This window comes from Eulemur rufifrons, chromosome 5 (genome assembly GCF_041146395.1).
Source record: "Eulemur rufifrons isolate Redbay chromosome 5, OSU_ERuf_1, whole genome shotgun sequence".
Lineage (NCBI taxonomy): Eukaryota > Metazoa > Chordata > Mammalia > Primates > Lemuridae > Eulemur > Eulemur rufifrons.
The window spans coordinates 10,776,471-10,920,649 of record NC_090987.1 but is presented as its reverse complement, the minus strand read 5'-3'; the positions used below and the strand labels follow the sequence as shown (position 1 = coordinate 10,920,649).

At 41.7% G+C, this 144,179-nt stretch overlaps 1 protein-coding gene across 4 annotated transcripts; it reads left to right on the top strand.

Annotated features, from left to right (window-relative positions):
• The first annotated feature begins 70,966 nt into the window (after nt 1–70,966).
• ZCCHC2 (zinc finger CCHC-type containing 2) lies at nt 70,967–131,258 on the top strand. 4 transcript variants are annotated; one of them, XR_011233590.1, is made up of 16 exons: nt 72,423–73,358; nt 87,295–87,406; nt 90,308–90,384; nt 92,578–92,649; nt 97,243–97,355; nt 102,032–102,126; nt 104,906–104,989; nt 107,155–107,212; nt 109,248–109,383; nt 110,529–110,593; nt 111,405–111,499; nt 116,054–116,182; nt 120,121–121,611; nt 122,580–122,652; nt 127,958–128,108; nt 131,145–131,258. XR_011233590.1 is itself a non-coding variant. In XM_069468354.1 (14 exons), exons 1-14 carry the CDS (start codon nt 72,423–72,425, stop codon nt 122,645–122,647), a joined length of 3,531 nt encoding a protein of 1,176 aa, XP_069324455.1. In that variant the 5' UTR covers nt 70,967–72,422; the 3' UTR covers nt 122,648–124,661. The 4 variants fall into 4 exon arrangements, 1 of the variants encoding a protein (XP_069324455.1); XR_011233588.1 differs by lacking the exons at nt 127,958–128,108; nt 131,145–131,258 and adding an exon at nt 127,030–127,910 and having other exon boundaries at nt 70,967–73,358; nt 122,580–122,720; XR_011233589.1 differs by lacking the exons at nt 127,958–128,108; nt 131,145–131,258 and adding an exon at nt 124,752–125,532 and having other exon boundaries at nt 70,967–73,358; nt 122,580–122,720.
• The last annotated feature ends 12,921 nt before the right edge of the window (nt 131,259–144,179 follow it).

The window sequence follows — 144,179 nt, the reverse complement described above, 5'->3', positions numbered from 1 at the left end:
GTTGAAATGGGTTTGGACCATTAGGTACTCGTCCAGGCACTTAAACCTGGGCTGCTAGTCTTGTAAGTCAAAGATTGGCAAGGTGAAAAAGAACTAGATTGGTCAAGAAAAATCCACCAGGATTACTATGGAAAACATTCTATGAAGGCAGTTTAATATGAGCTTTGGAATCATAAACTTGGATTTAAATTCCAGCTCTACTACTAAAGAGCCACGTGATTTGGGACAGGAGGCTTAGTTATCCAAGTCTCCGCTTCTTCATCTGTAAAATGGGAATAATAATATTTACAGAATAAATTTATTTTAATAATCAAAATAATGCATATAAACTAATTAGCACAGTGGCTGGCACATAGAAGGCAGTCAGTAAATGACAGGTATTATAATTATGTCTGTTTGAAATGAGGGGTAAAGTATTTCCTCTAAGGATAGAACTTACTTGTTGCGTACATGCATGTGTTGTTAGCAACAAGGCAATACAGATTACAAAGGCATAAGGAATCAGAGTATTATATGCTTTAGTACAATAGGATCTATTTAATTATCTGCTGAATAAATCATGTATTAATCCTGGATAAAACGACTCAGAGGAAAATTTCTACATATTTCAGTTTGACCTTCCATTTCAATGGAAATGCACAGATAGTGTGAAGCAGGTCATAAATCTTTCCTCTATGCCCACTAAAAATAAAAGGCAATGAGTTAGTGACAAATATCAACCAGAAGGTATTCCAGATAAATAATGGATCCTTATCGCCTTCCTAAGGAAAAGTCACATCTGTTAAGATAATATTCAGTATAAGGTATCCTGGCCTGGTCTGGTGCAGCACACACAGCCTCACACCGTGGAGGACCATGTGCACGGGAGTGCGGGAACTCAGATGGACAGCACACAGCGGGGTGGGGGAGTCTCTGCTTCAGTCTCCTCTTTCTACTCCTTTTAACTCGTGTTGATCTGGTAGTTTTCTACCTGCTGTCACCGCTTTCTATTTCTTATGGGTTGAATGTGCCCCCCAAAAGATAAGTTGAAGTCCCAATCCTCAGTACCTGTGAAAGTGACCTTCTTTGCAAATAGGATCTTTGCAGATGTAACCAAGATGAGGTCATCTGGGGTGGAGTGCGCCCCTAACCCAATATGACTGGTGTCCTGTAAGAGGAGCAGGAGAGACACACACAGAGAAGACCACGTGAAGACACCAGAGAACACCATAGATGACAGAGGCAGAGACTGGAGTGATTCCTCTACAAGCCAAGGAACGCCAGGGACTGCCTGCAGCACAGAAACTAAGAGAAAAGCCTGGAACAGATTCTCTCCAGAGAGAACGTGGCTCTGCCAACACCTTGGCTTCAGACTTCCAGCCCCCATAACTGAGAGAGAATACATTTCTGTTATTTCGAGCCACAGTGTGTGGTACTTTGCTACCACAGCCCTGGGAAACGAATCCGCTCTTCCTAGCAGAGCAGTTACCTCACGGCTGCGTGCTAGATGTTGATCTGCGCCATTTTTAAATCCCTGAAATCCTAACCTTATAAAATTATAGCAAGCTGCAGCTACGCAAGAGGGGCGAGAGACCTGAAAGCGTTTGTGTTCAGAGGCAAACATGTAAACATTTAGGTTCTCCGCCATGCTGGCCCCACCTGGGTCAGGGGGCAGATGGAGTTTTCCTCTCCGGAGGGCTGAGAGCCGGCTTCTGACGCCTGGCACCGCCAGGTCGTCTGTCTGCTTCTGTCTTCACGAGGAGGAGGACATTGATTTAATCTGCCAATGCCTGATTTTGACAGAACCTTCCAGCACCCTTGCCTTCCTCTCTCCCCTCCTTCCCTGGCAGTTCCAGCCCAGGAACTCCGCCTCAGTACCCACTCGCCCCTCTGCAGCCGAGAGCAAATGAAGCTCAAGGGCTTTGAAATAGCCTTGCTCAATGAACGTACGTCCTGTTTAAATCCGTCGTATGCTACCTCGGCTTATTTGGATTTAGGAAATGCTCGATCATCCTGTTGACTCAGCGCCTAAAATAAGAGGCCGATGCCAGGCCCCTTAGGCGGAAGGGACTCCCCGGGCAGCGCGGCTGTACTGCACGCTCCCGCTAGATGGCGCTCCACCGACGGTTGGGCCCCGGGGCCGTGCACTTTCCCTTCGGCATCCGGCAGCTCCAGGAGCAAAATCCCAGGATGAGGGAGCAGCTCGGGAAGGCAGATTTAGAAGACAACGTTATTTTCCCTTAACGTCCGACTTCATCTTCAGATTAGACAGCACCTCCCACTGCCTCCCTCATTAACAGCCTCAGCTGTGATCAATTCCTTCTACCTCCCTCCCTCCAGGTAAAGAAAGGGCTCACGATAAACACACGACCAAACCATAACATTAGATGGCAACAAGAAAAAAAAAAAATGGTCATTTGGAGACTCTCAGGGCTATGGAGTTTAATATAGGCACGAACTGTCAGTCGGGGTTAGCCTGGGGCCTGCGCTTGGGGGGCAGACGAGGCATCGTCAGCACCTCATCCGGGATGCCACCTGGCGCGGGCTGGCCCGAGAGAACCGCCTGTGCTCGTTAATATCCTTCTGGAACAGAGCGAGCCCGGCCGAGAAGCACAGAATGGTTTTGACACCGTGACAGGATAAAGTGCATTTCCAGTTGGACCTGAAATACTCAAAACTGAAGCCAACTTCTCCCATCAGAATCGCTGTTTAAACCCAGGAGTACAGACAAAGGGGACTGAGTATTACAGTGATGAGACTCGGAGAAGAGCTCTCAGGTTGCCATCGTCGTCGTATACCTTAAACGAGCCTTCCCCCCCGTATCGTGTATAGAAGAGCTTGCTTTTTCTAAGTGACGAAGTTTCTGTTCAACATCAATCTGATGACATCCTCCTGATTCTCAGTTTCCTCAACTGTAAATTGGAAAAGATAGTTCTTTTCTTGAGGTGCTATGATGAAACTTGAAAATAAAACATGAATGTTCCTAACAAAGCGTGTGGCACATAGCAAATCTTTCAATAAGCAACTCTCTCTCTCCTTCTTGCTGCAATTCTAGGAAGTTTGGATGACTTCCTTCCAGATGTTGCCATGATCATTACACACCAGTCACCAAAGTTGTAAATACCTTGGTGCAGACTCGTGCCGTGGGCACAGTGGGGGCAAATGCTCTCATCTCCACTTTCACTATCTTCAGAGTGGATTATTGATTTAGGGGCAGTGAGGAAGGGAGCTTGTGGCTTCCTGCAGCCCTCCAATTTGCCTGTGGAATGGCTCTGGGAAAGGATCCAAAAAGACAAAGCCGGGGCTGCTGACTTCCCCAACACAGCCTGGATCTTCAACCGCAGAGGGGAGCTGCACCGCCCAAGCCCTCCATGCAACTCTGTGAAAGAGATGAGTCTGGTCTGGGGGCACCTTCAATTTCCTTTCCTGGACCCCTTCCTGTCCTCTCTCATTAAGGTTGCAGGACCCCATTTTATCCCCCTTTTTGCTCTATTAAAACTTGATCTCAGGGGAAAAAATTGATCATCAGTAACTTTAAGGTAAGGGACATTTTTGCAACACTCTCTCTACACAAGATTCTTCCTCATTTATTCATCACCAAGAAGATGGAGGAAGTGTTTTGGAAGGCAGGCATCTTCTGGTGTCCCTAAAATCACCCCAAAGGAAAACTCTACTCTTCACTCAATCTACCCTAAAGGTTAAAAGGATTGATGTTCAGAACCATGGAGCCCACCCAGGAAGTGCCCTCACCCATGGAGCACTCACATTTGAAAGGACCATAAAAATGACCCAGTAGGCCAGGCGTGGTGGCTCACACCTGTAATCCTAGCACTCTGGGCAGCCAAGGTGGGAGGATCTCTTGAGGTCAGGAGTTTGAGGTTGCTGTGAGCTAGGCTGACACCACAGCACTTTACCCAATCTGTCTCAAAAAAAAAAAAGAAAGAAAAAATAAGACCCGGTAGATTTTCAAATAGCACTGTGGTGGAGAGAAAGTACAGACAGTTCCCAATTTGCAATGGTCTGACATAATTTTTCAACTTTATAATGGGTTTGTTGGAGATATTAAATGCATTTCCAACTTATGATACTTCTGACTTATGGATTGATCAGGACATAACTCCATTGTAAATCAAGGAACATCTGTAATCAATGAGGCTTCTGAGATTCCACCTCCAGGGGAAAAATGTTGGTAGGAAGGATTGGGGACCACTATTTACTGCTTTTTACCTCTTAAAGCCCAGAGTTTTAGAACAAAGACATTCTGGTTGGTCTTTCAACATCATGGCTATGAGGTTCATCCCAGAGAATGACTTTCTAGAATTATGGAGTTAAAATGATCATCAGTAGAAGTTCAGATGGAAGTTCATATATAGAAAATCCCAAGAAGCAGAGACAAGTAGTTTAAGAGTCCTAAAATGATACCTTTGATTAGACACCTCTCGGGTGCCACCTCATAGTCTCTTGGTTACGCACGTATCTGAAACCCTGACTACAAGTTTTGCTCTAGCTGCAGAGGCTGGCACTTCACCAGGCACAATGACTTTGTTTTGCCCTATTCGCAGGTGGCATGCTTTTGTTTAAGCCCTGGGGCGTCCTTGTCATTGCTGAGATGCCATGGAATGTGCTTGGCACCCACATAAATGCAAAACAGAGTACCAGGGAATTAATACCCATGAGGCAAATTTTTGACCCATAGGCAACAAAATCCAGCAGATAAATCTCTCTCCCTCCTTCCTCCTCCTTGCCCTGAATGGCTACCGGAAGGGACATTCATGCATCCTTTCTGGAGACAGTACGCTGAGACTAAACAATCAATGGCCCTTGGTACAAAGTGGTGCCCATCTCAGTAATACATTCTCTTGAATCTTTACTCCTTTTCTTACTTACTCTCCTTTCCTCACTCTTTTTTGGCTTTATCTGTATTCCTTGCTAGGGTCTGAACGTTTGTTTTCCCCTAAAAATTCATATGTTGAAATCCTACCCCCAAAGATGATATTATTATGAAGTGGGGCCTCTTTAGAGGTGATAGGTCATAAGGGGTCTTCCCTCATGAGATTAATGTCCCTATAAAATAGGTCCAAGGGAGCTCATGCACCTCTTCTACCATGTGAGGACACAGCTAGAAGGCACCATCTGTGAATTAGAAAGTGGGTCCTCACCAGACACTGAATCTGCTGGCACCTTGATCTTGGATTCCCAGCCTCCAGAATTGTAAGAAATAAGTATTTATTGTTTATAAGCTACTCAGTTTATAGTCCTTTGTTATAGCAGCCCAAATGGACTAAGATACTCCTTTAAAAAAAGCATTAACACATAAATTTTGCTTCCAGCTCAGTTTATAGAAACTCAGGCTAAGATAACTATCCCTCGTGGAGCAGAGTCAGCATTTTATATTGCTATAAAAGATAAACAATGCTTTCTCAGGACAAGTTTGGACTCCTATAACCCAGTTTTACCAAGTCACTCAATCACTAATACCTCTCAGTCCATGATTTGATCACAGTGATCTGCCTATACTTTAGCTTTCTGCCAGAAGAAAACTCAATACTCTTTAAAAGATGATAAAAACATTCTAAACCTCTTCAATTTATACACCATGTGTAGACAGTTTTTAATCCAAAATTATCAGGCCTGCCAGTTTACAGAGCCAAATGACCAAAAGCCAGGAGAAAAAGCAGGCAAAAGAAACAGACCTATGGGTGATCCAAATATTGGAGTTATCAGACATGGACTTCAAAATAACTATGATTAATATATTCAAGAAAATAGTTTTAAAGATGGAAACTTTACCAGAGAATTGGAATCTGTGTTTTAAAAAGACTTAAGGCAGAATTTTAGAACTAAAACATAAAACAACTAAGATAAAAAATTTAATGAAAGTAGTTTATAGAACACTAGACACAGCAAAAGAGAGTTACTGAAGTGGAAAATAGGTCAAGAGAAAAGTATCAATTCTGAAACATAGAGATAAAAGGATAAAAAAAAAAAAAAACCAGAAAGGAACATACTTGACATATGGAACAACATGGTGAAAAAGTTTAATATGTGTAATTGGAGTCCCAGAAAGAGAGTAAAGAATGAATGGAGCACATGAAATAATTGATAGATTAGTCTGAAATTTTTTGAAAAATGAAAACATTAAGCCACAGGTTTGAGAATCTCTAAAAACTCTAAGTAGGATAATACAAAGAAAATCACACCCAAGCATATCATAGTCAAATGGATAAAAATCAAGTACAAAAAGAAAACCTTGAAAGCAGCTAAACAAAAAAGGGTCTTTTTTTCTGGTTATAGAATTATAGGTTGACATTTTTTCCTTTGAACATTAAAGACATTTTATTCCGTTGTCTTGCTTCTATGGGAGAGGTTAACAGTCAGTTTCATTGTTGAAGGAAATGTACCTTTTTTGTTTGATGTTCTCCCAGATCAAGGGAAGCTGGATTTATTTTCTCCCAAGAAAGGAGGAAGAGAACAAACAACTGTGTTTAACCTTCTCTGTCCCTGGCGCTTTTGCACCCTCCTAGAAGCAGCCTCATGCCATGACTTACATGTATCCACAGCTTGGGGGGCCTCCAGCTCTGATCTTCACACCTCTAGAAAGTCACGGCAAAGCGAGGGAATACAGGGTGGGGGCACTGCAATGATCAGAGATGGAGGAATTTTGCAGGAGAGTTTTCAGAGATGAAGACTTGAAAGACTTATACTTGAAGTTTGCAAATCCATGAAAATCATGATAACTTTGAAAACTGAGTGTTGGTGTTGTTGGTTTGTTTTACTGAATTCTAGACTGTAAGATGCAAAGAGTAATCTCTGAGAGTATGAAGAAGGTAGTTGTGGGCAAATGAGAGTGAGACCTCTTACACTCAAATGAGTCCGTTTATCTTTTTTTGTTGTTGTTCTAGGATGTGATAGGAATTCAAACATAAAGAAGTTCAAGAAAGGTTAAGAGTGAAGTAAAAAACAAAATAACAGGTTCTTAGCTGGCCATTAAAGGATGTAAGAGATGCTGGCTTCAGAGGCGGTTGCAGGACTCTGAGCCTGGACAGAAGCTGCTCCCCGGGGTGGGCTGCAGCAGGAGTCTGTCTGGGCATCAACTCCGCTCAGTCCTTATATACGCGGCTTCCTGGGCCAGTTCTGCCCTGGTTTGCCCAACTTTTCTGGGAGGCTTTTGGAAGCATAAACATGTTTTAGAAGTCTCTCCTCAGCAACAGGGTGGAGGTTTGGAACAGTTGGGTGTTTGCTACTAGAATTCCGTATAGCAAACAAATATCCGTAAATAAATATTAGAAATTAAATATAGAATGCTTGGCATTTAACATATTTTTAAAACATTGTTTACCAATTTCTTTCCTCCTTGCCAACTGTTAGAGTTGCCAGATAGTTCTTTAAGATTTGGCCTGGCCCCACCTCTCAAATTATGACCCTGGCTGCAGGAAAACATTATCTGGATTCAAACCAACAAATTGTATCTTTATGTTTGCTTGCATAACCAGGTTGCATTCCATGCCTGTGTCAAGCGTGTGAGGAAAAGGTAGCCGTGGGATACAGGACACAGGCTTGCCTTTGACCGCTGAGAGGCAGAAACAGGGATGCCAAGCACGGAGCTCCTGGCAGTATCTTCGATCCTTCCTTTGCTAAGAGGCATTGCTTAGCCATCTTAGCCCTACTTCTCATGGGCAGGAACAAAGCCTCACAATCCTTGTCAATGTAACTATCTAAGAAAGGCACTTTTAGAGTGGGCACTGAGATGAAACTCTAATCAGAGCTTAACGTGGTTCCTAGAGGGAGGACCAGAGCCTTACAACAAATGCTAAATTATTTAAAACAGTGCAGAGTAGGTCTTTCCAAAGAGACAACTGGTTGCCTTTAAAATTCCTCCCAACTCCACTATTGGCTGATGCCTAAAATTGTATCATTAGAACATTCACCCTTGGAATGCATAGCCTGTGTCCCTGTAGGGCAGACACTGTACTAAGTCCTATACATGTCTTTACTAATAGACATAATGTATTTTAGTTTTCATAATCTGCTATTATCCCCATTTTACAGATGGAAAATTGAGGCTAAGAGAGTGAATTTCCTTAGGCAATACAGGTACTAAGTGACAGAGCCAGGAACAACAGAATAGGTCTGTCAACACCCCTGCTTTCTCCACTATATCACACAGCCTTCAAGGGGTGAAGATTTGATGAAGAATTGGGGAAAGAGAGCACACGAGGCAGAGGGAATTAAGTTCCTGAGAGAGAAAAGAGAAGAGGCCAGCAGGGAGCCTGCAAAGGTAAATCACCCAGCTTCCACAGTCCTGCCTGGGGCTGGTCTTGGGTAGGAACAAGAGAACCTAAAAGTGGACGCTGACATTCCCACCAGTATCCAGGTAATTGCATCCAACGGGAGTCAGCAAGCTTCCTTTGGTCAGCCAAGCAGAGAGGTAGCTGGCAGATATCTGCCATGTGATAAAGGTAACCATGGTAATATAACTATCAATGTTGGTGCTGTTTTTAATGCAAAATTCTATGTTGCTGTAATTCTCTTGATAGAAATGAATGTTACCTTTAACTGGCAGAACCTCCCCCCCCCCGACCCCCACAATGCCTGTCCACTGCCTGCCCTAGCAGTGGACCTAGTGTATTTGACATCTAGGAGTGGATTGTTTTTAACAACTCCCCTACCACATGACAAAATTAGTTTTGGTAATAATCATGAAATTAAGCTAATAATGATCGCAGGGAAAGAAATACAATGAAATTTTTCTTTTATTAAACTTCACATATATTATCACAGCAGATAAATACTACTATATTATCAAAAAAGGAAAAAAGTAAATATTTTTAAATTGTGCTCATTTTTTTTTATTTTGAGAAAAGGGAAAAAACTTATACCTACATGTTGGTAACGCATAGAACATTACACTTTTTGGTTTTGAGATTTCTGCACGTTTGTCAATGATTTCATCAAAATTCGTCTTCCATGCATGCTCACATTTAGTAGGTAGTTCAGCCAGATTTGTCGAGGTCTTCACTCCTCATTGATAGAAGAATACTTTTCGTTCATTTTAATTTCTGAAGTTTTCTTTCCCCTGCAGCCAAAAGCATACAAGGAGTTAAGAAAGGTCATAAGAGTGAAGATAAATTTGACAAAGATCTGTATAAATCCCTGGTCACAACTGGTTCCAGAAAGGTCAATACAATTCACGTCTTTGTTTCTTCGGGATCGATTGTTTTAGCAGCTTTCAAATGTGCCCACAGTTGAACATTTTTCACTTAAAAGCTGTCACTAGGAAATTTATCTTAACTTTCTATTATATTTGATTTTCAAGTTTTTCTTCTACAAAAATAAAGTGGCCGAGTGACAGCAAGACTTACCTGAGCCATTGTGCTCTTGTCCAGTTCCTGGTGAAACTGACTGAGGCTTCCAAATGCTGCCCCTGAAGTTTCTTCTGGCAACGGAAGACGGGCACCTTCGGTTATTTCTCCCAACATTTCTTTGAACGTTGATTCTCTTTGCTATGTATTAATAACTTCATTTTCTCTTCCCTCTGCCCTGCAGTTTTTTGGCTGATGTAACAGCCTTCTCTACACAATTTCTTTGCACTGATCTACAAGGAACACTTTTAAGGTTTGGTGTACCTGTTCGAGCCACATTCTGACAGTCTACAAATATTTCTGCACAGTTGCATAAAATGACAGAATTGAAGTCACTCAAGTTCTGTGCCTCTGTCTCCGCCATCGCTCCCAGTGTTCTCTCCTCATCTGCTGTTTGGAACAAACACTGGTAGCTGAGTCCTTGTGAATTAACAACCAAATTAACTTCCACATGGAATACAATGTTTACTACAGGAGAGAGTAAAAATGTGCTAATTTAGGCTCAAGTATTCACTATTAAACTCAGCAGTGACCACAATTGTTTGGAACTTAGACCAACAAGAGATTACTTGCGGAGGAGCATTGTCACTAACATTGTGTAGAATTGCCAGCACTGGTGGAAATAAAAAGCAGACCAATTTTTAGATGGTTTTATTAGTGCGGTGAAATTCTCTACAGACAACCCCTGACCCTTACTGTCTGCGCCAGAGCAGACTGCAGCTACTGCCTGTCCTTGCTCCACCACGGATCTGTCCCCTTCACTTTTAGGCTAGTACAGCCTTTTTCTTTTCTTTCTTTTTTTTTTTTTTTTTTTTTTTTTTTTGAGACAAGGGCTTTGCTCTGTTGCCCAGGTTGGGGTGCAGTGGCATGATCATAACTCACTGCAGCCTCCAACTCCTAAACTCCAGCAGTCCTCCTGCCTTAGCTTCCCAAGTAGTTGGAACTACAGGCAAGCACCACCTCGCCTGGCTAATTTAAAAATTTTTTTTTTTAGATATGGGGTCTTGCTGTGTTGCCCAGGCTCGTCTTAAACTGCCTCAAGTGCTCCTCCAGCCTTGACCCTCCCCCGCCAAAGCCCTGAGATTACAGGCATGAGCCACTGTGGCCAACTACTACAGCCTTTAACTAGAAAATTCACTGGCCTCAATGCCACAGGTTAGATCTCGGGAACATCCAACCCTTTCTGATCCCACAACCCTGTAGCTTCTGACAGTCCCAAGAATTCTTACTTAGCACAACAAAGTGTCTATAGTCAACAATAAGTCAGGGAATACTTTAAAATAACTAAAAGAGTGGAATTGGAATGTTCCTAACACAAAGAAATGACAAATGCTTGAGGTGATAGACACCCCAATTATCCTGATTTAATTATTACACTTTGTATGCCTGTATTAAAACATCACATGTAACCTATAAATATATACAACTGTTATGTACCATAATAATTAAAAATAAATAATTAATTGAAAAAAGAATTCTTACTGATTTCATTATTGCCTGGATTGAATAGATTTAAAAACTGAAATCCCACAAGTTTATTTTCTCCTGCTCAAGCAACAGCCCCTTTAGCTAAGAGACCCCCAGTGTCACGTCTCTCTCATCCTCCCTGTCTTTTGCCCCGGGGAGGAAGGGGTTTCCTTCTGGGGCTTCTCTCTGGCTCCCTGTGTATCCTCCTATTCCTGGCATCTGGAAAGTGGAGTTCTTGTCCCCTTTCAGCCTCTAATTATTAATAGCTTTGGGATCCTGGTAAGAATGACTTTTCCTCCTGCTTTCTCATTTAAAAAAAAAAAAAAAGAGCAAATGTTTAACTGAGTAATTTCTAAGGCCCCTTGCAATGTCCTCAGCGGCTGGCTGGGAGCTCAGATGACCTTGGCTGGGCTGTCCCAGCTCCTGCAGACCGTGCCGAGGATGTGAAAGGTCAGCTCCTGGAACCGCTGCTCCCTCTTGCAGGCGTGGCCACAGGCTGTTCCTTGTCCCCAGCCCCAGGAGCCACTGCTGACTTTTCAGATGATCGTGTTTCGTCGTTTGGCATTCTCAGAATCACTGGGCCCTGGAGACTTCCAGATGTCTCTCTTTAACATGCAGAGCCGGACTTCCTGGGCAGTGCCCTCTTCATACAAACATTCTTGTTTGTTGTGCGCGGCCCTCAGAATGGGCGGGAATGACTTCTAAAAGACAACTGCCTGGGGCCACACTTCTGCTCCGAGCACGCCTCACACCTGTCTCACTCCAACCTGTGCTGGAGGGTGGGGCGGAATCGTTCTGCCCATTTTACAGATGGGAAACTGAAATGCCAAGGCTTGGAATAAGCCACCCATGGTGCTGCAGCTGCCCTTGGGGGCAGAACTGGGACTAGAACACCCTCACCGCCTACTTCTTATTCACTTGCCAACCCCAGCTCCAGCTTAGTGCGGGCTTGGCTGAGGCCCACGAATCCTGGTTACACAACTGACAGCAAGCACGCACTCGGCTAGAGGGTATAAATAGACCCAGAGCCTTGCCTCTAAGAATTCATGATTCAAAAATCACAAGATTTGTACATTGAGTAACCAGATGTCTTTAGAAATATGGAAAAGTAGTAATAGCATAGAAATAGCTTGTTTCTATGACTCTGTTTATTTGTATATTTTTCTATCAGGGCATAACAGTCTGTTACCTATGTCTGGCAATGACATATTTAGGAAATGGTCCTAAAAAAGCTATTCACCAGGGGTGTTGAATTTGTGGCACATGCCCTGATTGTCCCTGTGGACGTTGGTGCCACACTGTTTGAAACAATTTATACACCTGACGTCTGTATAAAATATATAAAAAACCATTTGCAGAAGTGACAGCAGTTTACTATGGAAATTATTTTATTTGCAAGGCACTCCTCCTGGAATCCCTTTCAGAATTCCTGGGGCAGATGTTCTTTGTAAAGCCCACCCTCCAGCCCTAGCCAGATGGTTCTAATGTGTCCTATCCCCTTGAGAATGGCAGCTTGAGAAATTACCTCTCTCAGGGATATTTGCCATGTCTCAGAGGATTGCATCCCGAAGATTGAGTCAAATTGCTTAGAAATGATTCACAGGGAAAGTTTAGCCGTAGGGGTGAGCAGTGAGGGAGAGAGTTTGAGCCCCAGTTACACTCTTCATCCCTCCTACGACACCTATGTTCCCTCCCCTTTCAGGTTAGTCCCACTGTCAACATGAGGTCAGTCCAGAATTAAGGACCTGAAAGGAATCAGGAGCCCTGTGCTGAGTTGAATAGTGTCCCCCGCAACAGCGTTCACTCGGAACCTCAGAACATGACCTCGCTTAGAAACAGGGTCTTTGCAGATGTAACGAAGGGTGGAGATGAGATCATGCTGGATTAGGGTGGGCCCTCAATCCAATGACAGTGTCCATATGAGAGACAGAAAAAGACACACAGGGACACAGAGAAGAAGGCCATGTGACAACAGAGGCAGAGATTGGCATGCTGAGGAACGTCAAGGACAGTAAACAACCACCAGAAGCCAGGAAGGGGCAAGGCAGGATTCTCCCCCAGAACTTTCGGAAGGAGCGTGGCCCTGCTGACTCCTGCTTTTGGACATCTGGCCTCCAGAACCGGGAGGGAGACATTTCTGTTATTTCAAACCACCAGGTTTGTGGGAACTTATTGCGGCAGCCCTAGGAGATACATACACTTTCCAAATAACATATCTGCTCCTAAGTCTTTACTTAGGTTCTGCTCTTGGGAGAGAGGAGACCCAAACCAAAATAGTAGGCATAAACATCCTCATCTTACAGATGAGGAAACTGAGGCACAGCTTCACCCACAAAGCAGCTACAGGGTCCAAGCACCTAGCAGCTATGTTGTAGTCAAATGAGGCCGAGGCCCATTCTCTAAGCCATCTGCTGTAGAGCATCAGTGATTCTGAATGTAAACTGAAGACCCACGCAGCTTTGCAAGCTCAGCAGCCCAGCAAAGGGCCTGAGAAACACAGAAGCCAACGTGGGCTAGTTGGAGACAGGGGCATAGAAAATGTGAAAATGTGAGACCCCTCTTGTAAGCAATGGTTGCAGTGAGAAGGAACGGGGTGGTCACAGAGGATGGGGGAATAATCTCTTCCTTATACCTTGGAGAAACTGACCAACAGCCTTAATCACCAGGTACTCTATTTCACATGTGTGGCATTGCTTGCGAGGATTCAGTTAATCAGAGAGTTTTGCCTGAGAAAATTGCTTTAACAATTAATAGCTGGGAAGAAAACACAAACGTACTTTATCTGTTGTTTTGATCTATTTTTCAAGGTAATATTTCTTCCTATTTTTTGAGAGCTTCTGAATGAGACCCATATTTTGTCTTCAGGGAGGAAAATCCTTGAATCTTCTTGCCTTTTTCTTAATTTACAATTGTTACTGAAAATGATCGAAAAGCATTGGCAGCCTACACTGTGTATTTTCATAAACTTAAATAACTAGCTGGTCAATAACGCTTTGTCTCCTTTGGAAAAGAAAAATGCCTTTTCCAGTAAAGAAGTGTACTTGTTAATGGTGACTTAAATCTCCATGGTGTTGTTCATTCCCCTCTGGTGGCCAGGGGAGAAGCCATTTCCAGAGGACTGATAGATTCTAGACACAACCATCACCTGGTCTCCTTGTGCTGCCCGGCTGGCAGGGGCTGGTGTGTGACAAGATCAGGAATGGAGTGATCAACAAGAGTGACCTGAAAAGGTGGCCAGACAGATCATCCGATACCAGCGTCTGACACCAGTGTCCTTGGGTGGCTGCGAACCCTCCACCTTCTTCTCTGGCACGAACCTCACTTGTGCCCAGTGCATCTGCCTCTTAATTCCTGGGCCCCTCTGAGAATGACTCAGAGGCAGAGGGGAGCTGAGGAATGTCTGCAGGCTGCCAGGGTGGCCATTCCATCTCTAGAGGACGACGTGCAGATGGAGGAGGAGAAGGCAAGGAGGCCTCTGGCTACAGGTTTCCGAGAAAGGCAGCAGTTCACGCTGCTCAAAGGCTCAGCTGACCCAGGCAGGTGGAAATCCTGTGACTGCTCGAACCTTCCTCCTGGTAGGTCCACTATCTGTCCCATAACGGAACGAACTAAACGGAAGTACAGAAAACGGCTGAATAGTTGCTACCGGCTGAGATGGGTTCTAAGAAGAGCCCTTGGTATTCTCATGATAAGCACCAAACTTACGCTTTCATGGTTCTGGAATCAGATTTAGATCAGCTGGAGTGATTTACGGACTATATTCCAAATAGAGGCTAACTTGCGCCCCGGGCTTCACAGTTCCCCGGATGCTGTGTAGAAATTCAGCCACTCCGGAAGGATGGTACGTTCCTAAGTCAGAAGATACCCGTGGAGCTGCCCCGGCAAGGGCTGTCATGCAGGGAGAGGAGGACAGTGCTTAGGAGCCCCAGGGGGGCGCGCTCGTGACCCCGTCTGGGTCTAGATCCCCCTCTTCCCCTAACTAGCGCCCAGCTGGGAAACGTCCCCGTTAGCGCACCTCCACGAGGGTGCGCTGTGCTCTGCGATCGCCCGTCCCTTCCATGCCTGGTGTTTCCTGCTCTCGCCCTCAGACCGCTGCGCAGGCGCCCAGAGGTTCTCTTGGATGGTGCAAACCGGTTCCTACCCCTTGGAAACTCATCAATGAAAAAGAAGAGAACTCATAGATGGGTGGTCTCTTCCCCCCTCAAATAGTAATCATGGAAAACAGCCTCTTTTCCCTGGAAGATGGAGAAAATGAGGAATAAGAGCATGGCAGTTCAAATCGGGAGAGAACTTCGAGGAGCACCTTCAGGAAGGCTGTCAAAGAAGGTGAGGACTTGCGGATTTCCTCTCCGTAAATGGTCACAAAACTATAGAAGCAAACTAGTAATCGCGTTATCTGATATATGACGGTGTCAACTGCAGCTGGGAAGGGGTGGGGAGAGAAAACTGCTACCCTCGGCTTCCAATTATGCTGTATAACAGCTTAAATTCTGTGGAGTAAATAATTATCTCTGTGGGTTTAACAAAAAACAAAACACAGCATAATACCCCTTAGTCATCTATCTGAGGTAAGGCTTTAATATACATTTAACACATGCATTTTGTTATTCGGCGCCCCCATTCAGAGCAAGACATGAACTATTCATACCTCCAGGGGGTAAATGACTCGTTGTTTCGATAAATTAGGTTTTTGTTTTCATTTCCTGTTAGAATCTTTGTCTTCAGTTTTTAATTTATTTTGAACCAAAGGCAGGGACGGAGTGGGGTATGCAGGTTTCTCATCACGATCTGCGTGAGAATTTGGCGTGTGTTACAGAAGGGATTGAAAGTCCGGTGGGATTTGTGCTGGGTCCAGGTCAGGAGGAGACAGAGGTACATTAATGTTGCTTGGAGGAAGTAGGAGGCAGACGGCAGAGCTTTGGGCGCACTGATCTGTCTTTAGAAGCAGCAGCTAGTCAGCCCTCTTTTGACATCTGTGCTGGGTTGGAAGCAAAGGCTTTGTGGAGGATGTTAGTAGATGCAATGTTGAGATAAAACTGAGAGGTAAGCAGTATTTCCCCTTTTGATTATAAGAAGTCAAATCAAAGCCTTATGTGTGCAGCTGGTGTCAATTCAGCTGTCTCCTTGCCTAACGTGACAGTGCTCTCTAATTAGAAAGTGAAGGAATGGGATCCTTCCAGGGCGCTGGCCCTGCATGTGAGGTTTTCCTATCATGGAGTCTCTCTTGGCTATGACTAGGTTTGGATTCTCTTGCCTACATGCTGCAGGTTTAGGGAGCTGAGATTGTCTTGGCAAGAAACGAAGGTGATTAGTAGAACACCACTCCTGAAGGACGCTTATGTCTTGGTTTGCTACTAAGTTAGTCTAGTTCCTCATGGGAAGAGAAGAAAAAAATGTAGGTTTTGTGCTGCCTTCATCTCTGCTGGCCAGTCCGTCTGGTTCTATCTTGAATCTCCTGGGGGTGTGAATGGGCAGCTGAGAGTCCTCTTCTGCTGTGAGTGTTGGCTGCTGCGGCCTTAGGGCTGCTCCTCTGGAGAACTGTCCCGGCAGAGAGGAGCTGCTTTGCTTGGGGGGTTACTCCTGACCCATATAAACACCTGGCCCTGCAGGGAGCAGTCTGTGGCTGACTTGTTGCTCAGGTACAATGACGGGCACAAGAGCCCAGTCCCCTTACATCAAGATGGACAAATCAGGGTGCAGTCTGTGTGCTGGAGCTCCCCAGGAGACTGTGTTCTCCAGTGAGGCCACATCCTTGCTTAACTTTCTTCCCTTCCCTATCCTGTTCCCTCGCCTTTTCAGGGGAACGCTCCCTCAATAAATGAGGTTCACTAGAAGCTCCAGCTTAGCTCTGCTTCTAGGAAACTGACCTAGGATGAGGTGCTTGTCAGAAAAGATTCCTTGGCTCCACCCGTAAGAGGAACTCAGTAGGCCTGAGTGAGGCTTGTGCCTTAAGCACGCAGGTGATTCTCATGAAAATGAGCCCAGGACCACATCTGGGGAAGAGTAAGGGCCACATCTGATGAAGTGAGTCACGGGTTCTTCTACAAAGGACCAGAGTCTGTGCCAGCCTGCAGAGAGGGCTGCTGGTGCTTGGGGTGGACACTCTGACTTCACCTTTGGGTTTACTTGTTACGACTTTGATCTCCAAGAAAGCAGAATTTTCTTTGAGCAGAGTGACCATAGCTACGCTCTCCAAATTCCTTGGGGAGTTTTGTGCAAGAAGTCATGATGGGCTGGACAAAACATCATAGCCTCTGGCTAGAATCCTGCATTTAGAGATGGAGGCCTGATTTTTTCCATTGGTGAGAGAGGTGCTTAAGACCTACCCCAGCAGAGTCAAGAGGGTGGTATCTGCCCTTAACAAGATGCTTCCAACTAACTCCAACATGTAGCTTTGTATAGGAAGGGTGCTGAGTGCTGAGCGAGGCAGCTGACACCAGGAAAACAGCACAGTATCCAAGAAAAGGCTTGTTGCCAAAGCCAAAGCTTAAGGCAGCAATAACAACTTTGATTTATAATGGGGACTATTTGGACATAATTACTAAAATATTGATTGCACATTCAGCACTGTGCATAAATTAAAGACAAACCAAATCTGGTAACAGCACCAAAAGAATCTTATTGCAAACAGTCACCATATAGCCCTTTTCTTCAATGATTTGGTGGAATTTTATAGAACTCAGTTCAATTTATTGAGCACTGCATTCAATGATTGTGGCTCAGCCATTGTCCTTACAGAGTTCCTGGCTGGAAACATAAAACAGTGACTATAACAAAATGTCAGCTCTGTAAGTAGAGAGCGAGATAAGAACAGGGATGAGGGTGCAAATAAATCCAACAGAAGGGATCAGGGCAAGCCTCAAAGATAAAGAACTAGAGGGAAACAAGGACCCCAGACACACAAAAGGAATTCCAGACAAGCCAACATGGAAGGAACTTTAGGGATTGCTTGCAAGCTGAATTTTACAGTTAAATGCAAATTTAGATTCATAACCACTAACTCCAAGTGGACTCCTAAAGTGTGATCACTGCCTGGCCTCATCCTCTATTATGCTGCTGAGCCCCCAGGACCTGCTCATCATCATCCCTAAGATCACCCTCCCCGACCTGCCTAATTTGCTGTTTTACCTACCCATGGATTTTTTTTTAAAGTTTTTCCAATTCTAATTTTCATGCTTTAAATTTCCATTTTTTTCTTTTTTTAAAATCTTCTGGGTCATTTTTATAGTCTCTTATTGCTTAATTATTTTTGTGTTTCCTTTTTTGGCCTTTAAGGATTTTATCCATTGTTATTTTGTATTTTGAGTCTGATAATTTCATTACCTTAAGGAAGGGGATTTAATTCTGTTCGTTGTTTCCGCTGATTCTCACTCATGGTGGCCTGTTTGCTTGTGTTTTTCATGTTCTTTAATTCAGAACTAGTTTTGTTGACCTTAATTTATGGGAATCCTGGAGGCCTAAGATGGGGATACTTCTATCCAGGGAGGACTTGGGTTTGCTTCTCCTGAGGGGCAGGGGACACTCACCTAATGCAAGAGTCTCTATTTCTGTCCCCCACCCGCTTTCACCTGGGCCCATGGCTTAAACTAACCAATCCATGGCTGATCCTGGCATCCCAGCTCAAGACAACTTCATCGTTTATATTTGCTTGTTCCCTGTCAACCTAAATAACAAACAGAGAAAGGCTCTTTAAAAGAAAATGATGTTTATTTTGGAATAGAGCATTGCAATGGGAATGCACATGCCACAGTAAACTATGTGTGTATTCAGAGAGGTGAAGGAAGACAGAGGTTTTTAAAAGAAAAAATGAGGATTACATAATTGTTTTGAAATAATTATCCTTGGCTACAAAGATCAGTAACAAGGGTGTGTAGGCAGTCCGAGGTTGGACAGGCAATTGCCGGGCAGATGTATTCTATCCTTGCAGAATTATTTTTTGTGTAAGGTTGTGATGGCCTTTGTGCCAGGTTGTGGTTTTTGTAGAGTCTTTTTCACCATCAGGCACACAAGGGTGAGAGCCCTCTCTTCATGGCCTTCCCCGGCACTATTTGTCAGGGGTTTCTTAACATTGGAAACCCCATTTTGATTCTGACAACTTTCATACCCCCAACATTCCCACTCTGGTTTCATCTCACTTTTCCTCCCATACTTATATGAGCCCAACATTTTGAAAAGTCTATTTTATATGGGAGTTAGTTGTATACCATACTATAATACTAGGTTTCCTTTTGCTCTATTTCCATTTAATCCTTTGCTCTGTGTTGGGCGCGGGGCGGTGCTGAAACCGTGCTTCGTCCCTCTGTTATCGCTCAAGCACAGCGCTTTGTAAATAGGAAGTGTCTGTTATATAACTATGGATTTGTTGGTTAATATTTGAACATCAAGTCAGGCAAATTAACATGCTTCGCAGTCATGCCCCTTTCAAGTCAAAGCTCTGGTCCCGAGCGGGGTGGCCTTTCCTAATTATTGGAGCTTGTGTTATTCCAGAGCGCTTCCTCCCTTCGCTCCCAAGTGATTAATGCAATGTTGTGGGTACAGCTTCGCCCACCACCACCTCCAAGCCTGTTGCCAACTGCGGCTTGGACAGGCTGGGCCGGCATCCCGGAGGCCTGTTTGTTTGTCCTCGTATTCATTACTCTTTGGCTCCCCTCCCATCTGCTGCCAGTGCAGAGTTATTTATATCGAATCAGAGAAGCCTTGGTGAGCTTCGCTGTGATAACTCACATCCTCAGAATGCCTTTCATCCCAGAGGACTTTACACGTGGTGTCCTCGCAGGAAACCCTTCCCTGCTGACCCCGGGGGAACTCCTGGTTTCCCTGGGAAGTGGCAGCTGCCGGGCCGTCCCCTTGGCCGACAAGGCCTCTGCCTTCAGATGGAGAGCCCTGGCCCATGAAACACGCAGGGGAACTTGCCCAAAGAGGTCGTGACAGCTGAGTCACAGCGAAGAGCATTGGAACTGCCATCTGGGGACTGGAGAGTGCCCACAGGGAGGGAAGCCAGGCGCTGACTCATGCCTCTCAGCCCCACATTAGTTACTTGCTGCCTGTCAAAGCTTCCAGAAGAAGGGGACACTGCTTAGAAGTCACCAGTCTCCCTGCTCCCAGCCTGGCCTGTGAGCTCTGCGGTTCCGAGGCCGACGTGGCATTCCCCATCCAAATGATTTACTGTCATCAGTGTCACATTTGGGCCGTAATTCATCGGTTCTCATTTTTTCAACCTATATAACTTTGTTACATGCAAAGTGTCACCGTTAGACGCCGGGTAGAGCAGCAATGAAGGTCTTCTGACATCTGGCAGCAGTCTAACGCAATTAACAAATTAACACGAGTCTACAGGCACACAGGTCTCTAAAGAAATTAGATCAGCTCTAAAAGAAATCAGGCTGGGGTGGTGAAGGTCAATGCTCACTTTAAATGAAATTGAGCAAATTATTGACAAATTTGTGCTCTCCTTGGGGATCCCCGCAAGTAGCATCAAAGGTAGGACTTTGGGAAATGAGTCAAAGAAAAAATGTACGGCCTGGCAAAATTTTGTGCAGAAAAGAAATTTTTAAATCAAATTTATTTACAAGTCAGTGGCACACTATCAAATTGGTGTGCAGGGAAGCCGCTACCAGGAAGCCTACCTCCTCCTCACAGCCTCCAGGAAGGGTTTTTTTGCCAGGGGATTATCATTGCATTGCACCACCAGACCGGTGTTGAAATTCAGTGGGTGCAAGGAGGTGGCAGGTGTGGGAGGTGAGTTTCAAAACATTCCTTTTGAAACACCCACGGTGCCTGGATCACAGGTCCTGTGGCTGGCAGAATATTCAGTGCTGATTACACATCCATGGAAGGTTAGTCTGCTTCTCCTGCTACAAGAAGACTTTGCAAGTTCTGGAAGAACAAAACTCTGGCTACTCCAGCTTCATCTCTTTTTCTCTTAAAAGCAGCACTTGCCACAGTGTCTTGTCCTTGGTTAAAGTTTTCCCTTTGCTCTAACAGATTCCTTTCTCACTCTCTGAAGTTTAGTCTGAATCGATAGGACAATTTGGACTTTCAGCTCAGGACAAGCAGATGTTAACTGTGCTGTCACTTTCATTTCTGCAGAAAGGTAAACAGATGGTGGTTTGTTGAGATTCTCCAGGACTTGATGTGGTTCTTTGATAGAGAGATTGTTCTTATGGACTCACAGTTCATCCCCGGAGATAAAGCAACAAACATGATTTATATCCCACTTTTGTTCATTAGTGAACATTTTAGGGGATCTTTTTTTTCCTTTGATTATCACAGGATATGAAAAATCGGAAAGCTTTGAAATTTGTTATTTCTGTTTCTTTCTTGTTCTCAAGCCTTTGATGCCCTGTTCTCTTTCTTAATTATTGACAATTGACCTTGCCTCTTATTCCACCAAAAAAATTGAAGGAATCAGAAAACAACTGATCTGTCCCACCTCCCCAGTCTATTAGCCTCCTGCCTCTGTCCCCAAATGCTTCAGCTTCACTCCATCACACTAGTGACCTGTGCCTCCTCGTGTGAACGTTCCCTCCCACCTACTCACAGACTTTGCTCCTGGAATGATCTGCCCTCTCGTCCGCACTAGGCTGTTCCCATGAGGGGGCCCCATCCAAAAAACAACAAACCCTCTTGCCTCCGCATCCTCCCTCTAGCTACAGTCTTGTTTCTCTGCGTCCCTTTGCAGGGAATTCCGTTTCTTCCTTCTTTCCTCCCATTTTCTCCTGAACCCACTCAAACCATGCCGAAGTTTTCAACCTGCACCCTCATGCCAAAGTTAATGTGGCTGAGGGTGGCTATGGCGTGTGCGGCCCATGATATCTCCACCAGGCCAGTTCTGCGAAATGCTTTAGGACAGTTTTCCTATTTCAGGAACTCTTGTCCAAATGTGGTTCTTCAACCCTCTCAATGTTACTGGCACGCTTTCAGTAAATTCTATTTTGGTTTCAACTAGCTAGAGTTGGTTTCCAATGCTGTAGTGAAGAACGCTGAACTGCTTTGCTGGGGGAGCTACACAGACGTGGTTCTGTAGATAGAGTCATTTCTGAACTACAGAGGATTTGGGGGGTTTGCCTGGGCCCCTCACCACCAGGGAGAACAGGGAAGGGTGGTGGTCCCATCTGCTGATGGTTAAAGAATGATCTGTTGTCACCATCCAGACACATCAGCCTCTCCTCCCCGCACTGCCCTTCGCCATGGCTTTCTGCCTCTTGGGGTAGACCACGACTGATGCTCATTCTGTTCAGATCTGCCCATTTAAAAACAGGGCAAACAAGCTAAGAAGCAAAATGGGCAAATGATATGAACACAAAGGAGTTCACAGATGAGAAAACACCAATGGCCAAAAAACATAAAGATGCTAAAACTCACTGGTAATTAGGGACATGCAAATTAAAACTCATCAGTTTAACACAATTTTAAATCTAGTACCGACCACTGAATTGGTGAGATATGGAGCGATGGGAAATTCAGGACACAGCTCTCCAGGAGAGCAGATGGGCACTACCTAGAAAAGGTGACAATGTGCAGACCTGTGATCACAGCGACATAGAAGCCCAAAGGGACTTGCACAAGATGGTGCCAAATATATATGTAGCATTGTTGTTTTTAATCATGAAAAACTGGAAACTGCCTAAATATCCATCATTAGGAGATTGGATAAATAAATGGTATATGCGTACAAAGGAGTATGATGCAGCAGCAAAAATGAATGAACTTGAGCTACATGTTCCAACTGAATGTTTCACAGACATCCTGTGGGACAAAAAAGTGGGCTGCAGAAGGATGCGTCCTATATCCTTACCAAAGTTAAACATCACGGGAAGCAGCGCTGTATTTTGCTTAGGGCCACATGTATATGTAGCAAAGTATAAAGAAATACATGGAGATGATGAACACTAAATTATAAACAATTGTTATTTCTGGGAACAGGGGTGTGAAGGAGAAAGAGAGGAAGGTAATAAGGAATGAGCACGAAGCTCACTCTATTTGTAAGGTTTTATTTAATAAGCTGGATAGTGGGTCCACATTTTCACATATCTAAAATATTTCATAGTAAAAAATTAATGAAGCAAAGGGATTAGGAAAGACGGGTCAGCCAGAGAGGTTTTCCCAGGTCACTCAGGGGCATCTGCAGGCCCTACAAGCGCTGGTTTCTCCAGACGTGGCCTCGAGATGTGTTGGGGCGCTGATTTGGCCAACACTTCCACCAACGCTGCCCAGTTTCCTGGTTCCTGAAATAATGATTCTGTTGATACCAAATATCTGCCTCCTGCAGCTTCTAGTACATGGTTTGTTGGGAGGAAATGTGAGCAGCCAACAGTCAGCTCCATCTCCTTTCCGACCTCCTTCCTGTTATGGATTGGCTTTATTTAGGGAAAAAAATAGGTAACCGATTTCTGGCAATGCTCTCTTCCCTCTGGGTTCTTGGCCTTGTACTCACTAGCCTTCTCCAGCAGCAGTAGGAAAAAAAAATCCCAAAACCTTTAAGTAAAAGGGGGATGTGGCTATTGTGAGCTTAGTGACATAAAAAATAATGGAAAAGTTAGTTCTCTATCTCCTCCGCACTGGGACATTGGTTGTTGACCTCTCATTCCATGAAGAACTGTCCACTCAGATGTTGGGCAGCTGCAATACAAGCATAATATTTCACTAGGATGTGGAAGGGACACAGGTTTTAACTTAGAATATTTATCAAGATAATTCCAAATGCCCATGCCTTTTAATCCAGCGATTCCACTTTTAGAATACTAACCAAAGGTAATAATCAAATATTATCAAGTATGTATGTCCCCCCAAGTTACAAAGCAAGTTCCCAAACAAGGAGACAGTTGATCAAAGTATAGAAAATCCAAACAATGTATTATTGTGTGACCATTAAATAAGATGTGTATAAGTTTTAAATGACAAGGAGAAATATTCATAACAGCACATTATCTGGAAGAAGCAGGCTATGAAAGTGTAATCTACAATATCAGCCCTTAACATAAATCTCTTTACCATCTATAAATCTACACAGATACTTGGAAGAAAAATAGAAATGAAATATACAGAAACATTAGTATAGTGATTTCTGGGTAAAGGGATTATGACAATTAAAAAATACTTTTCTGCTTTTTCCAAAGTTTTATACAATGAATATATATTACTTTTAAAAACTAGGTGGAAAAGTTATTAAAAGACAGACACTCTGAGCCCCTCAGAGCAGGGTCTCAATGTATGTCCCCCACCAAAATGGCTGAGGGATGGAAGACCCTGTGGGGCTGTTATATAGTCAAGGGCAGAATGTGTGTGTGGGGGGGGGGGGTGGTCATCCAATGTCAGCCCTCAGGTGATTCTGGAGTGTCTCCCACTCAAGAAGGAGATGCCCCCCAGCCACCCACCCCCTCACTCTTCTTCAGAACCTTGGCCTTCATGGGAGATCCTATTTGAATCCAAGGCATGAGAACCCAGGTATGCTGTCCAGGGCAGGAAGAGTTGGCCTCATGGTTATAACATCAGAATTCTTCTCAACCCTTCCTTCCCAGCCCTCCCAAAAAGTTATCCCACTCGGTCACCACCACCCAGAATTCCACTATGGACATTCGTTCATTGGGTGAAGGTTTGGTAACTGCAAAGTGTTTAGGACATTTGTGGAAAGGATTTTGACTAAGTGACCTCTGAGATCTAACGCTAAAATTCCATGGTACTGCACTTTTTCCCTTCAGTGTGAACAAACTCTAGATTGTTTCTTGAAAGGCAGTTTGGATAGAGGGTGAATAAGGCCTCTGTAATCTGAGGAAGGAGGAATGAGGGGTAGAACTATAAGGAGGATGAAGACCAAGTTTGGGGTCCTCACTATACCAGGGCTTCCTACGCACTGACTTTTCTCTTCTCCAAGGGGCAGGGGAGGGAGGAGAACTGTCTCATGGTCTGAGGTGAAACCCTGACATTGGCAGCTTCCCTGTGGCTTCTGGATGGAGAGTGAGAAGCTGCAAGACTCTCCTGGGTGAGCAGTATGGGTTGAATTTTGTCCCCTACAAATTCCTGTGTTGAAACCCTAACCCCCAGCACCTCAGAATGTGGCTTTATGTGGAGATAGGGTTATTGCGGATATAGCTGGTTAAGATGAGGTCATACTGGAGTAGGGTGGGCCCAACCCAATATAGTTGATGTCCTTATCAAAAGAGGAACCTTGGAGACAGGCATGCACACAGGGAGAGCGCCTTGTGAAGATTGGAAATATGGCGCCACAAGCCAAGGAACTTCCAGAAGCTGGGAGAGAGGCCTGGAACAGGTCCTTCCCTAGCGACTTCAGAAGGAGCAGGCCCCTGCTGACATCTTGATCTCAGACTTCTGGCCTCCACAGCTGTGAGAGAATACATTTCTGTTGTTCCCAGCCACACAGTTTGTGGTGTCTTGTTATGGCGGCCACAGGACACTGATCCAGTGAGCCTGCAGGAGGCGTGGGCTGGTGAAGGGGCCCCAGAAGGCATGCAGAATTGGCTCCCTGGCTGCGCACAGCCTGACAGCACTGGCTTTTGATTCCACTGGGAGCACTGAGAGACCCCGTTTCAGAAGAAAGCTGACCCCCCCCCCCAGCCAAGAGAAAGGGTTAATGGAATCTCCTGCCACGCCGAGCCTTCTCCCGGAGCACAGTTTATTTAAACTGTCAGTCCATTTTTATTACTCATGACACACCATCATACAAGTGACTCATAAAGTGGGATATAAAAGGAAGGTAGTATCATTTTTAATCCCTTTAATGTAATGTAATGGGGGAATCAATCATTTATTACAGCAGACAATTGAAAACCACTCAGAAAGACTATTCTCTTTTTCCTGAAATTGGCAGTGGAAGGTTCGTTTCCCACAGTTTTCTAAACTCTTTGCATTTTTTTAAATCTTTGGCAAAGGAAGCATCAGATCATTTGAATAACAGGTTTTGTTTGTTTGGGTTTTTTTTTTAAGCTTCTTTATTAAATATTGTGCTAAGAAGCAAACTGCAAAGCAGGCCTGGAGGTGAGGTTGGCATCGCAGATGGTGGCACCCTGGGATCCACACTGCAGGGTGGAAAGAGAATACATTACCTGCTAGTTACCCAGAAGAGAGGGCTCAAGTCTAATTTATTAGTCATATTTAACAATTACTCCCTCATTTCTACTGAGGAAATATTTTGTGAAGGGAATTGAAACTTCACAATGACTCAAGGGACAGACATATGTTAGCTAAATTTGCAACAAAGGAGGGCAAATGAAGACACAGAGACAAGGCCAGAGGCGCCAGCTGGGCCACCCAGACTGGCCAGGCTCCTGACCCTGTGCCTTCCCTGGCCAGTGTGGCCTGAGCAAGCAACCCTGCAGCTGCTCACAGCAAGCGCTGGTGCCTACCAGTCAAGTGTTACAACCCCAGGGACATGCTAATTACTCTTTAAGACTAGTTCCTGGCTTTGTTTCAAAGAGGACTTCCTGGCCGCTGGTAAAGCCATGCTCATCTGGTCACTGCTCAGGCACAGTCCATAGAAGCAGCTGAAAGAGATGTGGCTGTCACCAGCCACCATGCTGTCTGCAGGACTACAGCCAAGGTAACACCGTGGCACCTGGCCACCAGCTGCTGAGGTTGCTTCCTAAATAGAATTCATGCTATGTACGAGGTTTCTGCTGCTATGCCTGTCACCACGCTCACCAAGGGGAAATTGAGGTCTGTTTCCAACAAACCCAGAACCCCAAACCTAACAACAACAAGGGGACTTGTAAAAGCTACTGGGAAAAAAAAAAATCTCTGGTCTTGGCGGCGTATTATGGATTCAAATGGCAAAGCACAGTCGTCTTTCCAAAGAGTTTTTGATTCAAGGATAAGTGTTGATTCCAAGAGTCTGTCCCTACAGCGTTGGAGCCCACGGGAGTTTCCAATAAAGAATGTAATATGCTGACAAGAGGTGTACGACTCTGGCACCTCCTTGGTGGTTTTCCCAAGCCACCTCCTGCCACTTTTGTTGACAAGGGTGTAAAAATTGGCTAGAAGGCCCCAGAACAATCACTGCACCAGCTCTGGGGATGCTCTTGCTCACGTCTCCTTATGAATCTCTGTGGGGACAGGATGGTGGTGAGGTGTGCTGTGCACAAGGGTTCCTGTGTCTCATCAGATCCTCCTTTCTGCCCCCCACCTTGGGATGCGTGCCAATCTGGAGGACACAGACCTCCTCTCCTTTCCGTCAACAGCTTATTGGGTGTCTGCCGTGTGCCCACTCCAAAGCAAAACGGAAGACTTGATTATAATCGGTTCTGAAAAATGTCTTCCCCTAGATCCACATATTTCATATAGAAGCATGACTCAGTATTCAAACCTATTCATTTTCTGAGTTTTGGAAAGTGATAGCTAGAGATAGCAATGGATACTCTTTTCTCCAAACAGCTCTATTTCAAAAAATTGTATCTAAGTGATCCAGTCTGTGAGTAATGAGGAATAGGACATATCAGATGAAGAGAGAACTAAGATGCTTCCAGAAGAGATAACAAACTAACATCCCAGCAAAAGGTTAGGTATCTACCCAAGTCTTTACTTCTAACTTTCTGAAACATTAATTGGATACAGAGTCCCTCCCAGGAATGGGTTTTATTGTATTTATTTTATTTTTTTGAGAGAGAGTCTCACCCTGTTGCCTGGCCTAGAGTGCTGTGGTGTCAGCCTAGCTCACAGCAACCTCAGACTCCTGGGCTCCAGTGATCCTCCTGCCTCAGCCTTCCAATTAGCTGGGACTAGAGGCGTGGGCTGCCATGCCCAGCTAATTTTTTCTATTTTTTAGTCATCTGGCTAATTTGTTTCTATTTTTTAGTAGAGACAGGAGTGTCACTCTTGTCGCGAGGCTGGTCTCGAACTCCTGACTTCAAGCGTTCCTCCGGCCTCGGCCTCCCAGAGTGCTAGGGTTATGGGCGTGAGCAACTGCGCCCAGCCGACACTGTATTTTTAAAAAATGTTTTATTGCTTTGAATATTAACAAATAACAGAAATACAAATCTTAAAAAATGATGCAAAATTCCCATCCCCTAACAAATCAATTACTTCATTTGCCAAGTTTCCTAATAGTCTTTTTAAAAAATATATCTGTGTTTTATACATAATTGCACTATATAGATGCAACTTTATTTTCCATTTTACCTTAAATCATAAACATTTGTTTCTACCTAGATTTTGTACTTATCAATGTTTACCAATTCATTATAATCAATCTAGTAAATATACTCTGATTGACCTACCATCATTTGCTATTAAAAATATCTATAATAAGGATCTTCATGTGTGTATTGTTTATTCCTTTGTTGGAATATTTCCTTTGGAAATTTCCTAGAACTAGGGTTATTGGTCTAAAGGGTATTTTTATTTTATTTGTTTTTAGTGAATTGAAATGCATTTTGTTTGGAAAATTTCACAATAGCATTTGAAGTCGTGGGGAACGCGAGGCTGTTGCAAAACCAGCACTGGTGATCCCAGAGTGCCTGACCCCGAGTCTGCTCAAGCTATATCCGTGGTCTAGACACACACTAGGCTGGCTTTCATGCACAGAGGGGTACCTTTAAGAGGCAGACAGAAAAAGAGTGTCACGTTGAAAACAATACAGATATGGCATACAAATGACTAGGCTAGAAAAATGATCTTTTGCCTTATTGATTTTTTTCTGCTGCTATACAGCATGTTATGAAAATGAAGTTCCCAGTTTTCATTTATCTGTGACTCATCAGAAAATCTTTTCAACTGCATTCAGAGCTAGCAGCAAGCCTTAATGATGACAGGTGCTCAACAAATATTTGTTGAATCAAATTGCAGGGAATTGAATTTTTATAAGACTTTATTGTATTATTCTGTTTTTATAGTGGACAGCCAAAAATGAGCAAAAAATGTACCATTGTGGCTGTAAGCACAGAGATGGGAGTTGTTTGTTACTGTAGCATTATCTAGACCCTCTGGGCTGATCGACCACTGTCAAGTGCTTTCTTTGAAAAATAGTTAAATGTATGAAGGTATCTGTTGTAGCATTACTTATAATTGCAAAAGAAAAGAAACTACTGTAGGAGTTAGCAAATAATGGAAGTCCATTCAATTTATTATACAATTATTAAAATCAATGTTTATAAAGACATTGAAAGTACATGGAAAATTCTTATAAGATTAATTTTAAAAGGAAGACCCAATTGTATATGTACACTGTTAACATTACATTTCAGAAGCTATGCATGCGGAAAAAGAATGAAATCAATGTAACAAAATAATGATAGTTTTAAATTTGAGAGAATGGAGTTGATTTTTTCTTCCTTTTTTCTACTTTTCTCAATTTTCTTTAAGAGTGCATATTTTTCTTAACAGAATATTTTGTAAGAGGCCATTTTCCCCGTGGAACACTTTTCCCCTATGTCCTTCTTTTACAGTAACTCATTCATTCATTCAGCCCACATTTATGCAGCTCCTAATATGTGCACATCCTCATGGTTCTACAGCCACGAACAGTACAGACAACTGAATTCCTATTCTCGTAGAGCTTACATTCTAGTGGAAAATTATAAGCAGAAAATTTCTATAATAATCATTTTGCTTAAATTATTTTTGAGACTTTGGGGGAGGAAGGAGAGAGGTGTCTAAATGAGAAGCTTGACTTTTCTTCTTTTACCACATGTTTAAAAATCTGGGTTAGTCATTTTCTGCTTTAAAGTCCTTTTCCTAACACTTTTTAAAAAAATCTGCAATCACTGTTAGAGTTGTGTCTATGTTTTGCAGCATTAGTTCATGTTAATAAATTTTTATTAAAATCTAGAAAAGAGGCCCCAGGAAGAATACTGCTGTTTATTAACCAGTGTTTCATTAAGCTTCTGGCCATGGACATGTACAGAATGTGACAGGTACACATTTACTGGAATCCAAGTGCCACAGAAACATTCAGCCTGATTCTGCAGACTTAGAAGCAGAAGCCAGACCCCAAATAGCAGAGAGGCACAGTCCCACCGGGCAGGAAGCGAGGAAAGCAGGGATTTTCTCTGTTGCTCTTAAAGGTGTCTGACTATGCTCTCCAAAGCCAGCAAAGAGAATAGCTCTGATTAACAAGGGTTTTTCCTTAAAAAAGTATAAAACACTTAGAAATTAAAACTTAAAAGAATTACGGTGGCACTCCATCTGGGTTTTTTTTTTAATAACCTTTATTATTTTACTGATTATAAAAATAATATATGTTCTTCATAGGAAGTATGAATAATGCAGAAAATTAAGAAGAATATAAAGCTCATCTGTAATCCTGCCACACAGAGATAACCACTGTTGTTATGATGGTGCACCTCTGTGCCGTCCTTCTAGAGCAGGGGCTGGTGAGCGTTTTCAGTACAGGGCCAGATAAATATTTTAGGCTCTGCAGGGCCTCTCCCTCCCTCTCTCTCTCCATTGCAGCTCCTCTGGCGCTGTGGAGGGAGAGCAGCCATAAACAACACCTAAATGAATGAACGTGGCTTTGTTCCAAAAAAACTGCATTTACAAAAACAGGCAGCTGGCCTGACTGGGACTCATTCGTAGCTTGCTGCCCCCTGTTGTATTAATAGAACGTTCACTTTGGAGAGGAGCAAGCATGAATTGCAAAATTTGTATTTCCCTGTCCCTTCCTTGTCTTCCCCATCGTCATCATCCCAGATGAAGGACCTCATTCCACATCCAGCAGTCAGCAAGTCACCTGACAGCCAACTACTTAGACTCCAAAGAGTGGTGTCGAAACCCACTGAGTTCCTGCCCTCCTAGGCCTATGGGCAGTAAGCAAATGATTGCTAATACGTTAATAATGACAAGTGTGCACAGGAGGGCTCCGGGGTGCTCTGGGAGTGTGTGGTAGGCAGACCTCCCCTGATGAAAGGTTCTGGGAGAGCTTCCCTGGGAGGTCGATTAAGCTGAAATCTGAGTGATGAGTAGGGTTACAGGGCCACGTGGTGGGAGGAGACCGTGCCAGGCAGATGGGACAGCAAACATGAAGGCCAAGATTTGGGACAGTCCAGACAGCCTGAGGGACTGAAGAGAGGCCTGTGTGGCCAGAGCCCAGAGATACCAGGTGGGAGGAATAGGCAGGAGCCAGACATGCAGCGTTTTTAGACCAGGGAAAGCATTTGGACTTGATACTCTGGGCAGTGGGAAGGCACTAGGGAGCTTTTAGCAGAAAAGTAGCAAAATCAGCATTATTGCAATAGATCCTGAACTCAGTTACCCCACCCCATCCCGCCCCCAGCCACTAGGAAATCTCCCTTTCACTCCCTTTTATGCATTGCGACAGAATAATCTGTGAGTATCCTCATCTTTCATGTCCCTGCTAAGAAAGATATAAAATCAAGTCCAGGCTCCTGGGCCCAGCATTTAGAACCACCCTATCTCCTGACTCTCCCCTGACTCTTCCTTACTCCTTATTCCCCTTCAAACGAGGTAATTTGCTATTCCCTGGACATGTCCCCTGTTTTCCCATTTTCATGCTTTGGCTCAAGCTGTTTTCTCCACTGGGAATGTCTTCACTTGTCTTAGTCTATTTGGGCTGCTGCAACAAAAAGCACTTTGGATTGGGTGGCTTATGGACAATAGGAATTTATTTCACAGTTCTGGAGGCTGGGAAGTCTAAGATCAAGGTGCCAGCAGATTTGCTGTCTGGTGAGGTCCCACTTCCTGGTTCATATGTGGCTGTCTTTTTACTGTGAGCTCACATGGCAGGAGAGGCAGGAGAATTCTCTGGGGCTACTTTTATAAAGGTCCTAATCCCATTCATGAGAGCTCCACCCTCAAGACCTAATCACTCCCCAAAGGCCTCACCTCCAAATTCCATCACATTAGGGATTAGGTTTCAGCATATGAAGGGAGGGTGGAATAAACAGTCCATAGCATTCCTCTAAATTCCATAATCTAGCCTGCCTCAAATGTACCCCATAGTGAACCTTGTGCCTGGTTCAGGTTCAATTACTACATGTTGAGTGAACACCTGATTTCAAGAACCAAAAGGTAGAGAACCTCTCTGCTCTAAACTTCCATAACATGGTACCTTCCCTCTTTCCACATACATCATTTATGTCTTGTATGATAGTCACTTGTGCATTTATTTTATATCCTTTCCTTGATTGTATGAAGGAAAGGGACCATGTATCTTTTCCAACAATAACAAGAACTGTTCTTTGTCAAGAACTTTACTTTATGGCAGGTGCTATTTTAAGTTTTGACATATATTACAAACATTATTGACATATAATGTTTATGACAATATGGAAGGCTTGTGATGATATATTACTATTTTACAGATGAAGGTTGAGTTACTTTTCCAACGTCATAAAGCTAATAAAAGATGATCCTAGGATTTGAACCCTGGGTAACTGACTCTAAAGCCCATGCTCTTCTCTGTGGAAGTTTCCATCATTGCTTGGTACTTACAGTAAGTCCTGGCTGAACAGAATGAGAAGAGGAGGACTCATTAGATCTATGCCTACAGAACAATTCTGTCTAAAGCTTGACCATCCCTTGCATTTCCTGCCTACCAATTTCCTACTTAACAGGAGCTAATGAATCTCTTTCTAGTGAAAACAGTGACCCACAGAAAAAAGATCCACAACACTAGCATTGCCAGGTTTTGCAAATAAAAACACAAGATGCCTGGTTAAAATAAATTTCAGATAAGCAATGAATAATTTTTTAGTGCATGTCCCAAATTCATTGCTTATCTGAACTTCAAATTTAACTGGCAACTTTAATCAACAATTGAGGAAAAAGTAAAAAGAACCTCATTATTACGTTCCATAACATCAGAGAGGAAAAATAGAACTGGTTCAAATTTTTTTTCCTAACAAATTTAATTTCCAAAATTGAAAAAGTGTAAAACCTAACAGAGAAACTCCAGCTGCTGTAACAAAATACCATAGACTTGGTGGCTTAAACACCAAACGTTTATTTCTCACAGTTCTGGAAGACAGAAAGTTCAAGATCAAGGCACCAGCAGATTTTGCATCTGGTGAGGGCCTGCTTGCTGGCCACAGGTGGCCGCCTCCTTACTATGTCCTCACATGATGGGGAGAGAGAGGGAAACCTAGTAATTTACCTCAACATTCTTTTGGATTTTCTGATGTACAAAATCATATTATCTGAAAACAATTTTATCACAATTTTATTTCTTTCTTTACAATACTTGCAACTTTTGTTTTTCTCACTTTATTGCACTGGCTAGAACCTCCCCCTCAATATTGAGGAGAGATAATGATAGTGGTCATCCTTGTTTCCTTCCCAATTTTAGGGGAAAGGTGTGCTACTCCATTGAGTATGATTTTTTTCAAGAGGTTGTTTGCAACTACCTTCTGTAGTAGCTTCCCAAGGCTGCCATAACGAATTATCACAACTATGTGGCTTAAAACAATGAAAATTCATTCCCTAACAGTTATGGAGGCCAGAAGTCTAAAATCAAGAGGTCAGCAGGCTTGGTTGCTTTTGGAGACTCTGAGAGAGCATCTGCTTCTTGCATTGCTGCTAGTTTCTGGGTATTGTGGGCAATCCTTGGCATTCCTTGGCTTATGGAAGCATCACCCCAATCTCTGCCTCCATCTTCCCATGCATCTCTGTCTGTGTCTTTTCCTCTTCATTGGATGTAGGGTACTCCCTAAATCCAGCATGACCTCCTTTCAAGGTACTTAACTTAATTACATCTGCGAAGACCCTTGTCCCAAATAATATTACATTCACAGGTTCTGGGAGTTATGACTGGAATATATCCTTTTGGGAGTCACAATTCAACCCACTACATTCTCTTTAAGAAAACTGTCTTCCATTCCTAGTTTACTGAGAGTTTTTAAATAAATGGCTGCTACATTTTATGAATTTTTTTCTCCATCTATTGGTCATCCATTGTGTGATTTTTCTTCTCTATTCTGTTGATGTGCCGAATTCTATTAATTGGTTTTCAAATGTCAAACCAATATTGCAGTCCTGGAGTAAGCCCAATTTGGTTATGATGTATTATCCTTTCTATGTATTGTTAGATTTAATTCTCTATTTTTTAAAAAGATTTTTGCATTTATGCTTCTGTGAAAGATTGGTCTGTAATATTTCTTTCTTTTACGGCACTTGTTTGCTTTTGGTATCAAGATTACGCTGGATTCATAAAATGAGTTGGGAAATGCTGCTTCTTTTTCTATTTTTCAGAATATTTTGTGTAAGATTGATATTCTTTATTTCCTTTTTTTTGAGACAGAGTTTCACTTTGTTGCCTGGGAGAGTGCCATGATGTCAGCCTAGCTCACAGCAACCACAAACTTTTGGGCTCAAGCAATCCTCCTGCCTCAGCCTCCCGAGTAGCTGGGACTACAGGCATGTGCCACCATGCTTGGCTGATTTTTTCTATTTTTAGTAGAGATGGGGTCTCGATCTTGCCCGCAGGCTGGTCTCCAACTCCTGAGCTCAAGCAATCCTCCCACCTCGGCCTCCCAGAGTGCTAGGATTACAGGCATGAGCCACCATGCCCAGCCGTATTTCTTTCTTAAATATATAGAAGACTTCACCAGTGGGGCCATCTCTATTAGCAAAATCCTAGAGTTTTTTTTAATAAAAGTATTACATTCCATTTCCTCAAGAGATATCGAATTCAGATTTTCTCTTTCATCTTGTATCAGTTTTGGGAAGTTATATTTACCTGAATTTTGTCCATTTGATCTAAATTTTAAAATTTATTGATATAAAGGTATGCATGATATTCTTCTATTATCTTTTTCAAGTTGTTAAGATCTTTAGCAAAGTCCCCTTTCTAGTCCTGATATTACTAATTTGTGCCTTTCTCTTTTTTCTTTTTCAGTCTTACCAAGGATTTATCCCATTTTTGGTCTTACCAAAGAACCAACTTTGGCTTTATTGATTTTTTTCCTTTTGTACATTTGTTTTGCATTTTATTAATTCATGCTCTTTATTTTTTTTTTTCTTCCCTTCTACCATCTCAGGATTTAATTTGCTCTTCGTTTTGAACTTCTTGAGATGATTAGTTTATAAATTTTTCATCCTTTCGTCTTCTCTAACACATGCACTTAAGGCTATAAATTTCGTTCTAAGTACATCTTAGCTACATCTCATAAGTTTTTATTTGCCAGGTTTTTTTTTCAATTCAAACATTTTTTCACTTCTGCTATGGTCTGAATGTGTCCCCCAAATTCATATCTTTATGACCATCCTTTTGAGCTTCTGTGAGCCCCTGGGCCACCCCTTATGTACCCTTACATTCGACCTCCTTTATCAAACATACTCTTCCCTGTTATCTGGCTAGAAATGTTGCAAAAGGTATAATGCAAAGCCAGATAACATTTCTCATTTCTTCTTTTTAGATTATAAAATATCTCAAACACAAAGAAAAGTATAGGAGAGTGAGGTCAGCAAAAATGGCAGAGTAGGATGCATCCCGCTGCAAAAACATTGAATAAATAAGCAAAAAATGCCATAATCAACTTTTTCAGAACTCTGGAAAATAGTCAACTGCATTAGTCTACAATGTTGGTCTCCAGCAACCAAGTGAATGCTGAATCAAGGCAAAAGTGACTTAAACATGGTAGAATAGCTTTGTGGTGTTTTAATGTAACCTTGTCCTACTCCTCTCCCCTCCCCAGCATGGTGGCAGTTTTAAGATGCAGCCTGTATTCCTTCCTCCCAGAGGGAGTTCCAGAGGGAGCAGAACAGACCTTGTTTCCAAGGAATTGTGTGTGTTTGGGGGTTCCCTGAAGTGCTAACATTGGGTGCTTGCTTTTGTTTTGCCTAACACAGAACTCTCTCAGTGCAGAAAATGGCTTAAGCAGAGGGAATTCCGTGAAAACACTGATAGGCAAATAAAGAAACTTCTGCTAACTGGACCAAAAGGTTACAGTTGAGTCAACAGTAGACATGCCAAAGTCTGGGAGGAAAAGCCAAGAAGAGAGTTACTTTGGGGAATAAGGGTTTGGATAATCTCCTGCATGTAACAGAAAGTCTAGAAAGCTGTGTCTATGTCCAGGGTAGGATGCATGCCCAGAAAAGAGCTGAGAAAACCCTTAGCTCTCACCTCTGCCTGACCTTTAGGCTCAGTGTGAGCAAGAAGTGAAGGCCAAGGCAGAGTTGCAAATGGCCTGGATACGTGTTCAAAGAGTGTCTCTAACACAGAGCCAATCTGCAAAGACCAGGAGAATATTTTTTCTTTTGCCCCTATGGGTTTAAGGAAATCTCTGTCAAACCACTAGCTGACCAAAGGGGAAAGGAACAGAGCACTCAGAGACCATCCACAGCAGGCAACAACAATAAACCCTGAGGGAAGTAAAGAATCTGATTTCTAGAGTTGCTACATTTAAATGTTTAACATGTCCAACTTTTAACACAAAGTCATGTGGCACACAAAGATACAAGAAAGTATGGCCCATTTGCAGAAAAAAAAAAGCCAAATGAATAGAAACAATTCCTGAGGAAGCACAGACATTGGTCTTACTAGACAAAGATCATAAATCAGCTATCAAATGTGGTCAAATAGCTAAAGGCAACCATCGACAAAAAAATTAAATGAAACCAAGAAAATGATGCTGCAATAAATATCAATAAAGAAAAAGAAATTATATAAAGGAAGCAAATAGGAATTCTGGAGCTGAAAAATACAATAATTGGAATGAAAAATGTACTAGAGTGTTTTAACAGCAGATTTATGTAGGGAGAAGAAAGAATCAGTGAGCTTAAAGACAGGTCAATTGAAATTATCCAGACTAAGGGGAAGGAAGAAAAAAAATGAAGAAATGTGAACAGAGCCTAAAGAAATGTGGGATAACTTCAGGTATACCAACATATGCATTATGGGAGCCCCAGAGGAAAAAAGAGAAAGAAAGGGACAGATATAATATCTGAATATATAATAGCCCAAAATTTCCCAAATTTGATTTTAAAAACATGAAGCTACATATGCAAGAAGCTCAAAGGACTTGACTTATGAAAGAAAGAGATCCATACTGAGACACATAATGAAATTTTCAAAATACAAAGATGAAGAAAATCTTGACAGCAGAAAGAAAGAAGAAAAACATTCCCAAATAAACAAATGCTGAGAGAGTTTACTGCCCACCTAGAGCTTTCCTACAAGAAATGCTAAAGAGAGTCCTTCAGGCTACAATGAAAGGACACTAGATAATCCCTCAAAGCTGTATGAAGAAATAATGAATAATAATAAGAATAAAGAACAATGGTAAAAGTAACCGCACAGGTACTTTTATCTTATATTTTGGGTTTGTTGTGCCTCATTTATTTTTGCCTAATGATAGGCACATAGACCAATAGAATAGAATGGAGAGTACAAACCTGTACATCTGTGGTCAGTTATTTTTTGACAAGGATGCCAAGACCAATCAGTGAGAAAAGAATAGTCTTTTTAATAAATGGTGCTGGGACAACTGGATATTCACATGCAAGAGAATAAAATTGGATTCTGTTTCACATCATAGACAAAAGTGAACTCAGAATTGATGAAAGACCTAAATATAAGAGCTAAAACTCTAAAACTTTTAGAAAAATCCTGGTGGTAAATCTTCATGATCTCAGCTTTGTCAATGACTTCTTAGGAATGACACCAAATGCACAAGCAACAATTAGACTTCATCAAAATGAAAAACTTTTGGGTTCTAAAGGATACTATCAAAGAAAGTAAAAAGACAACCTACAGAATGGGAGAAAATATTTGTAAATGCTCTATCTGATAAGAGTCTAGAATCCAGAATATATAAAGAACTCTTATGACTTAACAGCTAGAAGACAAACGGCCCAATTTAAAATTGGGCAAAGGATTTCAACAGACATTTCTCCAAAGAAGATACACAAATCATGAAAAGAGGCTCAACATCATTAGTCATTATGCAAATGCAAATCAATACCACAACGAGATAACATTTCATACCCACTACGATGGCTACTTAAAAAAAAAATGGAAAATGACATGTGTTGGTAAGGATGTGAAGATGTTGGAACCTCCATACACTCATGTTGGAAAAGAATTAAAACTAGTGCAGCTCTTTGGAAAACAGTTTGGCAGTTCCTCAAAAGGGTAAATATAGAATTATCATATGATCCAGCAATTCTACTCCTAGGCATGTACCCAAAAGCATTGAAAACAGGTATTCAAACAAATATTTATACACAAGTGTTCATTGCAGCACTGTTTACAATAGGTGGAAACAGTTTGGAGGTTCCTCAAAAAGCTAAACGTACAATATGATTCCTACATATAAACTTAAAATAATTGAAAACAAGGGCTCTATTTGTGTGCTAGTGTTCATTCCAACATTATTCACTGTAGCCAAAAGGTGGAAACAACTCAAGTGTCCACAACAGATGCATGGATAAACAAAAGGTGGTACCTATAGAGTGGGATATTATTCAGCCATTAAAAGAGTTGTAGTTGCACTGCTCTATGAATGTATTAAAAACAATGTGTTGTACACTTTAAAAACTTATACTCAGGACTCAAATTGAAGCTCATTCACTAACCCCAAAGTTGGTGACCAATATACAGCTTACTTTGTTATTTCTGGGAGAGAGTGAATGAAAAAAATGGTATAGAGGGAGGGTGCATTCTAACAGGAGTAGAAATTTAAATTAAGGTACTGAAGTTCTAGATAAATTTCCAGCATCAACCCATGGGCCGAAATGAGGTTTGGGGTCTCCTGGAATAGCATTTGGCCGTCCCTGAAGGGCAGGCTCATCAGCTTTGCTAAAAGCCATTATAATTTGCTTTCAAACCTGTTCGATTTCAGCTAGGAAAGTGTTGCAGTTAACAAGTCTGAATGTGAAATGTTTATAAACCCCAATATAGCATTTACACTGCTGCTGAGATGTGGTGATAGTGTTGAGACTAGCTCAGGGCAACACGGCATCATAAGGATCGTGACAGACTTAATACGCGGCTTTTCTCATCTCACACTCAACTGTTCCTTCCACTTTTTAAATTAAATATTTCTCCTGTAGCATTCTTTTATACTCTTCCCTTCCCTCCATACCACAGCTTCCATCCTTGATGCTTTTCCCCTCCACCAGCACGAGATCATTCCAGCGTATCTGACGAGCTCTCAGACATTCAGAAAAGCGATTCTTGGAATGCCATCTGGCTAACCATTAGATATGTCCAGACAGACATTTTGCGGATTATCTCCAGGAAGGAAGAAAAATAGAAGAGAGTCTCAGAACTATTTATACAATTATCCTGCAGGCTTTGGCCTGGAAAATAAGAAACTAGGACTTTCAGGTTTTTGATTGCGTTTCTTCTTTCCTGTGTTTCATGAAGTTTAAATTATAACCATCTGTTTCAGAAGATATAAAAATCCTGGCTCCATCTTCTTTCACGTTACCAGAATACTAACCCTTCAGGAAACCTTCTATTGATGGAGGTGCTCAGTGATGACTACTAGAGTGAAATCACAGTGTAAAACAAGCACCAAGCTACAGTTCATCGCCTCGCTACCTCATTGGCCTCCTGCATCTAGTGGGGGAAAGGGCATTGATCTCTAAAATGCATTATAATGTGGCTGTTCCCCTGTGCAGTTATGGTGACACTGACGTGTTTTCTGTTTGTTTGATGATGGTGTTGAGGAGGAGGATGGTGATGATAGTAAAATCTCCCTTTTTTCCAACTCTTATTAGAGATCATTATTTTTTTCTCTTTTTAAAAATTTTTAATTATAATGGGTACATAATAGTTGCATATCTTTATGGGGTGCATATAATGTTTTGATACAGGTATACAATGTGCATTAATCAAATCAGGGTAATTGGTCCATCACCTCAGGTATTTACCATTTCTTTGTGTTAGGAACATTCCAACTCCACTCTTTTGATTATTTTAAGTATACCCTAACTTGTTGATTATAGTCACTTTGTTGTGTTATCAAATATTGTTCTCCAGTTCCATCCATGTTGTTGCAAATGTCAGGTTTTCATTCTTTTTTGTGGCTATATTATATTCCATGGTGTATATGTACCACAATTTTTTATCCATCATTCATCCATTGATGGACACTTAGGTTGATTCCACATCTAAGCTATTGTGAATAGTGCTGCAATAAACATGGGAGTGCAGATAGCTTTCTGATATATTGAATTCCCCTCATTTGGATATATCCAACAGTGGAATTGTTGAGTCATATGTAGTTCTATTTTTAGTTTTTTGAGGAACCTCCATACTGTTTTCCATAGTGGTTGCACTAATTTACATTCCCACTAACAATGTACAAGGGTTCCCCTTTCTCCACATCCTCACCAGCATTTGCTATTGCCTGTCTTTTTGATGAAAGCCATTTTTACTGGGGTGAGATTATATCTCATTGTAGTTTTGATTTGCATTTCTCTGATGACTAATGATGTTGAGCATTTTTTCATATACCTGTTGGCCATTTTTATGTCTTCTTTTGAGAAATGTCTATTCAGATCCTTTGCCCATTTTGAATTGGATTATTTGATTTTTTTCCTATTGAGTTGTTAAGGCTCCTTGTATATTTCTAGTTATTAATCTCTTGTCAGATGAGTAGTTTGCAAATATTTTCTCCCATTCTGTGGGATGTCTCTTCACTTTGTTGAATGTTTCCTTTGCTGTGCAAAAGCTTTTTAGTTTGATTTGATCCCATTTATCCAATTTTGCTTTGGTTGCCTGCGCTTTGGGGGTTTTACTCAAGAAGTCCTTGCCCAGACCAATGTCCTGGAGCATTTCCCCAATGTTTTCCTTTAGTAGTTTCATAGTTTCAGGTCTGAGATTTAAGTCTTTAATCCATTTTGATTTTGATTTTTGTATATGGTCAGAGATAAGGGTCTACATTCTTCTGCATATGTATATCCAGTTTTCCCAGCACCATTTATTGAAGAGACTGTCCTTTCCCCACTCTATGTTCTCGACATGCTTGTTGAAGATAAGTTCACTATAGACGTGTGGATTTATTACTGGGTTCCCTATTCTGTTCCATTGTAGAGACCATTATTCTTTTGCTCATCTTTAATTCTCCAAAGATCGCCAAATCATTTCTGGCGAATTCAAAGGCATTTCACACTTGGTGATTAATTTAATTTGCTCTCAATCTTACAGCCTATAGGACAGTGTGGGTGTGAAAAACACCAGTCTCAAATTCACCATCTGCGATGAGTCTTACCCTATCCTCCACTCCATCTCCTCTCTCCTCTCAATTTGGTATGCAATCTTTGGTATCTTTCCAATAAACTGGAGGCAAAACATGTGTCCCCAGACTTTTTTGACTGATGCCCCATCAATAAAAAAGATTTGAGCACGTACCCCAGTGTGCACTGTGGCTGTCTAACATAGCCTTTTCCTATGGCCCAGAGAGTCACGGTGCCCCTTTTGGTTAGTGCGTTAGACTCCAATTTTCCCTCTCAATAGGATTTCTCTCATTTTCTCTCAGAAACAGTTTATTTTTTCCCTCCCCTTAATAATCCTTTATTGAGCACCCACTGTTTTCTAAGCACTGTGCCGGGTAGTGGAAGTACAGAGATAAATAAAACCTGATTTTTAATCCCAGAGCAACCAGTAGTGGGGAACAAGCCATGTACAGAAATACCTACAACACAAGGAAATGAGAGCTTTACAAGCGAGGAGTTGGGTGGTGTGGAGGAGGGATGACTCATAAACTATAAAATCTTATTTTTTTTTCTTCTACCATGTATGACTTTCTAGTATTTGATGGTGAATTCCTTCTTATTTTACTATTTCATATTTCTTTAAAAAATCTCTGTTTTCAAGGCATGTGTTTTTTATCTTCTTTTATTACAACACTCTACCTTTTTAGGGGTCTCACAGATAAATATAACCTTTTATTGTGTCGGTTGGATCTGTCTGGGATATAGAAATCAGGTACAGGGAGTTGCTGGTTCACAAGAACGTGCAGGCAGTTACCGAGAGCTGGGACCAGATATGCTGTTGAGTCACATGCCATGGTTGTGTCACATGCCATGGTTGTGTCACATGCCATGGTTGTGTCACATGCCATGGTTGTGTCAAGTGCGCTACAGGCTCCTGGAAGGAAGGGATGGCAAAATGAGTCAGAATGAATGAGAAGAGGGAAACCTCCCCCTCCAGCCAGAAAGAGAAAGCCTGGAGGGCTAGAGAGGTTTCATTAATGTGTCTTTCAAGAGAACAGCGGAGACACAGTCTGATATAATTCACTGTCAGCCTCACTGTCAAGGTGAAGCAAGTTGAAGAACTAAAACTGAAAACAAGCGTGATCCCACTCCGTATATTGTTACTTCTTATTTGGACCCAAGCCCATAGGGAGGCTAAAACCTGTATCTTAGAACTAAAAGTAAACAAACATTTCAAAGTGGTTTTCCTGAGGCTGGGGTATAGAGAGAGAGGCAAGGAAATAGAAAAGTATATTACCTGGGAAAGATCAGAGAAAATAAACTCTCTTTTTATGTTGAAAATCTAATCGTGCGTTTGCATAAGAGGAGTAATTAACCGCCTATTAATGAATCGAATGAAGAAAGGAACACTAGAAAGAATTTTCTGGAAAGCATTTGAGGCCATGGCTAAACTAACAAAATGATGCACTTCTGGCTTGGGATATAGGGTTCCAGTCGCCCCTCTGTACCTGAGGGGGCTTCAGCTTCAGAAGGATCCCTCACACCGATCAGGCAAACTGGTGACGTGGCTCTGGGAAAAGAGCCGACAAGCGTCACTCATTTTTTAAAGTTAGTGAGTGAGGATGCAGACTCTTGACTGGATGGGGCAGAGGGGCTGACCTCTGCCACAAAGTGCCTCGTGGCTTTAGCAACTAGAGGGTTTGTGGCCTCAGCCACAGTGTGGGCAGCAGTAACAGGCAGGCGTGGCCAGGCCAACCCCCAGGAGCACTGGGAAGGTGGAAACCCTGTGACCAGGAGGATGCAGGGTCACAGGGAGTCTTGGGGAGTCTTTGATGTGTGGCTCTGTTTGAAACAACACGCTGGCAAGGCCTGGCGAAGGATTCCATTGCTCCAGTGCCCGGCGTGGATGGGGTTGGAAGGTGGGGAGGCCGGGCAGTTCAAGGTAGTGACTTCAGGTAGACACCATTCTCGTGTAGCACCAAGGAGTCCTTTAATGCAACAGGCCAGAGCTCCTGATGAGGGATTTCCCATAACTGTACCCAGGATAGGACCAGCCCCGGCAGGGCTCAGAGACGGTCCCTAAGGATGGGTCAGCAACACTTTCCCAATGCACCGTCCCGTTTCCCACTTTCCCAAGGCAGGACAGGCAGCCTGGTCTGCTGCTCCAGACACTCCCGTGTTCTGGCATCTGCGGGACCTTTGCCAGCCTGTTTTGAAGGATTTCCACCCTGGCTGTTTAGAACCATGTCCCCCAACTCTTTTTAGTTGACACCTCATCGATAAAAAAGATTTGAGCATGAACTCCAATGTGCATTTATTTACTTATAAATTATAGACATAAGCTCTTGTATCAGAAAGCACACACAGAAATAGAAATTACAAAAAGATCAGATAAAAATAAAGTATAAATAGAAGTTCTAATATTTCCTTCCAGCACTCCAGTGGAGTTTCTGGTGCATCCTTATAGAGCACATGCACCCATTGCAAAGGTCACAGGTGATTATAGCAGTCACCTGGTAGTGACCAGTTGGACAGCCCATTTTCAAACCAGTCTTCTGCCTTCAACACATGCACATCAGAAGCTTTGGCGACATTGGCTCAATTCTCATTCAAAACCATCATAGGTAAGACATCCGTCACCAAGGGAGTGAAATGTGGAGGATCTTGCTACAGTGCTATGGTTTAAGTTCACCCCCATGCCCAGGGGATTAGCTGTTGTTCACTACATACACACAGCCTAAATCCTGGCCTACAGACAAAGGAAAGAATTGGGAAACGTGGAGAGAATAACAGTTGTGAACTCACTGGAAAAAATAAGGAGAGGAGGGTCATTATACATATGTTTCTGAAGTTCTGCTTTGTCTATCCATTACTTCCTGAAAGGCACTTTAATGACACTAATTATATCTCTCTATTAAGTGCTTTATCTAGTCCTCTATAATTGAATTGTGATTATTTGGAACAGCTATAAGAAGGCTGTTTTTCCTCTTATAGTTATATTCATAAGTATTTGCTCAGTTTAAAAATCATTCTCTTTAAAATTACTATGTCTAGTTTTGGACTATCCCATTAAATAAAAATGTTGACACCTTTTGAGACTATCTCAAATTATCATGAATTCGTCCTCAGTTATTGGAATTGAGTTCTGGAAAACCATGTCCATACATACATGAACTTTGCCAATACTACTCGACCTGTTATTTATCAAGGTAGGAGGGGGATTTTAAAAAGATTGTTACTAATAAGCTATGACCCCTCTTATATTTTTGTTTTGGACACAATGTCTAAAGATTAAGTCCTTGACTTCTACATAATATAGTGTCAAAATGTCATCTTTGCCAATAGCTAGTTTACTGCTAATGATTCAAGAAGAGGATTTCAGAACACATAAGCAAGAGACAAACTATATACCCTTGAATTTTATTCCAAAGTAGTTTGATAAGTCACAATATATTTACTAGACTATAATTTCCATGATGATATAATTTTGTTTAGTTGGTTGCTATATCCCTAGAATCTAAAATTGTTTTTGGCACAGAAGAGGCATGGGAATATTTGTGAAATTAATAAATGAATTTAGAAAAGCCAAAATATTATCATTGATACACAGAATCACAAATTTGCCTTGGGAACAAAGAACATATTTGGGGGAAAAAAATGTGATATACACCATAACTTTTTTTAAAAAAGGGATCAAACTGAAATATTAATGGAAAGTGAAATTTTCAATTTTCTTTCAAACTATGTCCAAGGAAAGCTTAATTGTGGCTCAATGTTTAATATATAGGAAGAGTAATCCATTTTTATAATGTGATAATTTTTTTTTTAGTTGTTAAAATGGCATCTGAACTAATATTATACAAAAAGTTATGGCCATGAGCCAGGAGGTCCCGGACAGGAATCCGTCAGAGCAGAATGTGCTTTGCCTCTGAGAGCTGCAGAACGCAAGGGAAGGGTAGGTGGCAACCACCGTGCTGCGTCCATTCATCTGCTCGTTTAGTATCTGTTCCTGGGGCCCTGAGCTGGGCACTGAGGGTACGGAGAGGAAAATGATTGTTCTGCAAACTTGAAGATCTCATAACTAAGCAAAGCAGCAGATTTGTGGGGGTATAAATACCTGGACTAGATCTGTAACGAAAATGTGGGCTGAGGGTGATACAGACCCGAAGGAGGGCAGGCTGGCTCTGTCTGAAGGAACAGGGGACACATGCACACCAGCATTTGCCTGATCTGTCAGACAGAAGTGGAGGAAACAGTTTTCAAGGGACTGTTGCCACAGAGGCCTGACGTGGAGGATGGGCAGCAGGAAGACTCTGCATCCGTTTCCTGGGGCTGCCATAACCAAATAGCACAGGATGGCTTAAACAGAAGTTTATTTTCTCATAATTGCGGAGGCTGGAAGTCCAAGATCGCAGTGCTGGCAGGGAGGTTTCCTCTGAAGCCTCTCTCCCTGGCTTCCAGGTGGACGCCCTCTTGCTGCCTCTACACATGGTCCTCTCTCTGTGCACGTGTGTCCCTGGTGTCTCTGTGTGTCCTAATCTCCTTTCCTTATAAGGACACCAGCCAGGTTGGATTAGTGCCCGCCCTAATGGCCTCATTTTAATTTAATCACCTCTTCAAAGACCCTATCTCCAAATACAGTCACATTCTGGGATACTGAGCATTAGGGCTTCAACATATGAATTTTGGGGGAACAAAATTCAGCCCATAACAGACTCTGAAGCAGCGGTTCTCAAAGTGTAATGACATGGACCCCTGGAGGTCTCCAAGTCCCTTTCAGGAGGTCTACAAAGTCAAAATCATGATCATAATAATACTAAGATGATAACTGCCTTTTTCACTGTGTTGACGTTTGCACTGATGCTGCAGTAGCCGTGGGGGACACAGCAGCTGGTGCCTTATCATGAATCATGGCTGTGGTGTCCAGTGGTCCCAGTAGTCATGGTATTCTTCACTGTCACCCAGGATGGGTTAAAAAAAAAAGCCATTTTTACATAAGAATGTCATTGACAAATCAGTATAAACTATTAATTTTATAGTTTGAGCACACGTCTTTGAATATTCTGTGCGATGAAACAGCAAGTACGCAGAAAGCACTTCTGCTGAGTATCTCACCACCACGGTTACATCAAGGAGAAGCACTTGCACGGTAGTTTGAGTTGCAAGCTGAACTGTTTTCTGCATGGAACGCTCTTTTTACTTGACAGAACTACTGGCAACTATGATTGTTCAGACTTGGCTGTTTGGCAGACATTTTCTTGAAAATGAGCCAAGGGAGTTTGTCACTCCAAGGAAAAACAACTGATAGTATTTGTCTCTTTTGAGCTTGTAAGCAGAAATTAGGCTTTTGAAAATCTTGACCCGGAAGAGAACTTAAATACTATTCAGTCTCATCTCACTATTTTAGAGAGAAGGAAACTGAGGATGAGTGACAGGTGACTTGTCTAAGGGCACGTGTCAGTTTGTGGTGGGTGGGACCCACGACTCCCAGAAAAGAGTGTTTTCCAGTCACCTGGAATCACGTGAAATCGCTGCAATAACCCACGGAAGCCATGATGGTCAAAAGAGTGACGTTCACTCCACGTCTGTTTACTGTTGGGTGTTGTTTACTTGTTGTTTCAGGAATATCCCCTGTAGTAGGAATGCCGGAAGATCTTTGAGCGACAGGAGAATATCTATAATCCTTGAAGTCCTTGACTCCAGTGGCAGCAGCAAGATTGGAAAGGAAGAATTAAATCGGAAATACAAGAATTAATGACAGTTTGGAAACTGCACTAAAGAATCTGAAACACTCAAAGATGCCCGCCAAGGCTTTCAGACTCCTGGAAGGGAGATCTGACAACACACAGTTTTCTGCATGCACCTTTTTAACAACAGGTTATAATTCTTTTTTTTTCCTAACTTGATGATCTGTTTAACCTCAAGCTGGTAGCATCCCCCCACCCCCATCCCAGCACATGGGTCACACTTCCGGCAGAATACAGGCAAAGAATGTGAGAAACAAGAAGGTAAATATAGTCAGGAATCACACCAGGTATTCTAAAAGCAAGTAGTGGTGAGGTTTGGACAGACAGTGTTTTATATCATCTGTGCTCCTGACCGGATGTCAGGGCCAGATGCCATCAGACATTGGAATATGGTTCGATGATCCTCCTTCTGTCATATTGTCAGAAGGTCAATAGTCCCCTAACATTATGTCACAATGCCTACGTCATTCACCTCAGTTCATCTTGTCACGTGGGCATTACATCATCTCACTTTAACACAAGAAGAAGGGTGAGCACAGTATAATAAAATATTTTGACAGATAGAGAGAGCGCACGTTTATATAACTTTTTAAATTTTTTTGCGACAAGGTCTTATTCTGTTGCCCAGGCTATAGTGCAGTGGCTCACTGCAGCCTCACAGCCTCCCAAGTAGCTGGGACTACAGGCACATGCCACCACACCCAGTTAATTTTTTTAATTTTTATTTTTTTATAGGGATGAGTGTCACTGTATTGCCCAGGCTGGTCTTGAACTTCTGGCAGCGAGCAATCCTCTCACCTCGGCCTCCCAAAGTGCTAGGATTACAAGCATAAGCCACCATGTCTGGCAACTTAATTTATTTTTTTTAAAGACAAGGACTCACTATGTTGCCCAGGCTGGACTCAACATCCTGGGCTCAAGGGATCCTCCCACCTCAGCTTCCTGAATAGCTAACACTACAGGCACCACCCACCCTGCCCAGCTACATAATTTTTATTAAAGTACGCTGTTAAAATTGTTCTATTTTATTAGTTTTGTTGTTATTCTCTTATTGTGCCTAATTTGTAAATTAAACTTTATCATAGGTATGCATATATAGGAAAAAACAGTACATGTAGAGTTCAGTACTATATCCATGGTTTCAGGGATCCACTGGGAGTCTTGGAACATGTCCTTGAGGATAAGAGGTGACTGCTGTACATCAATAGCATGAAGAATTAAGGTAAGTACTCATTAATTTCGAGGAGAACACATTGCATGGTGTTTTCTAAAGGTTTTTGAGGAAGGCAGTGGGGTGGCTCTTCTGAATGGCTGCCTTAGTTCTACATTCACTTAATTCCTCAATGCTGTTATCTGCTTTAGAGATAACATCAAGTGGGTCTTTAAGCAAAAATAAACAAAAACCTTTATTTATAACTACGATTACCAAAGCAGTATTGTACAATGGTCAACTAATAAAAAGGGCACTCTAGAATAATGATAATAATAGATTCCATGCAAATTGCACTTTTTGTTCTAATGCTGGTAGCATGCATTGTCTAGATAATTGCATTGGATTTGTAACTTTGATAAACCTTATTTTTGGGTACAAATAGGTTTGTGGAGCATCCAGAGTTTAGCAGAAGTACCGGAGATTAGGAAGGCTGTGTGGTAAAGAAAATGTTTGAATCTATGAAGTCACTCTGCTGCCATGTGGACTGAGACTTATAATTCTTGGGCTTAATTCCATCTCCTTCTCTCAGTACAAGATTCAGTCTTAGATTGTGCTAATGGTTTCACCTTATATGTGTATCTAGGTATTAAATATTTACCTTGTCACATAAACTAAGTTCAATCGATCTAAAGCCACACCATCCAACATAGTAGCCACTACCCATATGTAGCTGTTCACATTTAAATTAATTAAAATGAAATAGAATTTAAAATTCAGCTCCTTGGTCTCACCAGCCACATTTCAAGTGCTCGGTAGCCTCAGCTGGCTGGTGGCTACCACAGTGGACACTGCAGCTATGGAATATTTCTATTGCTAAAGCAAATTTATTGACCAGTGGTTATCTAGAAGATAATTTGTAGTTCTCATTTTTAAAATATATGACTGTATAACAATCATGCTTGATTTTTAAAGAATGTGAATGATTTGAAAAATTGATTACGTGAAAAAAATAAGTTTTAGTTTTGGAATCCTGTTGATAAATTAGTGTTTTTTAAAGTAATTAACACGAATATGGCGAAAGCGTTTATTTGCATAGCAGCTGTCTTCCAGGTTGCTTATTTTACTCTGCCAACATTCATTTATTTATTTAAAAATAATTTATTGAATGCCTGCTGTGGGCCAAGCACTCTTCTGGGCTCTAGGGCAGAAGAAATAAAACTCCCTGGGCCCCTGGAGCTTACATTGTATCCAATGGGGTGAGAGGTAAATATCACCTCTGTTTTTAGGGCCAGGTACAGAGCTATTGGGGGACAAAGCAGGGAACAAAATGACAACATTCTGATTCTTAGGTTATTGCTCATTGAGAAGTCATAGAACGAGGCAAATATTAAGAACATAATTTCTGATTTTAAGACATTCTCATCAACAACAAAAGAGCCTTGCAAATAATTTAAAAATATTATTTCCGAAAAACCTATTTGCCTGACAGAATGTGCAAGGATCTTTGGCACATTTTCCAACGTCACCATCTTCCTTCATGGAATCATAGTATCTCCAGCTGGAGATGAATTTAGCCTCTTCTATTCCACCTTCCCCCTGCAACATCTAGCCAAATAACTGTCTGGTCCCTGGCTGAGCCCTTTGAGTAGCAAATAAATATAGCTCTAAATCACTATTGCAATAGCTGTATAGCATTCCATTCAATGAATACATCATGATTTATTTAAGCCCTTATTGTCAAAAGTGTACGCTGTCCTAAATGTTTCACTATTATAACCAATACTGTGTTGAATATCCTTGCACGTATCTCTTTGTAAAGCTGATTAAATGTCTGTGATCAAAATCTGGAAGTGGAATTCTGGAGTCAAAAGTTGTGCATATATTTAAGGCTCTTCATATACATTGCCAAATTCCATTCCAGAAAAACCATACTTTTACCCTTAGTCCAGCAGAAATGAGAATGCCCCTTTCCCCAAGCCCTCAGCCAGGACAGTGTTCTTGGGAGCACTTTATCTTTTCTCTATTTTTCACTCCTTGGTTCTTAGCTTATCCTAGGGACAAGCTTTCTAGTGTTTGAAAAAAAACTGTCATGTCCCTCCAAAGTCTACACCTTTTCTTGACTTAACAACCCTCCGATATGGATTAATAAATTATCATTAGCCTGGCACCTGCAGGATCAATAGTTTCGTCCTTGATCTTTTATTGCTTAGCATATGACCTGGAGGAAGCTATAAAAAACGTGCTTGAAAATTCTGCTCAACATTTATTCAGTGCCTACCAGAGGTGGGGGTGAAACATGGTTCTAAGGGCATAAATACAAATGAGCCCTCTGCCCTACCCTGAAGGAGCTCATGGAAAGATCCGGAGCCAGAAATGTAGACGAGGCTGGACGGTGTAGACGGTGATTTCTAACACGGCACACGGAGCAAATGGTAATATTTGCAACAGAAGCCAGCGCCGTGGCAGAGGACACAGCCATCCCCCCCTTGACCTTTCACAGGGCTGAGCCTCACTGGTTGGGAGACTCTGATCTGCTCAGCAAATATTTATCAAGTACCTCTGTGTGCTAGGCCCTGTTCTCCCAAACACGGATTATTTTTAAAGTGTCATGCCCTTTCTCCCGGCAGGGCCACCAGCAGAAACGTGTTTTCAGTGCACTCAGACACAAGTGCCCTCAGCTTACCCGTGCCTCTCCTGCCTCAGCTATTTATTTTCTCTGACAATTTCCCAAGAGAAATTTTGACCAGTGAATATAAAAATCAAATACATTTTGAAGAGTTTTAGGGCCCAAACACATTAGCCTTAAAGGGAGATAAGCTGCTTCAAGGCCTTCTGGGAGGAGAACAAGGCAGCGCCTAAATAAATGCCTACGATGGTAATTCCCAAAGTTCGCTGTGAAATATAAATTAGCCTGGAATAGAAAAAGAAGCGCTCAAACTCAAACACAGTCAGCATTTGGTGACTGATAAATGATTTTGTTACTAATATTAAACATCCAGAAATGTCTTCTAAATGGTACTCTGAGACCAGCTAATCCCAATGTCCTGTTTCTTCCTCTACCACGTATCAGCCCAGGTCTGGGGTTCACTTTATCCTCAGAGGATGGGGTTGTTGCGTGTATACCAGGAAACCTTCATGTCTGACAAGACCTGAAACAAGAAACAGCTTCTCTCCACTGCGGCCTCCCGGCCAGTCGTCCTGGCTAGGCCAGATGGACCCAGAGAATATTACCGTACTTTGAACTGTTAGGTGTTGGATGTCAAAATCAATCGCCTTTCTTTCCAGAGAAGAACAAACAGCTCATAGTTTGAAGAGTGAAATAATGAAGCGTATCCTGTTTTATTTCAGATTTATACGTTGTAATCTCTGGATGGGTGCCTGACATTTTGTTTGATGTCATAATCGCATGTGGATTGTGATTGGAGCAGAACGGGTGATCTTTGCCTTCATGTATTTTATGATCCACGTCCCATTCACCAGACCTATCGGAGTCTGTCAGGGGCTGGCTACACCTTCCTCTGACTGTCTTTTCCAGAACTTTTTGGCTAAAAGGAAGAGAAACAATATTCCTGCCCTCCCTCTCCCACAAGGTCAATGCCATGCAGGGTTACCAACATTCTAGGTCTTCATTTTCCAAATCAAGACCTATTGGTGTGTCCCCAAAACAGCCACCCACTGGCTTCCCTTGGGCCCAGAGGTGCACACGCTGGCAGTGCAGCAAGCTCCACTCAGGACATGGAGCTGAGGAAAAGGCCCTTTGCAGGCTCCAGAAGTGGGCTGGAGGCCGCTGTGGCAGGGAATTCCAAGACTCAAGGCTCTGTACTGAGCAAGTACTTGGCCAAACTCCTTGGCCTGTGGGCTCCTTGCCCTGTGAGAAGGGGCCAGGCAGGGGTGGCCAGAGAGGGCCTCTATAGCAAAGAGCTCATTGGGGCACCTTGACTTTGGGTCTGTGTGTCACACAGCTACACACACACATACACACACACACTCTTTCTTCCTCTTTCCCTCCTCTTTTTTAAATTTAAATTTTTATTGAGAAAATTATAGATTCATATGCATGGGTCACACGCCCTGGCGACACCCCATCCCTGTCTCCTGGTCTTTGCTCCATCGCTGCTTTATTGCAATATAGAAGATTCCCTCTCTGATGGTGATGATTGCTCACACCCTGCCTGAGTTGCCTTGGGCCACTCCACTGTCCTTACAGAGCCGTCTTCTGAAGCCAGATCAGTTGAATGTCCTCCCAGCCTGCCCCCTCTCACAGCCTCTCTCGCTTTGCTGGGGACTCAGTTTGCCTGAGCCCACAGTGGGCCCTGCAGTATCTTGGCTGCCAGGAGAGCTCACTTACACCAACAGGAACAAGCATGGCAGGACCACAGCCCCGGACCAGTGGAGGGGGCAGGACCTGATGACCTCCAAGGCCCCCTCAAGCTCTGAGGTTCCATATTTAATCAAGGCAGACACGTACCGTTACCCCTGTTTTCACAGACGGGTGAACTGAGACTCAGAGAAGGTAAGTGACTTCAGTGAGGACACACAGCTGGTTAAGAATTTCATTTTAAGTACAAAGGTAAAACTGACGACAGTTAGTGGTTTTACTTTTGGTAATATTGGCACATATACAGCTACTTGCTAGGACTCTGTTAAGATCAAGACTTTTTTTTTTTTTTTTTTAGCTTTGCTGGCTAACTTTCAGTTTCATTTTCTTTTTATCACTTAAGTTTCAGTTCTGTTTCTCAGGATACTCTCTTTCCCTTTTAGTGGTATTATTTGATCTTGTTTGTTATAATTGTTCCTTTGTGCCCTTTAACCTGATTAAAAGAAACCAGTTATTCTAGGGCAGATGTTACCAAACAGGAACTTTAAACAGATTTAAAGCTTAGTACTATGCCAATTTATTCTAGCATTGAGCAAAATGCATCTATCTACTTTACTAGATCATAAATTTGCCCAATAGCTGCTTAGTATTTATGTGTTCATGGCTTGATTTACCCTCTCTGTAATTCCTTGATGTGAAAAGGCCACTAAGAATTTGTGACACCCTGATCAGCCTACCTTTGAAGGACCCCCTACCTAGTATTTCTGCCCTTACCTGGAGGTAAGATTGATTGAGAACTTCCTGAGTTACCCAGTATTCTGGCCATAAAGTAGAAGAAAGGAATCTATAATCCCTTCTGTTCGTTCAGTTAATTCTCAGCTCTGCAGAAATCCAAACTGCCCCCAGGGGTTCCATGGGACCACAGAAAAACTAGAAAGTTTGAGGAAGGGATTCAAAATAGAACGAAGTGGTTAGATCACTTGTCAGACTTGACAACACTTAGGGAAAAAAGGATTGAACTATTTAGACAACCACATATACTTCAGACACTAAATCACTAAGATATTTTAAACTCTAAAAAAATTCTGCTTGAAACTTAAATCCCTGATGCTCCCATATTTGAAATTATATTTTTTATTCCAAAATTAATATATGCTCAGTTTTGATGATTTGGAAAACAGAAAAAGAAAGAAAGAAAAAGAAAACAATCTAAATGGCAATCCAGTCATAAAAAGATAACTCATCTTAGCATTTTGGCATATTCTCTTCCATTTCTTTTTTCTACTCATATTTTTGTATATTGTTTTGACCATGTTATATATACATTTTATATCCTGATTTTTTCCACTTATGTCATTTCTCTGTGTTGCTACAAATTTTACCAACTACATTTACATGATATTCTCTCACATATATAATGTATTTGCCCACTAACTTATTTTTGAACATTAATATTACAATTTATCCTATTATGAACACATTTGTTCATGTTTGCATATGAATATATTTGCATATAAAGCTTTTTTATTTTTATTTTTTAATTTAGGATTATTTCCCTAGGATACATTCCCAAAAACAGGTGAACTAAGAAAGTGCAAAAAATTATAAGATTCTTGATACATATTGTCAGGTTACTGTACAAAATAGTTACAGCAGTTTATACTCTAGAGTAACCTATGTAATGTAAATATTCCTGGTAAAATTGGCTAAAGTTGTCTAAAGAAAATACTCTGTTAAAAGTAGTTTGCCATATGTCTAATTTGTACAGAAAAGTTCTTTATTTTACCGATGTCTCTGCATGGTTTTTAGCAGTTCACTAATGTGACCATATTTGAATTTAAAAGCCAAGCTTTAATCGGTATATTTATTTGACACAGAGGCATAAAAAGAAGCATAAAATGTGGTCCACATCCCATAGGATAGACAAGAATTATACACAGAAATAGTTGGGGGACATCGAAGAATGGTAGGGCTTAGATAAACACAGAAGAGGAGAGAAGGGCCTTCTAGACTGGCAGAATAGCATCACAAAGACTGTTCATCATTACGTTGGAAAATACAAAGACAATAGGCTGAAATTTGCAAGTGATGTGGACCATATTTGTTCATTAAATTCTGATGTGCCATCTCCTGATTTGTATTCAAAGTCAGACCCCATACATTCGTATAATTTTAGAGCTATAAAAGACCTTAGCAATCACTCAGCCCAATACCACTCACATCCTACATTTTGCAAAGGAGGAAGTGGACGTCAGTGAAGGATTAAAAGCTTTATGTCCTTATTCCTAGGGCAGTGCTCCTTCTGTGGTCCCTTAGTACTAATCTTATTCATTCAGATACACCGTATGGAAGTTTACAGAGACCGAAATTATTTAATGCTTTATATGGTGTTATATTTGTATGCTGTAACAGAGAGCGGGGGGAGGGGAAGAACACAAAGCCTGGGAAAATAGTGGAGGGGAAAATTCCAGATAGGAGTGATTATGTAGATTTAAAGAGGTATCTGAGTTTTTAATAGCTTCAAAGTTTAGTTCCATGCCTATATTAGGTTATTTTGTGTGAAAAGATTAAATGGTATAATTAACTATTGGGACATTAGTGTCTTGCATACTGAAGTATATTTAAAGAAAACTTACAAATATAATCATCATATCGATTAAACTTTTTCTTGAACCCTTACTACATGGAGGTCACCCTACTAAATTTTATAAGGAATGCACTAAATGAGGAGGAAGTACCCCCAAGTAACTCCTAACTTAGGAAATAAGATACACTTAGGCATCACTTAACAATGGGGATATGTTCTGAGAAATGTATTGTTAGACAATTTCATCATTGTGCGGACATCATAGAGTGTACTTACACAAATCTAGATTGTATAGCCTACTACACACCTAGGTTATATGTGACCAGAGAGCCCACTGCCTCTGGGCTACAAACCTGTACAGCATGTTACTGTGCTGAATACTGTAACACAATGGAAAGTATTGTGTATTTAGACATATCCAAACAGAGAAAAGGTACAGTAAAAATACAGTATTATAATCTTATAGGACTACTGTTGGAAGTCATCAAACAATATGTCATTATGTGGCACATGACTGTACAGAAACACATAGCTACAAATGCAAAATATTTTGGTACAGATAATTTTTACGTAACTTCTATTACCTAATCAGTGTCTCAGAAAGAGTGGGCACTCAATACATATTTGCTAAACGAATGGAGGGAGGAAGGAGGAAAAGACCACTTCCAGGTAGAAGAGCCAGGGGAAAGTCCCTGAAAGAGAGTCAGTGTGAGCTGGGTCCTCAAGGGTGGCTCACATTTAGAATTGGGAGGAGATGAGAAACATTCCAGAGAAGGAATAAAACAAACCCAAAGGGCCTATTCTTGGCAAGTTAGACAAACATCTTCTCTGATGGCTAAAAATTAACTTTCCCAAACAGATAAATGTGGTATAACCAGGCACATAGCATAAAATAGCATGAACATAGCATAATATAAACATATACCTACACATAGCATAAAATTAACAGTACACTTCACTAAGAGATAGTTTTAGGGCAAGAGAAAAAAGTGTATTCTAAAAGATATCATTGAAAAATAAATACACTATTTATCCTCTAAAAAATAAACAATTAAAACCATGCACTAAAAAGTTTTCCCCAATCATAATGCTATAGATTAGAACAGTCAGAAATGGAAAGTATACTATCTCCTAAAATTTCTAAGAGATATTATTATTATTTTTTTTTGTTGTTGAGACAGAGTCTCACTTTGTTGCCCAGGCTAGAGTGAGTGCCGTGGCGTCAGCTTAGCTCACAGCAACCTCAGACTCCTCGGCTTAAGCGATCCTACTGCCTCAGCCTCCCGAGTAGCTGTGACTACAGGCATGCGCCACCATGCCCGGCTAATTTTTTCTATATAGATTTTTTAGTTGTCCATATAATTTCTTTCTATTTTTAGTAGAGACGGGGTCTCGCTCTTGCTCAGGCTGGTCTCCAACTCCTGATCTCGATTGATCCACCCGCCTCGGCCTCCCAGAGTGCTAGGATTACAGGCGTGAGCCACCGCGTCCGGCCTAAGAGATATTATTGATGAAGATCACAGAGTAGCAAAATACTGATAGATGCCAATGCTCTCTCTGTGTAAAAGACATGTAAGCTCAGTTCTGTGTGATTGCATGGGGGCAAAGGTATTGCAAGCATACACAGATCACTCACTTTACACATAATACCTTTGCCACCAATAACCCTCTGAACCCTCTATACATAAATGAATTAGAGCCATTATTTTAGGCACTAGTCTCTACAGTATAAAGCCTTTCTTTCCTCTTTTGAGAATTTTAAACCATAAGGAAAGACATGTATTAATACTATACATGTTGACCACATGTAAAGAGATGCAGAACACATGTAAAGATGCAGAACACATGTAGTTTTTTATCATAATTTTCTTTCTCCTTTAAAAGCATTTGTGGTTTTTGAATGAAAAGGGGCCTAATCATTATTTAATCCAAATCCTGAAAATTGTTTGTAGACATATGATAACCATAGCAAAGAGGATAGGAGATGAGGGAAGTGTTTCCCATGACCATATAGATGAACCTATGTATTATATTACAAGGTTTCTACATTTTGCATGAAGTAGAAACAATATTAACTAAAGGGACTGAAAAGTTAAGGATATATATTGTATCCTTATGGAAACCAATAAAAAAATACAGGAGCAGGATTGCCAGAAGGAAGAAGCATGGTAGATCCTTTCCCCAAAAAGCGATAATATAATTGGACAAAATTATCAAAAACAACCATTCCAGTATTCTGTAAATTGACCAAAGTCATACAATAAATTTGAGAAGAATTTATTCAAGGAAAACTACTCAACTCCAGTAAGATCAGTGGGGGTCTGTGGTGTTTTCACCTGGGGCTGCTCCTATCCATTCCCTTCCCCCAGCTCCACCGTGTGACAGTTCTGCCAGGGCAGAGTAGTAGGTCATGAGAGGTTGCTGCCAGAGGGGGCTGATTTTATCTGGGGCAGAGCTTGGAAAAAACCTATCTCAGGAACATTGTCAAAAACAATAGGGATCTCAGTGGCAAACAATCAGAAAAGTCCAGTATTACAGCTAGCCTGAGGTTGCAACACTGGTTGGGGCAAGCAACACACCAGCAGACCAGCCAGAAATTTAACAGTGTGATCTGGGGACTGAGACATAGTAGGCTCTGATAAGCTCTCACATATCCCTGGGGGGTCTATAAGACTGCCTGCCTGTGCATGATTGTGCACATGCACAGTAGAGAACAGAGATGGCCTTAGCTAGCTACATGAGGCTTTGTGACAGATATTAAAAGCAGGGGGCAAACTTGTAAATGGCCTAGACACTGCATGTGATCTTCACCAAAACACAAATTTATCAGTAAAGGGTAGAAGCTTTATTCCAATTACTGGCTGACAATTAAGCTATGCCTTTATGACAACAACAAAAACAACAACATTAATAATAAAAACTGAACAGAAACATCAGTAGCTGCATGTTGTGAGGAAGCCAGATTCCACAGAATTAGTCCAGGTAGGTCCCTAAACAACAAGCAAAACAGTAACAATAACAACCTACAGTTGAGGAGGATCTGTTTTCAAAGTTGCTACAGTATATTATCTAAAATATTCAGTTTTCAAGAAAAAATTATGAGACATGCAAAGAAACAGTAAGTGTGACCCATACACAGTGGAGGGTAGGGGGAGAAGTAGTCAATAGAGATGATCCCTGAGGAGGCCCAGATGTTGAATTTAGCAGGCAAAGACCAAATATTTTCAAAGAACTAAAGGAAACAATGTCTAAAGAATTAAATGAAAGGATGACAGCAATATTTCATCAAATAAAGAATACTGATGAAGAGATAGAAATTATTAAAAAGAACCAAATGGAAATCCTGGAGTAGAAAAGTACAATAAATGAACTGTAAAATTCACTAGAGGGGCTCAATAGCAGATTTGAGATGGCAGAAAAGAGTCTATGATCTTGAAGGTAGATCAAAAGAGATTATTTAATCAAAGAACAGAAGAAAAAAATGAGAAAAAATAAACAGAACTTCAGACTTGAAGGATACCCTGTGTATAAGGGGAGTACTAGAATGAGAAGAGAGGAAGGTGCAGAGAAAATATTTGAAGAAATAATGGCTGAAACTTCCTGATTTGATGGAAAACTTAATCTCTGCATTCAAGCAGCTCAGCAAATTTCAAACAGGATAACTATCAACACATCATAGTTAAGTCATGGTCAAATTGCTGAAAGCCAAAGACCATTGCTGGCTTTGCTATCACCATTTTGAAATTCTTAATTTCTGAACAAGGGACCTCACATTTTCATTTTGTACTGAGTTCTGCCAAAGATAAAGAGAAAATCATGAAAGCAGCAAGAGAAAAATGACTCATGATATAGAAGGGGACCTACAATAACAACTGACGTTTCACCAGAGTGAAGGCCAGAAGGCAGTGGGATAACATATTAGAAGAACTGAAAAAAAAAAAAAAAACCCCAAAAAACCCCAGACCTGCCAACCCAGAATTCTATATTCAACAAAACTATCCTTTGGCAATAAAGGCAAAATAAAGATATTCCCCAAAAAACAAAAACTGGGAGAACTCATTACTAGCCAGCTTGCCTTACAAGAAGAAATACTAAAGGAGTCATTGAGGATGAAAGGAAATAACAGTAGATGGTAACTCAAATCCACATAAAGAAATAGAGCACTCCTAAAGGTGGTTTATGTCAGTATAAAATATATGTAACTATTAAAGACAGTATAAATATTTTTTTTCTGTTTTCTTAAGTAATTAAAAATACAATTATATGAAACAATAATTATAGGACTGTATTTTTGGGCTTACAAAAGATAAAGATGTGATATAGATAATAATAGCACTAAAAGGAGGGAGGGAATGAAGCTACTTGAGCAAGAAAATGCTCCAAACAGTAACTCAACCCACAGGAATAAATGAAAAACACCAAAAATTTCAAATGATAAGAGATTTAAATATTTTACCTCAAATATTTGATAAGAACCACTAGACAGAAAATTAGCAAGGATGTAGAAGACTATCAACCAACAACACTATCAACCAACTTTACCTAATTGATATCTATAGAACACTCTACCCAACAACAGCAGAATTCTTTTCAAGCACATATGGAGCCTTCTACAGGATAGGCCATATGCTAGGCAATAAAGTAAGTCTCAATGAATTAAAAAAATAAAGGATTAAAATATTACAAAGTTTGTTTTCTGAATTGAATTAGAAATGGAATTGAATTAGAAATCAATAACAGAAGGGACTTTGGGAAATTAAACCACACAGGTCTAAATAACCCATGGGCCAAAGGAGAAAAAACAAGGGAAATTAGAAAATATTTTGAAGGGGATGGAGAAAAAAAGTATCAAAATGTATGGGATGAAGCTAAAGCAGTATGTATAGGAAAATTTATAGCTTTAATTACACCTTCAGTAGAAAAGAATAATAATCTCAAATCAACAACCTAAATTTCCATTATAACAAACTGGAAAAAAGTAAACTAAATCCAAAGTGATCAGAAACAAGGAAATAAAGATCAGAGAGGAAATCAATGAAATAGGAAACAGAAAAGTAATAGAGAAAAACAATTAAACTAAAAGTTGATTCTTTGAAAACATTGAAATATTGGTGAAACTTTAGCTAGACTGATGAAGAAAAAAAATTGAGAAGACACAAATTACCAAAAACAAGAATGAAAGAGAGGACCTCACAGAAGTAAAAAGGGTTGTATAGGAATACTATGGAGAACTTTATGCTAACAAATTAGACAACTTAGATGAAATGAGCAAATTGCTAGAAAGGTAAAAATTACCAATACTGATTCAACAAGAAATAGAATATCTGAATAGATGTATACCAAGAAATTGAATTCATAATTTTAAACATTCCCACAAAAAGTACCCCAGGCCCATTTATTTTCACTGGAGGATGATATAAATCATTTAAAGAAGAAATAATACCATCCTTCATAAACTGTTTCAGAAAAAGAGGTGGAAAGAATATTTCCCAACTTATTCTATGAGACCTATATTAACCTGATACTAAAACCAAAGACATCAAAAGAAAACTGCAGACCAATGTCCCTCATGAGGATAGATGTAAAAATCCTCAAGAAAGTATTAGCAAACTTATATGTCCAGCGACATATAAGAAGGATTCAACATTATTATCTAGTGGGATTTATCCCAGGAATGCAAGGTTGGTTAAACATCTGAATTATCATTTAATGTAATACACCATATAATCGAATAAAGTACAAAAAAACCACAAAAAAATTTCAGCAGACTCAGAAGAAGCATTGGATAAAATCCAACACCCTTTCATGATAAAAACCAAAAAACCCCAATTCTCACCAAACCAGGAATGGAAAGGAACTTCTACAATCTAAAAAAAGGGCATGTGGTGAAAGGCTGAATTTTCCTCCTAAGATTGGAAATAAAGCAAGGATGTCAGCTCTCACCACTTCTATTTGACATTGTACTAGAAGTACTAGCCAGTGAAATTAGGGAAGAAAAAAGAAGGCATACTGGTCAGAAAGAAACAAGTAAAACTGTCTTTATTTACAAGTAAAACTTGTCTTTATTTACAGACTCATGATCCTGTATGTAGAATGCACACACACACACAACTACTAGAATAAATGGGTCAGTAAAGTTGCAGGATACAAATTTAATACACAAAAATCAATTTTATTTCTATATGTTAGCAATGAACAATTCAAAATTAAATTTAAGAAATACATAAAGTGAAAAATGTAGCACCTTCAAAACTACAGTGTAACATATACTCTGCAAAAATCACAGAAAAATATTGGAAATTAATTTTATGTTAGCTACCTGAAGGCAGTGAAATTATGGCTAATTTAAAATTTTGTCTTTATTAATCAAAATTTTGACAGTGAACATGTGTGTCTTTTATAGTCAGAAAACAAATGGTAAATGGTAACAAATGATTATTTTAAACCTTTAATTGAAAGTATTTCATGTTATCTAGATGGTATAGTGGTTGAAACATAGCTGTGGAGTGTCCAAGCAGTGTTTGAATTATCTCAGTCAATTTCTGGCATGAGATCTTGGAGGAAACAGCTTAACCTCTTAGTCTCAGTTTCCTCATGTATAAAATGGCATGTATCTTAAGAACGTTACGAAGACTAATGGGAACTGTGTATGAAGTGGTTGGTACAATGGCACTTACTTCACAACTCAATAAATGTAATGATTATCATTGCTGTTACTCTGTGTAGGGATTCTTATGCTTTGCTGTACGGAAATGATGCTTTTCTCTGGGCTTCCAGTTCCTTGCTCTGTCTGACTTCTTCAGGTCAATGGCATAGGGAACACTCTGGCCAATAAGGATCAGGTGGAGATGAAGATCATCACTGTAACTCTACAGCTCTGTGTTTGAGCCATTCAATCGCTGCATGACATCAGCTCTTAGTGTCGTTGCTCTGGTTCACAGACAGGATATGCTAAAGAGGTGAGTTGTGGTACAGCCATTACTGGAGTTGTCCCAAAGGGGGAGCAGAAGCTAGGATGGTCCTGCAGTGTGGTTTCCCTCCTTGTTATCTGACATCAAATGTTTGTGAGACCTTGCAGCTATAAGACTAGGTGTGGATGCAGACAGGGTACTAGGGGAGAACTGCTCATGTATGTGAGTCTGAATTTAGCACCATGCAGTCATCTCCATGTGGCTGCCTGCTGAGTCCCCAACTGAAGCCCAAGACTCCTCAGAGGTCAGAGGTTAGGAAATGACAATTTAGTCAAATTTCTTTGATTACTTCTAACCCTTCTAGCATTATCACCCAAAGCCTTCTGATAGAACTGAAATAGGTGGGCAGGTCACCAAATTTCATTAGCAATTATGACATATATTACAAACTCACTAATCTTATGCAAGCACAATTAAATCTGAAAAACGAACTAGACCTACATAAATAGAGTCTTAATGTGTGGATTTAGCTTACATTTCCATAAAATAAAACTGTTCTCATGCCTTTTAAAACAGCATGATAGTTGAGACTTACAATGAAAATCCTTTAAAGATTGTAAATGTTGATGGAACATTTTAAAAGTAAATACTGCATGCAGGAAAAATAAACTTTGACTTGAGTTTTAATAGCAAAATTAATGTTTTTGAATATTTCAAGTATGGTCAGACTATAAAACCAGTGTTCTGATGTATAGATAAGCTCTGAGATAAATGTGATTAAGAGTATGGTTTTATTTAGATTATATTTGCTTAGCTTGTATCCACACAGGTCCATCATAAACTGTTGAAAAATGAAAAAGAATACAAACATATTTGTGCATCCTAAAAAAATAGGCTGGTTTTTAAGTAAATAGTTTTTAAATGAAATAAAGAAATTCACCATTTCTTTTATCATAATTTAAACATCATTTTCGTTTTAAAAGTACATTTTTAAAAAAAAGTAATTTGTTGTTTATGGGGTTTAAGTAAGAGTTTTTAGTACGTATTTCCCTCTTTACATAAAGGTTTGTAACCAGCCCTCTAAGGTTGATAAGTAATATTTAAAATTGTAGAGTTCATTTTAAAAAATGACTTCAGCAAGCTTTTTTTTTAAAAAAAATAAGAACAGTATTCTTGAAATGGTATTGTTTCAGATCTAAATAATTATTAAAGTTCACACAACATATAAATTAAAATGATGTCAAAGAACAAGAACAGCAGGCTGTTCAAGTCATCATACATAGTTGATTTATCTCAAATTGATAATATTCGGGGGAGTGACCCAGCTGATAAACTTATAAGGGACCGATAAGCCACAATGTCAATGTATTTACTTATAATGTGGAATATCCTTTGCTTGGGAATGGGCTTTATACCTCTATTCCCCTAGAGTATCTTGTCTCCCAGCATTAAGTCATCGGGAAACTGAATTGCTAATCAAAAGATTATTTGGTTCTGAATCAAAATCACACTGTGAAAATTTGATGATCTCAGATTTTTCCTGGGGGTGAGGAAAAAGCCCAAAGAACTGACTTTTCTTTAGGACAGAGTAGGTCTTTCTAGTGATAGAAAAGCCATGTCCACTCAATACAATAGCTAGTTACATTGAAAAGTGCTACATCAACCTTGACAAATGCATATAATACATACCTACAGTCCCAAACCCCTGGTTAGGAACTGGGCTCACAGCAGGAGGTGACGGCAGGCAAGCAAGGGAAGATTCATCTGTATTTACAGCCACTCCCCATCGCTTGCATCACTGCCTGAGCTCTGCTTCCTGTCATATCAGCGGTGGCATTAGATTCTCATAGGAACATGAACCCTACTATAAACTGTGCATGCGAGGGATCTAGGTTGTGTGCTCCTTATGAGAATCGAATGCGTGATCATCTGAGGTGGAGCTAAGGCGGTGATGCTAGCGCTGGGGAGCAGCTGCAAAAACAGATTCTCATTAGCAGAGAGGTTTGCCTGCACAGAGACCATAATAAATCAATTGCTTGCAGACTCATATCAAAACCCTATCAGTGAGTGGCAAGTGACAATTAAGTTGCATCTGATGGAAGGCTTTATAGTGGCAAGTGAATTGATGTACTTCAATTGTACAGCTAGCTGCCTTTGGTGGCAGGCTTTAAGTCAGAATCTGACACTTATTTTAGTCCTTGCATGGCCCGCCCATTATTTTATTTACCACTTCCATCCATGCCTCTTTCCCACACTGCTTACTTGTCTCAGTCACAGTCCTGGTAAGCCCACAAGCTAACCCTACCAAAAATGAGTAAAAAACAAATGTTACTGGAGAGCTTCTTTGAAAAGGGGGTAAAGACTCAATCATGAGACAGCAGAAGACTCTAAGACTGCCAACAAAATGAAAGATGCATTTAAAAGAAAATACCAACAGTCTTACTTCAATTACGGGTTCATTACAACAGGTGATTCACGTTTTCCAAGTCCACTTTGTATAATATGTGACAACCAGCTAACCAATGAAGGCATGAACACTTCAAAACTGCTTTGCCACGTGGAGACCAAGCACCCTGCATTAAAATACAAGCCTTTAGAGTTTTTCTTTTTTTTTTTTTTTTTTTTTTGAGACAGAGTCTCACTCTGTTGCCCAGGCTAGAGTGAGTGCCGTGGCGTCAGCCTAGCTCACAGCAACCTCAAACTCCTGAGCTCAAGCGATCCTCCTGTCTCAGCCTCCCGAGTAGCTGGGACTACAGGCATGCACCACCATGCCCGGCTAATTTTTTCTATATATATATTTTAGCTGTCCATATAATTTCTTTCTATTTTTAGTAGAGATGGGGTCTCGCTCTTGCTCAGGCTGGTCTCGAACTCCTGAGCTCAAACGATCCGCCCACCTCGGCCTCCCAGAGTGCTAGGATTACAGGCGTGAGCCACCGCGCCCGGCCTAGAGTTTTTCAAAAGCAAAAAAACATGAACACAAAGAACAGAAGCAATTATTGAAGGCCACCACTTTCATCCAATGTGTCTACACTGAAAGCATCATTCTTAGTGGTTAACCAGATTGCTAAAGCTAAGAAGCCCTTCACTGTTGATGAAGAGTTGTTCCTGTGGGCTGCTAAGGACATTCACCATGAACTTTTAGAAGAGGCTGCAGTTCAAAAGGTGGCATGTGTTCCTCTTTCGGCTAGCACCATAACTAGACGAATTGATGAAGTAGCAGAGGATACCGAGGTGCAATTGTTAGGATTAATGAGTCACCACGGTATGCAATCCAGGTTGACGAGTCTACCGATGTTGACAACAAGGCAACAATGCTTGCTTTTCTATATGCATGGAACAAGCAGCTGCCATGACTAGGTGGCTTTTTGGTTTCACTGCTTGGGTCAAGGATGTTACTTCTGAATGTGAGTCTACGTGCTGTGTCATCCATGGAGAAATGCCAGCTAGCCAAGAAAGGTCACCCAAACTAAACTATGTGTTGCAGGATGTGATTAAAATTATCAACCACATTAAAGTACATGCCCTTAACACATCTATTCTCGAACCTCTGTGAGGAGATGGACACAGAGTACACACATCTTCTCTTGTACACAGAAGTGAGGTGGCTTGCTAAAGGTAGATTACTGGCCAGAGTTTTTAAGCTACAAGAGCTGCTCCAGAGCTTTTAGAAAAAGAGTCACCACTGGCAGCACATTTCAGTGACACAGAATGGGTCACAAAACTTGCTTACTTGTGTGACATGTTCAACCTGCTCAATGAACTCAATCTGTCACTTCATGGGAGAATGATGACTGTGTTCAAGTCAGCAGATAAAGTGGCTGCATTCGAAGCCAAACTGGAATTATGGGGCAATGGATGAACATTGGGATTTTTGACATGTTTCAAACATTAGCAGAACTTTTGAAAGAGACTGAGCCAGCGACTTCTTTCTCCCAGCTGCTGCATGATCACCTATCTCAGCTTTCAAAAGAGTTTGAGGGTTACTTCCCAACCACAAAACTGGGAAGGGATGGATCCGTGACCCACCTGTGAATAAGCCAGGTGAATTGATTTTGTGCTCGAAAGATCAACTACTTGAGATCACAAATGACAGTGGCCTTAAAAGTATGTTTGAGACAACATCACATCTCCCTACATTCTGGATTGATGTCAAGGCATAATATTCTGAGATAGCCACAAGAGCACTGAAAAGCCTGCTTCCATGTCCAACATCCTACCTTTGCGGAGCAGGGTTTTCTGTAGTGACGGCAACCAAAAGAAGATTGCCCAGTAGACTGGACATAAGCAACACACTTTGGGTGTCACCGTCTCCCACCACCCCCAGATGGGACCATCTAGTTGCAGGAAAACAAGCTCAGGTCCATGGAAAACACCCTGGTCCATGGAAAAATTGTCTTCCATGAAACCAGTCCCTGCTGTCAAAAAGGCTGGGGGCTACTGCACTATACTATCCATTTTTCCTATTTTAGATTCTAAGCATTAGTTAATTAAGAGAATTTAATGATAACGTACTCCACCATGATTTCATGTAGTTTGGTTCCAGAGTGATTGTTTTGCAGCTTTCTTTGGTAACGTTTCTGTCTGAGGATGACCTTGCTTGGACTTGGCTGTGTCTCAGCTTTCCTTTATAACACATTGACAAACTGACACTTCGGACACCTTCAGACTCTGCAAGCCATTACAAGGTGATTCTAACCAGTTTCACTCTCTAATTTTTTGAAATGTCAATGTACTCAAGTAACACATTCAGGAAACCAGTTCTTCTTTAAGCTTTTAAGCTCCCTTTATAAATCTTATTATTCTAATTTAGGTGTAGTGTTAAGGGGACTTTGGTGAAATGTTTTGTCCCATTTACAAAACCAGGTAATTAAACTTTAAATGTGTTAAATTGCATTCATATATTTAACATATTATTTTTTATTCATCCTGTGGATGTGTATTTGTGATCTTCATTTTTTCTACTTTAGTTTGAAAAAAAAATCACACCTACTGAAAGGTAAAACAGTACAATGTTCACCCATATGCCCTTCACCTAGATTTGCCTATTGTTAATATTTTGCCACATTTGCTTTATTTCTGTCTATATAAATTTTTTTCTGAGCCATTTGGAAATAAGTTGTAGATACCATGCCATTTCATCCTTCAGTGCTGTAGCATAGACCTCTTGAAAACAAAGACATTTTCCTATATAACCACCATGTCATTATCTCACCTAACAAAGTTGGCATTGATATAATTAGTCCATGTTAAACTTTACTTAACCTACCTAATTATTCCCAAAATGTCTTAGAGGTTCTTTAAATATCTAGGATCTAATCATAGATTATGAATTGCATTTGGTTGTCATGTCTCTTTAGTTTTCTTTAATCTAGAATAGTCCCCTGCCTACGTTTGCTTTCTTGACGTTGGTATTTTTGAAGACTCAGGCCAGTTTTCTCATATAATGTCCCACAATCCAGATTTGTCTTGTTTTCCCACAATGAGATTCAGCTTAAACATTTTGGCAAGAAAACTACAAATATTGTATACTTCCAATGGCATCCATGACGTGAGGAAGAATATATTAGATTGTCCCATTATTGATGATAGTCATCGTGACCACATGGTTAAGGAGATATCAGATTTATCCACGTAAAAGTACCTTTTCTCCTTTTTAATTGAGGTGATACTTAGAGAACACGTGAATGTTTCGTTTCTCAGCAACAGTGCACCCAATGGTGAAAATGCCTGAATACATTATTACATTGGTTGCAAAATGATACTTTCCTCATACTCTCTTTCTACATTTTTCAGCTGGTATTCTTCTATAAAGAATTTTTCTTTTCTCTGTACCTTCCCAGTCTCTTTTTCTTTGAGAATTCCTATGGACTTGGATTATTTTTTTTATTCAAAGATACTGTCTTATTCTTTTTGATACTCAAATTTTGCCAGATTTGGCCAGTGGGGGGGCCCCTCCAAATTGGCTCATGTGTCCTTTGACATGTCCCAGTCATTCTCTCATTCTCAATCAGCTGCAAAAGTATCCGATTTCCTGATTGGTTTACTGATTAAGATCTATATAGGCTTGTGCCACTGTTCCCAGCTAGTTTATTAATTTTTAACACAGGCCAGTAGCCTGAGGATTTTCCAAACCAAACCACTTTAAAATCAAGTTTATTTCTGGACAGTCTCCAAAGATTGGCGGGGTTCATGGTTTTTCCAAAAATTTCAATGTACGAATGTAAGAACTTGACAGCCTGGTCAGTCTAAGTCCCTAAGAATCTTTCTGACAAATGGAACCACAATTCCAGGGAGACTGAATTCAATCCAATTCTAGTCTTCCAGAAAAGATGTCATATACCACAGTGCTGGGCACAGATTCCTAGGTCACCAATGGGAATACTGTCACAGTAACAATATAGATAATTCCTATCTCAAATCTGTCTTATAGTGTATTTTTATAAACTTTACAAAAATTTATCTTTTTAATTTTAATATGCAATTAATTTTTCCTTAAATTGTATATCAATGAATAATTTATCTGTGCTGTTTTCAAGACTTTTAAATCAGCTTTATAAGTGTAATCTTTAAAGGTAGTTTAATATTTAACATCTCTTTAAAAATAAAGGCTATATGCAATCTAAGCCAAAATTTATTTTTGTGGTACCTCATATCCATGACAATTTAAACGATCAAAAATTATAGATTAATGTACAATGATTGGACATATGTCGGTCATTTCCCCAGCATCCATGTTTCCTTTCTCCATTCCAAGAGCCCAGATTTCTTTTGGGGGGATCCATATAGTTCTCAAGAAGCTGACTCACTTCTCTGGCTCCAGTGATTGATCAAGAATGGGCGTATAACTTTAGTCAATCCAACAGGAGTGACTCTCAAGACTAGTCTGACAATGCTGGGACACGTTTTTCTCTTCCCCACTAGACATGAACAAGGTTTCAAGTGACCCAGGAGCTTTTGCCATTACTTTTGGTTCCTAGAACATTATTCATTCATTTGTTTATTCAACAAACATTTATGAACATCTACTGTGTGCCAAATGGGAAAATATAAAATTGAATAAGACATAGCCACTAACATTAAGACATTTATATTCTCCCTGCCTCCCCCCATATATACACACACACACACACACACACACACACACATATATTATATATATAAGAGAGCCTTGCTCTGCTGCCCAGGCTGGAGTGCAGTGGCACAATCATAGCTCAGCCTCGATCTCCTGATCAGAGGATCCTCCTCCCTCAGCCTCCCAAGTAGCTGGGACTACAGGTGCACACCACTGTGCCTGGTTAATTTTTTAATTTTTTTGTAGAGATGGGGTCTCACTATGTTGCCCAGACTGGTCTCGAACTCCTGGCCTCAAGCACTTCTCCCACCTTGGCCTCTCAAAATGCTGCGATCACAGGCATGAGCCACCATGCCCAGTAAAATATTTATATTCTAATGGAGGAAACAGGAGGGATAAAATATGTCAATATTCACAAAGACCAAGAGGACAAATTCTTGGATTGGATCAGATTGGCTGCTTCAGGTTATCATCTGAGGTAGAAGCGGATGTATCTGGGCATCTTTTTTATGGAGCCAATATCATTAAGTATAGCAGTTGGCCCTGAGCCATCAATGCAGTAACCCAGTTGCAAAATGGAAGGTTGAGCTCTCCTCAGTCACTAGTGTCTTACTCCAAAGTACAACCTTAACTTGAAACCAGTTTTCTGGTTACCTACAAATACTTGGACAATAATACCAACTATATTATGGTATAGCATGGTATGTGAATAATACTATCTTTCATTTATTTCAAATAAAACAACATATTGAATGTGCATTATAATCTAGGGACAGCCAGGCGCGGTGGCTCATGTCTGTAATCCTAGCATTTTGGGAAGCCGAGGCAGGAAGATTTCTTGAGGTCAGGAGTTCAAGACCAGCAAGAGCGAGACCCCGTTTCTACAAAAAATAGAAAAATTAGCTGGGTGGGGTGGTACACCTCTGTAGTCCCAGCTACTTGGGAGGCTGAGGCAGGAGGGTTGCTTGAGGCCAGGAGTTTGAGGTTGCAGTGAGCTATAATGATGCAGTGAGCTATGCTGATTGCACTCTAGCCCAGGTGACAGACTGAGACCTTGTCTCAAAAAAAAAAAAAAAAAAAATCTACAGACAAGAGACAATAATAGTACTTTGTGTCCTTAAAGATGTTTTTGATGGGATTTATCCCTCTATAAAAGATCTGGATACAAACCACACTCACTATTATCACAATAACACTATCTGGACCATTTGATTTTGCCGGGAATATATATCAGAGAATCTAGAGCAGGTATTCTCCACAGGTAGGGTGGGTAAGAGAAATATCTTCCTAGGGAATCTTATTAGAATCATCAGTGTAATTTTTCCCAAGAAAACATACTCACATCTCACCCTGGGACTCCTATCTGGGTCCCTCCCTTAAAAGTACTGCAGTAGTGCTTTTTCACTCGTACTGAGTGTGTTCTCTCATTTGTGAAAGGGTGGAAAAAACACTGAGGCCTGGTCTAGTTAGTTGCAGTGTGGATATAAGGCCCTGAAACTGTGCACTGGGGAATAAACAGCAACTTACCCAGCTGATGGATGATAACTAGAATCATTAAACAATAGTATATGTCATTTATGTCTATGAGCTTTGATCACTCAATGTTCTAATGCTGGCCAATGATAGAAGGACAAAAGTCATCATTATTGATTACAAATTTGAATGCTGGTGTAAAATGTATGCAATCAAGTGTTATGGAGAGTTCCTACCAAATGCCTCTTCTTGCCAAGGAAAATAACCTTTTGCCTGGATTACATATAAAAATCAACTTAGAGATAAAGCATCTGCTCACTACACAAACATCCAGATCTATATAGGTGACTCACTGTGAACCTGTGAATATCTAGCAAGATTAATATTATTATTAGTTGCCTAAAGTATTTCACCCTATGCTTTAGAAAAGTGGGACTACAAGATGAAACAGGAGTAGAAGATCCTAGGCAGTTGAGGGTAACAGCTAAAATGGGCAAGGATTGTAAATAATGCTTATAAAGTTTTCCCCTGATTGTAAACTACATCCAAAGAATATAAGGAAATAGCAAATTACATGAAAGAATGACTTTCATATATTCTGCTAACCTCCGATGTGTTGAAAATAAAATTCTCCCTCTCCCGGTTTTATCGCTGAGACTGATTTAGGCTTCAGTTCAACCTTTTCCTGAACTACAAATGAGCTTCTTGGGGCATAAAAGTTGTGAGATGGATAGAGTTCCAATGTGGTTCTTATGCTGTCTTACATACTCCTACTACATATATGTAATAAGACTTCTAAATTTAAAGCATTAAGAATTCTTTTTTAAAAATCCATCTTTCTTATTAATCCTCAAAAGAGCTCCCTGAATTTTAAAAACGTGTACTATGTCTCTAAAACAGCAACAGTATGACAGATAGACATTTTGGGAGTCTTTAAATGTTAAAAATGTGGCAGAACTTTTTAAAAAAAACCTTAAAGCCTGTGAAGGTGATAGCTTATTAAATTCCTCCAGTCACAGGAAATTCACACCACCACAAGGATTAAAAATGTTTGTGTTAGACACCCAAACGATATTTAGCGAAGACATGATGCCAGAACGAAGGAAGCTTTGGGGGGGCTTTTCCTAACCTGTTGAGGAAAGAAAAGAGCGTTACACACCAGAAGCAACCGTTAGGCTGGGGCGTCCCCACCAGCGCGTCCCCTGGTCCCGGTTGGCCTCCGCGCACCTCCGCGCCGCGCGTCCCCACCTGCGCACGGTGCCGCCAGCCTCGCGTGGGCGCTCGCCCGGGCCCCAAACCACCGCCACAACCCTGCGTGTCGGCCCACGTCCATCATCTGCCACAGAGTCAACACAACCGCTCCTTGCAGTTTCACGAGGTGCATTATCCGACCGCTGACTTTCAGACAGTCCACCGGGCGCTGGAGGACGTGGAGGAGGTCGTCCCGGGGTTCGCGCGTTCACTTCGCAGAAGTCCCCGCTCCGGGGACGCGTTCAATCGGGAGGCGCAGACCGAGGCGGAGCGGCAGCCGGCGCGAGGTGGCGAAGCAGAGAGGAGCCACTGGTCAAAAGCAGAGCCAGGGCCTTTGGGAAAGGTGAAATCGCCCACTTCCCTCCTCTCACGTGGGCCTTGACCGCTCTTCGCCGCACTCCAGCACACCTAGCCGCGGCCACACTGTCCCAGCCGACGTCCAACCCCACGACCGGGCTTTAGGACCACGCGGAAGCTACCGAGAGGGAGGTGGCTGGGCAGCAGTTGGGCGTGGCTTCTCGGAGAAAGACAGCCCCTGAGGGCGGGGAGAGCTACGTAACCGTCGGCTGGGAACGCTGATTGGCTGGGGTGAGGTGCGCGGATCCCGCAAGCGTCTCCGCCCGGGCCGGCCGCTCCCCCTCCTCACCCGTCCGCTCCGTCCGCACCGGCTCGAGAGGGAACCGCTCAGGCACTGCCGCCCCAGCTCAGTGCGGACGACGGAGAGAGGGAGGCGGAAGGAGGACACCCTCGCTCGCTTGCTCCCACCCGCAGCCAGGCTCCCAGAGACGGCGCGGAGCCCAGGGGGAGGAGTCGCCGCGGGCACGCCCCGCCTCCGGCCCGGGAAGACGACGCCAGCGACCCGACCGGCCAGCCACCGCCCCCCTCGCCGGCCGAGACCCGCCCCCGGCCCTCCCCCGGTGGCATGGAGGGGCCCCGCTCCTGACGGCAGCGCCGCCGCCTCGGCCCGCGCCCCACCTCGCGGCCCCTCCCGCCCGCCCTCGCTCGCATGTCCGCGCCGCCCTAGCCGAGGATGCTGAGGATGAAGCTGCCGCTGAAGCCGACGCACCCCGCGGAGCCGCCGCCCGAGGCGGAGGAGCCGGAGGCGGACGCGCGGCCGGGCGCAAAGGCGCCGCCGCGCCGCCGCCGCGACTGCCGCCCCCCGCCGCCGCCGCCGCCGCCGCCGCCGCCCGCTGGCCCGCCGCGGGGCCCCCCGCCGCCGCCGCCGCCGCCACCCCGGGGGCTCGGGCCGCCTGTTGCTGGCGGGGCGGGGGTGGGCATGCCGGGCGGAGGCGGGGGGCCCTCGGCGGCACTGCGGGAGCAGGAACGGGTATATGAGTGGTTCGGGCTGGTGCTGGGCTCGGCGCAGCGCCTGGAATTCATGTGTGGGCTGCTGGACCTGTGCAACCCGCTGGAGCTGCGCTTCCTCGGCTCGTGCCTGGAGGACCTGGCGCGCAAGGACTACCATTACCTGCGCGACTCAGAGGCCAAGGCCAACGGCCTCTCCGACCCCGGGCCGCTGGCCGACTTCCGAGAACCCGCCGTGCGCTCGCGCCTCATCGTCTACCTGGCGTTGCTGGGCTCGGAGAACCGAGAGGCCGCCGGCCGCCTGCACCGCCTCCTGCCCCAGGTGGACTCGGTGCTCAAAAGCCTGCGCGCGGCCCGGGGCGAGGGCTCGCGGGGCGGCGCGGAGGGCGAGGACGGCGACGGCGAGCAGGACGCCGAGAAGGACTGCTCCGGCCCGGAAGGCAGCGGCGCCGAGCCTCGGGCCGGTGGCGGACTCGGCTTCAGGGCCCAAGAGGAACTGCTACTGCTCTTCACCATGGCTTCGCTGCACCCGGCTTTCTCCTTCCACCAGCGGGTCACCCTGAGGGAGCACCTGGAGAGGCTCCGCACCGCGCTCCGCGGAGGCCCCGAGGATGCAGAGGTGGAGGTGGAGCTCTGCAAGTTTGCCGGCTCCAGGGCCCAGGTAAGGCGCGCGGAGCCTCGCAGGACTCGTGGTGCGGTCACCGCCCCAATGGGCTCTGCAGTCTCGCTCTCGGACGCCCCTTGACCGAGCCCCAGCCCGGCGCAGGTGGCTCGGAATCCCCCCCGTCCGCCAGGGCTCCCAGCCCAGGAGTACTCTTCTTCGTTTTGCTGCGCCGCTCAGTTCTATTCCCCCACCCCCCACCTCATGCACACGCAGCCACCCGCCATAACAGAATGCTCTAGAAGTCTCTTCCGTGGCATGGAGCTCCCAGCCCGGGGTTCCTCTTGGATGAAGAGTCTCGGGACATTTTTGGCTTTGAGCATCTCTCAGCACTAGGCTCGGGGGGAAAGCGAAGCGATAGAGGAACCTGTCTGTTAGCCGCAGTCAAGCCTCGGGCAGCGCCGTCCCTTTCTGGCCGACCGGCGCTCTGCCTTCCCATGAGGTGTCCTAAAGGTGCGCTCCCGGCGTGCTGCCCTAGGCTTTGGCTCAGAGGGACTTTTTTGCTCAGTGTGTGCCTGAGTTTAGAGCGGTCGTATGGGTCTTATAGGTCTTTTGGCCCCTGCTCAGAGAGCTGGGTGTTCCCAGAAGAAATCTGATGTGGAGACTTGCAACTTGACTGGGATAAGTAGTAACGCAGGTTGTCTGGGTAGAGACGTCTCCTAGGGCGGCCTGGTTATGCCCTTTACCTCTGACATACTCGGCTTTCTGACGGGCTTGATTCGTGCCTACAGATTTGGGTCCGGGACATTTGTTGGGCCTTTATACATTAATGTTGTCTAAAAAAGTTATTTAAACACCACGTTGTAGTAGATGAGAATCCAGATGAGCCACTTTGTCGCAAACGTTAAAGACAAATTTTTATACAGCCATGAAAGCAATTTAATAATTTAGGTCCAATAAAGTCTTTGAGGAGAACTTTTTAATGGAGGAGGTGGAGTAGGGTTCAGTTAGAGTTAAAACTATGTACCATAAGAGATTATTTTTGTGGATCACAGTCTTTTTGAAAGGTATTGATTTGGATTCCATGCTTTTCAATTTTGGTGATCTCCATATAGTGGAAGAGGGGATTTCCCCCCTCCTTGCTTGCAAGTTAATTCAGCTTGCATATCTGCTGTCATTCAGTACGGGAACGAAAATTGGGCATTGTATTTCACTAATGGCTGTGTGGACTCACCATGGAATCAAGGAATTTGGGGGCTGGAAGGAATTTAGAGATAATCTGGGCTGAAATCTTTTTAAAACGAGGCTTCCGTGAAGGAGTCTTATGTTTTAGGACGTGTTTTATCGAACTCAGATGTAATGCTAGTACCCAGCATTTTCTTAGTGAGTTTGAAATTTTATTATCTTTCAGTACCTATTTACTATTAGTATGTAAAGTGTGTGCACAATGGAACAGCTTGTATCATTCCATTCATACCATTCCAACAAGGATACCCAATTTCTGATTTTAACTGCTGGTAGTCTTTTTTCCCTTTTCTTTTTGTACATTTTGCTTTTAATGGGAGTGTTGCAAGGCAGCTAGGCGAAGGGGAGGGATGCGTGCAAACGAGAGCAATGAGATTTTTATCTTGACTGCAGTGCGTGGCCTTTTCTGGCCAACAGTGAGTGCTGGGAGGAGTGGACAGAGTGAAGTTGGGCATCTTGCCATTAATTTCAGCATGTCATTACTTCTCAGGAAGTGCCCTGTGCTGTGGCCATCTATCGAAGTAGGGAAATAAATCATAGGGGGTACGCGTACTACAGGTGACACTGAAGGCTATTTCTAGACACTTGGTGTGGAGAACTTTTTTCTCCAGCAGTAGTTTAGGGTTACCATAACATTTACGTCTCATTGAATTGTTACGACCTCGCATTTTCTGCTTATTAGAGTGGCCTCTGAGTCCCAGCTGTGGCTTGTTCTGGCCTTGAAGACATTTTACCGGGTCTGGTTGCTCCCGGGCTGTCAATCCAGTGGCCGCTGATGCGGGTGGGCTGATTTAAATCCTGATTCGCTGCAGTCCAACCCAGCTGTTCTTCGGCCTTCCGCCGCTGAGATGCATCCGGGGAGGGAGTGCCCACCTCCGGGTCTCCAGAAAGGAGCCCAGAGCTCGCGCGTCCCTCGCGTGGAGGCTCCGCGGCCCTCCTGAGAGCCCCGGTGGTCACGCGCCGCCGCGGCCGAGCAGACTGCGATTTGGGGCCGGTCGCGCGGGGCTCCTCCCCTCCCCCGCCCTGCAAGATGGCGGCCACGCTCGCCGCCCACGTGACTGGCGCGCCGGCCCCGCCCCCGGAGGGCGCCCCCGGAGCTTCAGCCAGAGGAGGCGAGGGCGCCGGGCTAGCGTTGGAGAGTTAGGGACAGAGCCGAGGACCACGTGGATTGTATATTCTGGGGGTGCTTGGCCGCGACGACAACCCTGGGAAAGGGGAAATTCGCGTGGCTGCATTTTATTGCCCCGGAAGTAACCTTTTAGATCCAATATGCTACTTTTTAATTGCTTAGGAATCATTCTTTTTCTTGCTACTGTCTAAATGAAGCTTTGTGTTGCTCCCTCGTATTTTCATACATGTTAAATGAATAGCGTGAAACTAATTTCCTTTTAATTTTCCTTTCTATTAAAACAAGAGTATATGCTAGCCGAGAATAGTGTTGCTGGCTATCACAAGACTTGTATCCAGTGCCTAATAGGAATCAGCCTGTTAGGGAAAAGAAAATTAAACTAATGACGTTTACAGGTAGAACATGTGCTTAAATGCCAATTTTACATTAATTATATGCCTTGAAGTTGATCAGGTGCAGCAACTATTAGTGATACACTGTAGTTAATAGTTGAAGTGACAGGTCCACAAATTGCCACTAAAATATGCTTACTACGTCACATTGGAAACACAAAGGAAGATTCAACAAGTATGTTTTTTCTTTTAAAAGCAACATTTCTAGAGTTTTTCTTTGTGATTTGCATGATTTTATAGTAAATGTTACATTGAGTTACAACTTGAATGTTGGCATTCTTTTTAGGAGGCTTATGCATAAATCTCACAGGAACTACCTGTAACTTGCATACAATTCAACAAATAGGGCAGTAAGTGAAAGCACTCATTAACAGTGTCCTAGGAAATGTGTGTGATTGATGTAGCTCTGTGTTACAGACTTACAGACTGCATATATAGCATAGCTGAAAACACCTGGTTTTAAAAATGGGTCTTTTCCTATTTTTAGGAAACCAAACTATAAATTGTGTGTTAGCAACAAAAACACTGTAGAAATATTTTTAAGTGATGCTAGTTTTGTTGCTGTTTCATTGAAAAGGCTAGAAGCAAAACAGGCAGGCTTCCTATGTTTGCAGGCCTAAAGACATTTTTTAACTGTTCATGAAAATGGATATTCTAATTTTGGAGGTTTAACCCCCAACTAGCAACACAAAGGTGTAAGAAGCAAAAAAAAAAAAAAAAAAAAAAAAAAAATGCATAGACTATCATAGTAGTGATTAGTGGTTTATATTGTTAATATGGCCATTCTATGTTGTTTTGTTTGTGTTTTCAGGATCCTCAAAGTTTAGGTCCTTGTCAAGTAGTAATGGTTGAATGAAATAAAATGTAAACTTTTCATACTAAGGCACACACAGTCATCTTGTGTTTTACAGTGTCATTTGAACTCTCAAAACATATTTGAACTCAATTTTTGTGAGTTCAGATGGTACTAAGTGGCCAGGTCCTTATTAAAATTAGTTGTTAGTTTAAAAAAAAAAAGGCAAAGAAACCTCGTAAAATTGTTACTGTTTCATAGCTTAGGTTAGTTAGCTATATTGTACTTGATAGACTAAATACTTTGACTCATTTTCAAATATAGATAATGTATTGGTGGTATTTTCTAGTTTTAACATAAATGATGCTATTTCAAGATAACTTGAATGTGTATGTGGCAGCCAGAATCCTAGCGAGAGAGCAACTGACTTAAAATGAGAGGGAAAAGATTGATTGTCAAGATTTCAGTTGTTCTTGTATTAGGCACTAAAAAGATGCTTTTTAAAAATGGCCTTTAAAAAGAACAGTTCTAATGCTCGCTGATAATAAATATGTTTATTAATTTGTTGGGATAGTTGATATTTTAAAGTGCATAGTGTCATTGGGCAGTGGGTGCTGCCTGAGGCTTTCCTCACTTAAAAATCAGGGATGATAACAGTACTTATGCCTTGTTGGGAGTGTTAAAATTTAGTGAAGGAGTACTCATAGAATAAGTGCCTGGCGCATGGCCTTCAATAAATGTTAGCAATTATGGGTAAAATTTCAGCCTTGAGTGGAAGGTGGTGGTATAGGAGTGGTTACAGTATCTTACAGATTGAGAGTGGGGAGCAGAGGTAGCAGTCTTTCTTGGGAAATTTTAGATCGGTTTGGCTGCAGCAAAAAGTAAAAGCAATTCAGTTATAAAAGCCTTTTGGAAGAGGCTTTTTAGCCTGTCAGAGTTAAGTAGTGATTGTTTTAGTAGCAGATAATCACTAAAATATTGAGTATCCTTCCTCAGTTACATTTTGCCGTGCAGTGATTTTCTCAGGTAAGAACTTGGAAAAAGTCTCATTCATACCACAGTAGGAAGAGAGGGGAGCGAATGTTGGTTGTGGAGAGGAAACACATTCTTTTCTTCAAGTTAACTAAAATCTGTGTCTGTACATACAGTCGGCCCTCTGTGTCGGTGGGTTCTGGATCCATGGATTTAATCAACCTTGGATCAAAAATATTTGAAAAAAAATTGTACTGAGCATACAGAGACTTTTTTGTCAACATTCCCTAAACAGTACAGTATAACATAGCATTTACATTTTATTAGGTATCATAAGTAATCTAGAGATATTTAAAGTATACAGAAGAATGTACATAGGTTATATGCAAATACTACATCATTTTATATCAGGGACTTGAACTTCCTTGGATTTTAGTGTGTATGGGGGAGGTCCTGGAACCAATCCCCCACGGATACCAAGGGAGGACCAACTGTGCACATATATATATATATATATATATATATATAAGTATATATATGTAAAATCTTTGTATACACATTTTTATTTACGTTTTTTGATTTTCTTCATGAGGAGGGGACAAGAAAGTGTGGTAGAGGCTATCAGAAGGCCTTGAAGAATGATAGCCATGTTTAGTACAGCGCTAGACTTGGAGGCCTAAGTTCCAGCCCTGTCACTAGCTCTGCAATGTGAAGCAGGGCACCTAAATCTCTGAATGTCAGTCTTATTTGTAAAATGGGGATAATAACTTCCTTTTGAGGTTGTGGTGATTGAATTAATGAGATAAGATGCACAATAATTCACATACTGTCTTGAGCATGAATTCTCTCAGAATAGTCTCAATACATTTTTCTTCCCCACTAAGATACAACCTCCAGATTGTTTTTAGGAATGTGTTTTCTTTTTTTCATATAATACAAATTCTTACAGTAGAGTACTTTCTGTATTCTCATTACCACACCTGTAAATAGATTGGTGTTCAGGAAGGATGCATAATTGAAGAGGTGGTATTCGAAACACATTTACTTGGAACAGTTATTATATTTTTATTAGTACTTAATTATAAAGATCTGGTATGCTACAGATAAACCTAAAGGACGTTCTCTGGGTCACAGGTTATTAAAATACATATTTTTCCCATATTGGATTTAGGGATAATAGCGAAAATACATATTTTGAATTTAGATTATCATTAACTCCATGCAACTTAAATATTTATCCATTTTTCACATTTAGCCAGAAAACTTCTATAATTTAAAACTATTTTGCAGTTTTAAATGACATAATTCTTTGTTAGTTCAAAGCACAGACTAGAATCCATGGATAATTAAGGAACATTTTAATGTCTTTTTTAATAAAAAGCTATTAAATTCGCTAATTTTTTTTAGCTTACTTAATATATTTGTTTTTCCTTAAGAAATGTTAAGCTAAAATTTAAGAAGAGAGAAGCAAAAAGGCCCATGCTACTAATCTCAGAGCAGACTGAACTTTAATTTTATTGACTATGTTTTTCGTTATGAAGGACTGTGTATAACAGTACTCCTTTTACTTACAGAGAATTCTTTGTCACAAAAGCCTCATTCATCCACGAACTTTTTTTTGGTTCCTATCTATGTAAACAGTCAATCTAGAAGGGAAGTACCTAATCGGGTGTTTATGTTACAGGTGGCTGGGCTGGAGGTAGTCGGTTTCCTTCTGTTCTTCCTATGCTCCAGGGAACATTTGACCTTTAATTCCTTTCTAAATGTCTTAGCTCATTAGAAGTGTTTTATGCTCATTCAAGAAGTAATTTATTTGAGGTCAGATTTAGATTTTGAAAAGGTCATTTTGGCAAGTTATTTAGTCTTTCCAAGCTCCAGAGTGCCCAGTATAAAATAGGGATATCACTCCCATCTACTTCATTTAACTGTTGTATGAATGTGATAATATACATGAACATGCTTGATAAACAACACATGCTATATGTATTATTCAGAGAGTGATTAGCACAATTTGGTTGCAGTGGATGAATAGAAATGACATTTGAAGAGACAGTAGGGGTTGGGTTACATAGGGCCTTGAAGGTCATATTAAAGGAATAATAGGTTATCAGCAGGTTGCAGTGGAAGCCAGTGAAAATTTGTGTTTGCCTATAGTATATATCTCACTGAATGTCAGCTGTCACTTTAAAGTTAATCTGTGTAAAAAGAATTCATCATTGATTTTTTTTTTTTTTAAAGTTCCAGACTCCTCAGTTCTCTCAGTGGTACCATTATACTCTGGTCACCATAATTTGCTTGATAACCTTAATCATCATCTCCTGTCATAACCCGAATCCACCCTTTCCTTATCCTTGCCTGACACCATGCTCTTTTGGGATTTTATGCTTAGACTTTTACAGTAGCCTAACTTAATGCCCTGCTTTTAGCTTTTTCACCTCTTATCTTTTGGATACTACTGCCAGATACATCTTTTTAAAGCAGTAGTTAATCATATTACACTTTCTTTCAGTGACCAATGGGCCCTGACCTCTATTAGGTCTTTGGACTCAAAATCTCTCTTGCCCACTCATTTCACTCAAGGCTGTGCTCATGCCATCCCCTCTTGCATAGTGTTCTCTGGAATTGTCCTTGTGGCAGTCTTAATGATAAAAGATTCTTTGCAGCCGATGAATTGAAGAAGCATGTATATTATAATTTTGGTACTTCTACTGTGCTGCTTGGTGTTACTAAGCAGTAAAAGTTGGCCCTCCCCACAAGATTTTAAGTTCCCCAAAGCCTCTGACATTGTGCTTCATTTTTCTGTCAGCATTGCATGTATCATAATTGCTCAGTCATAATTTCCTGTGCTTAGGCTTTTCAAATGTAGCTTTGAAAAATACACTTAGTCGTAAAGCAATATATCATATTGGTATCAGGCAGTGATTTTGTCTTATTTTGAATTATACTTAACAGATACGTACTACATAAAAACATTTGCAGCTATATAGGATAGGCACAGTTGTGGCAATAATAAAAGGAATTATTTCTTTAGATAAAAAGTGTGGAACAACAATATAGTTTTGAACTGAATCTTCAATGGGTGTATGCTGAATAGTTGTGCTTATTAAATACTCTTTCAAAAGCAGACTGTACTCTAAGTTAATTATGCTTTTAGGTAGTGGGTGCATAAATTGGTGCAAACCTAGCAATAATGTTTTGATAGAATGGAAAAGTCATATTACAAACTATTTTCTTACTGTTTGGTTAATTGACTCTAGTGAGTCTTTAGTGTTTGATCTCAATTTATAATTAACTTGAGGGATGGTGTGAGTCAGCTATAGAGTTTTGGGATACTACCTTGCTTGTGATTAGAAAGTTAAAAATTTACTTTTAAGGTCACTGAAGTGAGCATTCTATAATGTAAATATCGTGGAATGTTTATGTGTCTTGTTAGGAATGTCTAAATTCCTGAAGTATAATTGATTTTTGTTTTGGATATCAAATGATTGAAATTCAGTAGTGGGTCCTGTAAGGCTGCAGTCCCCAACCCCCAGGCCGCCAACTGGTACCCCTTGGTTCCTACTGTTAGGACGGGCCACACAGCAGGAGGTGAGTAGCCAGCAAATGAAGCTTCATCTGTATTTACAGCCACTACCCATTGCTGGCTTCACCGGCATAAGCTCCGCCTCCTATCAGATCAGCAGCAGCATTAGATTCTCTTAGGAGTGAGAACCCTGCTGGAAACTGCACAAGCACCTCTCTAGATTTTGTGATCCAGTACAGAGTGTGGATTTTTCACCAGTCCACCTATCAACTAACAGATGGTACTATTTAGGTTGAAATAACAGAAGCATGGAGAGAGGGTTTTTTTCTCTTTTAGAGACAGGGTCTCGCTCTGTGGCCCAGGCTGGAGTGCGCTGGCAATCATAGCTCACTGTAACCTCCAAGGATTCAAGCAGTCCTCCTGCCTCAGTCTCCTAGATAGCTGGGACTACAGGCACATGCCACCATACCTGGCTAATTTTTTTTACTTTTTGTAGAGACAGGGTCTCACTATGTTGCCCAAGCTGTTCTCAAACTCCTTGGCCTCAAGTGATCATCCCACCTTAGCCTCCTCCTAAAGTGCTGGGACTTACAGGCGTGAGCCACCAAGCTGGGCCATGAAGAGAGTTTTGCAAGAAAAACGTCAAGGCTTGTTCTTGGATAAAAATTGCTGCCCTCACTACTCTTTCAGAGCCTTCACTCCCTCCTCCCCAGTAGGCTTCTGTGTCAGCATTGTTTTGCTAGAAGAAAATCCATAGAAAGTGATAGTGATGACTTTCCCTGCCCCCTCTCGCTACAGCTGTCCAATTCCATTCCACCCCACTCTGCACAGGGTAAACACTATTAGTTCACAAATGTCATTTTAAGAACTTGTATAGTTGTTGTTGCAGTGGCCAGGTCTGATCTGTGGGCTATCATGCCAGAGAGGTTATAAAATTCAGTAAATGGTTTGTCATCCCCACCCCTCCAATTCAATACCTGGAGTGCATTTGCTCAAGCTTTAAGATAGCTAATTCTGCCACACTCTGCTTGGTGAACCAACAAGTTACATAGGAAGTGCAGGATCATAGCCGAAATCCGTATCCTGCTGTTTCTGAGCCATTGGATCATTGGGCTCCCTCCTGTCTGAACTGTTGTGTCAATTTGGTTGTTCCGATGCAACTTTAATACATTACTAGCCAACTTTATTCTCACTCCAGAACTTACCTTTTATCAGATGCTGTAGGGTGATTCAAGGCATCACTTTGGGTTGAGTTGTATGGCTTTATTAAGTGGAAATTGGACAAACCTCTGCCTCTTCTACCACATCTTCCTCAGTAAAAAGACAGGCAGTAAGTAATTCTTAAATTTTCTTCCCTCTTCTTCCAAAAAAATGGATGAAATTTGACATCTAAGTAATGTTTCTGTTTATGAATCATCTTCTAACACTCAAAGCAAGACTTTCTGTGACTCTTGCTTAAATAATAGCAGGTGCTTTAGTTGCATCCCTGATGATTTAGCAGCGGTCCCCAGCCTTTTTGGCATCAGGGACCGTTTTCATGGAAGACAATTATTCCACGCACCAGGGTGGCAGGGAATGGTTTCAGGATGATTCAGGCCCATTACGTTTATTGTGTACTTTATTTCTATTATTATTACATTGTAATATATAATGACATAATTATACAACTCAACATAGGTTGGGGACCCTTGATTTAAAGAATAGAATTTAAAACATACAACTGTGTAACAAATTACCCCCAAACTTAGTTGCTTGAAACAATGACCTTTTTCATTACCATCTGGCACAGTTTTGTGGGTGAGGAATTTAGATGGATAACAACCACAGAGGAGCTTGTCTCTGCTCTAGGGTGTCTGGAGACTTAGCTGGGGCCTGGAAGGCCTCTCTGGACCCCTCTCCTCTTTCCACATGGTGTCTTAAGAGTGGCCGCTTAGAGGAGAGCTGCACTTCATACGTGGTGGCCCAGGTGTCCTGGAGGCCCAGGCTGAGGCATCTTAGGACCTAATCTCAGTGGCACATCGCTCCCGTCACAGTCTGAAGCCAGCCCAGATCCACTGGGTAGGGAATTAGTTTCCATCTTTCAGTGGCAAGAATATCAAAGAATTTTTAGCTATCTTTACCACAGAAGCTTAATAGAATGTCGTTATAAACCAATGTTAATTTTCTGGGTCTCATTTGACAAGTGTGAAAACTTCAAAAGAAGTTGGTAAATTTAGTTTAAAGAAAAAGCTAAGAAACTCTTACTGCTTGTTTTTATATTGGGAATGTCTTGGCATTTTTTTAAATTTATAGTCTACATCAAGGAACTAGAGGAACCATAGAATATTGTTAGATGAGTCGAAATAAACTCCTACAGTTTGACCTTTGTTAACAAAATAAAATGAGACAAGTGTGACTTTTATTATAATATAATGGTATATTTTCACACAAAGGTTTTTTTAGGACTGTCCAAGCACTTGACTATTTCACAAGGTTTTCACATTTAAGAAATCTCAAGTGTGTAATTGTGATGAATCTTAATGCGTGAAAGTTAGATCTGAGTGATCTCTGACAAAACTCTCTAGACTACCTGAATCACACATGATACGTGGATCTGTGCTAACCAGTAACTCTTAGAGGACACAAGCCATGGGACAGAGAAAGGTGTACCTCACGGAAGTTAAAAAAGGAGAAGACTGCACACGCATACTACAGTTCTTTGTGTGTTTGTGCATGTTTTTGCAGTCTTAGAATTTTTAAACTCTGTCTTGATCCAAGCAGAGAAAAATTCTCCACTTTTCACATGGTCCTGACTCTTCCTTCTAACTAGTCTTTGTGAAATGCTGACTCTGGCACGTCATCTGTACTGCATTTCCATTGGAATCGGAACTAAATAGAAAAAGTTGGTGTAATTCCTATCTGTACAATTTCATCAAACCGGCAGTTCTTAGATCTTAAGGCACCCTTCCCCCTCCTGAGCACAAAGACAGGCGTGTGTGACAGTCACACAAGGGGAGCAGTGTGGCTGAGCAGCCGCCCACTGGTGAGGCTGCTGAAGGCCGTAATTCCGATCTCTGTAACTCCTGCGGCTTCACATGTGTGAGTTTATAAATGGCTTCTAAACTTGGTCTAAATGACTTTACAGCATTGGTACATGCTGAGACTTGGGGAGGAAAAGAAACATTTAATTAGTAGATATTTCATGGGTTGATGAGCGTTGGTCCTCAACCCCCATTTTTCTCCCTAGGCTGTTAAACAGGAGGTTGCTTCCTGATTGTTAAATTGTGTTCTTTTTTTTTTTTTTTTTTGAAACAGAGTCTTGCTCTGTTGCCTGGGCTAGAGTGAGTGCCGTGGCGTCCTCCTAGCTCACAGCAACCTCAAACTCCTGGGCTCAAGCAATCCTTCTGCCTCAGTCTCCCGAGTAGCTGGGACTACAGGCATGCGCCACCATGCCCGGCTAATTTTTTCTATATATTTTTAGTTGTCCATATAATTTCTTTCTATTTTTAGTAGAGACGGGGTCTCGCTCTCGCTCAGTCTGGTCTCGAACTCCTGAGCTCAAAGGATTCGCCCGCCTCGGCCTCCCAAGTGCTAGGATTACAGGCGTGAGCCACTGCGCCCGGCCAAATTGTGTTCTTAAAGTTAACTTCAGACTTCAAAAATACGATTTTGATTGTGAAAGTAAACTGCTTTCTTATGGTTGCTTCAGTGTTTGTGGAGGCAGCGTGATCATTTCAATTTTTTAAACTGTGGTATAATATACATACATAACATAGACTATCCTATTTTGCCCCTTTTTGAGGGTACAGTTCACTGGCATTAAGTACATTCACATTGTTGTGCAATCGTCACCACTGTCTATCTCCAGAATTTTTCTGTCATCCCAAACTGAAAGTCTGTACTCGTTAAACAATAACTTTTTATTTCTCTCTCTCCACCTCCAGCCCCTGGTAACCACTATTCTACTTTCTTTATGAATTTGACTACTCTACGTAACTCATATATGGAATCATATACTATTTGTCCTTTTGTGTCTGGCTTATTTCACTTAATATACTGTCAAGATTCATCAAAATCATATTATGTATCAGGATTTCATTCTTTTTTAAGGCTGAATAACATACAACTTTATGTATATACCACATTTTGTTCATCTGTTGATGGACTTTCTAGTTGTTTCCACCTTGTGGCTATTGCACATAATGCTGCTAGGAACATTGGTATTCAAGTCTCTGTTTTCAGTTCTTTTGAGTATATACTTAGAAGTGGAATGGCTGGGTCATGTAATAATTCTGTTTAAATTTTTGAGGAACTGCCATACTGTCTTCCACATTGACTGCACCATTTTACATTTCCACCATCAGTGCACAGGGTTCCATCTTCTTCACTTTCTTGCTAACACTTTTCTGTTTTTGAAATAGCCATCCTAATAGGCATGAGTGGTATCACATTTTGATTGGCATTTCACTAATGAAAAGTCTTGTTTTTTGCACATTTTGTATTTATTTATACTTGAAAGTGTTATTTTAAATTTATGAACCACATGTGAGTAACAAAAATATTCCACTATAAGAAATAGTTGACCCATTCAACTAAACTTCCAATTAACACAGCTATTTGAAAAGATTAATTTATTTCTTGATTTTTGAAGTATTTATAGCAATGTTAAATTTTTTGAGACACAAAATCTCTCTTAGGCAAATATGGTTTTACTACTTTGTAATAAAAGATTATCTGGTCTGAGTTAGGATATACATGATTTTATTTAAAAAAAATTGTAGCCATATTTTTAAAAATCACTAATATCAAAAATTAGTAAATGCCATCAGGCTAAATGTTTGAAAATTTGGATGTTGACCGAAGGGATCTGTGCTCTCCCATGTAGACAATCTTTATTTCCTTGACTGTCTAGAGGAAGACAGACAACAGGACTCAAGCTTATAGCTCCCAAGAGTGTCTAATGTGGTGCTTTGTTCTCAGAGTAAAGCTGTCAATTGATAACCCATACTCATTGTCAGACAGCAGAACAAAGTATTTTAGATTGAGATTCTTGGGAAATTTAGGATCTTCTGTTTGCCTCATTTCTTTACACAGTTAAAAAAAATCAATATATTTACTGCAGGTTTGTAAAATTTTAATTGGTTCTTGAAACTGAGCTGATTTTGTTACGTTTTCAGATTCTGAATATGAGGGGGAATAAGGTGTGAATTGTGATAGAAAGGTGACATAAGGCTGTTTTATTTTCTGGCTTAGCCAGCATGTGGCAGTAACAGTTCATATGTGACAGTGCTTGACTTCTGGAGATCTGTAAGTTTGGCGAGACCTTTTATTACTCCAAGCAGCAGATCTGGGAGTCCAGCTCACTCCAGTTCACTAGTGGGTTGGCTGGGCAAACTTAGGGTTAGAGCACCAGTTGCTGTTAGATTACTTAACTTTAAACTCACTGTCCACACACGTTCTTGTTTAGAAAAATTTGGCATATATTAACAATACCTTTTGTAAGACTTGTTCCTAACAGAATATTTTTACACTGTCACTAAAACCAATGTAAAAATTGTGTAATGATTAATATAAAAAATACAAATGTCCTTACCTATGGTGGGTTAGTGTAAAGGGTACCATTTATTATATATGTTCCTTCGATTCTGGTTCATTATAGCACAGAACTGACATCGTTGGCAACTCTGAATAATTATGTGCAATTTTTTATCTCTCAAGAAAGCTGAGACAGTAAATAATAGAGTGTTACTATTGAATAGAAATATTGATGATTCCTCTTTTATTTGCTGCTGTGACACTTTGTGCCTTTCTGCACTTTGTGTGCCGTCACCTATTTGATCTCTAAAAATTGCTACTAAAATATGGTTATTAATACTGGAAGATTTGAGTCTGGCTTATTTTTATGGGATTCATTACTCTTAATCTGTGGTGTAGACTAACATGTCCCTCTCTTTCTCCTATAGAACGACTCTGCTCATGGTGATTATGTGCAAAGTAACGAGACCAGTTTAATAGAACAAGCCCCAATACCTCAGGATGGACTTACGGTGGCCCCTCATAGAGCTCAGCGAGAAGGTATGCTGTATTTTTTAAAACTTAAAGCATTAATGCATCATAAGATTGTAGGGTACTATTTATACTGATTAACTCTTAACTTCACTCCCATGTTTGGAGTAGAGTGATCCTACGGTCCAAGGTTTTGCTCAAAAGCCAGTCCTCCCAGTTTTGCCCGTCTGCATTCTGGACTCCGCAGCCCTGGGCTTGTCCTAGCATACACTTACTTGGTCTGCCTTTTGTGGTTAGTTTTCTTGGCTGTATCTTTAACTTGGTTGTATGCATACTTTTAGAGGGCAAAGACCTTATCTTATTCCCAGAGTATTTAGAATAGTGCTTTATCTGTAGAATGAGCTCAGTGTCTACTGAAAAAATAAATTTCACAGACGTTCACTGTAAGAGTAAATAAATTCCTTACAAATCCATTCTTCCTGCAATAATGCAGTTTTTAAGGGGGTTGTAGTAGGGGAATGAAAGAACATTGCCATCTAAGAAGAAATAAGTTTGGATAGTCTCTTCTCTTTTTATTTGGAGAATCCATTAACCCCTGTTGGGAGAAGAATTGGAATGGAAAATGTAGACTGCCATCGAGGCTTTAGAAGAGCCAAGGATATTTGATAAGCATCACAATTATAACGGTTTTCAAATTATGTCTCCTTTTAGTCCCAATAATTTTTTGCTTAATACATTTTTCCTCACAGAGGAAAAATAGGTCTGTTTACTGTTAAAGTTTACATAGTGACCACTTCAGTTCAAGATGATCACAGTACTCCTGTCTCTCCAACTAAACTACTCTAATCGTAGACGACTACACCTGAGCTCATTGGACACATGAGTAACCTATAGCAGAGTTTGGTTTTACAATGAAGGTCCCTTTTGTTTTATAAAAATATTTTAGAAGAACATAAAGATTATATCAAAATGCTAATAATTAACTGTAAGGTGGTATTGTAGATGATTTTTCTTACATCCTAACTTTTTAAAAGGTGTATGTGATACATGCTTTTTAGTTTTAATTTATGGGAGTTGGAGGCACCCTCATTCTTAGCCATCCCTTGCCACATACTCTCTCGTCTTGTCTTGATTCTGGTAGACTAGAGTGGATATAACTTGAAATCAAGGCTGAAGCTACAGCCGTGTTCCTATATCCTGTGATGTCTTTCTGCTAAGCTAAACTGGGATCTGACCCAAAAAACCCCAAGATCCCCACCCTTAGGCCCAGTGATTTGCAGAAGTAGAGCTGGTTTATTTCTTTCTGAACATAGATTAGTTCAAAAGGTTTTTCCTTAATAGCCTCATCCTTTAAATAATTTAATGTAACAGCTTTTGGAAACAGCAGACCCTCCCATCCCACTTTGGCCTTTGTACTGTTGCACTGAGATACAGGCTTCTCGCCTGGCTTCTGAGGTTTACTTTCATTTCTGTCGTCAACATTTCTGGCTTACAAAGGGGAAACTGGCCCAGAAACAGACCACCAAATGCTCTATATTTGGAAAGCTGGCACAAAATGATGGTGATAGTATATCCTTTGTCTATTATAAATGTCTGTTTCCCTGCATATTTCTGTGTCTTACGCTTCCTACCTTCTTGTTGCCCACCTTCCATGGTCTTATTTCCTCCTCTATACTTTCATCGCTTTGTATACTCTACTCCACCTGTTTTTACTTCTTCCTCTAAGGCAAAAATGAGCAAACTTCCCTTTTCCCCATCCCTGCTCCCCTGAATCCAGCAGTGTGACCCATCCTACTGTGTTGAGTTACCTTGCTAACCTCTTCCCTGCAACCTTTGTCACAGTCGTGGTTAACCAGGCTCGTTACTATGTAAGTACTGTTTCTTCTGTTTATACCCAAAGCAACAGTCTCCTTTTCTTAAGTCCTAACGAGACACTCAATAGATTAGCTCTTTTCAAATTGGCTCTTTTTCAATTTCATTTATTTGCTAAGGAGATGCTTTTATATAAGGAGGTGTTGGGGAATTTGTATGTTTGCTTACCTCATGAACGAGTTGGTTATTTAGTTCAGTTCAGAGTAATTGTTTTTAAGTTCAATATGATTTATGTCCACTATTTTCTCCCTGTAATAAATTGTGAAAAAATTTGCTACAGTGAACCTTCATAGTTCATTACAATGTTCAGTTTGTATTTACCATTATATGGTATTGAGGGTCACATTTGAGAAAAACAATTTTTACATGCCCAATTAGAAATTTTTACCAGCTTGATATGTTGCCTTTTTTTTTTTTTTTTTTTTTTTTGAGACAGAGTCTCGCTTTGTTGCCCGGGCTAGAGTGAGTGCCGTGGCATCCTGGGGCTCTGTGAAGTATGTATAACTCACACGTCTCTTCACTTTGGGAGCCTAAAAAATAACAAAGTTTTCATTAAATTAGAAAGGATCAGTTTGTTTTCAAAGTTTTTATTCTATTTTCATAATAAAACACTGTGGCCCCAAGGGAAAAATTTTTTTTTCTAGTGTGGCAGTCGATGTGTTAAAAATAAAACTAGATATTTTCTACTTTATACCTACTATGTATAAATAATTGAATGAACCAGATTTAGTTGATCCTAAAGTGCTATATTTATGGTAATTTGAATAATAATTTTAAAGATTATCATTTAGAAAAATATCTTAAGCGCAGGCAATTTTTATTGTTTTAAAATCTTTGGTGTTAGCAGATTGCTTGAAAGGACTTAGGTGATCAGCATGTCGAATAGATGTAGAAATAATTACTACACGGGTGTGTGGCACATTGCTGTGAGGCTGGTGTGTTTTTTAATCTTGATTTAAAGCCACTAGTAAAGATGAAAGTATTAAATAACTTAATCAGCGTAATTGTTAAGTATTTTTCAAATTTTAGGGTTACTTCAGGTTACTGAAATATGTATCCAGTCTTTGTAGAAGTCAGTGTGTGTGTTTTTTCTTTCAGCTGTGCACATTGAGAAGATAATGTTGAAAGGAGTCCAGAGAAAAAGGGCTGACAAATATTCGGAGTACACTTTCAAAGTAAGCTATTCTCAGCCACAAAAGATGCCTGATATACACTATGTTAAGTGATCTTTGGAAAAACTTACAGCAAGTTTGCTAATTTAAAGGAAAAAACTATATATATGCTTGTTTTAAATTAAGGGAATATACTGTTTTTAGTATATACTGCATGGTTTGCAAAGTATTTTTGAAGTTATATCGTATTAAAATTACTCTGGCTATTTTATTAAAAATAAATAAGAGCCTTAGATTTAGGGAGACAGTTAAGATATAAGATGTATCTTTAAAAAGTAAAAGTAAACCTTTTGTGCCAGTATTTTTAAACTCAAGATCAAAGGCATTGTCTTTCCTGGCATTGTTTTCCCTGGCATTTTTCTCTTCCTCTCCTTTCTCTGTGATGTTTTTATTCCCTGCCTTGTTGCTTTGTCTTCTTAGGTAACGGCTCTCCTGTCACCTGTCCTTCTGATCAGCTGTAGAGCCCAGCTCTGATTCTGTCACTCCCAGGATAACACTTTCCATATCTCCTTTTTGCCTGTCAGCTGTAACATGATTCCTTGTCCACAGCTTCCTTATTCCTCCCTGCTTGGGCCCCACCATCTGGCCCTTTCTCTTCAAGTTAGACTGTACATACCCTAAAGCCAAGTGGAATGATGCCACTCCAAAGCATTTCTTGCCAAATTTTACCTGTACCTCTCTCATGGACTGATTTCTGATCCTCCAACAAAATGTTTTCGCCTTCTTCCGAGGTGTATACTACCCTTTTACCTCTCACAGATCTTTCCAGTAGATTATGCTCTCATGGAGAGCAGGGGATCTTCATCCTCTGCCATCCCACCATGTCTGACTTGCTCGGTACATCTGTTGAATGAGTTTCAGAACTCTGGCTTCTGCTTTGAGGGAGAAAGATCCTCAGTTGGCAGGTTTCAGTCCTTATCTCCACGTGTCTCATTGTGGCACGTGTCTCAGTCTTTGCTCTCTGCGCTCACTCATGTCCCTTTCAGCTGTGGAAGTCACAGCTGTACTTCCTGAAGGCCTCACTGGGCCCTCACCTGGAAAACTCTTCCCCCAGACTGAGGCACAACTGGCTTCCAGCTCAGGAAACTCCCCAGCTCCTTTTTGACCCCAGCTAATGTGTTCTCCCTACTCTTGTACCGTGCCCTATTCATTTTCTTCAAAGTACCAATCACTTATGGAAATTCATATGTTCATTTGCTTTCATCTGTCTGCTGCACTAAACTGTGAACTCAGCCAGCAGAGACTCTGATTGTCTTGTGCATTTTTGTGTCTCCTGACGCAAGAGTCAGAACAGTGCCTGACATAGGTAGCCATTCAGTGAACATTTAAATATTTAAAAATCGTTTAAGAAATGTGCCAGTTAATATAGATTGTTTTGAGAGTTGCTAGATAAAATTCCATATGTAGTTTTAAGTGTCTGATTAATTATGTTATGATTAGATGATAAGGCTTAGGTATTAGCATCGCCCAAATATTTGTTTAGCTCAAATAATTGTAGGGTAGAAATTATTAGTGGGCCACAGTTGAATCACTAAATGAAAGTACCCAGGAGACAGGCCAGCGCAATAGATGTTAGTTCTGGCTCTTACACTTAGGGTCACACCTCAGTAAGTTAACCTTTTTGAACTCTAGTTTCTCCACCTAAAAATGGAGGTAATCATACCTGCCCCTGGCCTCTTAATAGGATTTTAAAGCTCTGACATAAACATGAAATCTCTTCATTAACCATCAATTCCCATAAAAATAGGAAATGCTGCTACCAAAGAGGGGCAGTAAACTCTAGTTATTCTCTTAAGAATGCATATATAGTAAGTTTCATGAGATAGAATTGTTATCTTTGGGTGGTATAGATCTACACTGTCAAAGTGTCATTTTAGAGTCCTGTAACTTCACAAAAAGAATGTAAGATATTTCCCTTTCTCAAAAATTACTAAAACATAGTAACATTTTAAGATAGCTTTTTTAAAATACTATGCAATTTGAAGTTATTAGAAAACTTTTTTGAGTAGAATATGTCAATGTAGAGTTAATTTTAATAATTTTGAAGAAAATATGACAATGCTAGATTAACTTTATGTTTCTAATTGTTAACCTTAATGAGATTTAAGTAAGGCCCTTTGTTTTACACATGGCTTTTTTCTAGCCGGTTCCTGCCTAAGGAATAACCATATAATATGTGTGTTTTTTTTAAATCAGGTAAATTGGTCTGATCTTTCAGTCACAACAGTAACAAAAACCCACCAAGAACTACAGGAATTTCTACTGAAGGTAAAAATATAGATTTTGTTGTTCAAATGATTTTTAGATAATATGCAGGATCCAAAAACTTCAATGTCAAAACAAACACCAGGAAAATTAAAACACATAAAGGTTGGCTCAGAACTCTGAATGACCGTTAGCTATAGGAGACATGGTGTTATTCTAAACATGTTTTCTTACCTTACATTACTAACATAAGGAGATGATGAAGGGAGTTCTACATTTTAAAGAAATGGAACCTGATTCCTAGTTCCTTGCAAAAGATGTACGTTGTTGATGGCTGCTTGCAAGGGTACTTCCAGTGAGAGAGTGTGTCTGCAAAATGAGATAAGGTTCGTTTTTGTTTGGTAGTAGTTCTCAGACCTGATAACTAGTCAGCTCTCTCCGGAGACTTCCTTTAAATATTTCTCCATTTCTTTCTTCTTTGGGTTCCATCTCCCCCCTACCCCCCTTTTGAGAGAATCTCCAGACTACTGGGAATAAGAAGATAATGGAAACAGTACAGACTTGCTGAGGTGAAAGGTATCTTAGATCATTTTGTTCAAACTGTCACCTGTTTCTTTTTTTTTTTTTTTTTTTTTTGAGACAGAGTCTCACTCTGTTGCCCAGGCTAGAGTGAGTGCCGTGGCGTCAGCCTAGCTCACAGCAACCTCAAACTCCTGGGCTTAAGCGATCCTCCTGTCTCAGCCTCCCGAGTAGCTGGGACTACAGGCATGCACCACCATGCCCGGCTAATTTTTTCTATATATATTTTTAGCTGTCCATATAATTCCTTTCTATTTTTAGTAGAGATGGGGTCTCGCTCTTGCTCAGGCTGGTCTCGAACTCCTGAGCTCAAACGATCCGCCCACCTCGGCCTCCCAGAGTGCTAGGATTACAGGCGTGAGCCACCGCGCCCGGCCTAACCTGTTTCTTTTATACTAATTTGATTTTATTGCAAGGAGGAATGGGTAGAAATAAATATGAAAAGGAGGGAATAGGTTTAGATAATCAATAAATTACTGTTTCTCAATAAGCAAAATATTTTAAAATTTATTAATAGATAAAACAGTCCAGAAACACAAAACATTCCCAACTCAGTTACTAAGTTTTGGGTAAGGGTGTAGTTATTAAACCTATAGCATCTGAAATTTTCAGGCCCAGTGCTGGTTTGTAGGTTTCTCCTTATCACCATAAGTATGTTCTTTTCAGATCATTCTTAAATTGGAAAAAGGCTGTTTTTCATCAACTTGGAGAGCTTTGAGCAGCACATTAGGTGCTGATTCTCTGAGGAGCACATAGTTTGATATACTGTCCAAGTGTTAGTTCAGTTGAATTTCTTGTTAGTTCCTCTGCAAGAAGTCACACCCAGGGATGACTTGAACAGTTCCATTTTCTTGTGACTTATTTTAAACTAGGCTCTCTCAGTGAAGGGCCAAGGAGTCCTTCACCCACCTGTTAGTGACCTGCCTGCAGGTAAAGACAGGGGGTGAGTTTCACTTATTTCCAGTTGCCAAAGGCCACTACCTAGGGCATACCAGCTCTGGACAGCTTGGTGAGGGGGAAGGAGTGGTCTGGAGCCCTGGCTCTGTCTGCTGGACTCAGTCATGGTAGCAGTCCAGTTGTAGATGTGGCTGGGAAGAGAGGGGCCTGGGCCCAGGCAGGCATCGTCTGCAAGGCAGTGCACCCCATTGGAGAAAATGAGGCCCTGGCTGACAATCTGATTATAGAGGAAATTAAGGAGGCCCACTCCACTTCCAATATACACATTTAAAGTCTCTTTTACTTATTTCTAACTTTTCTGTCTCTTGATAGGATAAATTTATCAAAGTTTAAGGACAAATGATCATGAACAGGCTTCACTTGGGTTAGGGAGCAGCATGCTTTCGTTTCCCTTCTTCTGTTGCCCTTTCCATGACAGAATTCTAATGCTGGAGGGAGAGTTGCAGGGAATAAGAGCTAAGGCTGAAAAGTCTTGGAGTGCGGGTCCAGTACTTGCCACCTGTCTGGGCCAGGGAACCTGGCACGTTTGTGTGTGGGGTCCTACCTCCCTGTGCACGGGTCTGCGAAAGTAAAATGAGAGCACATACCAGCCGAGCCCCCCTGCCCCCCTGGACCCGGCACCCAGCGGTGTCCGTTCTCCTCAAGCATCAGCTATTGTATGTCTTGACACATTGCATTTTTTTTCAGTCACACAATTTTTCTAGAAGCTTAGGTGCTTTTAAAAAACTATAACCCCAAATAAGTAATTCAGTCTTTAAAATCATGCTAATTAATACTTCCCATTTAGCCAACATTTGAATATAATATTTTTCTAAAATGGTGTTTATGCCTTTTTACAGAAAATAATCTGCAACATTATATACTTCTAGAAATGTATTGCTTATTATAAAATATCCTTTCAAGTTTCCCGTATCCTTCTTTTCTTTTTACCTTTCTTTTAACATCATCTACAAAAGTTTAAGAGCAGAACCTGTCCTTTTGACAACCTGTACAGACTGACACCCTTTAACTGTGTGGTTGCTATTGAACTGCACTTCTAGTTTGCTACAGTGGGGAAACGTGAGTTTGAGGTCAGCACTTTCAAGTCCTTTTTTTCCATGTATGTGGCAGCCTTTGTCCTCCACATCCTGTCCCCTGTCCTGTTTTGTTTTTCTTCTTAGCAGCTACATCTGTTGTTTCTCATGACCAAAATGTCAGCTCCTTGTAGGCAGGGATTTTATTTCTTCCTTCACGGTGTGTCTGCAGTGCCTAAGACAGTACCTGGGGCACAGTAGGAGTTTGAGTGTTTGCTGCTGACTGGATGAATGAATGAGGATTATTGCAGGAGCTACATTGCAATGAGGTTTTATAGAAGGTTATCCACTGACTTCAGGTTTTTTTTTTTTTTTTTAAAGATAAACTTGTAATAGCTAGGTACAAAAACATTCCATTACTCTGAGTTTATTCTGAGGCTGAGCTGGAGCTCTGGGGGTGGGAAGCTGGGTATATTAGAACTGAGAGGGAAGAAAATTCAAAACAAGTGACTAAAATATAAAAGACATGATTTGAAGCTGTATTTTTTTTTTTTTTAGCAAATATGCCTTCCCATAGGACTAGAAATAGGCTCTGGAAATTGAAGATGAAAACCACATGAAAATAAATCAGTTTGCAAATACTGATGACCACCTATCTGCACTCTGCCTAGTAATGTGAACAATGTCATTGACTTGGTGAACATTTATGTACTATTGCCATCAATATTTAGAAGAACCATCAGGGATTCGGTAGTTGAAATAGACTTCTTCACTAAAGCTGGTTTTCTTTGGCTGTGCACAGATATTCGGGAGAAATCATGTTTAAATGGGTAATGTGATACATGCCTGGTGTCATAAGTCTGTATTAAAAAGCTAATATCAAAGCATAAATACTGAAATGAAGAGTGATTTCTTTTTTGGAAAATGTGTAGATCCAGAACTTGTTTCTTCCCCGCTAGTCAGATGATGTGATTTCCACGGTGAGTGTGTGGAATGCCAACAGAGCCTTTGATCTTACCCGGTTAATAGAAGAACCAGAAGGAGCTTCATTCTGACAGAGCATCTTGATTCCATAGTCTACTGTGCCTAAAATTAGTAATGTTTTATGTTTCCTTTGTTAAATTTTTCATGTCTAAATTGTTAGAATACTTATTTTTCAGAAAGTATTTACTTGGATTTCTCAAAGCTCCGTATGTAAATCACCAATTTGTACAGATTTTTATATTCCTTTGGCTTCTTAGATACTGTCAGTGGTTCTACTCTGAATTTTAGTGAAAGTGCCAGTAATTCAAGAGTTGATAGCAAAGATTAGTTATCAAAACTCAAATTTAAAACTTTGAGTTCTTGAAAGACTCGGAAAGTTGGTTTTATAAAGAATCAATTCACTAGGAATTTTTTAAAGTTAAACAGTCAAATAAAATGGCAAAATTTTGTTTTAAATTTTTCTTGGCCAAGTGATTATTTTTTATTTATTTATTTTTTTTTTTGGTGGTTTCTAGCACATTGCTCTGAGGGTACTTCCATTACATTGAGGACAAGGTTACCAAACCTCCAGTTGGTGGCTTGTATTCAAGTGAGATTGAGAGTTTCTCACCCATCTTTCATACTCAGTTCTGTATTGCTGCACAGCAATGATAGTCTGACATTGCCTGAGATTAACATGTAAAACTGGAGGCATGAAAGTAGTGACTATAAAGGCAGAGATAGCACTTCAGAATACTATTCCAGGATAAAAATAATACCAGCTCTGCTCTGCAAAATGTTCAGTTTAACTAGAGAACCCTAACGTGGGTGTCATTTCCATGTGGCATGTGGAACTTAGAGTGTGAGGTGCATGCAGGTGTGTCAGGAAGTGCGTTGAATGCTGTGGGTTACTCTGCACCTCGGAGAGCCCTGAGGTATGATCAGAAGGAGATGTTGCATTTCCTGGTGGAAAGACCTATTCTGCTTCAGTATGGTGCCCTATGTCATGAAGATTTGGAAAAGGAGCTGCTTTTGGGTGATTAATGAGCAGGAGGCATTTAGCTTCATTTAATGCATCTGATTTGTAACATATTTACCAGTAAGTGAGAAACTTAACTTTTGACGTTATGTTTTTCTTTTGTAGCTTCCAAAGGAATTGTCTTCAGAGACTTTTGACAAGACCATCTTAAGAGCCCTGAATCAGGGTTCCTTGAAAAGGGAAGAACGGCGACATCCTGACCTAGAGACCATCCTAAGGTAACGGTTTACCCGACACTTAGCACAGCACGGCAGCATTACAGACAGGATAAAGTGCTGCTTAAGGGAGGGGGGGGTCACAGATTCTTTCTTTGGGGTACTTTTTAAAATGAGCTTTTATCCTTGTGCTATTTATAGGTTTATGCTCATAGTAAAAGTTACCAAACTAATTTCATATTGTACTCTTCAGTTCTCTGATATTATAAAATTTAGTTGCTTCTAAGATATGCAAATACTGAGTAAAACCTCTTATTTTCTCCATAAAATACATATTGAAAGATGCCTTTGTCGAAGAGCTCAACTTTGGAGATGTTTTTTGTTTTGATTAAGTTGTCCAGTAGGAAGCCCAGGCTAGAAAGTGCGGGGCAGCAACACTTGCTGAGCGCCTGCTCTCTGCTATTTGCCCTTCTGAAGCCGCAGTGCTGGTTAAGTAAGGTCAGGGTCTTCCCCTCTCGAGGCTATTGGGCCATTGGGAAAGACAGGTGTAGGTGAGATGAGTGTTAAATGTGCTGCCAGGGGCGCATAGACCTTATCTTGCGTTAGCCCCTAGAGCCTCCTGTGGGCCCATAGAGAGAGGAGAAGATTGAAGAAATAGACAAGGTGGACATTGGTGACAAGAGGTCCCTGCAGAGGCAGGATGGGTGTGTAGGTATAGATGTGATGGGTGCAGGTAAATTTGCTTATTTTGTGATGGGGAGTTGAGGCATCTTTTGCCTCATGGCTCATATTTTCTCTGAAGTAAGAGGTTTGCTTAAGAAGGGGTAGGTAGAGGGTACAGGATCAAAAGCTTAAGAGTAGAGGGATTTAAAATTGTGTAAGATTTGGAGGACAGCCTAATAAAGGAAGACTAGTAAGCTGGACAGGGTACGGAGTCCAGTTGAGATGATGATCAGTAAATTATGATATTGGTTTGTCCTGTTGTATGAAGTTTTTTGTTTTTTGTTTTGTTTTTAAAAATCTTTCCAGCAGTGGGGTTGAAAGTAGATGGTTGGATTTGTCCTGGACTGGGGCTTTCTTGGATGTGACAAAAAGATAATAGGGCAAGGGAATTCAGGAAAAAGATATGTTCAGTTTTTAACAAATGGTAGATCTGAGCTGGACTGGGAAGTGTGAACATGGGTGAGTCTGATAGAGTGGAATGTGCTGTGCTTGGAGAACGGGCATCTTGGGGGTGATCATGTTATCAGGCAGAAGGAATCAAGCTGGGAGTGGGTCTGGAGTTGTTGATGGAGGTTGGAGGCAGTTTTGGCAGTCGTGGCGCTAACCCTTCTCTGAGGGCTTCTCTTTAGGAGGGAGATACATTCAGGAATAATGGCCAAGGAAACATGCTGGAAACTTGCAGTTATTAATAAGTAAATGAAGTAAAAGCGGTGATAGAGCCTGGGTGGCTTAGGGTCAAGGCTTCAGTGAAATGCCGTGTTGTCTGCCCTCTGAACCTCCGATGGCCCAATTTGGGAGACAGACTTGCCGAGGGGGAGCAGAGAGGTGTGCCACTGGCTGCCCCTCCTCCCCCTTCTGGGGAGGGAGGTAGGCCCAGTGAATATTCTTGAGGTTGGGGAGCTGAGAAGAAGGAGGGGGGTGAATGTTTGCTCCTTGATGGAGACAAGCAGAAATCTGGGAGGGGAGAGTTTTTTCATTATATAATAACACAAATTCAGTAGCAAGGCCTCAGCTGTTGGTGAGCACTGAGACCACCGAATCTAGAAGTGGTGGGAGGAGGGAGTTTCTGCAGCTGTGTTATTTGTGGGGGACAGGGTGTCTGGCAGCAAGAGCCTGGTGGGCTTGGTGTGTGGTGAGCAACAGATTATGATTCTTACAGATGAGCAGTCAGTGCGTGCTGTTACCCTGTCTGTGTGTGCTGCGACCCCCACCCGGCCATGTTGACTGCTTGGCCTCAGAGTCAGACAAACGGCATTAACTTATCTGCGGTCACATGGCTGACCAGTAGTAGACTCAGCTCCACTGCTGTCCTGCTCCAGTTGAATAATAACCATAAAGTTATTATTCAAGCTAATTGTGAAGAATGAAAGCAAAGTTGTAATGTAAAAATTCCCTAGTGTTCCCTAGGGTTCGTCTCTCCAAATCTAGTTTAGAAGTAACCTTCATTAAGAATCTTACGAAACTTTTCAGAAATTTTCTGTGTATGTACATACCCTTGGATTTATGTATATGTATATCCAAATGGAAATATCTATACTTTCCTGCCACTTTTAAAATTAAATGTATTAAAGGTAACACTTTAGTACATGTAAAAAGATTGCTGCCTTGTATTACTGTTTGCTACATAATATTTCACTTTTAGCTGAACCTTGAATTAATCATTTATTGTCATTTTAGTTCTTAAATATTTTTAAGCTTCTATAAACAATTCTAAAATGTTTGGGTATATGTTTCTTAACACATTTACACACATTTATCTGTAAGGTAAATTTATAGAATTGTAATCATTCAAAAGTTATACATGCAGTACGTATTTCCACATTACCTCTAAAGAGGTAACAGCACTTTGTCTTCCGAAGCCTCGAGTTTGTACTGCCCACCTCTACAAACGCAAAACATTCTCCGTTTCTCGTCTTTGCCAGTCTCAAAAAGAAAGGCTGTTATTTCATTCTATATTTGAGTGGCCTTTTCAATCCTTTCCATTTTTTATTGGTCTTACTGATTTATGAGAGTTGCCTGTTAGATTAAAGAAAGGAGCCCTGCTTGTCATTATTTCTTGACTCATACAGATATTTTAAATTTTTATGTAGTCAGATTTTTCCATCTTTTCTCTTATGGTTTCAGGGTTTTGTGTCATGCTTAGAAAGACCTTTTATCTTCAAAGACTATAATTTTTAAATGTTCTCTTCCAATTTTTAAAAAATATTTGATTCGTTTGGTTTGTCATTTATTTGGTGTAAGGGGTATGATAGGGATCCGTATCTTCTCCCGAATGGCAGGCCGGTGGTCTCAACACCATTCATAGGATGTTAGGGCACTTCATTCTCAGTCTGTGAATTTTAGATTGGTAGATCATCATTCATGTTCCTTAAGAAAAATATAACATTTATAAGGGAGAGGGGAAGAAAAATGAAAATGAGAAACAGGAAATGAGTTTATAAGTGAAATAGAGATTGGTTGGTATAAGACACACTGCATTTGGTCTCAAATATGCTTAAATTAGGAAAATAAAAGTATGGCCCTGAAATGTGTATTTAGGGATGGATGATTTCTGTCATGTCAAAATGTAATCCTGTTTTTTTTACTCATTTATTAAGTGGCTTATGGCCACTTTGATTTTTTAACATAGGTATAATCGCCATCTTGTGGTTATGCGTTAATGAGCCTAGACTTTAGTCTGTACGCTGATTTCAGTCCTGTGCCTTTATCTCATGTCAGAATTAAGTGTATAACTCAGCATTCCTGGAGTGGATATGCACTTGATAACTTGGAGTCATATCTGGGCTGTCCCTTAGGGCTCAGGCCTTAAATAAAGGTGTGCCTGTGCATTTGACCAGTGATTTGTGCATGTAACTGGGTGTGGGTTCCGCTGCCTTTGGATTTTAATCTCAGCCTAAGGTGACGTGTTGAGACATGGGAATTTAGATCGGCTCCTCATTCAGATCTGTTATTCTCTCATCTTTTCATTTCCCTCGTGTCTTCCTGTTGAATGTTTCCCTCCATATTGGGAGTCCCAAGAAGCAGTTTTGCCTAATATACCAGGAACCTTGGCCCATATGGGTCTTCTGTTGGTATGGTAGTTAATGTTTTTATAATTAATCTGAATGATAGGCCAAAAACCTTGGGGAGAAGTTAAGAATTAAAATTTTAAATAAGCATTAAAAGTGTTCAAAAGTAATAGAAGGGGGTTTGTATGTTGGGCATCTGTGTAGCAGGTAGGGTGCAGTTTATTTGCATGTACTGTTTGAGTCTCATAACCTTGAGGAATTGGTAGAATTCCCTATGAGGAAATTGAAGCTGAAAGGCTAAGTTGTTTAGGGTGATTCAGCTTATAAGTGGTTGAATTGATACTCAAACCCAGAGTAAACTTTCCATTAGACCACGCTCTGCTGTATGCTTGAGACCTTTTTACGGGTACTGCTGTAGGGAAGACCTTCTAGTTGGAATCTTTTAATTAATAAAATATGAGGAAAGCTGATTTTCAAAGATAGCTTAGAATCATAGTATGATACACATTCAGAGTGAATTATACGTGTAATATGTTAACTGTTAATACATAACTGTGTTCCATGTTTTCCAGGAATTTTAGCATCCCAAACTTTTCCCAACCTTTCAGAATATGAGAATGTCCCTTAATGGTACAACCAAATGATGAAATGTAACATCTATGGAGAAGAATAAAGAGATGGCAGTTTTTTCTGAGCAGGAAGGCAGCTATTGGACCACTGGGGCAAAAGGCTGAACTTACTTTTTTTGCCAGAATTGAAACCTTACCATCAGATTATACAAAATTAAAAATAAAACTGTTTAGTTGATTCTTGCAAATGAGTTTTGTTAAATTTTACTTGCTTTTTTTCTATAGGAAATGCATTAGGAAATAATATTCTTTAGGAAAAGACAGTATTTTTCTAAACCTGAATTAAACTGCCACTTATATCTGCATTATAATCTAAATTGGGTCACTTATAGATTTATATTGTCTGAAATTAACAAATCTCTTTTCTGTTCATATGCAGGCAGCTATTTTCAACTTCATCGCAAGCTTTTCTACAGAGTCAGAAAGTGCACAGCTTTTTTCAATCCATCTCATCAGACCCTCTACACAGTCTCAGTGAGCATCCTCTTCCCTCTGTGGAAATCTTTTTTCTTTGCTTGGTTTCTTGCTTTATTGTATCAATGCATATAGCTTTGTCATTTTAGTTAAAGAATTAGTGACATACAATTAAGAAATACTTGCCATGTTTAATAAATTATACGCTGCAGTTTTAAAGAAAATAATCCATAAAAGCTAGTGTAACAAAGCGGACTGATTCCAAGGCAAGGTCTGAGTATCCCTAGGCTTTGGGACATGGCCGATCCTTCGGTTCCTTGTCAGAGCTGGCTCACAGATCGGAGAGATGCTACAGCGTTTCATGCAGGGTGTACAACCTATAGTCTGCCTTCCTCCTCTGTCACCTGTTCCCATAATGACCTTCCTGACCTCCTCGCTGCTCAAGTGGAAAGCAGTAGCCTTCCACCTTCTTTTGTTTTCAGTGACTTAAAGGCCAAGCAGTGCTAGACAGGGATGTCTTTCTTTCTGTCCCTTCCTTACTGTCCCATCATTCTCGGTTAGGCCCTTCTTTCATGCGTTGACTGTTTAGTTGTGAAGCCTCACTCTTCTCTCAGATCATATTTTCTCATTCTGCTTTAACCTATCTGAGGATTATTGTAGTAATAAACTTGATTTTGTTAATCCCCTGCTAAAAACTTTAAAAGTTTGGTATGAAATTCAAGCCCTGCTGGGAACCTTCTCAAGGTTCCTTCTGCTGTCCTGTGCTCTGTCTGCTCAAAGGCTCAGCGTCTCTCAGTGTATCCTGCCAGTGTCTGCCCAGTGTCTCTGCTTAATTATACCCTTACTTAAATATCCATCCTTTGGTCACAGCCCATTAAAATCCCACCTGTTTTAAGTCACAACTGTAATATCACCGCTTCCTTGAAGCTTTCTCAGTTTTTTCTTATGTTCCTGTGTGTTTAGTTTTACCTCTTTGTTCAGCGTTCATCGCAGCCTGCCTGGTGTTTAATTTTATACATACCTGCTTCAGCCTTCCTTTTTAATAAATATTTTGCGAGTAACATTGATGTGTCCTTAAGGAGCATTTCTGCCCCTTGTAAGCACAGCTACTATAGCAGGGAACATTTTTTTCTTTAAATTTACCCTTCGACAGAGTCATATTTTCTTGTACTTAAAAGAAAGAGAAAACACATATTTCCTTAATTTGAGATGAGCAAGAAAGAGGTGAAAAAAATATGATTGGAGGTTACATAGGTTTATACAGGGCTAATTTTTAAAGTTTCTCTGTTTAAGTATATATAGATACCTTAAATATTTTAAACATAATTAGCAATTAGAATTAAAAATATGGGTCTTTATGACAAGTTGACCAAGACAAGATGCACAGCTCCGTGGTTTAAATTTATGTCTGAGTAGCGTCAATAGCATTTGCTGAAGAGAATCCTGATCATTCTAGAGCTATGTAGATTTAACAGTCAGCACCTTCTCCCTGAGCCAAGTGTAAGTACTCTTTCATGAATATCTGTCCATTGCATCTGTTTAATTCTAAAAAGATACTGAATTGAAGCACAAAATTAAACTTTTAATTCAGATTAACAGTCTGCTCAGGAAAACTCACCCTAGTGAGGAGTACACATATAAGTAATGGAAAACTCATCCTGAGGGCTTGGCAGTATTTAAATTACATGAGCAATGCTAAAGAGGTTGGTAGATTTTGTTTTAAGGTTGTAAAATTAAAATACTGTGGAAGTGGAAGTATATGCTTTGAGATTGTGAAAAGTCTTGTCAGCATTAATGTTCATGCATATCTGAGTTGTCTCACCAATGAACACATTGTCAAGGTTCATTTGCGTAGTTTTTTGTTTTTTTTTTTAAAGAGACAGGGTCTCAGCGAAGTGCAGTGGTGCAATCTTAGCTCACTGCAGTCTCAAACTCTTGGGCTCAAACACTGCTCCCACCTCAGCCTCTTGAGTAGCTGGGACTACAGACACACATCACCACACCTGGCTAATCTTTTTTTTTTAAAGTTTTTGTAGAGACAGGGTCTCGCTGCATTGCCCAGACCTGTCTCTAACTCATGGGCTCAAGCAATCCTCCCACTTTTGCTTCCCAAAGTTCTGGGATTCCAGGCATAAGCCACCATGCCCGGCCTCAGTTTTTTTTTAATTGATAGCTTTACCTTTTTGTTACTCTGGGACAGAGAGCAGTACTCCATATCTTAACAACTAAGACAGAGAAAACAATGTTAAACTAAATGAGTGAAGATGTGGAACTCTGGAATCCCGCTGATCTGTGTTTTAATAGGGAAATAATCCATTGCTTACAGAATGTGTCCCAGGGGACAGTGCTGGTCCACAAATTGCTCTTCACTGGTCTGTAGTAGAACAGAAACAGAGTAGACACTGAGAGACTTTTATAGCAATTTGACATTGCCACAACGTTATTGTGTTTACAAAAGTAACAATCCACAAGAAAATGAAGATTTAAAAGAAATAACAAAAACAGAACCCTTACCACACTGCAGAAGTTTGAGAAGCGCCTGTCTAGTCCATTTCCCCACTTTGCACATGAGCACACTGGGCTGACAGATCCGAAATGCCTTGCCAGGTCACCTGGCTCTTCAGGGGACAGCTGGCTCCATGATTCAGGGTCCCCCCTCAGGTCCCTGCTTTGTGCTCTGTCATCTTGCTTTCTCAAAGGTCCAACCAGTAGAAATGTTTTCTTCACCACTAACCCTCCCCTCTCATCTTGTTAGGTAGAAAATAATCATTATATTTGTTTTCTTTATATCTCTATTGTGGTTTTCGTAAAAAGTTAATAGTATCGAATACTTCTACAGATAACTTACAGTCCTCTCTGAAGACTTCTAAGATATTAGAACACTTAAAAGAAGACAGCTCAGAAGCTTCAAGTCAAGAAGAAGGTAAATGTAGATTCACTAGAACAAGTCATTCTGCCTGATGTTGGCACCTGCATGGAACAGATTAAGGAGCTGAGACACAGACGGATAGGGGATTAGAATGTGACAAGAGGTTGCATTACAAATAAATGGGGAACGAATAGACTGTTCAATAAATGGTGTTGGCACAATTGACTTTCCATAGGAAAAATACATATAGTTAGATTCCTAATTACATCATGCAGAAAAATTTCAAGTGAATAATAGTTATATGTAAAATTTAAACTTCTAAATGTTAATCTGTGAAGAGAAGCTTTTCTTGAACAAGACAGAGCATTACCACAGTAGAGATCTTACTAATCTAGATTAGAACTTACATGTGACAAAAGGCATTGAACAGCTAGAAGATAATCCATAGACTGGGAGATGATGTTTGCAGGACATTTACAGATAAAAGACTACATCCAGACTATAGAAGGATCCTCCTAAAAAATCAATAAGAATATCAGCCCAACAGAAATACGAGTGAAAGACATAAATGGGTAATTCATAGAAGAAAAGACTTGAACGGCCATTAAACAGTTTGCAGCCTCAGAAAATGCAGATGAAAGCAGTGAGGTATCATTTCACACTTGTCAGATTGGCAGAACATTTTCACGTCTGACTTTATCAAGGAGATAAAGCAACGGGAGCTCTCATGCACTGCTGATGGGGCTATGAATTGGCACAACTATTTCGGAGAGAAATTTGTCACTGTGTAGTGAAGTTGGAGATAATTTTATGCTCTGTCCAGTGATTCTGCATCTGTGAAAATTGTACGTGTACATGCCCAAGAGGACAAGGATAGGAGTCCTTGAGGTGGCATTGTTTATGCAAGCAAATACCAGGAAATTGCCTGAAGTTTCAAATGTTATTAAAGTTATAAATAAATTGTAGTGTAGTAAAGGACATTCATGGTACAGTTGGCCCTCTGTTTATCTGTGGATTACTCATCCATGGGTTTAACCAACTGGAAGTTGAAAATATTTAGGGGAAAGAAATTGGTCCTTACTGAACAAGTACAGACCTTTTTTCCTTGTCATTCCCTAAACAATGCAACAAATGTTTATGTAGCATTTACATTGTATTAGGTATTGTAAGTAATCTAGAGATGATTTAAAGCATACAGGAGGATGTGCATAGGTTATATGCAAATACCAAGGGACAACTGTATATTCATACATGTAAGACCTGTATGTGTTTATGAGCACATATATATGGTGGTTAAAAGAAAAACTTGCACTAGAATGTTTCAACAAGTAAGGATAACCTCTGTAGAGGGCCAGAGGTAAATGGATGGAGGAAGTCCTTTAGTCATACCTGTGATACTTTGTTTTTTTTTTTGTTTTTTTTTTTTTTGAGACAGAGTCTCACTCTGTTGCCCAGGCTAGAGTGCCATGGTGTCAGCCTAGCTCACAGCAACCTCACACTCCTGGGCTCAAGCAATCCTCCTGCCTCAGCCTCCCAAGTCGCTGGGACTACAGGCATGCACCACCATGCCCAGCTAATTTGTTTCTGTATATATTTTTAGCTGTCCAGGTCATTTCTTTCTATTTTTAGTAGAGACAGGGGTCTTGCTGTTGCTCAGGCTGATCTCGAACTCCTGACCTCGAGTGATCCTCCCGCCCCAGCCTCCCAGAGTGCTAGGATTACAGGCATGAGCACCCAGCCGATACTTTGTTTCTTAAAAAAAAAAAGAAAGGCAAATAAATAGTATATGTGCTGTGGATGCAAGCACTGGGAAAAAAAAAGAAAAGCAAATATAGAGAAGTCTGGGAGGTAGATGTATATGGGTGTTTGTTATAGTAATAGCTATGTTTTTAAAATATTCGAATCACTTTATCTTTTAATGGTTAAAAAAAAGTTCTACCTTAAATTGAATGTTGTAGTTTTCTAGGGGTGTGCTCATGTTAGACTTCTGGAGAAAGATTGATTTGCTGTTAGGTGGAACACATTTGAGAGGATATTTTTAAGGTAATTAAATAACTTACTGTGTCTTTGAAAAATTGCTTAAGGTATTTTGTGTTGAGAAATGCTTAGAAGTGCTTCACACGGTCTATCACCACTGTTGTGATCACATAAATTAGTAGCTATTTTTGGATTTTTGCTGCAGCATTTAATATAACAAATTACTTTTTCCTCTACTCTAGATGTGTTGCAGCACACCATAATCCACAAGAAACATACTGGGAAGAGTCCCATTGTGAAGTAGGTATCTAATTTCTAAAACTTAAATCCCTTTGTACATTCTTAAATTGGCGTAACATTTAATTAAATTACTGATGTATTTGGCTGTAATTCTTCCATTTTGCCATTTGCTGCTTATTTGTCCCATCTTTTGTGGTTTTTTTTCTCTCCTTTGTTGCTTTCTCTTGGGTTTTTTGTTTTTCTCTTCTTCTTGATGGTTTTGCATTGATTTTCTATTCTGTTAGTGGTTATCCTAGAAATTATACATTTTGACCTATTAAAGTCTGATATTAATTTGTGCTTGTACATTCCCAGTGTGAGATAACTGTAATGTCATTTGTCTCCTCCTGACTTTAAATCATAGCTGTCATGCATTTTAATTCTCTCTATGTAATTTCAAGCCCCATGAAACCTTTTTCAGTGTTCACTTAGATTTTACAATTCCCTTGCTCTCATTCCTTCCTGTGTCTTAAGCATCCACCTAAGTACATTTTCCATCTAACTGAAGAATACTTGAATATTTCCTATAGTAACATCTGCCAGTGATGAATGCGTTTAGCTTTTATCTGGGAAAAAAAAGTTTACTTTGCCTCCAATTTTGAAAGATACTTTAGCCGGGTATGGGATTATAGGTTGGCAGTTACTTTCTGTTAGCTCTTTGAAACTATAGTTTCCTTGTCTTCTGGCCTATTGCCTTTGGTCCCTTGCATCATATCCTCAGCTCACCTGGGGTTTCTCCTGCAGGTCACATAAGTCATTTATGTGATTTCTGACTCACATCACATTAGTGATGTTCCCTCTCAGGTATGTGCCGCAAGACTGTCTACTCTGCCTTGGGGCCTTTGCTGATCCCACGGGAGTCTGCTTCATGTCCTTTGGGTAGATCATTCTGGGAGGGCCCAGCACCCTGGAGGCCGTGTTGCTTCTAACCTCAGCAGTGGATCATTCACTGGGGTCCTTTGCTGTTTCTCTCCACTCCTTTGCTCCTTCTTTTTGGGATTGCCTCCAGGTAAACTCTGTCATTCCAGACTCTGTTTTTAAGGGGAGCTCACACTGAAGATATCTGGCATCCATCATTTCACTCAATCTTACCATGGCTCTCTGAAGGTAATAGGCTTTTTCCCCTGACTGCTTTTAAGTTTTTCTCATTGGTTTCCAGAAGTTTTCCTATGATACATTTTGTAGCTTTCTTTGCATGAATTCTGCTTCTTGAATCTATAGCTTGATATCTTTTGATTTTAGGAAACTCCTGTTGTTATCTCCTCAAATATTTCCTCTGCCCTATTCTCTTGCTCCCTCTTCTAAGACTCCAAGTCCTCATATATTAGACTTTTCATTTTCACTCTGTCCCACACGCTTTTTAAACTTTTTCCTGTTTTCCATATTTTTTCCTCTCAGTGCTTCAGTCTTTTTTCTTCTGATAAAATGTTTTCTTTGCTGATTTTCTTCATGTTTCCCCTTCACTGATTTCCTTCACCTATTTCCCATACATTGGGTTCTTAATATTAGTTTATTTTACAGCTCTAGAATCTAAGTTTGTTGTTTTGGTTTTTTTTTTAATATTTTTCTGTACTCTTCCAAAATTTTCAGTCTTGTACTCATTGCCCATGTTAAGCACTGTTATCTGAAAGTCCGTGTTCAGTAACTTCATCACCTGGATTCTCTTTTGGCCTATTTCTGTTTTCTGTTTCTTTTGGTTTCAGTTGCATTATCCTGTCCCTTCATGCACCTAGTTATACATAGTACTTAACACAGCAATTCTTTCAAGATACAGGGTTATATTCCGAGCTGTAAGTGGTGCAGAATAATCACCAGAGTGTAGAGTCTAAAGGCAGAGTGTGCATTTGTTTTTACTCTTCTTAGAGATGATAAATGATATTAATGATAAAAATAGATGTGTACTGGATTATTTCTCATGGTATACTTTTTTCCTTAGACCTATCACTACACATTCTATGAAAAAACTAATACACTGAAGCTTCTTCATTGAAATGATATAGCAGGTTAGATTCTTTAGGGTAGATTTTCATACTTTCATAAACTTTTCTTTTGATAGCACTATTGGTACGAGTTGTTCTCCATTGGACGGGCTTACCATGCAATATTCTGAACAGAATGGAATTGTGGATTGGAGGAAGCAAAGCTGCACCACCATTCAGCACCCAGAGCACTGTGTGACCTTAGCTGACCAGGTATATGGGGGTTTGGGTTTGTTTTGGTGCCATATAGTTAAGTCATTGCAGTGTATTTACAAAGTTGAGTTCTGTAAGCATTCAGTTAGATAGTATATCTGGTAAGAAGAAATGAAGGATTATTTAAGTGTTAGGCATTATACTTAACTGGTATATATGATCTAAGCTCTTCTGAGACCTGAAAAAGTATATTTAGGTTACCTTTATTGCTCATGTAAAATTAGTATACCTTTTTATGACACCTAAAATGTTTATTCTAACAAGTGGATGTTCAATTGTTATGCCAAAATTTTTTGATCTTAAAAGAATTATTCACATTTCAATCACTACCTTGCTATTTATGATATAAATTTTCAAACTTCCTTTTCTTCATAAGTAGTTGGGCCAATTTACTGACACTTCAGAGTGTGATTAGGGAATATTTGCTTTCTTAGGAATTGGGTGTGATCATAGAATAGAATGTTGTCAAGTATGTTTAGTGTAATGTGGCATCACAGATACGGGAGGAAGTACCTGTGTGTGTGTGTGTGTGTGTGTGTGTGTGTGTGTATGTTGCAAATATGGAATGACCCTTCTATCTAGAAAATTGATTTGTTAACCTAATTACGTCTTTGGCCACAGCTCAGATCAAAATGTTAACTCTTCCTGGAATGTGTTTTTATACAAGCATATTTTGAGAAATTGTAAATTATTTCTGTTGTACTTAGCTAATGACCTATTTTCAGAGCCCATCTGATTCTACTTTCCTGCCTACATCCTCTCCTTGGAGTTGACAAAATTGTGTGTTGTCAGTTTTATCAAACTGAACTTTAAGAGAATACTATTATAGTAAACCTGTAACAAATACTAGTCACTTGACTGTGTTTTATTTTGTAGTCAGAAAAGAATTCTGGTCGATTTTAAAGGAAAAATAGAAAACAGATATTTTTTCTCATGATTAATATAGTATTAAGTATTTATCACCAAATATATAAATTTTAGTGGTTCAGGTAGGTAAATTCAAAAATAAGTTAGAAATCAAAATTTGTTAGAGTATACAACTGGAAATATATCATTTTAAAGTTTGTTACCAGAATGAAAGGATACCTACATCAGTATGGTTTACCTTTTGTCTGTTTGATTTGTCTTTTAATTTTTTCCACTAGCATTCTGCTGAAAAACGGAGCTTATCTTCATTAAATAAGAAGAAAGGAAAGACACAAATAGAGAAGTAGGTTCAATTTAATGTTTCCAGTAATAGAAATTGGTAAGGAGGCCGGGCGCGGTGGCTCACGCCTGTAATCCTAGCACTCTGGGAGGCCGAGGCGGGTGGATCGCTCAAGGTCAGGAGTTCGAGACCAGCCTGAGCAAGAGCGAGACCCCGTCTCTACTAAAAATAGAAAGAAATTATATGGACAACTAAAATATATATATACAAAAAATTAGCCGGGCATGGTGGCGCATGCCTGTAGTCCCAGCTACTCGGGAGGCTGAGGCAGTAGGATCGCTTAAGCCCAGGAGTTTGAGGTTGCTGTGAGCTAGACTGACGCCACGGCACTCACTCTAGCCCGGGCAACAGAGCGAGACTCTGTCTCAAAAAAAAAAAAAAAAGAAATTGGTAAGGAAAGACAGCATGTAGCATTTAATTATGGATACATTTAGTTTATATGGTATAAATAGTATTTTTTTCATTTGTTTGCTTTATGCTTTTAATTCTGGGCTTTTTTAGTTCAAAATATTAACATGTACAGATGATAAAAATAAAGCTGTTGTCGAATACTATATTCAGTTTGGTGAGTCAAAACTCTCACAACTCTAAAGGGCGAATCTTATATTTAGATTATTTCTTACTAAAATTTCTTTTTTTAATTTTTTTTTATTTCAGCATATTACAAGGGTACAAATGTTTAGATCACATATATTGCCTTTGCTAAATTTCTTTTTAATTACAAAAAAATATTGAGGGGAATTTTAGTAATACTGTACTTAATGTGTTTGGTAGAGAACCTTATTTAAAATGATACTATGTATGTTTGGTTTAGGGAGAAAGTTAAGAAAACTGACAACAGATTGAATAGTAGAGTAAATGGTATTCGACTCTCCACTCCTCAGCATGCCCATGGTGGTACTGTGAAAGGTAAGAAAGTTTATTTTTCTTTCAAATACCCATCACCTAAATATATTCAGCATGATACTTTATTAATAGATATTGAGCTGTCATGTCAAATCCTAATATCAGAAATTTACCTTGCATTGATGTGTATAGCAGTTTCCAAATTACATAATTCTGGAATCAATAATTAATTTAAGGAATATAAATCAGCCATAGAGATAAACATTCCCTCTGCTTCAGTCGTACTTACCCACCTTTTTCTTCCTCTCGTGGCAGCAGTCTCCCAACTTGTTTCCTTCTCAAGCCAGTCCCTGTTCCAGAGCAGGCAGGTCCTGCGGTCATGGGGGGTCTTTTCTACAGCTTTGGAGGCCTCGTGAGGTCTGGATGTGTTTTTATGGAAAGTCATACTTCAGAATATTGTTGACCTTTTCAAGATTTAAGAACTGTCCTCTGAGAAATTTATGGGGCTTTAGGAGAATTCTGATCCTCAGATTTTTTTTTTTTTTTTCTGTTTTTTTTTTTTTTTTTTTTTTAGTAGAGATGAGGTCTCACTCTTGATCACGCTGGTCTCAAACTCCTGAGCTCAAGCAGTCTCCCGCCTCGGCCTCCCAGAGTGCTAGGATTACAGGCGTGAGCCACCGCGCCCAGCCCCTCAGATTTTTGTTATACTGCATTTATATGGGTTCCATTTCCCCACCATTATTTTAAGCTTCCTTTATTTTTAGATTCAAGGTTCATTGGACTGAGAAGTGCCCCTTTTGCAGCTCCATTGTTTACTTTTCTGTATTTTGGTAACCTTTACTATTAATAGTAAAGATTAAAAAAGAATAAAAACCCACAGACCTCTAGGGGAATGTTCGGTGGGTGCCCCTGACACATTTATTGAGTAGTCCACAAATATCGTTATTTTAACTTATATTTTATTCTAACGTTAATACATTCAGTTGTGATGTAATATAAATAATCAGACTGTTTCTTAAGTGGAGTATATTTTTAAACTAGATATTTGGGTAGAGAGACTGAATAGTCATGAAAGAAAAACAGTTACCTTTTGAATCTAAAATCATCTGGCCAACTCATTGAATCAGCTGAACGGGGGGAAAAATGACCTGAGAAAAACCCATCTCATCTATATAAGGATCTAATTCCAGGAGGATTTTGTAACACTTTACCGTCTTTGAGGTTCCCTGTGGTGATGGCAGCTAAACAGATGAAGAAAAAGCTAAATAAAGAAGACAAAAGTTTCTGTTGGTGGACAGTTGGAAATTGCTTCCGCCACGTCTCCCTATGTCTGTTGCTGTCATTTTTTTTTTTTTTTTTTTTTTTTTAAGAGACAGGGTCTCTGTGGCCCAGGCTGGAGTGCAGTGGTGCGATCGTAGCTCACTGTAGCCTCCACCTCCTGGGCTCAAGCCATCCTCCTGAGTAGCTGCGACTGCAGGTGTGCACCACCATGCCTGGCTAATTTTTCTATTTTTTGTAGAAATAGGGTCTTGCTATGTAGCTCAGGCTGGTCTTGAACTCCTGGCCTCAAGTGATCCTCCTGCCTCAGCTTCCCAGGGTGCTGGGATTACAGGCATGAGCCACCACACCTGGTGTGCTACTGTATTTGTCTCCTAAAGTACATACTTAATTGGGTCATTTTCCTGACGAAATTCCTATCAGGTATATACCACCCTCCACAAGATCACTCTGGCTCTTGTCTCACATCGTTTAGGAACTACTGCTTGCAAAAGAGGTTTGTACTGTTCTTTCCTTTTTAGCCTCATTTCTAGAAGAGAAGCACATGGACTTTTATCAGACAGCTGTGGGTTTGAATCTTTATTAAACCTTACTTTGTCCTTTGTATGTCGCTGATTCATATATATTTACATTTACGGAGTGTAACTATGAGTAAAATACATCTTACTTATAGCTTGTCTTATTGATGTCACATGTTGCTCAGATGTATGCCAAGTCTAACATCTCAGAAACCACCTGTTTAATAATTTTCCTTTGAAATATTAAGGTACGAAGAACAAATTGCCTTGTGAGCATTCAGTAAACACAAGACATGTTTAAGGTTTTTTTCCTCTTAGGGAACAGCAGCTCATATAAAATGTAGATACTATATTGAAGCTGAAAATACTGAGTCCTGATTAGTAGGTTGTTTGGATTTTTAAATAGTGCATTCTGGCCTAAGATACGTATTATTTACTTTTAATTTTTTAAAATTTATTATTGATTTTAAATTTTTACTATTATTTTGAGCGATAATACATTCCTGTAGCTCAGAATTCCAAAAGGGAACAAAGTCAACATCCCTCACTGCCTCCCTCTGTGTTGTCTCCTCCCAGGAGGCTCCAGGTGCTATTACTCATCTGTATTCTTTGCAGTATATTTTCTTTTAAAACCCAAGCTTTTTGTCTCTCTTCTAAAGAGACTGTGCATTACCTCAAGTAGTTAATAGATCATTGAAATCACTCACTGTTCCAGGTTATCATTCAGGGTTTCTTCCAGCCCACTCTTCTGTTGCTGATTGTGACACCAGAAAGTTTGGGGGAAATGAGGTGATTGACCTCTCGGCATGTTTTAAAAGGTTTAGGACGATGTAAGGTCTCCAGCTTCTTTTCATATTTCAGATGATAGATGTAGTTCTGTTACCTGTGATTTATCTAAACAGTTCTTAACTCTGTAACTGAGTTCTGTTGTTTATAATTACCAATAACCAATATTTTTATTGATAAAATAGTGGCTTAGGTTTTTGTTTTTGTCTTAATTATGTGCAAGACTTCCCATCACTTGAGCCATGACAAAATTTAAAGTTTGCATTTCTTTTTAAAAGGGCAGTTTGTGGAATATCCTTTGGCATAATTATTTCACCCTCAGCGTCTACACCTGGATCAGATCACATTATTTCTAAGCATGAAGTTCTCACTCTACCCAATTCTGAAATACCTTCTGAATCATCAAAAAGATTACATGTAGTATAGATTTAGATTTAAGTATTTAGTTCTTTGAAAGCTGCAATTTAATATGGCAGTTTGGTGATTAGAATATCTACTAGCTAGTATAATGTAAAGAAAATAGTTTTGTAAATTATGCCCCTTGGAGAGAGAGCTGCTTTTTTTTTTTCCCCACCCTTCATCATATTCTGAAACTTGCTGTTTGAAGTTTTAAAGACTTCCACTACAGTTTCCATGCCTGAGTTTTGGTGAACACTACCCCAGGGGTTCCCTTTTAGTCCATCCTTTCTGTTTTGCGAAGAATATCTTGTTGAACCTTGGATTCTCTTAATCCTTGGATTGTTCATTTTGTTATATGCTGGTTGAAATAGTCATATTCAGGATTTCCGTACGTGCTACAGTTATAGTAGTACAATTTAATGCCAAGTTGTTTGGCTACTGTGGCACATTAGCTTGTCTTCAAATAGCCATTTGTGTTGACTTGCATCCCTTTCTTTGGACATGTTGTGACTGGTAATTCAGAGCCTGTTGCTTTGTGAGTGTTCTCCAGATTACTGTTCTGTAAAATTATCACTTGCCCTTGTAACTCCTCTGCCACTTTCCTTATGCCCTCGTGAGACTTTGTGCAGTTTTCCCTTGGTAGTTTGACATATAATTTATTACCCAAAAGGAATTAGTAACGTCTGCATTTCCTAATGACTTTTATTTTTCTTCAATATTCAACCAACATTTGAGTGGCTGTTCTAATCTAGGTCTTCTTTAACAATCTTAACACTGTTCTATTTCTACCCAAAAGACACAGGTTAGTCAACTGAATTGCTCATTACACAAATCATGTCTTTTTTCTTACACAAGTGATTAATAATGATTACCTTTTATTTGTTCTACCAGGTTGCCATGGAAGTGATCACTTATCTGTAGTTTTTAGGCACTCTCTGGAATCCCTTATGTGGGGATTTGTACACTGAATGTGTATTGGGTGGATGCTTGCTGTGAGGCAGGAGCTGTGCCAGCCACCAGGTGTACGGAAGTGAATAGAGCAGTTCCCTAAGTCTGGGCCAGCATGGGAATGTCCAATACTAGATACACCAGTTGTCTGTCCTTACGTGCTCAACACAGAGAGCTAGTTGGTCATAGTGGGGACAACACCCCAGTCCTACCCTACCTTGGTGTGGGTGTGGCCTTTGGGCAGAACTTAAGGGGCTACTCAGTCTACTAGATGGGAAGAATTTGATTCCTAATACTCAAGCCGAGTAATTTTAACTGCATAGACATTTTGGCAGTCCATTCTATTCTTGAGTTCTCTTAAAGAAAGAGTTTTTCAATAAGCTCTGAGGTATTAAAATATTACTATCTAGACTTAGTGCCTCAAAGTAATATTATTGGACAGACCCTACAAAGAACCTTAACTCCTTTTTGAAGTCAGTAAGATTGACTTGTTCTTCTGTACCTTTGCTTTAAGAGTATATTTGTCAATTATTTTCAATTAAAATTGTGGTTAATGAACATTCATCTAGATCAGAAACAGCTTTTTAGGTGGTTGTAGGAAAACTGGAAAAAAATTATAGCTACAACTAATTTCTAATGGTTCAATTTAGAAATTAAGATTTTTTTAAAATAGAGTTGTTATTTTTAGATGTGAATTTGGACATTGGATCTGGACATGACACATGTGGAGAAACATCTTCAGAGAGTTACAGTTCTCCGTCTAGTCCACGACATGATGGAAGAGAAAGTTTTGAAAGTGAAGAAGAAAAAGACAGAGGTTTGCTCTTTGGAGAGGGTAGAGGGGGAGAAGTGGGGAGGAGGTGGTGGAGGGAATGTCATCTCTTCAAATCAGAGTCAAACAAGGAATTTTATGTTCCTATAGATTCCATTACTGATTATAAATTTAATTGGTATAAGGGGTGTCACATAGACTATTGCCTTAGCAATTCCTAGCAATGTTGACTTTATAAGCTTATTTCACTGCATATAAAATTAAATGTAAAGAAGACAGGATCCTGACATAATACAGAGTTAGTATAGAAAGATTGAAAATGTGTGTGTTGTTAGATGTATGTATGTTTATACTTTTTATATCTTCTTGATTGATCCCTTTATCATTGTAAGAAACCCTTCTTTGTCTGTAGTTACAAGTTTTGTCTTAAAGTGTATTTTGTCTGGTAGTAATATAGCCATTCCAGCTGTTTTGCTTGCGTGGTACTTCGTTTTCTATCCTTTTACCTTAGACCTAGTTGTGTCTTTAAAGTGTATCTCTTCTAAGCAACATGTAATTTAGGATATGTTTTTTAATCCATTCTGCTGAGCTCTGCCATTTGCCCATTTATATATAATGTAATTACTGATGAGGTAGAATTTACATCTGCCATTTTGTTGTCTTCTGTATGTATCATATTATGTCTTCAATTCTTACTTGCACAGAGGCTTAAAGTCAGCCAGCAGTGAGAGCTTAGGGCCTTCTCGGTCTTCCCTGGGAATGCACACAGCCAAAGCATGATCGTAGCCTTCTGGATTCTCAGGAATATACCGAAGCTTTTCAGATCCCCCTCTGGACATCTCACTCCCTAGTTTTTCATTTTGTTTTTTGGTCAGCCTCTTGTTAGCCCCAACTGGTAATACTGCCTCAGGGAGCCTCGTTGTTAAACAGTTGCCACTGATTAATTATGACAAATGTCCTTTGGGTAAGAGGCTATAACACAGAGTGAGCTCGAGCTGCCAGACTGGTCAAATAGAACATGACAGTTCCTCGATGATGGGGCTTTGGGGTAACTCCAAACCTTTATTTCTTCTAGTGGCTGCTAGGCCGCTGGTTTTCATAGCTACCAAGTGGTTGAGGGACTGCTAGTTTCCAGGGCTACTTCAGAGCTGGAGAAAGAAGGAATTGGGAGTATGGCAAGGGAAGAACTCCATGAGGCTTTCTGTTCTTACAGATGCAGCTGTTTTTCTTAAACACTCCTCAGATAGCTGTAAGCCTTTAGTTAATTTTCAGAGTTCTTAAAAAGTTAATTTTGATAGTTTTTGATAGGGTTCTCATTGCTTTTATGGAGGAGTGGATTATTAGAGGTCCTTATTCCACCATTCTGATCTGTCTTTGCACATAGTAACAACATCTGATTAATAACAGTTTGGTTATAAGGTGGACCCATGCTGGTGGGCACCATCAAGTGATTTCTCTTGGGTCACCTATGGATAGCTAGAGATCCTTAGACCTCATCATTTCGGCTACATGCGGTTTCTCCCTGGGCAGTCTGCAGCACTCCGGGACCTTAGCTTCTGTATTACTGGGTCCTGTCTTAAGGAGCCATGCAATAGTGTTGCTGCGTCACAGGCAGTTAAAGTCAGTCTTTACTTTGCAGTTATTTTGTAGTCATACCAAATATAGCATGCAGTGACTCTACCCCCAGTTCTAATCTGAGGCAATGCTGCATTTCTGCTCTGCAGTTTTCCTCATGAAAGAAAAAAATGAAAGTAATTTCACAGAACTATTATGAAGCTTAAATGAGAGAATTTTTGTGCCTTACCCAGAATAGGCAAGCTTTGAGTATGTTTCATTGCACGTGTTCTACGTGATTCTGTAGGATGTACAGGAGATTCCGTGGCTCTTCTGCTCATGCTGCAGACATGGCCTGGTGGTTACAGTGGAAACTGCGCAGCCTTTTCTGTCGTCAGCGTGATTTGGTGGTCTGTATGGAGGAGCTTGCCCGTTTTCAGATGGGCTAAGTTATGAAGTGACAAAATAAGCCTTCCCTAAATGAAAGAAGCACTTAGGGCTCTCTCAAACCAGAGAAATATCCCTTAGTATAGAGAACTTTGATCATGTCTAGAATTCAGAGGGGATGAAAAGGCCACTTTGAAAAGCACATTGGCTGGCTTTGCTGCTGTTCTGGGTGGGGTGTGCTGGTGTTCTGTTTGGGACTTGATGCTTTCTGAAGTCGGGGCAAAACACGGGCAAGAGCTATCTGATCCCGCCTGGATGAGTCCTTACAGTGCTCAGAAAACCATCTGGGACCATTGAAAATTGTAGGGCCATTTACTTTGACTTGAGATTTAAACAAAGCGTATTTATATAGAAATTTAACTGACTATCTGAAAACATCTCAGCTTCTTTTAAACTTGTATTTTTTTAATTTTTTTAAAAAAAATTTTAACAGGCAGCTCAAGCAGAAGCTTCTTTTAAACTTATGTTAATATTTTTGTCTTTAACTCCACACTGGTGTGATGGTATAGATATAATGCTTTAAACAAGTTATTGCTTTTTGGATACTTTTTATTTTTCAAAGTTTAGCAAGAAATACCCCAATTATTAATCTATATTTGGAAGTTTATGCTAGAACCATTTACTCATTAATTAATTAGTTGAATTAATAACATTGATGTTCTGTGTCGGTAACTATATTTCATTTCACCATTCTTCAGGAAGACTAATTTGTTTTTAGTACTCTGTTTCAAAAATTTTTGACATCTTAAGGTGAATATGACAAGTTTCTTACATTAATTAAATACAAATATTTTAAGTACCTGGGCAATTCAGCATATATTTTTGAGCAGAAAAATTTTAAAGGCACCACATTTGACTGAATGATCTGTGTACACATCAGTGCAGTATCTGGGTTTATGGTGTTAAACATTGTGAATTAGATTTTATCTTTTGCCCCCTTTATACCAGAAGTCAGGACATCCAGGGGAAGGCTTGATTGAAGTTATTTCTGTATACAAGCATAAGAATGATGTAGTAGCAGAAACAGGCCAGGCACAGTGGCTTACACCTGTAATCCCAGTGACTCAGGAGGCTGAGGCAGGAGGATCACCAACACCAGGAATTTGAACCAGCCTGGGCAACACAGTGAGACCCCATCTCTACACAAAATTTAAAAATTATCTGGGCATGCTAGTGTGTGCCTGTAGTCCCAACTACATGGGTGGCTGAGGCCGGAGGATCGTTTGAGCTTAGGAGTTTGAGGCTATAGTGAGTTTATGATTATGCCACTGTACTCCAGCCTACGTGACAAAGTGAGGCCCTGTCTCTTTAAGGAGGACGGGGTGGGGTGGGGGAATGCAGTAGTAGAAATAACCGTGCCATTTTGCCAGTTTTGATTTTGGAGAAATGGCAACACTCTAATATTTTCCTGCTTCTTGTATTCTATCATATTTTATGATTAGTAGATGCTTTAAATTTTCTTTCTCCCATTGAAATATTTAGTAATAAGAATATTTATTTCATTCTGAGAAACTCATTTCCATTCCCTACGTTTAGATATTTGAGTTAAATAGTGTCTTGATTGAACTCTTTAAATTATGTCATTTATCTGAGATAAATTGAAGACCTTGGGTTTGACAGTGCAGAATCTAAATAAAGTGGATTGCCTAAAATTGATAAAGGTTGAAAGTAATAATTTTCTCTGTTATGATAAGGTAGTATTAAATAAATCTCTGTTTTTATACTGTGCTTCATTCAGTCTCCAAATAACCTTTTGTTTTGATTTTTTGTTTATATCCCCATATTTTTTAAACAAAGCATGTATGTAATGATTTACAGAAAGCCAGAAGTTAAAAGGTGGTCAGCTTAGACTGTTAGGAAACACAGTGGAGGGACACCTTCCAAGCTTCACAGTTCATTTTAGATTTACTTAAATTTTACTTCTAGCAAGAAAGATGGGAGTTATGCTTATGTCAATATCTATATTTGTGTGTTTTCTTTAGACACAGACAGCAATTCTGAGGATTCTGGGAATCCATCAACAACTAGGTTTACAAGTTATGGTTCTGTCAGCCAGACTGTCACTGTCAAGCCACCTGTTCAAATTGCTTCACTAGGAAATGAGAGCGGAAACCTTTTAGAAGATCCCTTAAACTCGCCCAAGTATCAGCATATTTCTTTTATGCCAACTTTACACTGTGTCATGCACAATGGTGCCCAGAAGTCTGAAGTTGTCGTTCCTGCACCCAAATCTGCTGATAGTAAAGCAATAGGGATGCTTGTTCCTAGTCCTGTTGATATCTCTGCAATAAGGGAGTCCACAAATTCAACCCCTGTTGGAATACTAGGGCCGGCAGCTTCTACTGGAGAATCAGAAAAGCACCTCGAATTACTGGCTTCCCCCTTACCTATTCCGTCAACCTTCCTTCCACACAGTAGTACTCCTGCTTTGCACCTGACATTGCAGAGGCTAAAATTGCCACCACCACAGGGATCTTCGGAGAATTGCACAGTTAACATCCCACAACAACCAAGTGGAAGTCTGAGCATCGGGTCACCAAACACTGCCTTTATTCCTGTCCATAACCCAGGTAGTTTTCCAGGATCTCCTGTTGCTACCACGGACCCCATCACAAAATCTGCATCTCAAGTGGTAGGACTAAATCAAATGGTGCCTCAAATTGAGGGAAACACTGGGACAGTCCCTCAGCCTACCAATGTAAAGGTAGTTCTTCCAGCAGCTGGCCTCTCAGCCGCACAGCCACCAGCTTCCTACACCTTACCAGGCTCCCCCCTTGCCGCCAGCGTGTTGCCCAGCCAGAACTCCAGTGTGCTCAACACAGCAGCACCTTCCCCCCAGCCGACGAGCGCGGGCCTCAGCCAGGCCCAGGCTACTGCTCCTCCTGCGGTTCCCACCCACACCCCAGGCCCTGCCCCGAGCCCGAGCCCTGCTTTGACCCACAGTACTGCGCAGAGCGACAGCACATCTTACATCAGTGCTGTGGGGAACACAAACGCTAACGGGACGGTAGTGCCACCGCAGCAGATGGGCTCAGGTCCTTGTGGTTCTTGCGGGCGAAGGTGCAGCTGTGGGACCAACGGAAACCTTCAGCTTAACAGTTACTATTATCCTAATCCAGTGCCCGGACCAATGTACCGAGTCCCGTTCTTTACTCTGCCATCCATTTGCAATGGCAGCTACCTCAACCAAGCACATCAGAGCAATGGAAACCAACTTCCTTTTTTTCTGCCTCAGACTCCGTATGCAAATGGACTGGTCCATGACCCAGTCATGGGGAGCCAGGCCAGCTATGGCCTGCAGCAGATGGCAGGGTTCGGGAGATTCTATCCTGTATACCCAGCACCTAACGTGGTTGCCAACACCAGTGGTTCGGGGCCCAAGAAGAATGGGAATGTCTCGTGTTACAATTGTGGTGTCAGCGGACACTATGCACAGGACTGTAAGCAGTCATCCATGGAGGCCAATCAACAAGGTAATCACAATAACTCCCAGAGGACTTGTTTTTGAGTTCACCCGTTTCTCCTTCCTTTCCTTACTGATCATGGGATTCTGTTGTAGCAGAAAGATCTGTTTGTATGTTCATTTACGGATATTCTGTTTTCAGTGACAAATCATAAAATACAACCGGAAAACCTAGTGTAGACCCAGGTCACACAGAGCACAAGGAAGTTCAGAGGAATTCAGTTTTCAATTAAGGAATAAACTCTACAGGCACTTTTCAAGGAATGTTATGGGAATTTACATTATTGTAATGTTAAATTTCTTGCTTGCAGCACTTTTTTTTAAAAGCTACAATCCTGTTTCATAGAGTAAGCAAAATTTTTAAATACTGAAAAAGTAGGAAGTAATCCAGGCATCCTGACATGTAAGGTTTCTAGTAACTATTTAGTATGTCTGCATAACCAGCTGGCCTCACGCATACACCCCCTGTTACACTTTTCCTTCTCAGCAAATGTTTAAAAAAAAAAAAAAAAAATCCAAGATTCTGTTGCATTTTACAGGAACAAAATAGTTCAGCACTGATTTGGCAGTAGGGGAATTTGAACTAAGTTTAATATTACTACCATCAGAAAGAAGGTGCTCATACATAGGTGTGAGTGAGATACGAAATTCACTGTCGACCTTTAACTGTTGTCTTTCACTTGCATTTGGCCTTTGTCATTTTGCCAAATCTTACCCAGGGGGAAAAAAAAAAGTCTTGAATTGGGAATATATTTACTTGGCATTCTTAAAAGAAGATCAAGTTTGATAGCTTTAGATTGAACTTAAAGCACAAACTTCATATTACTTTTTTGAAGTGATTTGAGTGACCGTTTTGGAGTGGTACTAGTGCTGAAGGTGCCTTGTGAAGAGCATGCCCATTTGCTATCTTGTAGTAGTGGTTTGTGATGACGTTTCCTTGTAAGCGGTGACTTAGCAGTTCTGTCTTTCCCGTTTTAGGCACTTACAGACTGAGATACGCACCTCCCCTCCCCCCTTCTAACGATACGTTGGATTCTGCAGACTGAGACAAGTAAAGCTTGCCTACTTAATACACTCAAGTGTGGGGAGTCATGGGGTGTGGAGGGGAGGAAAGGAAAGGTATTTTGTTTGTTTCTTTGTCTATACATTTCCTAGATTACTATGCAGTTGGGATTTTTCATTTCTCTGTACCGATGTCCAAAACAAGAGAGAATGCAATGCTTTTGAGCCTCTGGTCTCCTGGTTCAACAACAGGCTTATATGTGTGATACGTGTAATTTAAACTTCCAGACAAACTATCAAAAGGAAAATGTTGATGTGTGCTTTTTTTTTTTACACTGAATACTTGCTGTGTGCAATGTTTACTGAATCTTTAAAACTGTGTATTTGACCTTTTTTTACAACACTGGTGACAGTCATATGGTTTTGAAAAAAAGAAACTTTGCTTCTTCCCCAGCTTTTCTCACTTTCACCCTAAACTACACCTTTCTCCCCACCACCCCTCACTCTTTCCCTAGCCTGCGGCAGGAGTGGCCGGCAGTGTTCTTGTCCACACTTCTGTAAACTGCTCTGCATATAAACCAAGGGCAAAGTGTTTCACCTTAATCTTATGGGAGAAATCAAACTCCCAAAGTAGTGTGTATATATGTAAAAACAGCATCACGTAAATACATATATGCAGTGCTTGTCCACATAAAAATGAAAATAAGTGGAAGAGGGAGGAAGAAGTCAAACCATATGAAACTGAAAAAACAGGATGTATGAAATGGACAAAAAGCTTTTTCTTAAAAAAAAAAAAACAAAACAAAACTTTTTACTTCTATCATACTTTTTTAGCCTGTTGCTTCAGAGAGACACAAAGTGAACACACTGGTGTGAATGTTGTTCTCTGTGTGCTTGTGTTTGTAATGAGAGTCCACAGCCAGTTTTACTTGTCGTCTACCACCGTCTCGTGCTCAAAGAGACACTACTTGAGTAAAGATTTCTTCCCTTCCTATACCAACTGTTACAGTGTTATGTTGTGTTTAAATTGTGTGTGGTTTATTGCAATCCAATCAGAAGCTATGAGTTTCTACAAAAAGTCAGGTATCTGTTCCCTAACCTGTCTCTCATAACAAAGTCACTTTTATAACAGTTTACCACTATGCTTGATTATAATGTGAAAGACTGAATTCTGAGTGTGTTAAGATGGTATTAATCATGTCAGTGTCATGTCACTAAGTTTAATGCTGCTGTTAAAAAAAACAATTTTTTTTAAAAGCCAATCTATGTACTAAATTGCTTCCAGGTAATTTTTGATTTCCTAAAGTGCACTGAGGTTATCTGGAAGACTGGGTGTATTTTTTGGTGACTGCTGCATTCAACAGCGATAAACAGCTACCACTGTATAGTCATAGGTCTAAGGGGTTAGGGGTTTTGTTTTTCCATTCCTCAGTACAGAGCAGAAATGATAGATTTTTGTTGTGTGGGGTAATGTTGGTATGCAGCAGAGGAACTTAAATATTTGGTCTTGGTTCAGAAGCCTAACAGATTGCTAGACAAAAGAAAAAACTTGAAGAAAAAGAAGCTTAATGCTTCGTAAGTAGCATTTATATTTATAGCACCAATGTACATTTTGAAACTTTCAGGGGTAGGAGTTATGGGGAAGGGGATGGGGTGGGTGTGAAGGGGTAGATGAAAGCTTTAATTTAGAAAGAAAAAAAGTTCGAGTAAAGGAAATTATTTTGATTAAATATATTTTATTTGATCTGGGTATTTTTGGACCACATGATTAAATTAATTGTTAAACTGCAGTTGAGTTGTTCGAGTGAGAGTTTTGATAAGCCACATACGGGCTGATTGTGAACCACTTGCCAGTTGTACTTTATGGAGCTTATTTTATGATTTAAAATACTGTACTGTACATAGGAGGTATGTTACCTTCTCCTTATTTGTATGTTTACCATATACTTTGATATTTGAAATGTTATGTACTGGAAAGGCCACTTATATTTCTAGAACAGATTGGATTTTATGCAACCTTTTTTCCTTGAATTAACAGCAATAAAAAAATGAAAAACAGCTTAAGAATTGTGCCTTATTGCAAAGTCTGTAAAAGTGAAAGGACATCAAACATGGGGATCTTTTTTTTTTTTTTTTTTTTTTTTGAAGAGTCAACCCATTTCACTTTAACGTGGGCAGTGAATCCCAGCGTTATTTACCAGCAGGATGTTCTTCCTTTGTTCCCCAAACGACCTGACTGCCTAGGGCCATCGTGTGACCACTAGAGGGGGCCCCGCACGCAGTGTGTGTTGAGCACCGCTGCGTCCAGAGGCTGTGCTATCAGCAAGCGGAGTCCTTGTCAACCCAGAGCATGTCTCTGGTGTAGGCCACGCCCACCGAAAGTGGAAAGGACCTCATTTCTCGAACTTGTTAATGTGATCTTGTTAGCCAGGCACCTATCTCAGTACAATATCAAATGTCTTTTATTTCATTATAAATTTTCTCCTGTAATCCAGTCTGCAGTTGAGAGTTTTTACACAATAATTTACAAGAGGCTGTTGGGAGGCCCGTGTGCCCATGTCCTTCCCGTAGTCCCGACACAGGTCTGGACAAAGAGGCCCGAGCCCTCAGGCACCGAGTTACTGTCTGGAGCCATCTGGTGAATGTTCCCTCTGTGTCCAGCTGGGCAGTGAGTTTGAAATAGAGATTCCCTGATTGTTTACAGGGCATCAACTTTCGTTTTCAACAGCAAATGTGCACCTGTATGTAGTGTGTATAAGTCATGAGCCCAACTTCAAATTAACTAGAATGTCTCCAGTGTCGTTGCCTATGTTCCTGACCTGTCCCATCTGCCTCCTTCCTCCACAACACCAAGGTTACCACAACTCAAATGTTGCATTATTCCTTTGCTTTTTTTTTCCTCTCACATCTCTCCTAAATATATAGTTTATTTTTGCTTTTCCTGAGCTTTATAAAAAAAGGTATCCATTCGTACCTAGTTTTCTGTGAGTGGCTCTGCTATCTGATTTTATAGTCCTACAGTTTTCATTTTCATTACTTTACAGTAATCGAATTGGGGAAGAACATAGATAAATAATATATCCATTCTGTCAATGGACATTTGGATGATGTTCATTTTTTTGGCTACTACAAACAAGGCTGCTAGGAACATTTTTGTACCCGTCTCCTGATTCGTGTGTGCGAGAGTTCTCGCAGGTATTACTGTTGGGGTGCAGTTGCTGGGTTGTAAGACACGCACATACTTAGTTTTCTAAGATTTGCCATATTTTCCAAGTGATTGACACTCACACCAACAGTGTACGAAGGGACCCCTGAGTCCACATCCTGACACCTTCCCAAGTGGGTATATCCTGGTGCCAGGCCGGGGGCACGTGTGCAGCCTGGGTATCTGTGTGAGGCCCCGTGGCGGAGGCGAGTCTGAGGCGCCTTGCAGTGTGGTCAGGGAGGGTTGACAGTCACCCCAGGGGCAGGGGATGCACAATGATCAAGAATCGTGTGTCCCAGGAACAGAAATGACGGTGTGTTGTCGGGGAGGCAGGAGAAGGAGACAGACGCAGCTGTAGTCAAGGGAACATTTTGAATGAGGAACTCTGTGAGTGCCATAGATAAAATGGGGTCAGACTGGAGAATTTGTAGTTGATTGAAAAGTCAGAAGTTACCAAGTTCTAAACAGAAGGAAAACATGTTGATGATGGTACTTGAGGAAATTACTGGATGGATGCAGAAAGCCTGAAAGTTGAGAGACAGTTAGGGTGAGGCCTGGTTAGGATGGTTAGGGGAGGGCCTAGACTAAGGTGGGCAAGGCCAGGGTCGGGAAGAATCGACTTGGTAATGCCCATTTAGAAAGGGATGCAGGAGCCAAGTAGAAGGAACCTTGGAGCTCTGAGCTTCGTTTTCCCTAGATGTAAGATGAGATTGTTCATCTTAAATTATGGCTCCGAAGGTTAAAATAATATGTGGGAAAGGTCCAGCATAATGAAATAGCACCGAGAAGGTACTCAGATGTTAGCTGACTTCAATTTTGATGAACAGGACTGTGGTACTGTTTTAAGAGACAGGGAAGATGTGGAAGAGAACGTGTTCATCTGGGAGTGACGGTGATGGTTCTTTGGGCGGTGTGGTACCGGCATGGCTCGTTAGGTTAGGGTTAGTTAATCCTGCCCTATCCACTGATAAAGACATACAAAGTATTCCTTGCCCTCGAAAGAACCTACTCGGAGCTTACCAGTTAGTTAGTGGTGGAGATGGACCATACGTACATGCAGAGTGGTGTAGTTCTGATCTTTCAGTACCAAAGTAAAATGAATTCATTGCACCACAAATTCACATTTAATTTTTTATGTAAGCACTAAAAATCAAATTTTTCTGAGGAGGTTCCAAAGAGATTAAAGCACAGTGTAAAATATCTTTTTTCTTTTTTTAACAGGTAGCATCTAGTACTTAGGAGCAACATCCATTTGAGCTTCGAAGACACCTTTTTTCAGTTCGGCATACTGATTACAAAAGCCCTCTAAGGTTAAGGCAGTGAAACCACATGGAGGCAAGCTGTGACAATAGTGCGACCCCGTAACCCTCCCACAGTTTCATCTCAAAAGAATAAAGAAAAATGCTGACTCCCCCCACCCCACCCCACCAAAAGGGCTCATTTATTTTCAGAGAAATGAGTTTCGAGGTGTGGGGGACGAAGCGAGGAAACGGAGTGCTCTGACTTGAAACACGTCACGACATCTCTGCATCTTCTCTTCGGGGGGCGAGAGCAGCTGTCCCAAGGATGAATGGCTCTGGGGTCTGAGGGTTGGGTGGCAGATGTCACCTGGGTGTTTGCACTGCAGTGCTGTAGACTCTGCAGCGTGATCGTTTGCAGAGAGGGCAGGGTATGGAGGGCACCCTTGTCTTCTCCCAGGGACGCCCATTCATACACTGGCTTGCACAGCTGGGATCCCTAAGGTCAATCTAACATCAGTATCTTACCTTATCACTGCTTACAAATCACAGCTGTTGTGCCTATACATGCAAAAATAAGTTTTCTTTGCCATATCCCAGGGAGAAATGTACCTAATTCTTAAATGCTGTTCTCTGTTGAAAATACAAGCCCACTAGACTGGAACATGGGTACACATCTGAACTCTGTGTGTGTGCAAATGTTTACTGATCTTGGCAGCGCAGGGGTTTGGGGCTTCCCTCTTTCCTGTTACGGAGAGTGGAGTACATCACACGTGCAGGGACTGCAGGCCTTGGTCACTGGAAGCTCTTAACCCCAACATCCCCTTTTGTTCTTTGACATTTGGGAGTGGGAGGTGGGGTGAGGTGGGGGGTTGGGTGGTTCTTCATTGTTTTTCTTTTTCCTCTTGCAGCTCCAATTTGATCCGCTGTAAAAGGAGGCCTCAGCCGGCCTCTCACCAGAAGAAATTGCTCGTTGGAAAGCAATGCCACCTGGTGGGAGACAAGGACAGTGCAAGCAAGCAGATGCTATTTCCTACTGACCTAATTTAGAGAAAATTAAACGTAAGAGAGAAAGCGTTTGGGATTGTAAACCTGTGCCCAAAACCTTAAAGAATGCTGGCGGCTGGCTATAAAAGCAGTGTGAGCGGTCTCCTCGTTCAGCCATTGACATCTGAGTTTGTGTGTGAACACCTTAAAGGCGTGGATGGTTCTGTAGTTCCCTTTGCACTTTTCCTCTGTGTTCCTTTGGTCATCACGACAGTGAAAGGGATGGGATGGTCCCCCTCCCACCCCGTTTTCTGTATTAGGAATTGGGGGTTCAGCAAGATTAAGTGATGAAGTCCAGGCCCCAACTTCAGCTTTGTGCTCACTTCGCTGCACCACGTCCTGCCCTCACGGGTGCTTCTACGCTGAACCAAGTGCAGTGGCTTTTTAAAACTGGGTAAGATGATAGGAACCCACAGACGCAACCACCATGTGGCCTCTGGATTCCTACAAGGGCTAGACCAGGTCATGGGCACACCGGCAACCCAAGCTGTGTTCTAGCTTGTCAGGACGTCTCTTTTCTGTGTCTCTGTTGAAGGATTAAGGACATGGAATGGGAAAGCGTTTCCAGAGATAGGAAACCTCAGGACTTTTAGAACTAAGCTTTAAATATTTGCCTGTCTCAGATAAATTCAAGGAGTATCAGTGCTTGCTGATACTGAAGGTTTTAAACATGCACAGATACCCTCATGGGCACACTGAGTTTTGGTTTGCAAAGGTTTTTGTTATCCTTGTGTCTTAAGTCGAGGATGAAGTGAATAGTCCATTAGTTTTAAAACTTCAGAAATCAAGGAATGAAGGGGTGGGGCGCAATTGCTGATATTTTCAAAGCTCTGACATTCGCAAGTCAATTGTCCCAAGCACCCCTGTACCAGCCACCCCCCACAAAACACTCCAAAGGCAAAGAATCTCCGTGGCAATAACCGCAATCGTCCCCACCCCAGCAAAGCACTGCTAAGTGCTGAGAAAGCCACCAGGGCACCTAGCAGTCAGTCAGTGCTTGCTCTAGCTGGCGTAGTGGAGTTCAGTCCTGTTTGTTACATGGTGACTCACTCGTGCCCTGGACACCCTCATGAAACCAACTTGCTGGACGTGCGGTGCTGATCCTGGCTGTTCCCAGCACCCACCAGCACTGCGCATGACCTCGTCAGGCTGCTTTAGAGAAGGGGGATAGTAACGCTCACTTCCTAGAATAGTTTGCAAGGATTAAATCTGGCAAAATAAATAAAGCACTCAATGTCTGACACGTGGTAGGCTGTCAATAAATTTGTACTAACAACACTTGAGCGCACAGTGTGGGCCAGACACGATCAGCACATTTCAGCCTCACAACCAACCTGTGAGGTAGGTTCTCTGCCCCGTCTTACAGTTAGGGGATTCGAGGCACGAAGGCTGAGGGTCGCTGTCCAGGGACACAGAGCAATTAAGTGACAGTGCACCCAGGCAGTGTGGCTTCAGGGGCGCTGCTCTGTGCCTCCTTTGGATCTGTCTTATAGATACGTCAGTGTGGGTACAGACAGCCCTGCGCTGGGGTCAGGCAGGCGGGACTCAGGTTCTGCCTTCAACACTGTTGTCTTGAACAACTGGCCCTTTCTGGACCTTTCTTTTTCTTGTCTGAAAGCTATGTGGATGGTAAACGGTGATAAGAACTTGAACTCAGTGATCTCGTGTTCCTTTCAGTTCCAAAATTCTGTGACTCACTGGAAGCTTGCCTTCTCACTTTAAATGATTTATCAAGGTTTATAATTCTTTATCTTTATACTTCTTTCTGGCTTAACCGGTTTGAAGTCCTTATTTGGTGTGGGTGAGGAACACAAACCCCAGCTGTCACAGCGAGGCTGCAGGACAGGAAAATGTTCTCAGGTCTTGAGGGAAGAGCTGGGCGGAAGGACCAGCGGTCCCCAGGGGCAGCACAGGAGCAGCGCTGGCTGCTGGCTGCGTGGCCAAGGCAGACAGCAGTTTCTGTCCCTCCCCCTCCGTCAAGGTTTCTAGGCTCCTCTCTACCTATATGTATAGAGCTGTCATCTTCAGGGGCTTCTTAGTCAAAAGATAAAGCCATGTGACTGAGTCTCGTGCCCAAGCATGTGAGGTTAAGCACAGCTCTGGGATGGGCAGCATATCCCAACGGTTGGCAGACTGCAGCCCACAATCTAAGAATGTTTTTCCATCTTTAAATGGTTAAAAAAGAAAATTTTTAATGACACATGAAAATTATATGAAATTCAAATTTCAGTGTCTACAAATAAAGTTTATTGGAACACAGCTACTCTCGTTCCTTTACCTATTGCCTACGGCTGCTTTCATCCTGTCACAGCAGAGTTGAGTAACTGCGATAAGAGACCACGTGGCCCTTAAGGCCTAACATATTTACCGTCCTGTTACAGTAAAAGCTTGCTGGCCCCTGACATTTACCAGCCTTATGTAAATAAAGTTGCCCTTTGAAGTATCTTTAAAGTCCCAATGCTCTGGAAGGAGGAATTTGCACCCTCTTTTTTGGTGCTGTTTTTTTAGCACACTAAGCAGAAGTTAGTCCTTGGACACGTTCAGTTTAGCAAACATTGGCTGGGAGCTCAGCCCAGGAGGGGTATAACCAACCACAACACAGTGACATGCCGGGGACCACAAAGAAGGGAGAGGTAGATTCTGCCTACAGAGAATTGAAGGAGGATTTTTCAAAGGACATGTTTTAGTTGGGCCAAGAAGGAACAAATGTGATTTTCCTTAGTGATGCTGTGAGAGATGGCAGAGAAAACAGCATAATCAAGGTTGTATTTCGGAAAAGTGGCTGACATGGAATGTGTTGGGTCGGGGGCGATGAGAAGGCGGTGGCAGTAGGGGCTGGCAGGGCCCAGGCCGGGGCTGCAGGGGCCGAGAGGAGCGGGTCTGAAAGAATGCCTGGGTCTGCTGCACCGGATGGTTTTGTGGCGCTTGAGTGACATGTGGTCAGCCAGTGGTTCTCAAAGTGTGGTCCTTGGGCTGCCTGCAACAGTCACCGCCTGGGCTCAAGTGAAACCCAGACTCCTTGACTCTCCTCCCCCAAACCCATTCCTACAGAGTGGAGGTTTCCAAAGAAAACAGAGCCGCCAAAGAAGGCTGAGAATGAGAATTAAGAGACATTGGAGAAGATCAAGAGAATGTGCCCTGAAGACGATAAATAAAAGATTTCAAGGGTGAAATGGCGGTTGTTATTGCCTGGGTAGATAAGGAATCGTTCAGCAGTGGCGCTGGTCACCCAGGGCTGGTGTGAGCAGAGCTGGAGGGAGCTGTACTGGGGTGGAAGGGGCCCCACCGCCTCCTGTGTCCTGGTGAAATAGGGAGGCGGGGTGAGAGGAGAGGGACCAAGGTCTGGAACTTCTGCGTGGAGCAGGAGCTGAGCAGCCTGAGGGTCGACTGAGGTAGAAACTGAAACTTGAGAGGCGGCCAGTCCACACAGCACTGTTCCGGGATCCCTTTTTCCCTCATGATGTAGGAAGCTGGGGCGAGAGAAGGTTCGGTTGATTTGGGGTGGAGATGGTGGGTTTCCTGCCAGGATTTTGTGCCGATTTCACTGCCCTTGCTCATGCAGCTACCTCTTGGGAGCTTTCACCTCCCTTTCCTGTCCCTCTCCGACAAGCCTGTTTCTGTCACTTCTGGGAGCCGCATGCCCTGTCCGAGAGTCCCCAGTCAGCACCCTGCCTGCCTGCTCCCTGCAGCCACTCTGGGCCTTGTCCCAAGGGTCCTGCTGCCACCAGACCGCTCAAGCCTTCACTTCTCCAAGCTCTAGTTTTTGCCCCAGCTTCCAGGGCACTGTTCCCAGATCAAGTGGGAAAGGGACTTTGCCCCCAGAGACCCAAACCTTGTCCCCCAGTCACTGATCTCTGGTAATTCACATCAGTCACACGAACCAGAGGGAGAAGAGGGTCTCCTAGGCCCAGGGGAGGGGTGGTTTTCCTACAGATCGTGTGTGAGCACGAGCCAGCAAGCCGAACTCCATGCCCGAGCAGCAGAGGCCGACCCGGCTGCTTCTCTTGGACCTGACTCGTTTGGGTTATGGACGTATGAAAAGGTGAGTGGCCGAAATCTGCCTTTCTCTAATGGCAGGGGTGAGGGGAGGGAGGGCAGTTTGCTGAATGTAGAGACATAAATTCTCAGACAAGTAACTTGCAAGCATTTCACAAGGATTGATTAACAAATAAGTGACATTACGGTTCTACTCTGTTTAACCTCAATCTAGTTGCTAAATTTTTTGAACAGAACTATGATGTTGACATGATCAGCTTAGACTGAGTTTGAATCCCAAGGCTGCCACATACGTGCTGGGGCCACACAGCGGCTCCCTTCCCACTGGGGTGACAGTGTCCACCCCATGGGTTTGCATGAGGGTTAGTAAGATACTGCATTTAACTGTGGTGCTTGGCATACACGGAGCACAAACACATTGTCATACTTCCTTTTAAAATGTTTTCTTATTCAAAACCTGCCTTCCTATTTTAGGGCCTGTCAAAATTAGAAATGCCTTCCTTCTCTGGATTAGACTGCATTCTTTTGTGTTAGCTATTTTTATTTTACATATGCATAGTCATCCTATACATGCTTTTTATGTCTCATTTTTATAGTTGATGAGCCAATATTGATACTTTATTACTAACTAAAGTTCACAGTTCATTGGGGCTCACTCTTTGCTGTAGGGTTCTGTGGGTTTTGGCAAAGGTATGATGACAGTATCCTCCGTGACGGTATCATACAGAACAGCTTCCCTGCCCTAGAAGTCCTCTGTGTTCTGCCTATTCATCCCTCCCTCCCCCCAACCCCTGGCGACCACTGATATTTTCATTGACTCCATAGTTTTGCTTTTTCCAGAATGTCATATAGTTGGAATTGCACAGTGTGTGGCCTTTCAAGTTGGCTGCTTCCACTTGGCGATATGCATTCAGGTTCCTCCATGTTTTTTCATAGCTCGATTGCTCATTTCTTTTTTTGCCAAGTAAAAATCCATCATATGGATTTGCCCCAGTTTCTTTATCCATTCACCTCTTGATGGACATCTTGGTTGCTTTTAGGTTTTGGCAATTATGAATAAAGCTGCTATAAACATTTGTGTGCAGATGTTTGGACATACATTTTCAGTTCATTTAGGTAAACACCAAGGAGTGCAATTGCTGGATCTTATGTTTAATTGTATAGGAAACTGCCAAACTGTCTTCTAAAGTGGCTGTACCATTTTTGCCTTCCCACCAGCAATGAAATGAGAGTTCCTGTTGCTCCACATCTCCACCAGCATTTGGTGGTGTCAGTATTTGGGATGGTAACCATTCTAATAGGTGTGTAGTAGGACCGTTGTTGTCTTAATTTGCAATGCCCCACTGAAGTATAATGTTGAACATCTTTTCATATGCTTATCTGCCATCTTATTTGGTAAGGTGTCTGAATCTTTTGCTGATTTTTGTATTGGATTGGCTGCTTTTTTATTGAGTTTTAAGAATTCTTTGTATATTTTGGATACCAGTCCTTTACTGGATATATATTTTGCAAATACAATATTTTCTCCCAGTCTGTGTCTTGTCTTTTCATTCTCTTAATGCTTTTTTCTTTTTATTGCACTGAAACTGAAATTTGGGGGCACCAAGGAACAGAAACCAGTCATAGGGTTTTACTCTGCCTTTATTCTCATCAGATGCGATGCCAGGCAGTATCCAGTGGTACTTCCTTGAACATTCAGCAACGTACTAAAGGTGGGACGTCTGAGTTGGTGCAGCTTGCTTAGCGGAGGGTGTGGACACTGGGGACTTACAAGTTCTTCCCCTGTAGGGACAACTGGACACTATATGGGGGCTGGGCCAGTGCTGATCCCTTTTAGTACCTCCCCTGCTCAGGGGACAGAAATTGTAGGCCTACAGGACTTCCCCTTATAACATTGACCTTATTTGGGACACAAAGGACTGAGCTCCTCCCCAAGGTATTTATAGAGATGTACATATTAGAGGAACAAGTACTAGGTTTCCAAACTTAGAGGTTTCAAGCAGGGATCGCAGGTGTTGCCTGTCCTCTCCCCACTGCCCAGTGCAGATGTGCCTTTTGGAAGGCACATACAGACCTCGGCAGGGCCTTGGCAGAACAATAGACAACGGTCCCAGACTATTAATCCTGTCTGCTTCCCAGGATGGAAGAATCCTTCCATGTAGGATGGAAAATCATTACATGGCAGTGGAAGGGAAGTTCGGCTCATGGAGGGCTTTTCCTGTGGGTCTCCAGAACATTTCTCCCACCGTACCTGCCTCCTGGTAACACAATGTCCTGATGCTTTAGAATAGCTAAGTGTCTTCTCAGGAGTTCAATATTAAAATATACCTATTTCTGGCTATACTGGAAAACATGGCCAAGGAGCAAGTGAATGGTCCTGGTTTCTTTGAGCTCAGTGAAAGTAAGAGCAAAATGGTGGAGACCACTGAGAAAGCCTGTGAAATGCTGAATGCCTGGGGTGAGCCTGAGTGTGCATTTCACAAGCTGCCAGGCCATTCAGATACATATTACATTTGAATATCATTAGGTTAAAGCACAAACTTCAGAGGCCTAAAAACCTGGATTTAGATCTTGACTCTGCTGCCTTTGGGTAAATATTTAAATGCCTTAATTCTTATCTGCAAAATGGGAATGATAACAAGGTTGTGGAAGAAACAAAAATCAATCCACACCTTGCACCATATTCAAAAATTAACTCAAAATGGTTCATAGATCTAACTGTAAAAGCAAAAACTATAAACGTTATAGAAAAAAAAAACGGAAAAACCTTTGTGGCCTTGGGTTAAGCAAAGATTTCTTAGCTGTGATTCTGAAAGCACAATCCATAAGAGAACAAATTAAGAAATTGGACTTCATCAGAACTTAAATTCTGCTTTTTGAAAAACATTGTTAAGAGAATGAAAAGACAAGCCATAGACTAAGAGATTTGCACATCATATATTTGATAAAGGGCTTGTATCTAGAATATGTTAAGAACCTTCAAAATGTCATAAGAAAACAGCACAATAAAAAATAGGCAAAAGATCTGAACAATTCACCAGAGAAGATATACAAGTGTCAAGCCCATGAAAAGATGTTCAACATCACCAGTCATCAGGGAAATGCAAATTAAAACCACAATGAGATACCACTACACATCTATTATAGAGTGACTAAAATTAAAAAGACTGACCACACCACGTATTAGCTAGGATGTGGAGCAACTGGAATGCTCATATACTAAAGGTAGGAATGTAAAATGATACAACCACTTTGGAAAAGATTGACAGTTTCTTTACAAGTTAAACACACACCCACCATGATCTAGCCAGTCTACTTTTAGGAATTTACCCAAGAGAAATGAAGCCATATGTCTATGCAAAGATTTGTGCAAGAATGTTCATAACAGCTTTATTTGTATTAGGCAAAAAGTGAAAATAACTCTAATCTCCATCAACAGATGAAACTGTGATCTCTAAACAATGGAATACCACTCAGCAATAAAAAGGATGAACTACTGAGACACATAGCAACATGGGTGGATCTCAGAATAATTTTGCTGAGTGAAAGAAGCCAGGCCAAAAAAAAAAAAAAAAAAAAATCAGTACACACCACATGATTTCATTTGTATAAAATTCTAGAAAATGCAAACAATATAATGACAGGAAACAGGTCATTGGTTGCCTGGATGTAGGGGTTGAGGCCAGAAATGAAGGAATTACAAGGGGGCTTGAGGAAACTGTTGGACGTGCTAGGTATATTCACTATCTCGATTGTGGCGATGGTTTCACAGGTGTACATGGGCCGTCCAGAAAGTATCCAGCCATGTAACCGTTACACTAACTATGGCTGGATACTTTCCAGACAGACCTCATGTGAGTCAAAACATCAAATTTTACACTTAATGTGCAGTTGTCATACGTCAACATAGTTAGAATTTAAAAATTGAAATAAAATTTAAAATTCAGTTCCTCAGTTGCTCCAGCCAGCCAATGGCTATGTGCGACTAGTGGCTGTCACACTGGATACCAGAGGGAGAGAACTTTCCCTCAGAGCAGAAGGTTCTATTGAGCAGTGCTGGTCCCAACCCAGGACCTCCTGTTCCAGGCTGGCAGGGAATTCTAATAAAAAACAATTATTCTTCTGGCCAAAGTGCCTACTACACTTTTTGTCTAGAGAGCAAAATGGATGCGGGAGGGGAGGGACACACGTGGCAAGCAATCGTCCGCCATCAGGACAGGCCATTGCCAGGGACCAGGTGCGCAGGTGCCTGCCTGTTTCTTCAGCTGCACCGCTGGGAACGTTGGTATTTTGCTCTCTAGTCCTGCTCCTCAAACGTAGTGCACCCCTGAGTAATCTGTTCAATGTGAAGACTCCGGTCTTCACCCAATTTGTGTCCTGCACCCTTCAGTGGCCAGGCGAAGCCACAAATCCCCTTCTCAGAATGGTGTGTTTAAGTGGACCAAGTCTCATACACAGACTTACAAGGAAACCCACCGTGTTACATACAGCATTTTGTCTCCAGAACCTGGCGATGCGGGACCACTACTGTAACTGGACGAGGCCACTCCTTGAACCTATTTTGATAATTTGGCTATTCTCACCCCAGATTCCAGAATACCATAGAGCAAGGAGTTTGTTTCCCTAGAAACCGGTCCTTTTTGGATGAACGAAGGAACTGAGACGACACCAGGACAACAAAGAAAAACCAGGCCACCTGGCCCTCCCCAGTTCTGGCCGCGGACCCAGTCAGCATTGTAGCCAAGTGCGCCCTCCAACGCCCCTCTCCCCGAATACATGTATTTTTAAATTATTTATTCAACAAAAATGTGTTGGGTAGAGCCCTCCGTGCTGCACTGGGACAAGACCGTCACGTCAAACCTCACCTGGGACTGGGGGTGGCGCCAGGACTGGAGGCGGATGGTGGGGCGGTATCTCGTCAAGATCCTCCAAGGGGGTCCCTCGGGGGACCCCGTTCGCTTTCCCGTCCCGGGCCCCTGGGCCAAACCGTGTGATCACTCGGGCTCCGTTGCCCTGGGACCCTGCCCCGGTCCCATCCCGCCTCCCTGGAGCACCCCCGCTCCCGCCCGCCCAGACCCGTTTGCAAAGCGGCCGCGGTCGGGCGCCCTCCCCCGGGAGCTGCGGGGCTGCGGGTGATCGGCCCCGATCAGCTTGGGCGGCTGCTGGGGTGCGGGGAAGGGCCGTCCTGGCTACACCCCCGCGACATCGGTCTCCCGGGCCAGCGTGGAAAGTCCTCTTCGCGTCTCCAAACCACTTTTGTGAACAGAAGAGGAGCCCAGAGGATTTCACCCGAGCGCACCGCCCTCTAGGGGTGTTGGGAACGCGCGGGGCGCCTTAATGCCCAGGGCCGAGGATGTCCCGGAAAATGCGCGCGACAGCCCGCGCCACCCAGGAGCAGCCAACAGGCCGGGGAGGGGAGGATCCAGCCCCCGCCCCAACACGAGCAGAGCCGATGTCTGCGGCCGCCCAGGACGACCCCAGGCCCGGGCCCCGGCGCCGCGGAGGCGGCGCTTCCTCGTCGCAGCGCAGGCTCGTGTCCGCCGGGCTCGCCCCAAATGCGCTGGAGAGCTAGGTGGGAGCGCAGGCTCTTCAGGGCACCACCCAGGCTTTAGTGCATCCAGCAGATACGCGACTGGAAGAAGGTGAGAAAGGGTTCTCCCCAAAGGTTAAGATAGAGCTTCCAGCACCTTCTAACGCCCCAGAAAGTGGTGGTCTAGAAATTGCTTCCCCGCTCCCCAACCCTCGACTGGAAAGGGTCCTTGAGCCCAGGCTGGCGGGCAGCCCCATAACGCCAGGAATCTCCTTTCCCTTTGGATATTTCCTCCTCCCTTTCTGCAACCCCCACCCCGGGGTGCTAATCCCATTTTCCCCTAGACTGGATTCTCCCTGAACGGTGGGACGGGGGAGAGATTTGTACCTGGGAATTGTCTGCAAAAGAAGCTGCGCCTCGTTTCTAGTGAGCACTCAAACGTGAAGCGAATGAATGAAGTGAGGAACCAGCTGCCCGCGATTCCTTTTTGTTCCCCCTCTTATAAAGAAATTCTGTGTGCTCCTAGTGGGCATTCTAGGACCACAGCCTTGATCAGAGGAAATTATGGGCCCGCGGATCTACCGTCCCTGGATCTTTTTCCCACCCAGACAAGAAAAGGACCTCCGAGGCCACTGACTTCTTTATAACAAGCAGATCAGAAAGGCAGGAAGCACCGTTCTGAAAGCAAAAGCAAATGGCTCCATTTATTTATTTTTAAAACAACACATGTAAAACATGAGGACATGGTCACCAACAATATTTTTGAAAATAGGGTAAAGTTAAAATCCCCGATCCCCATCCCCCAGTCATTCCCTCCGCAGGGATGGCCACTGTGGGTTTGATGTGCCTCCTGCCTCGCCCTCCGAATCCACCTGCCGGTTTCCTGCTGTTCCACCCTCAGGGCTTAGTGCTTATCATTGCGTCCACCTGGCATGCACCCCCTTCCTTTTCTTTTTTGGAAAGGGGTAGTTTCATTTGTATTAAGGTATAACATTCATATGCTAAAGTACACACACCTGAAGTGTGCAGCTCAATGAATTTTTACATATGCTTGTACAGTATGTTCACCCAGGTCAAGATAGAGACCCTTCGCAGCACACCGGAAAGCTCCCTCGGGCCTCCCCCAGTCAACACCCACTCCAAAGGGAACCGATATTCTGATCGCTCCCACCCTAGACTCATTTTGTCTGTTCCGGTAAATGATGTGTCTCCCGTGTTTTCTGTGGGATCACATTCGCCTCCTCCAGATCTCAGCTCAGATGTCACCTCCTCTCGCCTTCCTTTCCATGGCATTGTGCTGTTTCCTCCAAAGCACTTCACGGTCTGCAGTCTCTGTGTTAGTTTGTGGACTCGTTTACTGTTTGCTTTCCCAACAGAAAGTGTCCTCTCCTATTCACTGCTTCTCCTGAGCCCCTAAGTGTGGTGTCTGGTCCATGCACTTATTCGATGAATGGATATGTGTGTAAACGAAAGGAAGAAATACTCCAGGCATCAATTTGTATGGTCCTGAATCTAAAACTAGTTATTTGTCCAAACACTGGTCTACGACTGAGGTCTCTGCACTCACTGTTACAAAGACAATATTCACCAAATTCAAATTAGAAGGCTTGGAGAAAAATACTGGCGTTATTCCAGTCTGCCTGGAAGCAAAAAGTGGGCTCATTCTCACCCTCTATAACAGGATTACCTTCTCCACCGGGACTGGGACTTGCACTTTAAACTGTTGAAACAATGTTTTATAAAAGAACTCCACTTTGGCTACGTAAAAAGACTCTCAATAGTGGTTATCTCTATTGGGGTGATGGAGGATGATTTTTTTTTTATTTGCTTTATACTTTTATGTTTTGACATGGGCAAATATTACTTTTTTAAATAAGAAAAAAATTTTAAATTATGATAAAATACACATAACTTAAAATTTACCATCCTAACCATTCTTGATGTGTATAGTTCAGTGGTGTTGAGTACATTCACACTGTCGTGCAGTCTATCTCCAGAACAGTTTTCACCGTGCAAATCTGAAACTCTGTACCCACTAGGCAACTCCCCGTTCTCCCCTCCCCCTAGCCCCTGGCAGCCACCATTCTATTTTCTGTCTCTATGGATTTGACTACTCTACGTACCTCATAGAAGTTGAATCATACAGTATTTGTCCTTGTGTGACTGGCTATTTCACTTAGCATAATGTCCTCAAGGTTCATCCCTGTTGTAGCTTGTGTCAGAATTTCCTTCCTTTTCAGGCTGAATTATATTCCATTGTGTGGATACTTCACATTTTATCTGTTCATCTACCCAGAAGAGGAATTGCTGGATCATATGGTAATTCTATTTTTAATATTTTGAGGAACTGCCCTACTTTTTTCCATAGAGACTGCACCAATTTACATTCCCACCAACAGTGTACAAGGTTCCGATTTCTTTGCATCCTTGCCAACTCTTGCTATTTTCTGTTTGTTTTTAAGTAGTAACCATTCTAATGAGTGTGAAGCGGTATCTCATTGTGGTTTTGATTTGCATTTCCCTAATGACTAAAGACATTGAGCATTTTTTCCTGTGCTTATTGGGCCATTTGTATATCTTTGGAGAAATGTTTATTCAAGTCCTTTGCCCATTTGAGTATTGGGATTTTTTTGTTGTTGTTGTTGCATTCTGAGTACATATTACTTTTAAAATCAGAAAATAATTTTATTTTATGAAGAGAGGGTGAAAAAGCCAATCAAGAGAGGTATAGCGGTCAAAAGAGTGGGCTCTGAAATCAGAAGATTCAGTCACCACAGTTACTAAGCACCTACTGTATAAGTCAGGGTAGGCTCAGCACTCTAACAAACAACCCGGCAAGCTCAGTGCCCTAACACACTAAAAGCGCCACTCCCTACTTCAAACCCAACGTGGTCTGAGGCAGAGGTGGGGGTGGGGCAGGAGTTATGAAGGACAATAGGGCGGTGTGTCATGTAGTCATTCAGAGGACTGGGCTACATTCATCCTGTGACACTGACATCCTCAACATGTGGCCTCCAAGGTCGCCATGGGAGGAGATAAAAGGAAGGATTATACAAGGGTAATTTTTTACGGCCCCGTCTTTCCGTGTATCGCAGCTGAACTCATAATAGCCCCACCCAACTGCAAAGGAGACTGAGAAGCCTCTTCCCGTGTGCCTGAAGGAAAGGCAGCAGCAACGTCTCTGTCGCCGTCCACTCTTTTGGTCGCCAAACCATTTCGTTCTTCTTCCCACACAGACGCACTCATCCCCTTCTCTAGGGAGACAACCCGAAGTCCCAAGCAGTCCCTGCATCCGGGATCTACCTCACGCACACTCTTCTCCCTCGGGACTAGATATCGGTCCTGTTGTTCCGGTGACCAGTGGACTAAAGGGGTGCGTTACGTGCCCCCCTCCAGCACTCAGCACCCAGCACCCAGCGGTGAAGCAGAAGTGATGCAATTCCCCTCGAGAAAAGGAAGGCGTGGTGGGTAGCCCTGGTCCACAGAAGTGACAAATGCCTTGCTGTAAGGGCTTAGGAAGGAAGCGGAGGGGTCCAGGGAGGGGCAAGAAAAGCAAGGAAGGAACCTGGCCCTCCCCGCTCACAGGACGGGTGTCACTTGAGAGGGCTCAGGAGCTGCCGTGTCCTCAGGACGAGCGGGTTTGGGTTAGAACATTCAGAGGAGAGGGTTTGAAAGCAGGACATTTCGGGAGTTGGGAGGGGTAGGAGCTGAGGTCACAGAGAGGCTGCACATGCCACGACAGGCTCTGTGCCCCTGGGGAAGGGATTCGATCTTAGACATCTAGTGAACCACTGTGTCCCTCCTCAGAGAGGATCAGAAACTCACCCAGGGCCACAAACTGCTCAGTGACAGGGACACGATTCTGACAAGCCGACTCTGCCCTCTGGACTCCAGGCTGCGGCGCAGGAAGCTCAGCGGTCTCTGCCTGACTCCCCCAGAGCAACGGGACTCCAGTCGCCCTGCCTTTCCTGTCAAGGAGATTCCTGTGTCGCTGGTTTTAACCTTTCTGCGGTCACAGGTCTCTTCAAGACGCTGGGCAAAATCTGTGGACTTTTCCCAGAAAAACGCACAACACGTCCACGGGCGCTGCCTGCATTTCCACGGGTCGTGACTCCAGGCAACCCGCCCAGAGCCCCCGGGTTAGCACCCCCAGCCCTCGGGCCCCCACATCCCTCTCGCATCCCCCTTTTCTCTTGGGGCCTGAAATGGAAGTGGCCCCTGAGACGGAAGTGGCTCTGCCCTGCGGTCAGAGTGCCCATCTAGGAAGGGCGAAGTGACCACACTGCCACTGCACCGTCTCGCTGGACACCAGGGCAAAGGGGACTCCTAAGCAGGGAGCCAGTGTCCCTGCCTTTCCACGTGCTGCTCCGTCCCTATTTAGGGCTCATAAAGGTGCACCCTGCTGCCCCAGCGCCATGGTAAGTAGGCCACCTGGCCTGTCACCAGCCCTTCAGAAGTGTGTCATCAATCCAACTATTTAGCCCTGCTGGGAAGCTCCCAGGGCTCCTCTTCAGTGCACACCTGACACGACTCTCAAGGCCAGGCCTGGCCTGTGCTGTAGCCAGAACATCCAACCTCCCCCGGCGACAGGGGCCAGGGCTGGAAGGGCTGCCTTCCCCTCCCCTCCAGTCTGCAAATAAGCAGCCGTCTCCGCCACTAGCTCCAAACTGTGCCTGTGAACAGAGCAGAAAGGGCGCCGTGCCCAGGTGGACCAGAGCTCTGGACTAATTTGATCCCCATAAGTGAGTAACCCCTATGAGGCTGCAGGGTGTAGCCGAAGGGGACAGGCGGCATGCTAGGAGGCCCTCACACTCTCCGGCAAGGTCTCCCTGAGAGTCTCCCTTGGGGAACTGGCGAAACCTTGAACTAGCTCACTGGCCAAAAGCGCCCTCATTCCCTGTGTCCGCAGGAGCACCGGCTTTTTCTGTCTTTTCATTTGATGCTGGAGAGACCCAGCCACTGCTTCAGGCTCTATTGTCTCCCTGAAAAGGATGCAATCCATTTGCTTTCGCCCTTCCCCTCCGTCCCCCTGTTCACCTTAGAAAATATGGAAACCCTCTGAACAGCTATGATAAAAGAACTTTTTAATCTTATTAATGACAACAGGAATGAGGAATATGAAAGCAAAGCAGTTAGCTTAGCCATAGGATGTTGCAACGTGCTCCGGCTGGAGAGCCCAAGAAACCCGGGCTCTTTTGTGTCGGCTAACGGCACACGGGGCTCGGTTTCTGGGCAGCTGCTATCTCCCCAGATTCCCGTCACCGCACAGAGCATTATCACCTCCTGGACCAGCAGGGCCCGTGCTATTTGCTCTAGTTAGTTTTTTTTCGTAGTAAGAGTCTTAAGTCATTTTTAAAAAATGGGAGGGGGGTATTTTAAAGATGCTCATGGTGAATGACAGCTGGAGAGAGACATTGGCGGATGGGGGGCCCTGCACATAACCCTCCTGGTTATGTTGAGATCCCTTCTAGATATTTCTCTCCATTCTGCAATTCATGTTCTACATGGTTAGTGTGACCACAGCCAATATAGATTCTATATTGGAACAATACTGGAATTTCTGCATGGTTAGAATGAGAGCCACCTCCTCCCCTGGGATCCTGTGCCCATAAATTCTAGCAATGGCAGGGACAGCATCACTCGTGGTGACTTGTCCCCAGTCTGTCCTGAGCCCTGCAGACACTATCCTAGCCTCAAACTGGGACCTTCAGCATTAAACTGATTGACCACCTGTAGGTGGTGGGAGAATTTGGGGGTCCCCATGGGACCTCACTTCTTTACACTAAAGTGAGTTCTGTGGTTGCTGAATCTGACTTCCAGAGCTGCTGCCTGCTGGGTTGGTTGTGCTAAGGCTTTCAGCTGGTGCCTGTATCACAGGGGGAGCTACCTGGCTTTCCAGCTTGGTTCTAAGGTCCCAGAATTAATAAAGGGACCAAAACTCCCTGCAACATTTTTGAGCATGACATATCCCTTTTTACCAGGTTGGGGGTTTTTATGTTGATACATTCGCTGCGGAACCTCTCAGGGCTGTCCATCAAGTCCCACTTCGGAGTCTCTTGGCTCATACATGAAGGCTTTGGCATCTCCAGGCATCTGGGTCACCGTGCCCTGTGGAGTGGCCAGCTCTCAACAGCTACGATGGCACCCAAAAGACTAAAGTCCCAAGGCTTCACTGCTTGGCAGTAACTTGGGCTGGTCTCCCCATTGGAGAGTGGGGGGCACCTATAAGAGCCAGGCAGCTGATCTGATTTTGACCTTGTTGCCTGACTGTGGGCTGGACAGCTTCATCCTAGAAGTTGTGGGCCAGGCAGGCACTATGAACGCACACTGCAGACTATCGTTATGTTATATGAAATTCAAAGACATTTAAAAATAAACTCAGTCCCTTCAGCAAGCTGCCAAGGGGTTGGCATTTCCATACACAGAACCACTCGCCCCCACTGAGGGCTCCTTGAGGTGCACACTCTGCCTTCCCAGCCACAATCTCATTTGGTCCTCAAGTTTGGTTTTAGGATCCTCACCCGGTAACCAGGACTGAGACAGAGAACATTTAAGTGATC

Excerpts from the sequence above, each read along its gene's own strand:
- ZCCHC2 (XM_069468354.1), top strand. The coding sequence starts at position 72,423 with ATGCTGAGGATGAAGCTGCCGCTGAAGCCGACGCACCCCGCGGAGCCG. Across the intron at positions 87,407-90,307 it reads TCATAGAGCTCAGCGAGAAG|CTGTGCACATTGAGAAGATA; the intron begins GTATGCTGTATT and ends TTTTTCTTTCAG. Across the intron at positions 109,384-110,528 it reads GTGTGACCTTAGCTGACCAG|CATTCTGCTGAAAAACGGAG; the intron begins GTATATGGGGGT and ends TTTTTCCACTAG.